Here is a 143,880-nt window from a genome sequence, read left to right as displayed (position 1 = left end):
CCCACTACTTAACACAACACTCAGTGATTTCAGCTCTTAGGTGAATTCAGCTTATAGTAGGGGAGCCCCAGTGCTGGTGCACTGTCAGCCCAAAGTGAGCTCAGCAGCCTATAACTAGACTTCTAACGAAATCAAAATTAGCTCTGATATTCCACAGTGGAGAGAGGAGGAAGTGCAATCAGCATGTAAGGCCCTCACCAAGGGGCCCATGCCACCAAGTACTACTACTTGTCCCCAGCCTCTCTCCATTCACACAGTTTTGGAACCCATGACCCTTGCCTAGCGAGTGCTACTTAGTTGATGGTGAATCCCTCCATCATAACAAAAGGCCACGTACAGTTCCAAGCACAGTTCCCATAATCAGGGTAATAACAATTTATTCTTCCTGCCCCAATAACAGAGACACTGGGGATCCCACAGCAGCCAAAGTGACCATTTGGGCAGCTATGGTCTCATTCTAGGCGTGGTGGGTGTGCCTATGCAAATGAGATCGGCCCCTGAAGTTCTTTTCCACAACTTGCCACACCTCACCACCAGATGTCAGGGTGGAGCTCATCCTGACACTGCTTACACTTACAGTCTTTGGGGGTTTTGTCTACATGTTGCCCAAGTCTGAAAAGGATGAAATTTGCAAAATGACTGGTGTTTTCCTCAACCTTTGGAACCTGCCTGTTTCCCTCCAAGGGAGTATTCCAGAGGCATCTGTGGCCAATTAGCCAACTTATTGTTACATGCCAAAAGTGTAATTACAAACCCTGGACACGTTAGGACCCTGGAGAGTGAAAATAAATGGCTCAATACAGATCTCTCTGACAATAGACAAAGTCATTGCCACCAGAACAGGAATGAGGCATTAACCATTTGTTGATGGTTAGATGCCAGTCGGTAGCAGTATAGACATGAAGAGCCAAAGGTTTAAAGAATATTTTGGCTCTATCATACCTCGATAGGTGTTGGTCCTGCTTTAAGCAGCGGGGTGGACTAGATGACCTCCTGAGGTCTCTTCCAACCCTAATCTTCTATGATTCTATGATTCTTCTATGATTCTCTCTGCTTGGCTTGCTCTCCCGTGCACTGTGCCATGTTGAAAGTGAACTGTTGCTCTGGGTTCTAATGATGACTCCATCTCTGTGCATGAAAAAGAGCAACAGATTCACATACTTTTAACTGAATCTGTCCTGGGTCTCACCCCCATGGGGCAGAGCTTCTGCTCTTATACAGTGTCAGAGCACCAGTGGATTCAGGGAGGAAGGATCGTTAGTGGTTAGGGTGTCTTTGTGTTAATATAGATGGAAGATATGGCCCAAAGGTGTTAACATAACCCAGTTACTTTCTGACATTAAACAGCGTTAAACAAGGTCTGGGGTTTGGTATACAGAGACTCAGCCTGCCTAGCTCCATGGCAAACACTATTAAAAATCCTTTTAACCTTTGCTGTATCTTTTTAATAAAAAAAGGGAACACAGTTAAAGCGTTTGAAATGTAAAGTATCAAGTCACGCTTTCATTTTAGCAACGTCCCTTGTTCCCTTTCCCTTTAGCTGGAGAGAGTTTTCAAAAGAGACATCCCTTTATCTGGCTGTCTTTGAGGTGGTCCCAAAGATGGTAACTGTTCTTTTGGGGAGAAGAGAAGAAGTGAGTTGAGGTAAGATGGAGCTGCTGTTGTTCAGTTCCAATCCTGCTTCATCTTATGTGGTGGCTGGGATCCAGGTGGACCTGCTAGGGAGGGTGATGTTATCTGGGTCCCTCTTTCTGGTCTGGCCTGGTCAGACATCTCTTAGGATCAGGTTGATGAAGTCCCTGGGTCCCAGGAAATGGGGTGGGTTTGGCAGTCATGATGGTGAAGCTCACTCCGTTAGCCTCCGAGGCTAACGGAGTGAGCTTCACCATCATGACTGCCAAAATCTCCCCCCAAAATCTCTTTCTTTAAGGACCCCCAAAGGGAATGGTGGGCAGAAGAGCCCATCCCCTCATTAATCAGTCCACCAATTAGGCACAATATCCAGCATGCCAATTTTGGTTCATTAATTTCCAAGCAAGATTTCAGCATATGGAATCATATCAACTCGGGCTTTTTGTTTGGACTAATTTAGTCTGTCTGGCTTTCTTGCACCTGTAGAACGTTCATTATTGAGAACAGATGGACCTATTTTCCATAACAAAATTGTTATTCTAGGTTACTGTCTCATCTTGTAAACTTTTACGTGCTTTTTTACAACTGAGCTCTCAATTACGGTAAATTTGTCAGTCGAATTATCACAACAGTGCTAGCCTAAGAATGAGAAACCTGGGTTCAACATCCTGCTGAGCTACAGACTTCCTGTGTGATCTTGAGCAAATCCCTTAGCCTCTGTGTGCCTCTGTTTCCCCATCTGTTCGCTGAGGATAATAGCACTTCCCTACCTCACAGGGGTGTGGTGAGGATAAATACACTAAGCTGTGAGATGCTCAGATACTATAGTAATGAGGGCCATATTAATACCTCCTCTAAAAGACAGGCAGCTGAGTCTGCCACTAGATCCTAACACTCCAGATGGGGCTTTGAAATTTGGACCGGATTTTGCAAGTGTCCCCTTATCATAATAACGGCTTGAACCGAAACCCTGACTCTTAATAACCTCAAACAGTGTAGCTTTCCAAATAGCTATTTTATTCATGTCACACTTGTTATTAATTAGGTCTTCCTTTTCCTTTCCTTGCCCTTCACTGTTTCCAAAGATTTCAACAAGACTGTTGCTGAAGTATTTCCAAATTGGCCACTGTGTTACTTAAATTAGTAAAAATACTCAGAATAAAAATGAGGGTAAGAAAAAGAGCATGCCTTGCATTCATACATCAATGTTTATCTTAAATGAACCAGGGATTGTGTCATCTACCACTAGAATGCAGCCAGCTCTGGGGTGGATCACAGCACACAGCAACACTACAAAGCACTTTTAGGACATGAAGTGAAGTTATTAAAGGGTCTAAGCAAACTGTCCTTGGCCTCATGAAAGCAATGGGGACACACAGGACTGCAAAACATTGTAGTGGACAGCACTGTATTTCTAATAAGCTTGATGCTCTGGTGTGGGATGATATGTCATATTACCTGTTAATCTTCCACCCACTTCCAATAGCTTCTTCATTATTTTCTCTGTCTGTAACCACTTTAGTTATTAGACTTATTATTAATAGTCTTTCTGCCTAGATAGCTGCTCCTCGCTCTCTGGTTTCATAGAGAGAATTTCTCCTCCAACATGGTTTCCAGACACTTTGCACTGATATTCTATAATGATTTTGGCAGGAGGAAGAGAGGCTCTTTAATGACAACGCGCATGAATGACATTTCAAAGTTACTTCCTTTTATTAATAAGCAGAGATTTTTCAAATCCTAGTCAGGAGCCAGAAGGAGAATCAATCCCAGTCCTGATGAGTCTTTTTAATGGCTTGTCCTCTGCTATTTCATCCTGCACCACTGTACAGTACTAGGCCCTCTGGATGCCCCTATATGTGGGTTAGGGTCTCATTCTATATGAGCTCGTACGAATAGCTCTCAGATCGATGAGTTTCTTCAGGGCCGTTACAAGATGTGGAGGAAACATCTGTTAAGAACTGGTATAATGAGCTGCACAAAGAAAGCCATTCAGACTGTACACACACGTATCATTAGTTTACACACTCCAGGAGCTATGCCATGCATTCTTGAGCATCATCGACTGGCACCCGACTTTGTTGCTATCTATTTACATATAGACAGACATGCAGCAGTCTCCTAGCCTGGTTTCACAGCTGGAACACGGGACTGCAAATCAGGAATCCTTGGCCCTCAGAACTTTGCCACTGGCTTGCTGAACGCCCAGTGTGTTGCTATGGCTAAAAAGAGCTAACATGCTCCGTGGGTGTAAAAACGGGTGACTATCGAGCAAAAGAAGATAGGTGGTAATATCTCTGTATGCAGCACTGGTGAGACCTCTGGGGGACTAGCTGTGGCCCATTCTGATAACCACACTTCAAAAAGGATAAAGATGAGCAGGGGTTCAAAGAAGAGCTACAAGAAAAGTTTAGGTTGGGGAAATATACCTTCCAATGAGAGACGCAGGGAGTTCAGTCTGTTGAGTTTAATCAAAGAGAAGGTTAAGGGGTGATCTGATCACAGGCTGCAAGTCCCTACCCGGGGAAAAGATCTCGGATAGGAGGGGGCCCTTTCATCTAGCAGACAAAGGCATAGCAAAATCCGAGAACTGGAAGTTGAAACCAGACAAATTCAGGCACCCCACTTAGGAAAGCATTGATGCACTGGCTTAATTAAAGTCCCATGGACTTCAGCAATAGAGGAGTCAGGGAAAGTCTTGCAGCCAGTTTTCAGAGCCCTTGCAGTAAGGGCAATAGTGTTAGCCACTCTCTATGTGGCTGGTTCACTTCTAGATCAGGTTGGAACTCTTCTGCTGAAATATTTTTTTCATTGGAACATACCAATTTGTCGGAACTGAAATGGTTCACTGAAAAGGGTCAATCCTGATGAATTTTTCAACTCCTAAAAGTTTTGAAATTGTCAACATGTTTTGTTTCGACAGTGTCTAAAGAAAAACTTGTTTATTCCAGTTCAAAATGACTTTTAATTTGGAAATTTAAGCTCACAATACTTTTTTACAAAATGGAAATGGTCAAAATCAATAATTTTGCAATGTTTGGTTTCAATTGACCTGACCCAATCTGCAAAAGTGTTTGAAATTTTGACTTTTCATCCCAATTCAGGACAGGAATTCTTTTCCAATATCTCAAAAATTTTCATGAGAAAGTTTTACGGACTCATTTCTATTTATTTCCCTTGTTCCTGATAACAATGAGAGTCTCTAATGCTCAGATTAAACTGTGTGTAGCTTACTGTCCCCCTGTGAGCAGTATGCAGCTGTCTCTCTGTGTCATCCGCAGAACATTACAACTGGCAACTTCTCACCTGGTGTCTCTTTAAAGGGCCAGTGTGACTCAGCAGTTCCGGTGATGGCAATTTGTTACAGGAGTCCAGGCACCTCGGGAAGAGCTATGTCCTCTCACTGACAGATTTATTTCCCAGCCTCGCTGCTACTCTGCTGATTCATAGTCTGAACCAGCATGTGAGGCTAGAGCTCCATGCCAGGTGCTAAAATGGCAGCCACTGTGTGGGGCATGATATAGGCCTTTGCAGACAAGGGCCCCCACCTTCCCTACTGAGGGGCAGCTCAGCACGGTGTGAAGAGAGCTGGCAAGTTCCCACGGTAATGGTGTGGGAAACATGTCAAACACAGAGACGTGATTGTCATCAGCATCAGCTCAGACCAGGTTTCGGTCCCATGCAGTTTATCACAGTTTATTTCGGAAGCCACCAGCTTGACAGCAATGTTTGACTGAACTCATTTCAGGGACGAAACACATGGGCAGCCGAGGAAATAATGTATCATTGTCAAGCTGTCTCGCTGCTCCATTCAGGGAAGCCAGGAGGTGGAAATTTTAGCCAGACATACCCCTGCACTCATTCTGGCAGAGATTTCATTTTTCTCTTCTTACTAGATTGTATCAGAAATGAGCCGAAGACACAAAGTTGGAAGCAGGGTAGGATCCGAGCTTCTCCAAAGCGGAGAACATTCAGCATGGGGAGTGTGGTTTGGTCCATTGTAGAGACCCAGGTCTGAACTTGGTCAAAAGGCATATGTGCCTCTCTGGAAGGTATGCTTTACCCAAACACAAGTCACTGGACTCAGTGCAGGGGCAACAGGGTGAAATTCCACAGCCTGTAATATACAGGAGGTCAGACTAGAGGTTCCCTTTGAAGAACCAGATGAAAGATGGCAGATGACAGAACAAGGAGCAATGGTCTCAAGTTGCAGTGGGGGAGGTCTAGATTGGATATTAGGAAACACTATTTCACTAGGAGGGTGGTGAAGCACTGGAATGGGTTAGCTAGGGAGGTGGTGGAATCTCCATCCTTAGAGGTTTTTAAGGCCAGGCTTGACAAAGCCCGAGCTGGGATGATTTAGTTGGTGTCAGTCCTGCTTTGAGCAGGGGATTGGACTAGATGACTGCCTGGGGTCTCTCCCAAGCCTAATCTTCTATGATTCTATGATTCTATGGTAAGGCCTTGTTCCTTATCATCAAAGTGCTCTATTGCCTATGCCCAGGATATCGAGGAAGACATCTAAAGCATTGGGACAAAGACCATGATCGGCAGCTACGCTCCTCCAGTCCGATGGAACTCTCAGCAATTGGAGCAAAGCTTGTCTCTGCGGGAGTCAGAACTTTCTCCGGGGGGCGGTCCAAGGTTGTGGAATGAACTCGCCAAGGTGCTAAGGACCATCACAAACCTCCCTACTTTCCACTCCAAGTGCAAGGCACTTTTTTGGACCCAGCCTTCTCTAAAACATAACAAGAGGTATATTTATTAAAAACCACCAAAAAACGCACACCTACCAAAACAAGACACTCCGCTGCGCACATTTCTCCCTCTGGTGAGAGCACACACAATATGTGACAGATATGTGGAGTCATGTTGCTTTCGGCACTGCTGGAAGGCGCTCAGTTACCAAGGTGATGAGCATGGTCTGAGAACCTCCACAGCCTAGAATTCTGGCCTTAGATTCTATGAATCTCTGATTTCTACAATTTCATGTCCTTACCATTGGGTTCAGGACCAAACACTTGCAGTCTCCTCAGGAGGATCAGTTAGGGATAATCAAAAATTTTCTGTCAGAAAATTGGGATTTGGCTTCAGTGGTTTTTGTGTGTGTGGAAAGAGTTTGCTTTCCATGGAAAAATCTGTCCAAAAACAACACAAAAAAACCTCCTGAAAATCAGAAAGTTTTTGGGTTGTTGGGTTTTTTTTTGTCCAAAACCCTCACAACGTTCAGTTTTCATCTAACTTTTTTTTGTTTCATTTTGTTAATCAACAGCTGAAATTTCCCATGGGGGAAAAAATTCCAACAAGCTTTGAGCTTAGTTTGAACCTTTCTGCTGGCTCCGCTGTCACAAGGTTGGCAGTTAGTATCCATGCTAATACTGCAGAAGGTTTGCTTATGAGGATACCCACCAGCCCCAACTCTCCACTTTCACTATATTTAACCCAGTGCAACTTTTATCCACTCTTCTACATGGCTCAGAAACATGGATGACTTATGCCAAACATACCAAAAGACTAAAAAGTTTTCATATCTGATGCTTGCGTAAAATTCTTTAAGACGGCAAGACCGGGTGACAAATGTGGAAGTGTTAAATCATGCTAGTATGTCATTCATGGGAATGTTGATTAGTAAGAAAAGACTCAGGTGGCTTGGATGTGTCACGCGAATGCCGGATTACAGGATCTCATAGAGTGTGCTGTACTTTGAAGGCTGCGAAGGGTCCAGAAAGAGAGGCAGACCACTGCGCAGACATCAGGATGCTTGCAAAGATGATTTAGTATCCTTTGGACTCTCTGTGGATGATTGGGAAAGTAGTACAGAATGCCACTCCGGTTGGCGGAGTCAGCTTCTAGATGGAGTGAGGCGTTGCGAGGTGGACTGGATCAAGCTTTGTGATGACCAGTCTCAGATGAGGAAAGAATCTGCTACAAAGAATCTGTCAGATTCAGAGCATGGCTACTGCATGAGTGTGCCCTACCTGTGAACAGGCCTGTCACTCGTGCATCAGACTCAATAGCCAACAAAGAACACGTTGGCACATACACCATGCTCTGTAAAGAGTGACGATGCCATTGTATTAACGTCACCCCCTTCTGTGGTGTTGCTCTCGGGGATGCAAATCCAGAGAAGAATCAGGCCCCAGATGGTTGTGTGTGAATGTGTGTTGTTTGTCTGTGTGTGAATGTGTAGGTCAATTTGTATGACTGTCAGCGCACAGGCACATCTGCGTGCACCGGTGCACGTATGAGTGTACACGTCTGTGTTTGGGTGCACAGGTGGGACTGTGTCTCTACATGCAGGCTATGCGGAAGAGTGGCATTGGTGTGCGTGAGTTGACGGGGAATTGATGGGCCTGGGTCTCTGCCATTGTGTGCACCTGTCTATGAGTGTGTGTCCCTGTAGTAGAAAGTGTGTGCAAAAGTCTCAAATTCCTGCAGGTGGACAGGATTGTATTTTTGGTAGGTTTTCTCCCTGTAGTTTCTTGTGTTCTAGAAGACTTTTTTAAAAATTGTGGGGGGACCTCTGCATTTGACTTTCATTCATAAATTCAGTGGAATTAGCAACCAGCTCACAGGGGAAATACAGAGCAGCAAAGTGATTTGGGCTTGACAGATTAGCTCTCAAGTCTTTATAAGAGCATTATTCAATGGTGCTCAAGAGAATCTCTTCTCGTTACACATTTAATTAATTAATTTGCTCAGAAAAGAGGAGTTTAAAAAAATCTGAAGTCACCCTGATGCAGTATGTCTCTCGGCAGCATTTCTGCTCGTTTCTCGTTCACAGCATTTGTATGTATATTGGGGCATCATTGCAGGTATGTTAGGTTATACCTGAGGCTGCCTTTGTATATTGCAAATGGCTTTATTTTGAGAGTTGTCATTAGGTTTATGGTGGGTATATTTCAGTTTTCCTTTATGTATGTTGTCCTGTCCTTATGTTTACAGTGACATATCTTAGGATCCCTTTTTACATAAGAACGGCCACACTGGGTCAGACCAAAGGTCCATCTAGCCCAGTATCCCGTCTTCCCACAGTGGCCAATGCCAGGTGCCCCAGAGGGAATGAACAGAACATGTAATCATTGAGTGATCATAGAATCACAGAATCATAGAATATCAGGGTTGGAAGGGACCTCAGGAGGTCATCTAGTCCAACCCCCTGCTCAAAAGCAGGACCAATCCCCAATTAAATCATCCCAGCCAGGGCTTTGTCAAGCCTGACCTTAAAAACTTCTAAGGAAGGAGATTCCACCACCTCCCTAGGCAACACATTCCAGTGTTTCACCACCCTCCTAGTGAAAAAGTTTTTCCTAATATCCAACCTAAACCTCCCCCACTGCAACTTGAGACCATTACTCCTTGTCCTGTCATCTTCTACCACTGAGAATAGTCTAGGAACATCCTCTCTGGAACCACCTCTCAGGTAGTTGAAAGCAGCTATCAAATCCCCCCTCATTCTTCTCTTCTGCAGACTAAACAATCCCAGTTCCCTCAGCCTCTCCTCATAAGTCATGTGTTCCAGATCCCTAATCATTTTTGTTGCCCTTCGCTGGACTCTTTCCAATTTATCCACATCCTTCTTGTAGTGTGGGGCCCAAAACTGGACACAGTACTCCAGATGAGGCCTCACCAATGTCTAATAGAGAGAGACGATCACGTCCCTCGATCTGCTCGCTATGCCCCTACTTATACATCCCAAAATGCCATTGGCCTTCTTGGCAACAAGGGCACACTGCTGACTCATATCCAGCTTCTCGTCCACTGTCACCCCAGGTCCTTTTCCGCAGAACTGCTGCCTAGCCATTCGGTCCCTAGTCTGTAGCTGTGCATTGGGTTCTTCCGTCCTAAGTGCAGGACTCTGCACTTATCCTTCTTGAACCTCATCAGATTTCTTTTGGCCCAATCCTCCAATTTGTCTAGGTTCCTCTGTATCCTATCCCTGCCCTCCAGCGTATCTAGCATTCCTCCCAGTTTAGTATCATCTGCAAATTTGCTGAGAGTGCAATCCACACCATCCTCCAGATCATTTATGAAGATATTGAACAAAACCGGCCCCAGGACCGACCCCTGGGGCACTCCACTTGACACCGGCTGCCAACTAGACATGGAGCCATTGATCACTACCCATTGAGCCCGACAATCTAGCCAACTTTCTACCCACCTTATAGTGCATTGATCCATCCCCAGTCTCCCATTCCCAGCTTCTGGCAAACAAAGGCTAGGGACACCATCCCTGCCCATCCTGGCTAATAGCCATTGGTGGACCTATCCTCCATGAACTTACCTAGTTTTTTTTTGAACCCTGTTATAGTCTTGGCCTTCACAACATCCTCTGACAATTAGTTCCACAGGTTGACTGTGCGTTGTGTGAAGAAATACTTCCTTTTGTTTGTTTTAAACCTGCTGTCTGTGAATTTTATTTGGTGACCCCTAGTTCTTGTGTTATGAGAAGGAGTAAATAACACTTCCTTATTTATTTTCTCCACACCACTCATGATTTTCATAGAATCATAGAACTGGAAAGGAACTTGAGAGGTCATATAGTCTACTCCCTTGCACTCAAGGCAGGACTAAGTATTATCTAGACCATCCCTGACAGGTGTTTGTCCAACCTACTCTTAAAAATCCCCAATGATGGAGATTCCACAACCTCCCTAGGTAATTTGCTTAACCATATAAATTTTATAGACTTCTATCATATCCCCCCTTAGTCATCTCTTTTCCATGTTGAAAAGTCCCAGTCTTATTCATCTCTCCTCATACGGAAGCTATTCCATACCCCTAATCATTTTTGTTGCCCTTTTCTGAACCTTTTCCAATTCCAATATATCTTTTTTGAATGCTGGGGGATCTTTATGTTCAAAGTACTGATGGGTGCAAACAGGCCTGGGTTTGGATGTGTAAATACTTGTCCTGGTGGCTTTTGTTTTGCAAAAGCTCAGACAGAGTCGTTCCAATGAAGCACGCATTTCAGCAGACTCCTCAATATGAAAGGGGTTCAGACAAAAGGTGCAGGTTTTGAACTGCCAGTAACTTAAAGATTTCTTTCCATTGATGCTGAGTAATTCTTACAGGGGAATGAGCAGAGTTGGTCAGGAAGTGTATATTACTTTGAAGGAAGTGAAAACTTTTCATAAGCATTTTTTACGGAATTCTTTGGTTTGCATCAAAACGCAAAAAATCTCCAAACCATTTTTAAATAAGTTTTCAGAAACCCAAACATTTTCTGGTTTTGGTTGTCAAAACCCAAGAAGGTCCTCAGTTGATGAACCAAAAATTGTCCATTTTCATTTTCAAATTTGGGGTTTTTTCCAGCAAAAACTCATTTTTGGATGAAAATGGACACTTTTGCAATAAAATACTGGTTTGTCAAAACCACATTTTTCACCCTCCTCCCTCCAAAAAAGTAACTGAATTTTTTTAACCAGTTTCAGTGTGGAAATTGCACTAATTATGACGCAGTGTTCTTTTTAAAATACCTTTGCCCTTTGAGGTTATAGTTACTATGTCTCCTTATTTGTCTTATGGATGTGACTAGGTACCTGAACTAAGATGAGAACCCCATTCGGTAGGCATGGTACAAACACAAGATCTCTCTATGTTAGAGGATTTGGTTGTGTTTTAAACTCCAATTAATGGGGTTAACTAGCCCAAGTTTAAATACTACTCTAGACACTAATTGTTTGTATCAGGACAACAAATGCTGTTTCTGGTCCTGCTTCAGGCTAGGTGCTGACTGACATGGGAACCCCAACGTGTCAGGCGCTGTACACCACAGACAGTGGCAGCTATTGCCTCAAAGATTTTACAAACTAACAGGAAAAACAGACAAATGGTGTGTAATACCAACAGACTCCAGTCATCACCAGCTAGGATCAAACATGGGAACCTCTGGAGCTGAAGGCATGAGCTGCTACTGCATGAGTTAAAAGATGCATCTTTTTTAGCCAAGTCTGGAGCAGGCTCATCAATCTCTCCCTGGTCTCACTGCCACTCGAGGGGGACAGAGTGCCACACCAAGCAGGCATGGGTTACAGGTGGAAAGAAAAAGTTTCGTTGTCTCCCTTTAGAGATGGGGAAGGGGTCACTTCTGGCAGGCAAGTTCCAGGGGCTCAGCCCAGCAACTTCCAGGGGCTTCCCATTATGGAGCCTGCGCCTCTGAGGGTTCTTCTCCCTGGGAGCAGGGTTGAACACAGCTCTCCTTCCTGGGGCGGTGTTTTGCTTCTGACAGGCTCCCCCAGGCCCAGCAGGGTTCTGTCCTACCAACCACTTTCCCTGCCCATCACCCCTGGCTGAGGCTTTCTCATGCTCCGCAGGGTAGTCGCCCGACTTCAGCCTGGTTCTACTGATGCTTTCTGGACACCTGTCCTTAAAAGGGCCCTCGCCTTGGAACAGGGCTGGCTGGTCCGAGGCCCCCACTGTCCTTAGAGGGGACAGGCCACCTTTCCCCTCCTCCTGGGCTGGGTCCTCTGTGCCGGACCTACACAGTACACATTCTAATGCGGTATATTTGTGGGCCGGTATCATCATCCTGAGATCTGCTTTATAAAAGAGGGGGAGAAGCAATCAGCAGCATCTGCCCCCATTCCCCATCCCTAGGCCTCACAGAGGATGGGGGAGAGGCGGGGCATGGACCAGAGAGGGAGGGGTCAAGGGAAGATGCACATAGACACAACCCCACCCCAGATGCAAACCCCTCAGACACTTATGCAGCACAAGGATGTGTTGTGTCCTTCAGAGTGGAGATTCCCCAGGTTGCAGAACCTCATTTCACTGGGTGGGGGGCTCTCTTTGCAGGGGCTTTACCATAGCAATGCTGAAAGGGATCCAGATGAGATCAGGAGCCAGCATTGGGGCAGTGGGGAACATGGCCCCTTTGTGCCACCAGCAGATCAGAGGTCTGGATCACTAGAATCCTGGCGGAGATGCATATCTGGACAGAGGGTAGGTGATAAGAGATCTGGTGCTGGTGAGACCCTCAAGGGTGAGTGACACTACTTATTTCACATATATAACATCAAGCCATGGCAGCTGACAATGATTACGGCGTGTTATACGTCTGCTATGGCTAGGGAGAGCATAGATGATGGTGCAATGTGATCTAAAGCTTGCATTATGCACGAGTGGCCTATCCCATCCATGATATGTGTTCATAAACCTGGTCGTTACTGAAGGACATCAGGCACATTCCTCTAGGGAAGATTACTGCATAATCCTCTTCTCACTGTCTCACTCCTGTGGCCTTGGGCAAGTCACTTAAATGATCTGTGCCTCAGTTTCCCCATCAGTAAAATGGGGATAATAAAGCCAACATCTCTTGAAGGGCAGGTAGGGAAGATGACTTCTTTAATCTTTGTAAAGTACTTTGAGATCCTCAGGAGGAAAGGGCTATAATAGTGAAAATTATTTTACCCAACACATGTTCTGAAGGTTCTAACCTGCTCAATGCTGTCCCATTCTCAGGTCTCCAGGCTGCCCCATGTGCTAGAAGCACTGGGTAAATCATTTGCTGTCAGGTTACAGCTGGAGACCCTCTTTCAGTGCTGCCGTCTCTGCATTCCATGCACAACCAGGCCCAACCTAAAGCTCAAACCTTTCTCAAGCCAGACGAGGGAGAGGCAGAGGAGGGAAATAGCTGTGGAGAAGGGGAATATATTTCCTGCCCTAACCATTAGAACTCAGCCCATTAAGCCCGGCTCCATGTACTAAAACTGTGGGAATGCGGAGCGGCCACAAACCCATCCCCCATACAGAAGCAAACAAATTGGCACCAGGACCCCCCTTCCTGTCTCTAGTCCACCCCATTGAAGAGGTGCGACGGGGGAGGGGTGGGATCTGAATGTGGTCCCCAGGAAGGAAAGGCCTGCAGGAGTAATCAGTCTGAGTTCAGTGTCACGTTAGCACTGTAGCGTTTACACTGGGGGTCTGGGCTCTGAGAGTTACTCAGAGAAAATTAGTCAGAGTGGCAATTTCAATGCAGCTTCTGCAAAGCCTCCAGTTTCAAAAGACAGCCACGGCCGCTAGCAATAGGCACAGTCGGAGGCCCTCCTACGCAAGAGCGATGCAAACAGGTAACTGGGAAAGGCCTAGACAGCTAGATCCTGGACTGAGCAGCGGTGCGATGCGGTCTGTATAAGCATAAGAGAAACGGTCATAAGCAAGGAAAAGAGCATGGGAAGGTTCCAAGCTGGATGAGGTATTCACAACCCAGCCGAGGCTGGCAATGGGATACAGACATCCAATGTATCACTTGGAGGATGCCGGCCTCAGAGACAGTGCAGGTTTCTACTGCAGCGTTTGTTTTCTCTTGTGACAAATCTGCGGCCATCTGGGTACTTTGTGGTTGCCGCCAAGTCCCACGGAGCAGGGCCCTGGCTTTTCACTGTGTTTTACACGGAGCTACTCCCTGTATCAGGGCTCAATACATGATATTTATGATGATTAATAAATACAACAGCAGCAATAAAATTAATAGGCAAGTATTCTTATTATTGTTCCTGGCTATAATCGGAATTGCCAGACTGGATCTGACCTGAGGTCCATTTAAGTTCAGTACATTGTTTCCAGCAGCAGTCACCACCACATGCATCAGAGGAAGGTACCCTGCAGTGGGCAGTTATGGGATAACGTGCCTCCAGGGAAAGTTTCCTTCTGACCCTCAGTATTTACGGGGTGGGGGGTTAAGTTGTGAAGCAAGGAGAGTTTCTAGCCCTTCCAAAGGTCTTCTAGAAATCTACTGGCTATTCTCATTATCCGGATGGGCTAGCCAGAAAACAAAAGTGCCATTTCCCAAACAATTGCAAGGTTTTGTTCCACAGCAGGATGAAACCACGACCTTGAAGACATTTTTCATGAAAAACCAGAGAAAGAGAGAGACCAGAATAGCAAGTAGCCGCGTGGTTGGGCATTCAGCAAGGATGTGAGAGATCAACTGTCATGTCCCTGCACCAAATCAGGTGGCACAGCAGGGCTTGAAGCTGGGTCTCCCATGTCCCAGGTGAGTGCATCTCTCTGAACAGAAATTCCATCCTGGACCTGAGAACCCTTCCTGTAGAAGAGTGGACTCATGGCTGGTGCCCCGCCTTGTGGTGGTGGGCATGGCATAGAAAGCTCTCCTCCTCCTCTTCTGGGCAGCTGCTATGGCCCTGCAGTGGTCTGCAACCAGGTCACTTATAATCCCCCCTTTTTGGGGTAACAGAGTCCTCACCATATGGTCCTTACCCCCTTTGGCCTCAGGGCTTCATGACCTCTCCATCTTCCCCGGCTCCACAGCCGCTCCAGATTCACCCTTCTTTCAGAGCACAGGCTCCCCCTGGAGTCCGCCAGCAAATCCCACATGGAAACACAAACTTCAACCACTTCTGCCCTCCTCAGGCTTGAATTTTCATCACCCTTAAGCTTCCCCTTTACTCAGTTCCTGAGGCTGCTGCATCAGAGGCACAGATCCTTCCCCTCATCGCTGGAGCTTGCTCTACCCTGGTGGATGTAAATATGTTATTCAAGCTAATGTTAAAAAAATTATATAATACATAGGCTGGGAAAAAAGTGTCTCTACATCTGGGTATAGTGTGTCTCCTGTCCTCTTGCCAGACTGCTCCACTCGGGAGAGTGTCCCATGGCCAACTCTTCCCCAAGGTTCCTCCTTGACCCTCTCAATTTCTCCACTCTCTGCTGCCAGGCCAGGGACTGCAAAGTTCATCCCTCTCTCCCTGCAGCCCTCTCTTGTTCTGGGCTTCCTCTCTTTACAATAAGCACCCAACTCCTCCTCCAGCTGGCATCCCCTTTAACTGGGCCTGGCCTACCTTCCAGGTGCAGCCAGGTGGCCTAATTGAGCGCTCCAGCTCAAGTTAACTCTGTCAGAGTCAGTATGGGGTATACACCTCATCACATTGCCCAAGAAAAGTTTTGTGGAAATGTCAGTTTCGATAAACAGTTTCATTTTTGATGAATCAGCATTTTCCAAAGCGGGGTGTGTGTGTGTGCAGGGGGGGAACTCACTGAAAAATTCCTGACTGGCTCTATTACCCATAAAACTGTCTAATCCCTTTGCTAAGCTCTTGGCTTTGATACTGTCTTGTGGCAATGAGTTCCATTGAATAAGCACACATTATGTGAAAAGTTCTATTACAGAAATATCCTCTCACTGTATTTTGGCACTTCCATTCCCAGACACGACTGGGAACAGCCTCCCCTTCCCTTAGGGTGGCATCAGGAACATGTGTTGTTTTTTTTTAATGTTTTTCACATTTTTAAAAATAACCTTTGGTTTAAAGTTTAAGCAAGTTCTTCTTTCATCCAAACCAGTCTGCTCATCCTTAACCTGGATGCCTACACTGGATACCACCCCACCATAAGACATTTCCAGTGTTCCAGAAAGAGAAGGCCCATGGCCCATCAAGACCACTCACGAGATGAAGCAAATCACCAAGGAGATATGGTGTTACTCCGAATGCTTTGCTAGAGAAACAGCCTGGAACTGGCTTGCTACAGGAAACTCACAAGATGTTTTGAGAACAGGGACATACCATTAAGCTTCCCCAATGTAACAGTGGCTCCCTGACCTAGCAAAGGTCAAGGACTACACCTGGAGGATGTAAAAGATTCCTTTATTAAGGATATATCCAAGAAACATGCCAGATGAAAGCCACTTGCATATTCCATGTATGAACCTGGCATTATGCATGCCAGCTGATGTGGGTTCATAACAAGGGAAATAGGGAAGACCTGAGCCCTCCAATCCAATTAGCTTTCTGTCAGTGCTTTTCTAAGAGGTTTGCAAACAACAAATAGTAAGGGTTAATGGACTGCAGGAAAGTGTGGGCTTTGATGCACCATAGGATAGTAAGGTTCAAAAAGCCATTTCTCATCGCCTGTATCAGCAAAGCCATTGTGCTGTGGCTTCTGATAGATGGTTTACAGAAATGCTCCAGGCTTAGTGGGTATAGAGGCAATATTTAATGGACCAAATGAGAAAGACCTGCAGTAAAAGAGCCCTATTCCCAAATGGTGTACTACTTGACTAACCCTGCCATACTGAAGCGAGACAAGGAAAATGAAAGTTGCAAGCTGAGTTAGGTGAGGAATGGAAACACTGTGCCCCTGCAGAGCTCTTCTTTCCCAATGCCGGGGGAAGAGCCTGATTCACTGGAGCAAAAAAACAGGAGGGGTATTAGCAATAGTGAGCTCAATCTGCAGGTTGCCATATTACCTTCGCTGAAATCACTGGAGCAACACGTATGAGGCAAAACATAAAATGTCCAGTTAGTCCTCGGAATGTATTGGGGGCAACTTTTTGTTTCGGAAAGTGAAGGAAGTCACTCGGGGAACAGGTATTTTAGATTTGATTCTGACCAAAAGTGAGGTATTGTCTGTGAATCTGAAGGTGGAAGGCAATTTGGGTGACAGTGATCATGAAATGAGAGCTTTCATGAGTCGAAGGAAAGGAAGGCGTGAGAGCAGCCGAATAAGGACAACAGACTTCTAAAAAGAAGCCTTTAGCAAACTCAGGGAACTAGTAGGCAAAGTTACATGGGAAGAAAATCTAAGGCAATGATACTCAGACTGAGGGTCATGAGCTGCAAGGGTCTCTCTAATGTGTCTTCATTTATTATAAAATGGAAAATGAAACAATGAATTCATACGAATGTGGCTCTTTTGGGTAATGTTGATCACTAATTTGGTTCCTGCACCACTGAGATCTGAGTATCACTGCTCTGAGGGATAAAGGAGTTCAGAAGAGCTTGCAATTTCTCAAGGGGACCATCAATATTAAAGGCAGGACTTTAATATTTAAGGTCAGGCTTGACAAAGCCCTAGCTAGGATGATTTAGTTGGTGTTGGTCCTGCTTTGAGCAGGGGGTTGGACTAGATGACCTCCTGAGGCCTCTTCCAGCCCTGATATTCTATGATTCTATGATTCTATGAAACTATCTGATGTGAAGGAAAGATAGGCAGAATAGTGAGAGGCCCATATGGCTCCACTAGGAGCTCTTTAATGACCTGAAAATCAAAAAGGAATCCTAGAAAAACTGAAAACAGACTAATTGCTAAACAGGAGAACAAAAGAATAGCACAAGCATGTAGTGACAAAATCAGAAAGGTTAAGCCATAAACTGAGTTACACCTAGCAAGGGGCATAACAGACAACAAGAAGATGTTCTTTTAATACATAAGGAGCACGGGAAAGACAAAGGAAAGTGTAGGTTTTCTGCTTAGTGGGAAAGGAGAGCAAATAACTGATGATATCAAAAAAGCTGAGGTGTTTAATACCCATTTTGCTTCAGTTGTCACTGAAAAGGTTAATGGTGCCCTCAGCACAATGAATATTAACAACAAGGGGGAGGGAACGCAAGCCAGAATAGGGAAAGAACAGGTTAAAGATTATTTAAATCAGTTAGATATGTTTGTTACCCTGGGTTCTTTCAACCCAAAGCTCTTGGTAACGTTTAGTCTGTGTGAGGTGGTGTCAGGGAATAAATCAGGGGAGACACGTCTGTCCGACCGATCGATGGCTGGCACAAACAGGACAACACACGAGTGCTTTCACTTAGAGCTAAACTTTACTTAGTGTCATTCACTTACACACACGTCCACAATGGGTTAGTAACAGACCCCCAACCCTCGATAATTACTGAAGCTGAGTGTGGCTCTCTAGTGGCACAGTGGCAGCCTGTCTGCTAGTGGGAAACACAAGATGCATCCAGAGGGAGAGTTCAGTCCCGAAGAGTCCTCCTACCTCAAACTTTTTCCCCTTATTTATACATTAGTAATAGAATGACATGTCCCTTAAAGAAAACTTGTTAAGCAAGCTGTTCCAATGGGCAAGCAAGAGGCTCCTTCTGATTATTGATTAATCAGGGCTGGGTTTTTCCAGAGTTTGCAGCCTTGAGGCCCCAGTAGACATTCCTGGAGCACATCCTGCTCTTCTAAAATGCATGTATCAGCAACTTCAACACAATTCTTATCAGGAAGGACGTGGTGTCAAGCTGCCCTTTCCGTGGCATTCAAAACCCCCACCCCTCCTGCCTTGGTCAAGCTGAGTTTGCTACATGGCCACTTTACGGCCTGTGGTCTTGGCTGCTTTTAGCAATAAGTCATAGTTGTTTCAGGCACTTTACTGGTTTGCTGACATCTCCCCATACATATTCAAGTTGGCAGGGCCTGAAGAAATTCACCCTAGCGGATTTAAGGAACTAGCTGAAATAATCTTGGGACCGTTAGCAATTATCTTGAAGAACTCTCGGAGGATGAGTGAATTCCCAGAAGACTGGACAAGGGCAACATAGTACCTATCTTTAAAAGGGGGAACAAAGAATACCCAGGGAATTATAGGCCAATCAGCCGAATTTCGATACCTGGTCAGATACTGGAACAAAAACAATTAATTTGTAAACATCCAGAGGATAATAGGGGTATAAGGAATAACCAGCATGGATTTGTCAAGAACAAATCATGTCAAACCAACCTAATTTCCTTTCTTGACAGAGTTACTGGCCTAGTGGATAGGAGGAAGCAGTAGACGTGATAGATCTTAATTTTAGTAAGGCTTTTCACACAGTCCACAGGACATTCTCAGAAGCAAACTAGTGACATTTGGTCTAGATGACATTACTGTAAGGGTGGGTGCATAACAGGTTGGAAGAATGTACTCAAATATTTCACTATCAACATGGATCCCACAGGCATAAGTCCTAGGTCTGGATCTATTCAATGTTTTCATTCATGTTGTGGATAATGGAGTGAAGAGCATGCTTATGAAATTTGTGGATGACATCAAGCTGGGCGGGGTTGCAAGCATTTTGGAGGATTAGAATTCAAAATGACCTTGACAAATCAGACAGTAGGTCTGAAATCAACAAGGTGAAATTCAATAAAGACAAGTGCAAAGTACTACACTTAGGAAGGAAAAATCAAATGCACAGCTACAAAATGGGGAATAATGGGTTGGGTGGTAGCACTACTGAAATGGATCTAGGGGTTATCTGGAGCACAAATTGAATATAAGAAAACAATGTCATGCATCTGCAAAAAAGGCTGGTATCACTTTGGGCTGTATTAACAGGAGGATTGTATGTAAGACAAGGAAGGTAATTGTCCCCCTCTACTTGGCACTGGTGAAGCCTCAGCTGGAGTTCTGTGTGCAAATCTGGACACCACACTTTAGGAAAGATGTGGACGAATTGGAGACAGTCCAGAGGAGAGCAACAGAAATGAGAAAAGGTTTAAAACACCTGAACTGTGAGTGAAGGTTAAAACCCTGGGCATGTTTAGTCTTGAGAAAAGAAGAGTGAGATGGGACCTGTTAACAGTCTTTGCATACATTAAGGGCTGTTATCAAGGGGATGGTGATCAATTGTTCTGTTCTCACTTTCTGGTGACATTGTAAATAGGAAACAAAGGCATTTATCTGAGTGACTGGCTGATCGAGAAGTAGGACTGAGTGAACTTGTAGACTCTGAAGTTTTGCATTTTACATTCTACATTTGTAAGTTCAACTTTCATGATAAAGAGATTGCTCTACAGTACTTGTATGAGGTGAATTGAAAAATACGATTTCTTTTGTTTTTTACAGTGCAAATATTTGTAATCAAAAATAAATATAAAGTGACCACTGTACACTTTGTGTTCTGTGTTATAATTGAAATCAGTATATTGGAAAATATAGATAACATCCAAAATATTTAAATAAATGGTATTCTAATATTAACAGTGCAATTAATTGTGATTAAATGTTTTGATCATGTGATTAATCGTGATTACTTTTTTTAATCACTTGACAGCCCTAGTCAAAACAAAATATTATGACTTTAAAAAAAACAAACTAACTGTCAAATTCCTCCTGATTTTGTGAAAAGTTTCAGAGAGCCCAAACATGCATTTTTTTTGTGAAAAAAATTATTTGCCAATTTTTTTTTGCCCAGCTCTAATCCAGCACTGGCTACTGTCCCAGAAAGAATACAGAGCTAGATGAACCATTCCTTCATTGCCAGAGAGTGACCCTGACTCAGATGAGTCACCAGTGGCTGTTCAGCTTGTGATTCAGAGTCCTCATACCTAGATTTGTGCAAAACATGGAGGCTGAGCTTATAGAGGGATATGTGAACATTTTCTCTGAGTTTCCAGTTTGAAAGAAACTCTCAGACCAGGAAGGTTGTGTGTGGCTCCACCATAATTGAAACCTCAGACCATGGCTAATTTTTATAAACCCCTTTGTCTCTTTCTGTGCCGATGGTGGATTTTTCAGTTCAAAATAAAATTAGCCCATAAGAGTTGAATCACGGAACGGCAAAGGCACCCTGGTTTAGGGGGCAGGCACACAAGAAGTGACTGAGGGAGGCATTATGTCTTCATAAAGCATGCTTCCAGATGTTTTTCACTTGTATGAAAGGCATAATATTGAAATATGGAAAGGGTAAAATTGTCAATAATATTGCAAAACAAGAAGAGGTGTTCAATAAATGTTTCTGTTCTGTATCTGGGGGGGAAACAGATAATGTAGTTTCATCATATAATGGTGATAACACTTTCATTCTCACTAGAATCTCAGGAAATGATAAACAGCAGCTACTAAAGACAAACATTTTTCAGTGAGCAGGTCCAAATAACTTACATCCAAGAGTTTCAAAAGAGCTGGCTAAGGAGCATGCTGGATCATTAATGTTACTATTCAATGAGTCTTGGAACCCAGGGGAAGTTCTGTAACACGGGAAGAAAGCTAATATCATGCCAATAGTTAAAAGTGGTAAACGGGATGATCCGGGTAATTATAAGTCTGTCAGTCTGACATCAATCCCAGGCAAGATAATGGAGCGTCTGATACAGAACTCAAGTAATAAAGAATTAAAGGAGGGTAATATAATTAATGTCAATCAACATGGGTTTATGGAAAATAGATCCTGTCAAATTAATTTATCTTTTTTGATGAGATTACATGTCTGGTTGATACGGGTAATAGTGTTGGTGTACTATACTTAGACTTCTGTAAGGTGTTTGATTTGGTATTGCATAACACTTTGATAAAAAAATAGAACAACATAAATTTAACATGACACACATTAAATGGATTAAAAGCTGCCTAACTCATAGGTCTCAAAATGTAATTGAAAACTGAATGATTATTGATCGTGTGTATTTCTAGTGGGGGCCCCTCAAGGATCAGTTCTTGGCCTTACACTATTTAACATTTTTATCAGTGACTTGGAAGATAACATAAAATCACCACTGATAATTGGGGCACAAAATTGGGGGAGTGTTAAATAATGAAGAGAACAGGTCACTGATTCAGAGTGATCTGGACCACTTGATAAACTGGGCGTAAGCAGACAGTATGTGTTTTAATATGGCTAGATGTAAATGTATACATCTGTGAACAAAGAACTTAGGCCATACTTGCTGGATGGGGACTGTATCCTGGAATGGAGAAAAAGATTTGCGGGTCATGGTGGATAATCAGCTGAACGAGCTCCCAGTGCGAAATTTTGGACAAAAAGGTTAACACAATCCTTGGATGCATAAACAGGGAAATCGCGAATAGGAGGAATGAGGTTATTTTACCTTTGTATTTGGCACTGGTGAAACTGCTGCTGGAATACTGTGTCCAGTTCTGGTGTCCACAACTGCAGGAGGCTGATACATTGCAGAGGGTTCAGAGAAGAGCCACAAGAATGATTAAAGGATTAGAAAGCCTGTCTTATCGTGATAGACCAAGAAGCTCAATTTATTTTACTTAACAAAGAGAAGGTTAAGGGGTGACTTGATCACAGTCTATAAACACCTACACGGGGAACAAAAATTTGATAGTGGGCTCTTCCATTTAGCAGCAAAAGGTCTAACATGAAGCTGAAGACTGACAAATTCAGACTCGAAATCAGGTGTACAGTTTTAACAGTGAGGGTAACTACCATTGGAACAGCTTATCAAAGTTTGTGGTGGATTCTCCATCGCTGACAATTTTTAAATCCAGATTGGCTGTTTCTCTAAAAGACCTGCTCTAGGAATTGTTCTGGGGCAGCTCTCTGGCCTGTGTTACACAGGGGGTCAGACCAGGTGATCACAAGGTTCCCTTCTGGCCTTGGAATCTATGAATATCTTCCTCTCAAGACTAGCTGATGCACAGAGATAGGTTAGACCTTGGCAACTCTGCCAACCCCGCAGTCGCCTCTCCTGTGGGCTAGGCAGCACTGTCAGCCCTAGCCCAGCAATAATCTCCCAGTCTGGTGCCCCAGGATTGCTCTACATCCGTCTAAAAATAGCAGTACGGACATGGCAACTCGGGCTGGAGCTTGGGCTCTGGAGCCTTAGTGGGTGGGGTGGATGGACACTCCAAGCTCCAGCCCAGGATGCAATGTCAAAGTGCTGTCTAGAAGCTATTTTTGGAGGGCTAGCCCAAGTCAGTGGAGCGGGACTGGGAGCCTCGCTCCCAGGTGCAGAGTAGACATGTCCTAAAGCACCCATAGCTGCAGTCTCAGTGCTTAGCAGTGGTGTAGCTCTCTCCTTCATGGGCATATTGGGAGTGGAAGAGCATCCCTGCCTCCTCCCATTCCACCACTCCCAGCACAGAAATCCCCCGTAGTGCAGCATGTCCAGCTGTTGTATTTGGAGACAGGCCAGCTGGGCCTGTGCTCCTATGACCTGTCACACACTCGGCATGGTTGGACCTGGTCGGTCGTTGCACAGGAGAACCTCCTTGGAAGTCTCAGATGCTCCTGATTAGGATTCAGTGGGTTCTAGCCAACCGCCAGCCCACCCTGCATAGTATTAAAGGGGTGTCCTATTGTGAAGCTTGCTGGGCGCGGGAAGGGATCCCAACACACCACCCCAGAGACTCTAAGCCTGACTCTTAGCACTTCATGTAACTGCAGACACTGGCCACGGCCCTGGCTGCGATTGTTAAGTCTCTATGTTTGCCATCAGGGCGATGAAAATAATGCAACAGGCCCCTTTGGCTCACGTCCCTTTCTTATGGGATGTAAAATTAAGCCTGAAATATTATAGCAGGCAACAATAAACAAAATCTGGCTTTATGGCTGAAAAAATCAGAAATGGCCTCATTTGTGAGTGAGGAGTGTCCTAGCATAACCTATATCCCAGGCTAATTGCAGGCGTGAGATTGTGTCGGACTCAGGAACAGCTGCTCACCGGCACTGTAGCCCTGCTTTATTGTTTATGAGCAATCACTGAGCACATGCATACTCCAAAGCTGTAACAGGTTCAGAGATATTGATAAAAAACACCCCAGCGGAAGTACTTGGGGCTGATCGGCAGTGAAATAACCCTGGGGGGGAAGCAGCTGAAGGGTAATCACCATTGAATAAAATACAGCTTGATTGTGAGCAGCATCATTCCTACAAACCGCATCCCAAAATGCTTTGGAGGGGTACGTAACCTTGCTGCGGAGTCAAACAAAACAGGTATAAATGAAAAACTATCAGCGAGAGAAAGTCACTCCAAGGCACAGGCCAGCGCAAGGTGCTGGCCACTCAGTTTTGAAAATCCATGGTGAGCTGGGAAAGGGGGAGGGGACGCACACGTGGTTCCAGGTGGCAACAGCTACCCAGAAGGGTCTTGCGCCAGCAGCGGGGAGGTGGCATCGAGGGACAGAGCGAAGCAAGGGGATGGAGGTGCGACGGGGAACCGGCTGAGCCTTGGGTCTCTCCTCCCACGACTCATGGGCTGACACAGCTGCGCTTGCCCAGGGTTGTGGTCATCGGACGCTGGTCTAGACCAGCAGCAAATCACTTCCTCCCTACCCCGGCAGGGGAGACCTTGTGACTCTGCACCACAGTGCCTCTTTGGGGAGGCTGATCATCCTTCCTTGCTCAGGGGTGTGCCTAACCTCACAATTTAGCCCATGCTGTGTGATTTTGCCCCCCACACCCACATGGGCAGGTTAAATTCCACCCCTTGGCACCATGAGTTCTGCTCCTCAGTACCAATGAATGGGACATTTTGTTTGGCTTGGTGCTATCCGCAGCCAGGATCTCTGTTTACAGGAACACTGTCTGCTGCTCTCCCATTACAATGGCTGTCAGGCTGGCTGTATGAACCATCAGAGACAGCAGGCCTGGCCCCAAGCACAAAAGACAGTCAAGGTGTAATGGACTTGTTAAAGGCAGGCTTTAAAACATTTACACATGTTGTATGAACTGGAGGGCAGGCTGTTCCTGCCTCCTCCTTCAAGGCCTCTGCTGTGGTGACCCAGAGGGCGGCAGGAACAGATGTGTCGTTGAAATACTGGGAGGCCAAATACACAGCTTGCTACCAGCACCAGCTACTCTTCATTATTCTATGTATTGCAGATGCACTTAGACACTTCGGCTGAGATCTGGGCCCTGCCAGGCTCAGTGATCTCCATGTCCCCATGCTAAACAAACAAAGGAAACGCTATTCTCTTCATTTTACAGGTGGGGAACAGAAGCAGAGAAATTTGTCTGAGCCTATATAGGAAGTCATTGGCAAAGCCAGGAACTGAACCAAGCATCCCAGCCCAGTGCTATTGTAACCCACACACCTTCTGGGTGCGGGGTTCTGTCCCATCTCGTGGCACCAAGACCACTTAGAGAGAGAGATAAAATGAGTCTGCTCTACAGTCTTACCTAACAGCCAGTTGGCTTTTAGCTCATGCTGGAGAGGCTCATACACTAAGCTTCATTGGCCCCAGGTTCAATCCCGCCCGCCGACGACCGGGGTCTGTCGGTGTTACACTATCACCATGAAACCATTCTTCTCCTAAGTCGAACCTCTTCCACCCAAGGATCTCAAAGTGCTTCACAAGCATGGCATAATTAAGCCCCACAATACCCCCAGAAAGTGGGGACTAGATCCACGTCGTAGGTGAGATACAGAGAGGTTCTGACTTGCCCCAGTCAGTGGCAGAGGCAGGAATGGGTCGGTCTGGCGGTTAGAGCTTAGGAATGGAATCCAGGAACGCCTGACTTGTAATGCTGGCAATCATGTAATCCTGGCCAAATTGATGCTGCCTCTTGATAGCTCATGCTGCAAAATGGGGATGACAGTGGGTAGGTAACCTCTCACACATGAGTGCCACACGAGGGATAACTGGGTGATTCTTGTACAGCTCTCTGAGCATAGAGAGGCCTGTATACACGCTAAGTATCACTAGCGACTAGACTATACCATCTCCCCTGGGAGTGCCCTGCTGCACCACTGCATTTGGGACTCCCATTCTACTGGCAAAGGTTAGAAACAGAATGAAATTTAGTAATGACAAGTGCAAAGTAGTACACTTAAGAGGGGAAAATCAAATGAACAACTACTCAATGGGCAATAACCGGCAAGATCAGAATGCTGCTGAATAAGATCTGGGGGTTTATAGTGGAACACAAATTGAATAGGCATCAACAGTGTGATGCAGTTGGGGAAAAGGACTAATATCATGCTGGGGTACATTAAGAGGAGGGTTGTATGTAAGACACGGGAGGTTATTGTCCTATTCTCCTCAGCACAGGTGAGGCCTTAGCTGGAGTACTGCATCAGATTCCGGGTGCTATACTCTAGGAAAGATCTGGATAAATTGAAGAGAGAGTCCAGAGGAGAGCAACAAAATTGATAAAAGGTTTAGAAAACCTGAACTATGAGGAAATAGGTTAAAAAACCTGGACATATTTAGTCTTGAAAAGAAGACTGAGAGGGGAACTGATAACAAGTCTCCAAATATATTAAGAGCTCTTATTAAGAGGACGGTGATCAATTGTACTCCATGTCCACTTAAGGTAGGACAAGAAATAATGGGCTTAATCTGCAGCAAGGGAGATTTAGTTTAGATAGTAGGAAAACCTTTCTAACTTGAAGGGTAGTTACATTCTGGACTAGGCTTCCAAGGGAGATTGGGGAATCCTGTCACTGGAAGTTTTGAAGAGCAGGTTGGACAAACACCTGTTGGGATGGTCTAGGTTTCCTTGGTACTGCCTGAGCAATGGAGGATGGATCAGATGACCTCTCGAGGTCCCTTTCAGCCCTGCATTTCTGTGATTCTATGAAAGAGAACTATCTATGCAAGAATATGAATCCTATGCAGTTTCCATGGAGCCCCCAATGGGTCTAATCTCTGTTTCTCAGCTGACAGATCCATTTCAGATCTGTTGGCCATTGAATCCATCTAAAGGATGCATGGCCAAGTTTGCCAAGGATGCATGGCCAAGTTTTTCTCCAGTTGCCTGTCTGTTGGCAAGGAAAGAACCCACCTTCTCCATGGGATACTGGAGAAACGTTGAACATTCTAAGTGCCTTTCTGACATCATCATTACCCAGGGGCCAGTTATGACCTTTGACAATCCCCAAAACAGTACAAAGCAGCTGGGACATACCCGTGAATTTAGCCCATATAAAATGTCCAGTGACCAGATGACTTGATTTGAGCTGGTTAATTTTAGAGACCATAAATTCTTGTTGGTATTTTGCATGAGTTAGTCCAGCTACCACCTCTGCCATGACCTCACTCACGGCCTTGATTCAATTAATTGACTCACAGCCTCCTATCTTGACCTGGATGGTGTGCAGGAGAGAGCCATCACCGTTCCCTGAGATTGTCCCATCTGTAACATGGATGTTTCAAGAACAAAGAAAGAACTTTTGCATGGTGCCTCCTTAAAGGAAACATGCACAGGGTTTGCATTTTGCCCAGAAAATCCTAGACCCATCATGATTCAGCCTCTGTGGCTGAGGCTTAAGTACAACTGGAAGGAGAAGTGATTCTTCCCTAAGTGGCTTCCTAATGCCCTCCTGTGCCCTCTGTCATTTCTTTTCTCCTCCTCTCCTTACTCTTTTCCTTTTCTTCTGTGTGTCTTTACAAGATACTAGTTAACTCTATGAAGCCCACATCAGCGGCTGAACTGAAGAGAACATGGGGAAGTCTCTGACCCTGAGCTGTCAGGCTCTATCTGTTGCATATTGGCCGCTGAGTTATAATCCAATAATCACAATATCTCATTCTACTAGAACGTTAGAGGGTCTGCTAGATGGTCAAAGAGCTAGACATTTCCAATTGATACCAGGTATTCAGCATGGAAATTGTGGATGATATCTCTCAAGACCAGCTGATGCAAGGGAACATAGAGGCATATGGGATACCCTGTGGATGGCAGCTTGGCCCAATCTGTAAAGAAAATCAAGCTTCTCCACAAAGAGCTCTCCCACCATTCAATGAAGACAGATGATCCTTGTTGGGGATTCAATGCTCAGAAGAATTGGAAGAACATTCTGCAAGCGACAGGCAGATAGGACGCTGTGCTGCCTTCCCAGAACCGAGAGATGAGATGTCATTCTGAGATTGAATAGGCTTTTGAAGTCGGTGGGAAAGGATCCGTTGGCGATGTCTCATATAGGCACTGATGACACTGCATTGCAGGATCTCTCACAGAGAGCAGATGACTTCTGGGAACTCAGAAGCATGCTGAAGAAGGAGAAAGTCCATGTGATCTTTCCTGAGATTCTTCCTGGTCCATGAGCAAAGGAAGACAAAAGATTCTGGAAGTGAACCACTGTGCAAGTCAGTGAGATAGGTTGTAGGGGTTTGGTTTTGTGGAACACTGGTCCATCTTCTATGGTGCAAGGGGGCTGTAAAGTGTGGATGGCCTCCACCTCAGTAGAATGGGGACCTATCTTCTCAGGGGCAAGCTGGCTAAAATAGACAGGAGGACATTAAACTAACCAGGGAGGAGTAAGAAGAGGGAAGACCTAAGGACACAGCACAAAATTGAGTGCAGAATTAATCAAATAATCAGAGGACATAATGAGCAGACATTCTTTAATTGTCAGTGCTAGGAGCCTCAGTAACAAAAAAGATCAATTGGAATTGTTCATTTATGAGCATGAATTTGATCCAGTGAGTGTTAGTGAAATCTGATAGTATTGATTGCATACCTGGGATGTTAAAATCAACGGTTATAACCTATTTAGAAACAGAGGTTACATTGGACAAGAAGCTGGATATGAGACAACAGTGTGCCCTTGTTGCCAAGAAGGCTAACAGCATTTTGGGCTGTATAAGTAGGGGCATTGCCAGCAGATCGAGGGACATGATCATTCCCCTCTATTCGACATTGGTGAGGCCTCATCTGGAGTACTGTGTCCAGTTTTGGGCTCCATACTACAAGAAGGATGTGGAAAAATTGGAAAGAGTCCAGCAGAGGACAACAAAAATGATTAGGGGGGCTGGAGCACATGACTTATGAGAAGAGGCTGAGGGAACTGGGATTGTTTAGTCTGCGGAAGAGAAGAATGAGGGGGGATTTGATAGCTGCTTTCAACTACCTGAAGGGGGGTTCCAAAGAGGATGCAGCTCGGCTGTTCTCAGTGGTAGCAGATGACAGAACAAGGAGCAATGGTCTCAAGTTGCAGTGGGAGAGGTTTAGGTTGGATGTTAGAAAAAACTTTTTCACTAGAAGGATGGTGAAGCAGTGGAATGTGTTACCTAGGGAGGTAACGGAATCTCCTTCCTTAGAGGTTTTTAAGGCCTGTCTCGACAAAGCCCTGGCTGGGATGATTTAGTTGGGGTTGGTCCTGCTTTGAGCAGGGGGTTGGACTAGATGACCTCCTGAGGTCCCTTCCAACCCTGATATTCTATGATTCTATGACCCTAACACTTTGCAGGGCTACTTTGGAATTGTGGTGTACCCTGGGGTCAGCACAGAATTCTTGCAGGGGAAAAGATGAAAGTATGCACAGATTGGTGACTTTCCAATGCAGAGATGATAGAAACTCACTTTGAACTGGGGCGGAGACGGGTTAAAGAGAGAGCGGGGTGGGTGCTCTCTGCATGGGGAGGGACGGGAGCTATTGAGACTCAGCGGGGGGGAGTGGGTGAGCCCCGAAATGACTGGGGCTCAGGAGAGAGAACATCTCCCAGGGGCCCAGGCCAGAGAGTGGAAGGACCTTGCCCTGGGCTGTGGGGGGCGAGTGAGATGGATCTAAAGCCAAGCCAAACTGTGGAGCGACATGGATCATTCACTGGAGACCAATCCAAAGGAGAGGGGACAGACCCCACAGCCTGATGCCTACTGGCTGCTACTTACAATCTTGGAGACTCTGCTTTCTCCCCTGCTGCCCTTGCTCTTGGGAGGAGCTCCACGTGAACGCCTGCACATCTAATTCACTGGCTTCCTTCAAAATCCTCCTTAAAGTTTCCCTCTGCCATGATGTCCACCATAAACTTAACAGCCAGGCTGCTGATTTTCTGAGACCACAGCCTAGCGTGCTAACTGCTTTTGTCGCACTGTTTCCTTGTCCTCCCCGGTCTGTCTGCATCCTTCCGTTGTCTCATCTTATATGTCGACTGGAAGCTCTGTGGGGCAGGGACTGTCTTTTTGTTCTGTGTTTGTACAGCACCTAGCGCTGTGGGGTCCTGGGCTGTGATTGGGTCTCCTATGCACTGTATACAAACAATAAATAATCGCAACTAGTGTTAGTTCTCAGAGGATTGGAACAGAATAGTTTTAAGTGAAGGAAAATGTAAGGTTCAAGGCGGGGGAAAATAACCCTGAGAATTGTTACTCATTTTTCATCGGAAATGTGACGGAGTTAGGAAGGCTACAATAATAATTCAGCGCTCCCACAATCAAACCCCAGCCAGCCAATTTCCCGTGCTCCGCATGCACAAGCTGCCAGCTGGGAGAATGTTCTGGGAACTGCTAGGCAGATTATTAGCCCACCAAGCATCTACTTCAAAACTTCTCGATCCAGAATGGAACAGAATGTACCATGGCTGTTGGCATTGATCTCATTAGCACATTTACATAGTGACTCTGTCTCTGCTTGAAAAACACCTCATCCTGGAGACTTCTGGGTCCTGATTCTGATCTCCCTCACGTTAGCTTTATGCTGGTGTAACCCCACTGAAGTCAATGTAGTTACTCCTGATTTACACCATTCTAAATGAGATCAGAACTGGCTTCCAAATGTGCATGAATTTCAGGGCTTCTTGGTAAGGGGAGTAAAGCCTTTTGGTTCGAGGTGAACTGCCCTTCTGCTGTGTGCTTGGGCAAGGTAGTTAACTCAACCACTCAGCCATGGGTAGTTTCTCTGCCGGAACTGGGTTTATGAAAGGAAGTATCCAAGCACGTAATCAGCTCCTCAAGAGATCACCGGTGTGTGGCAAGATGGCCTGACCATGGTGGAACTGGGTATATATAACCTCACCCAAAATCATAAGGGTCTGGAGGTTAAAGGAGAGGAAAACTAGACCCAGTTCTGACTTAGTGCGGGGATTCACTGACTCCTTTCCATCTCCATAGTATCTGGGCTCCAATTACTCTGTGATGCTCTCAAAGTTCAGGCTACAGCAACTGAAAGCTGGAAGCAATGATCTGTTTTGGGAAGGAACAGCTCAGTGCAAAGAGTCTACTCCTAGGACCGCAGGCTGGGAACTTGCTGCTTTATTCATCTGCACCACACAGACGGGGGATGGGGGTGGGTAGGGGGAAATAATCTCCCATTAACTAAAAGAGGTTGGAAGGAAGGAGGTGGAGCATGGCTCCATCTCATAACACCCTGGGTAGCCTCATTAACCTTATCATGACCACTTTGCTATAATATACAAATAAGCATTCTGCTTGGTTCCAAATCCCTGTATCCCATACTGAAAATTGTTCCTACAAAATCAGAGGTGCTGGTAGAAAAGCTGAACCAACACCAAGAAAATGACCTATGGCAGATGTCATGTTAAATGACCCTGATGCATGCTAATGACCTAGAAACCCCCTCGCCTCTTGATTGTTTTCTAAACCCAGCTGGTGACCAAAAGTATTACCATCTGATGAGCCATTTATGGCTTATGTTCAAAAGAGTTTGGCGGGGCTGAGTCCAGTGAAAAGGCATCACAAAAACTCACCTGAACTGCCAGCCTCAGCAGAGATACCACAGAGCGGTGATGCCCAAACTTTTCCTGTTGTGACCTCCTTACCCATAATGGAACTTGTCTGCATGTCCCCCACCCCCGAACTGCTGTCGGGATCTGCAGCTGGGAGCAGGGCCAGGAGCCGGGGCCCGCGGTTGGGGGCTGGGGCCTGCAGGCAGGGACTAGGGGCCGGGGCCAGGAACTGAGGCCAGGAGCCAAGGCCAGGGCTAGGAGCTGAGGCCAGGAATAGAGGCCAGGAATGGGGCTGGAAGCTGAGGCTGGGCCTGGGGCCACAGCTGGGAGCTGCGCTGCGGGTGGGGCCAGAGCAGAGCTGGAGGCAGGGCCAGAGCGAAGATGGAGGCAAATCAGGACTCCACTTCCCCCACCCCCTCGGAGGCCATGCCCCACAGTTTGTGGACCACTGCCATAGACCGAATGGGCCTTGGAGACTCAACTGTCCTCTATCCTTTAGGTTGGTCCAGCCAATTAAGGACTGGCATGGTACTGTTGTTATTAGCGGTAGCACCCAGTGGCCCCAAGCAAGATAAGGATCCCATTCTGCTAGGTGTTGTGGAAACACATAGTTAGTCCCTGCCCTGAAAATCAGTCACAATAGACAAGACAGAAAAGGGAAATGGAGGCAGAGGGCGGTTAAGTGATTTGCCCAATGCCACACCATCAGTCAGTGGCAGAGCTGGGAATAAAGGTGCCCAATTCCTCACCTAGTACCCTTGATCGCACTCAATGCTAGGGAGAGATACATGCTGTTGTCTGTGCCGTGGATAAGTGCTGGAGCTTAGAGCCCAGAGATGCCTATCCAGCACCTTCCCCCATCACTACAATTTTACAGTGTGTTTTAAAGCTGAGGCAAACTCAGTAGATACGCCCTAGTCCTATTGTCCACCAATGTCCACAGCCATTGGATGAAGTCACCTGCGGCTCTTGGTGCTGCTCTGGAGCCCCTTACTGCAATATGCCCTGTCTAGACAGACCCTGCAGGGCTCCTTCCTCTGAGACAGCTGTTCTGTTCTGTTCTGTTCAGCTGCGAGGGGAAATTCATTCAGCTGATTTTAAGTTCTTGTGTGTTTCCCAAGTGGGGCAATACCCCTCGGGAAGGGCTGCCTGCAGCCTGCCCTCTTCCCTTCACCCTCTGCCCAGGGTGCCCAGGGACACACTCAGCTCTTCCCAGAGATGCTTTTCATTAGCTGCATGGAAGCGGTGCAGTTTGTTCTTCCTTTGTAGCTTGAGCAAGCTCTGTCTGCCCCGGGGAGCGGGGAAGGGAACCAGAAACCTGTCACTGTTTAACAATGGACCGCTGGGTCTGTCAAAAAAAAGGGGGAGAGGGCCGGGGGTGCCACAGACAAGCTGGGTAATAGAATATTGACTGATACCCCGACACAGCTGCACAAGGCCATTAATCACTCCCATTGTCCGCTTTGATTTATTCTTAAAGAGCGCAGCGAGGAGAGACTATCTGGAGAGGGAATACATTCAGTTCCACACGTGTCCGGCTGAGTGAGCCGTGTGGGACGGGAACGGGCAGCGGACCAGCTTGGAAAGAACTATACAAATCAAAGCCCCCCTACAACAAGGAACACCTCTGAGGCGAAACAGGGGAGAGGCCCCGAGCCTCCGATGCTGCGGAGCAAGATTTTACCAGCTTGCTGCAAAACGCTATCTAGGAGATCGGGGTGGGGGCGGTTTTCAACGGACAGAGACACAATTTTTCAACTGCCCTGCTCTGCTGTAACACTGGGGGTTTGCCCTGATTTCAGCCGGGAGGAGAGTGGCCTAGTCCCTAGAGGACAAAGGCAAAGTTCCTCTCTGCACCCGTGTCGCTTGTTACAGGGGGGGCTGTATAAAAGGAAGCGATTACTTCACGTACTGCAGTAGCATGCAGACACCCCAACAGAGATCGGGGCCCCAGGCTGGTTGCACACAGAGATAAATGAGTAAGGAGGGTGGTAAAGGAGAGCCACAGAGTGGGCGGTGACTTGCTCCAGGGCAGGAAGCAACTGAGCTCGGAAGAGATCCCAGGTCTGCAGAGCCCCAGGCTAGTGCCCTATCCACTGAATCAGAGGTTTTCAAAATGTGGGGGCTCCAGGAGGTCGCTGGGGGTGCAAGGACCTGCCGTTCTGTATGTCTCGAGAGAGCCATCTCCAGAGCTCACCACTGCATGAGGCCAGGCCACCGTGCACTGACACAAGCTGCTATTCAGGGTTGACCCCAGCAGTGCGGGAGATTCACACGGGAGGGTGTCCCTTCGTGGCTGTGGCTGGGGCAAATCCCCAGTGCAGAGGAAGCCTTCGCCAAACGACAGGACGCCAGCGCTGACCGAACTGGAAAGGCCCCACTCAGCTTGCGCTGTGTGGTCACTGTCTGCGATTCACATTCCTCCGAGCTGGTGTGAGAGAGCTGACAGCTCAGTTTTGCTTTCCCAGCCTGCTCAGCACGGGGGGGGGGGGGGGGGGGGGGCAAAGACCATCTCCCTGTGCTGGGACCAGCCAGCTTCCTCGTGGTTACGCTTCTCTGCACCCAGCAGCCCACAAAGGGAATAGCCAGAGCTCCAGCCATGCTCCCTTTCCCCAGCAGCCTCAGCTTCATGCCCCAGGTGCCAGGGTCAGGGAACGCCATGGCAGCCAGAAATTCTACATCGTGGCACACAAGAGCTTTAGGGCCTGTGATGGCATCACTTCAGGGGGTGTGGCAGCTTGTTCTGTGGGCTCGCGTAGGGTCACATCACCCAGGTTTGTTGCAGGCAGCCACTGGCTACCATGCTCGTACTCCACCCTCAATCAGGGCCCAGACCGGGCACAAACTCACTCTGCCGGGTTCAGAAGGAAAACACATTAGCCACAGGAAACAAAGCAAATATCAAAGTCCCATGCCAGGGCTGCCTGTTCCAGGGACTCTGGAGTCTAGCAGGCATTGGATAGATCCAAACACTAGATTCTGACACTAAACTGGGAGGAGTGGTAGATACGCTGGAGAGTAGGGATACGATACAGAGGGACCTAGACAAATTGGAGGATTGGGCCAAAAGAAATCTGATGAGGTTCAACAAGGACAAGTGCAGAGTCCTGCACTTAGGACGGAAGAATCCAATGCACCGCTACAGACTAGGGATCGAATGGCTAGGCAGCAGTTCTGTGGAAAAGGACCTAGGGGTGACAGTGGACGAGAAGCTGGATATGAGTCAACAGTGTGCCCTTGTTGAGAAGGCCAATGGCATTTTTGGATGTATAAGTAGGGGCATTGCCAGCAGATCGAGGGACGTGATCGTTCCCCTCTATTCGACATTGGTGAGGCCTCATCTGGAGTACTGTGTCCAGTTTTAGGCCCCACACTACAAGAAGGATGTGGAGAAATTGGAAAGAGTCCAGCGAAGGGCAACAAAAATGATTAGGGGGCTGGAACACATGAGTTATGAGGAGAGGCTGAGGGAACTGGGATTGTTTAGTCTACAGAAGAGAAGAATGACGGGGATTTGATAGCTGCTTTTAACTACCTGAAAGGTGGATCCAAAGAGGATGGATCTAGACTATTCTCAGTGAAAGCAGATGACAGGACAAGGAGTAATGGTCTCAAGTTGCAGTGGGGGAGGTTTAGGTTGGATATTAGGAAAAACTTTTTTCACTAGGAGGGTGGTGAAACACTGGAATGCGTTACCTAGGGAGGTGGTGGAATCCCCTTCCTTAGAAGTTTTTAAGGTCAGGCTTGACAAAGCCCTGGCTGGGATGATTTAGTTGGGATTGGTCCTGCTCTGGGCAGGGGGTTGGACTAGATGGCCTCCAGAGGTCCCTTCCAACTCTGTTATTCTATGATTCTATGATCCTATCCCCAGCCAGGCCTTCTTTCAGTCAGTCTCTGGGTATGTCTACACTGCGATTCAAATTCCATGGCTGGCCTGAGCTAGTTGACGTGGGCTTGGGTGGAGGGGCTGTTTAATTGCAATGTAGACTTCCAGAATCGGGCTGGGGTCCAGGCTCCAGTACCCTGTGAGTTGGGAGGGTCCCAGAGCTCAGGCTGCAGCCCAAGCCAGAATGGCTACATTGAAATCAAACAGCCCCCCCGGCTGGAGCCCCACGGGCGGAGTCAGCTGGCCCGGGCCAGCCGTGGGTTTCTAATTGCAGCTTAGAGACATGGCCTGAATATCCCCTGGCCTCATCCAGGCTTTTCTTCAGGCAGTCCTTGGATCTGTGCTCCAGCGCTAAAAAAGAGCTGTGGGGCTGTGCTCCCAGGACTTGCAGTGAGCAGTAGCAGTGGAAGCCCCGGAAGTACAGTAACATCATTTCAGCCCCTAAAGAGCGCCAGCCAGAATGGCCGTTCTGGAGCACTCTGGCCTGTCGTGAGCCCTGCGCTGGACAGGCCCTGAGCCTGGCCAGGCCTTTGTTCAAGGAGCTAGCCCAAGAGGTCCAGGCCTCTTCCCAGTCAGTCCCTGCTGAACTGGGCTTTCCCCTTTGTAACTGCTCTCACAGGCACCGACTTTGTGGGTGCGCCAAGGCGGGAGCACCCATGGGAAAAAAAGAATGGGTGCCCAGCACCCACTGGTGGGCCCCACCGATCAGCTCCTCCCCTTCCCTTCCAGTTCCTCCCACCCGCCGCTGATCAGCTGTTCCACAGCGGGCAGGAGGCACTGGTGGGGAGGTGGAGGGCTGGGGGCAGGAAGAGACGGACCAAGGGTAGGGCATTTGGGGGTGGGGGCAGAACAGGGCGGGAAGAGGCAGGGCCGGGGAAGAGCGGGGGCAGAAAGAGGTGGGGTAGGGCCTTGGGAGAAGGGGTGGAGTGGAGGCGGGATCTGGGGTACAGCGGGGGTGAAGCACCCCCAGGGAAATCAGAAATTTGGCACCTGTGACTGCTCCCTCCAGGCGTGACAACTTTCCCAGGTGTAGCCGTTTGAGTCCCCAGGCTCTCATTCACCCCTTCTTTGTCAGTGTGGGGGTCTAGCTATCCCATCCTAGGGCCTGAGCCAAAGCCTTGAGAGACTCCCCTTGCCTTTGATGGGCTTTGGGTCTGGCTTGTTGTGTGGGCCATGATCTGCGAGCCAGTGTCACCTCCAGGTCCTCTCAAGCTGTTGCTTGTTTTTAGAGAGGCTGTGGTTGGCTTTCCATCATTGCAGGGAAATGTTTAAATCACCCGCCATCCCCCTGTCCACAATGGCAGCCCCAAACAACGCCAACCTGTTTTCACTGGCATTCTTAGGAAAAAATCATGAAAGAGTTTGTGTCAATATCTGGTTCTCTAAAGTTGGTTGTTGAAGAGAAGCTACATTTGGGGTCCAAATGACCAGCCATCATCCCTGCAAAATGCTGTCCTGCCTCTTCCAAGCTGTTGGCATAAGAAACATCCAACATCTATGGCAGGGACCAAGTGGAGGCCTATGTGAATGGGCTGGCTTGGCCCCAGTCCTCTTAGACACAGGTGTGCACATCACAAAGCTACCGACAGTCAGAGCTGCCAACTCTGCAGGCAGCCTCAGCAGAAAAGCCAAGGATGAGAGGCCTGACCCAGAGCCTGCTGAACTCAATGGGAGTCTTTCCAATGACGTCAGTGGGCTTCGGATCGGAAGGTCAGCGTGCATGGAACCTGTTTCCCTTTTCAACCCTGGAGCGTGTCCCTGGAGATCAGGGTTGAGGTCCATTGGCACATCAGTAGACAGAGGACTCTAATCCCATGCCATACAGTAGGACCTCAGAGTTACAAACACCAGAGTTAGGAACTGACTGGTCAACCACACACTCATCTGGAACTGGAAGCATGCAATCAGGGTACAGCAGAGACAAAAGCAAAAACAAAAAAAAAGCGCAAATACAGTACAGTGTTGTGTGAAATGTAAACTATTAAATAAAAAAGTTTTAAAAAAAGATTTGACAAGGGAAGGAAAATGTTTCTGTGCTTGTTTCATTTAAATTAAGAGGGTTAAAAGCATCATTTTTCTTCTGCAGGGTAAAGTTCCAAAGCCGTACTAAGTCAATGCTGAGTTGTAAACTTTTGAAAGAACAACCAAACAACCCTAACGTTTTGTTCAGAGTTACGAACAACCTCCATTCCCAAGTTGGTTGTAACTCTGCGGTTCTACCCTGGATCGGTGATACTCAGACTGAGGCACGAGCCACCAGTGGCTCGTTAGTGTGTCACCTGGAGCTCTTTGCAGCATGTGATATTCAAACACGGTGCGATTTCATTATTAACCGATCTAAGTTATTAACCAGTCAGGATGCTTTTACTAGGTTATTAACCAATTGTAGCTGATAAAATATTCCTACTTGGCTGTGAGAATAATATATATCTATAGAGAGACTAAATATTTCCCCTGTTGTACTGTTTAAATATGAATCTATAGTGCTATATTAAATGGAACAATGAATTCACACGACTGTGGCTCTTTTGGGTAATGCTGATCTCTACTTTGGCTCCTGCATCACTGAGGTCTGAGTATCACTGCAAGAGCTGTATCACATGTTGGTATTAGACCAGTGCTAATAGGACATTGGGAAGCAATCATTTTCTGGCTCCCCATGTCTCCATCAGCAGGGAAATTGGCTTTTTAGTGGTTAAAGATTCAGCATTCTGACCTTAAAAATAAACTTGGGCCTGTTTTTGTTGGTTATGGGAAAGATTTTTTTAAAAAAAATCTTAGATCTCGGGTTTATTTTCTCTCTCTTTTTCTTTCTCATGTGGCCTGAGAACCTAATTCCTGAGAAGTCAAAGGCATAGCCATTCTCATCTTGGGATGCCAAGGAAGCAGTCTCCCTAGCAACAGAAACTGTGGAGGCATTTGGATCTGATTAACTCCCCATCCCATTCAGGTGCCTTTCACTCCCTGTGGTGGCCTGATTGAGGAATTAGCTGCCTTTCATTTTGCTGTAAGTGCCCTGGGGGTCAGGGTTGCTTTTCAGTGTTAATCCTCAAGCTGACCTCTACTAGAAACCATCCAGCTGGCATGCAATTTCCTCATTCAAACTCCAGCTAATGAGAAATCTGCTGTGGGGCTGGAGTAAGGGCTCCAGTTGACAGCCCTGGAGATCAACGTCCTTGGCTTATGCACAGAACATAACAGAACAGGTGCAGCGTGGGCTGTAGCAATGCAAGCTTTCCATAGGCTGCCCCACCGATGGGCCTCCACCCTGACCTTCATTCTAGTAAGACCAGCTCTAGCCAGTGAGCAGTTCAGTCTCTGGGCTTGACACTGCCCAGAAGGATGCTGATTAGCGTGGCAAAGGGGTTTGCATGGACAGAACTCAGACCTCCGTGTTCTAACAGCACAGGCTACTAAGCTGAGCTCCAGGAAAATCTCCTCTAGCTGGTGACAGCTTTGGCCATATGACACACAGTGCACCAACGGTGATTCCAGATCCAGCAGAATCTAGCAGAAACCAGCACTGCTGCCAGCTCATTACAGTACAGTAGTGGGGTGAGGTAGTTAGTGGGTAGCTTGGTGTCTCAGGACTTTAGTGATCAACCTTTGATAGTGAGAGAAGCTTTGAGACGGGGAGAAAACATCAGGCATCTTCGTAAAACAAAATACAGAGCCTTCAGAAATACATACCACCCCTCAACCCTACTCAGTACAGACGCGTTTGTTTCAATCTGCCCTCCATGTCTGGCAAACCCTCCATGCACTTGTCTTTCCTACCACTTAGGCTTCGTCTATGTCCCCTTTCTCTCTCCAAACTCCTGTCGCTCACCTGGGACCGTCCTCCTCTTTCCCCGCTTCCCACGCACTCCTCAGTGCCGGAGTGAGAGAGCCTTCTCCTCTGCACCTGCAACAACCTCTTGGTATCTTTCAAGCCCATAGACTCCCCAGCTCCACTTCAAATGCCAGCTGAAAAAGTCTCTTTTCTTCCTCACAAAGACGGTGAGTTTGAATTTCTCCCTCCCTCTGCTTGTTATTTGGCTATATGCTATCTAGCGTCCATGAGCCAGTCGCTATGAAGGGTGGTGCCCAGAGATGGGTGACTTCTGGCTCACTCAGATGGGTGACTTCTGGCACCGAGCCACAGAAGGAAAGGGGACACAACCTGCCCACAGAATAACTTTGCCTCCTCGTCAGACCCCACTGACAAATTCAAAGTTGTAGGGCAAGATTTTCAAAAGCCTCTAGTCATATGGGGTGCCTCCATTTCTGGGGGCTCCAACCTGAGAGGCCTTTAAAGGGAATTCACCCTTTTCAAGCTGAACACCCCAGAAATGGATGTGCTCTAAACCACTAGTCCTGTTGCATAGCAGTTGCAAATCCCTTTCATTCCTATAATGTCTGTATCACGGGACTGCCATTAGCTGCATTTCCATCTTGCATCAATCATTAAATCATGTTTAATAAGTACGAAAAGGAGGTGAATACGTGAAACTCAGGCTCAGAGCATCGTTTCTTCATTGAGATGTGAGAGGAGGAGACAGTGTTGCCCAGATCCAGGGAGAATCTAATGCCCTTTTTTTAGCAAAGGCAATATTAATATCGTATACGAATGTGAATATTCAGGATGGGAATCTCTGCAGACAGCAGCCCAACTGGCGCCGTAATAACCTACGTCTCGTTTCCATAGAGACTTGGGCCGTTTTTGCCAGCAGCGAAATCCTGATTGACACCTAACACCTTCTGAGAGGTAGAACCCTGGTGTCATAGAAACGGGCTCTGGATGTGCATTAAAGCCTCTCACCGCAGGGCGTTGTTTTTGTTTCCCTAAGTCAATTGTGTGCCAGCAAAAGACGGACTGGATCGACAGCTCTGGAGACAGAGGGCCCATCTTTATTCCACCAAAAAGGTACAGCGCAGGAAAGGGGCCAGTGCTCGCTGGGATGATGGGAGGGGGGCGAGTGGGTGGGGAAACAGAGACGCCTGGTTGCTTTCGCTGAACAGAATTGCGTGGGGGAATCCAGACTATGTGCTGACTTCACAACGCGTGGATGGTTCTGGAGGGCTCTTCCCCATAAACAGGCAAAGATGGTCTCCTCATACCACACTGCAGTGGCTGGTCTGCTTTCATTTCCAGTGTGAACTGGATGGCGCGGCAGGGTGATTGGGAAGGGGGCCTGGGATTGTTCCATCTCTAGGTTGACAGTTCACACAGCAAATGAGTCAGACCTGAGAATCCAAACTCCCCCATGAGAGGGGCTGTGTGGGAGTGGGAGCTGCTGCCCACTCGAGATTTAGATCCAAAGTCCTGAGGGAGCCATTTCCGGATCCAGATCAGGGTAAGGGGAGGAAGGATGGGGGGAAAGAATCCATAAGGCGCCTCTTCCTGGTGGTTCTCTCTCCTGGCCCCCACATCAAACCAGCTCTCCCTCCCTCTGCCCACGTCAGTGCCCCTCGCCCACCAGCCCTCCTGCCCCAGCGGTCACCCCTGACTTCCTGCAGGGGCCTTCATTCTCTTCCCTCTGATGGGGGCAGGAAGGGAAATTGGGGGGGACGCCACATAGTCTCACTGGGCCTTTCAGAGGGTTGATAGGTAAAGGCCACCCCTTCCCCAAGCCCAGAACATTCATGAACGCCTCCTCTGCTCCCCACAGCAAAGCCTGCTCCAGCCATCGCACTGAGCTACAGGCCTCAGAGGCCCTACTCTGTGTTCTCATGGGGGGCACCACCCCCCAAGGGCTGGTGAAGGAAGGACCCCTCTGATCCCCCCCCACCCCCAACAGGCCGGGAGATGGAGAGGAGCAAGAGTCACTGCCCCACCCCAGAAGACAGGGATGGTGAGGGGAGCAGAGAGGCTTGGCGGTGAAGGAGTTTAAATGTGGGGCTGGGTAAGAAGGAAGGTACCTGGGAAAGGTGGGGCTGGGTGGGACAGAGGGAGGAGAGGCAGTTGGCTGGGGTGACATGGATCTGGGCTGGGGTGGCGGGGGGTGCTGGGAGGGGCGGGATGAGAAGGTGCTAGGAGGACGCACGTCTGGTCCCGCAGGACAACAGGAAAGATGCCGGGAAGAGCCCAGGCTGGGGGCCAGGCCTAGCATCCAGTCCCAAAGGGAGTGGGAGACTGCAGGCACCCCGACAGAAAACACCCCTGGCTAACGGGGTGCTGCTCTTGAGGGGCAGAGTCTGTGCTGGAGCCTGTAAAGCACCAAGCTTCTAGCTGCCCCTCCCCACCAGCACTGCTCTGGTTTCCTTTGGCTCCGCTGGGGCTAGAACATGCCACGGCGGCACCTCATCCCCCCGGGACCCTTTTCCTTCCCTGCCCAGCCAGCTCCACTGGCCAGTGCAGAACGGGGGCAGGGGCACAGCTAACCACGCCCCATCCCATGCACAGAGACGCACTAGCAGGAAGCTGCATCCACACTTAGGCGATTGCAATTGTAATTGGACCCCCATTGCCCCCTTTGTTCCCCGGCGCAAGGCAGAGTTATTACCTGGCTTTTAGACAACACTCTCCAGCTCTGCCCTGGCACAAATTCCCTCCTGCTTCCCCTACAGCTCCGTAAATCTACCTAAGCCCTTGGCTCTTATTGGGTACATCCACACTGCATTGTAAACCTGGTCTCACTGCCAGGCTGACACGTCCATACTACACTACGCAGCCCTTCTAACTTGCGTCTGTGGCTTGAGCTGCATCCACAAATGACGGGGTTTGGACCCGAGTTTCAGTGATACTTGGGCTCTGATCCACCCTGCTAGCAGGGTCATAGTATGCGAGTCCGGAGTGCTTGCTGCCCTGAGTCAGACTGATTTGTGTGTGGATGGAAGGAGGGCCGTGGGCTCAAACCTGAGTCACAGCCTGGACTTAGTCTGCAGTATAGACATGCCCATTGTCTCCAGCACCCTCTTGTGGCTTCCTGATCTTCCCCCTACCAAGTATCTTCCTTTGCCCCCAGCAGCCTCTGGCTTACGTTCAACGAGGGGCTGCCCCATTAAGTCATTGGGCTTTGGATCAGGCCCCAAACTTTCTTTCCTTCCTCCTTCTAAAATGTCCGACAGTGACCCGGTAATGAACTGAACTCAACACCACGCGAGTTCAAAACCCCACCCGGGTGACTCATCCTGCCAAGGCAGACTTAGTGCATTAACTCTTAGGCATGGATATCCTTATGACCAAGCCCTTTAAACTGCGCCTTGTGTCTAACTTGCAGCTGCCTGGATGCAAAAGATCCATTTTTCACATTTCAAAAGAGCATCATTAAGCCCCTTCCAACCTTTCCCATTCATTGCCATGTACTAGTTGGTTGTGACCCTCCACTCCAGAGGTGGCTGCATTTCAGTGGGGCTCTGTGCATATCGTTTGTGTAGGATATAATGATCCTGTGTTACTGGTGGCCTGGGAATTGATAGAGCTGTAGCTCACGAAAGCTTATGCTCAAATAAATTGGTTAGTCTCTAAGGTGCCACAAGTACTCCTTTTCTTTTTGTTTATAAGTGTGAATATGATGTAACTAGAATATGCTTCATGCAAAAGGTCTCTTGTAAGGTATCATTACAAAGCTTATAACCTACTGAATATATTCATTCTATTTGTATGAATGTCTCATTCTTGTATCTGAAACTAGGAATATGAAGTATAACTCTGAGGTCCTATTGTAATTATGCAAAGTGTGAGCCATTAATGGTGATTTAGAATCTTGATGGCTCCCATTGACTAGGACAATTGGTTGTAAATGGCTCTGTTTACTTGTAAGACTTCCTGTATACCTGTGTGCCAGCCAGTGGGTAACAAAGTCTTAGTGACATGTGACTATATCACCTGATACTGGAATCCATCTTAAACCTGGTGCTTTCCATTTAGAAGGAGGGGTGGAGACCCAGAGAGACAAAAGATTCCCGCCTTGTGCCAAATATATAAAAGGGGGTGAAACAGAACAAAGGAGCTTCCAGTCATGAGAAAACCCCTAGTTTCCATCTAAGATGTCTGCTGGAACTAACAAGGACTGTACCAGGGGAAAAGATTGGGCCCAGACTAGGAAGGAGTCCAGTCTGTGAAAGAAGCTGTCATAAATATAAAGGGAAGGGTAAACCCCTTTAAAATCCCTCCTGGCCAGAGGAAAAATCCTCTCACCTGTAAAGGGTTAAGAAACTAAAGGTAACCTCGCCGGCACCTGACCAAAATGACCAATGAGGAGACAAGATACTTTCAAAAGCTGGGAGGAGGGAGAGAAACAAAGGGTCTGTATCTGTCTGTATGCTGTTTTTGCTGGGGACAGAACAGGAATGGAGTCTTAGAACTTTTAGTAAGTAATCTAGCTAGGTATGTGTTAGATTATGATTTCTTTAAATGGCTGAGAAAATAGCTGTGCTGAATAGAATGACTATTCCTGTCTGTGTGTCTTTTTTGTAACTTAAGGTTTTGCCTAGAGGGATTCTCTATGTTTTGAATCTAATTACCCTGTAAGGTATCTACCATCCTGATTTTACAGAGGTGATTCCTTTACTTCTATTAAAAGTCTTCTTGTAAGAAAACTGAATGCTTTTTCATTGTTCTAAGATCCAAGGGTTTGGGTCTGTGGTCACCTATGCAAATTGGTGAGGATTTTTACCAAACCTTCCCCAGGAAGTGGGGTGCAAGGGTTGGGAGGATTTTGGGGGGAAAGACGTGCACAAACTACGTTTCCCAGTAAACCCAGTTAAAGTTTGGTGGTGGCAGTGGAAATTCCAAGGGCAAAGGGTAAAATTAATTTGTACCTTGGGGAAGTTTTAACCTAAGCTGGTAAAAGTAAGCTTAGGAGGTTTTTATGCAGGTCCCCACATCTGTACCCTAGAGTTCAGAGTGGGGGAGGAACCTTGACAGAAGCTTATTAGAACATCTCTGAGGGTGAGATTTTATCTGTAATCTGTTTCTTAATGTATTGGGCTTAGACTTGCATGTTTTGTTTTATTTTGCTTGGTGACTTATTTTGTTCTGTCTGTTATTACTTGGAACCACTTAAATCCTACTTTTTATACTTAATAAAATCACGTTTGTTTATTGATAAACCCAGAGTAAGTGATTAATACCTGGGGGAGCAAACAGCTCTCTATCAGTGTTATAGAGGGCAGACAATTTATGAGTTTACCCTGTATAAACTTTATACATAGTAAAACAGATTCTTTTAGGGTTTGGATACCATTGGAAAGTGGGTGTCTGGGTGCTGGAGATAGGTAGCCTGCAGCTTTGGGGGCGTTGGCCCAGACCTGGGTGTGTATTGCAGCAGGTTAGCATGTCTGGCTCAACAAGGCAGGGTTCTGGAGTCCCAAGCTGGCAGGGAAAACGGGCTCAGAGGTAAATTCAGCACATCAGGTGACAGTCCCAAGGGGATCTCTGTGACCTAACCCATCACACTCATCATAACCATCCCATTATCTGAGTGGCTCACAAACATGAGTAGTCCTTATCTTCACAACACCCCTGGGACTGGGAAGTAGAGAAGTATTAGCCCCCTCATACTAATGAGGAACAGAGACACAAGGTAGATTAAGTGACTTGCACAAGATCATAAGGGAAATGGGTGGCAGAACACAGCAAGGGAGCAGACCTGGTGCTTGGGAGACAAAAGTTATGTTCCCTACTCTGCCCCACAATTTCCCACTGACAACGTGACCTTGGGGAAATCATCCAGTTGCTCTATGCCTCAGTTTCCCATCTGGGACATGTGGGGAATTTCCCATTTGTAACATGAGGCTAATGCACGTTGTGAGGCTCAAAGCTGTAAAGGTTTGAGGTGTTCAGATACGATGGGCTGACATCAGCACCCTAGATAACTATGAATTGAACCCAACTCTCCTGGGTTCCAGCCCAGTGCCCCATCCCTTCTTACCTTCAATTCTTACATACAACACAGCACCCTACAATATTACACCTCTTCCTCCCAAGAGACACCAACAAGGGGTGTCCCATTCCAGGCAATATACCTAGTTCCTCCGACATGTGTTGTACAGAGCACCTCCCAAAAGCCAAGGCACTCTCTCCCAAGCAATGACTGGTTGTGTGTCAGAAACAGTTGGGTTTTTATGGCTTGGATTATTTGCTATTTCTCAGCAAGCTCACACAAGGTCTCCCTGCATCTTACGAGAGGGCGGCTGTTTGGTGGGTGCAGGCTGTGCTCGGTGCCGGAAGCCAGAATGCAGCTCTCGGGTGGAGGCAAGGGAATAGTTATTTTCAGTTCAGAGTTTGCCAAGGTTAATTAGAGGCTTGTTCGAATTCCCCAGACCCTAGATGTGATCCATTGAAATAGAGTCCGGTAATGGATGAATACGAGGAAATGCTAACGAAAGACACCAAGGCACTGGCCTAATAAATGTTGGGTTCACCTGCCTGTTTACTAATGAACGGGGAGAAAATGATTCCCTGTTCATATTTCTTAGCACATGTCGGAGTGTGGCCCAGTGTGGCTTAAGGATCAAGGGGGACAGAATTAAATGCCTTTCCTTGGGGCAGGCCACTCCACCTGTGCAGCAGGGACAGAGGGGTAGGGGTATAGCACCATTCAGGGAGCCAGGCTTCAGGAGTAACTTACAGTGTCCTGTGCTGGGTGGGTAATCAGTGACTAAACACACATCCTCACCTCTAGGGCACCCCCTTCTGCCCAGACTTGGCATTGCAGGGGACTTTGTCCCTCTCACCCTCTCTGGCAGGCACTTTCTCAGTCGCAGGGACCGCTTCCAGACAGCCTCTTCCCTGAATTCTCTCACTGGGTCTTTTGTGGCTCAGCCTTCTGGCCGAATCATGCAACAGTTCAGCTCCCGTCTGGGGTTCAGCTCCAAACCAAAGGTCCTTTACCCACTCCAGGGGATCAGCTCCAGTCCGAAGTCATATATTCATAGATATTAAGGTCAGAAGGGACCATTATGATCATCTAGTCTGACCTACTGCACAATGCAGGCTACAGAATCTCACCCACCCACTCCTGCAAAAAACCTCTCACCTTCTCATTCTTCCCCCTGGCCAGAGAACTGACATCTCCCTCCCCCTGGCTTCTCCCTGCTGGGCGTCTAAGTAGCACATAAACTGACCTTACACCCTACTGGGCTTCTGCCTCATTCCCTGGTCCTCAGGGCGCTGCTCCAGGCTAGGGCCCCACCACAGGAGCTAACCCTGCTCCTGCAGCTCTGCTTCTTGGCCACAGCCCATCCCAATGACTGGACCTGACTTGCCTTACAAGTCATGGGGACTAAGCCCCATCACAATGATCTTACAGCAGCTGTTAGAGATGGAAATGTCCTAATGGGTCATCTAGATGGAGGGAGGGCCTCAATCTTCATCCCCACACAAACCGGCTCGCAGTGATTTGTGACCCTCCAAGCCCATCATCCTTTGCAGCTTCAATTTTTTTAATTTGAATAATTTATCCATCGAGCATAAAGTCATTTCAAATGATACTGTTGGGGCAGTGCTTTGTAGATGGTGTGCAGCCGTGAGGGGCGACAGGTGGTGGTGGGATGCTCGGTGTTGGGAGGAAGCTGCCAAGTGGATGGGGAGCAAGGATGGAGGCGCTTGGTGCTGCTGGGAAGGGGGTGTGGGAATTGAGAGCGCTGGATCATGTGGGGTGGAGGTGCGGCTGGTGGCTGCTGGGTGCTACCAGGTGGACGGGGGAGCTGGCTGGGATTGTGGTGGGCAGTGGATAACGGGGCTGCCGTCATGCAGGGTGCGGGTTCCAGATAGGAGGGTGTCACTGGTGGGGGCTGCCGCCGCCCTGGGGAAGGTGCAGCTCCAGGGTGGCATGGAGCTGACAGAGTGCTGAAAACAGCAGGTGCTGCGGGAACCAGGAAGCTGAGTGGAGAGGGATGAAATCACCCACCCCTCTCCCTGTTGTTATTTTGTATTGTGCCTCTCGCCTTACCCCTCTCCTCTCACCCCTCTCCTCTCTAAACTAACCATTAATAGAAAGCCAACACAAAACCAGCCACCTGAGCATTCAAGCTTTACTACAAAAATAGAGAGTTTGTTGCATGTTTCAACTGAAGGCCCAGTCATGTTGTGAGGCCCTGTCCAAGGACTGGGTGTTCTGGGTTAGCACCTGAGAACTCCTCTCCTGCCCTAGTGTCACCCAGCACTCTCCCTATGGAGGGGCAGGTGAGGCCTCTTATCTCATCTGGTGGACCCTGATTGGCTACTGCTTCCTGCCAGCCCTTCTAGTCACTGGAGGACCAAGCCTTGTTGGTTCTGACAGTACCTGAGTGACTTCTCTAGGCCGTGCTCAGTGGTCTAAACTCACTGCCCCTCTTTTCCAGGTGACACTCTCCCTTCAGGGTGGGATGTCGGGGGGCAGAAAAAGGCTGGTATACCCTGTCACAGTGACTAACAGGTTGAAGAGGATAGAAGTCACACCAACATAGACTGCCTCTAGATTCCCTGCTGAATTTGGGCTGGTATCACAATGCAGGGCAGGGTCAGAGTTAAGGCCATGATTTTAACATTGGCATGGTGTTTAAACTGGTAGCCTCACTCCACCGCTGTCTGCTGAGTGGAATTAGAACTGTTCAACTACATGTCAGCAGCCCTCTACTGCTAAGCCCTGAAGGAGATTCTCTTTTAGCTCAGATGGTAGGAAGCCTGTTTTCAACAAAGGAGAATCTGAGTTCTACCCCTACCGGGGCCACGAAATTTTGCTTTGTCAGAGTATGCAGCGTACACACGGGATGCCTGCCTGTGGCATCCCCTGGAATGGACGTGGAACAATATCATCTCCAGTGACCAGAGCAGCGAGCAGGCTAGTACGGCAGTAGTTATTGCAGCATCATAGTGGCATGATGAGTGGAGCTGTTGTAGCCTGTTGTGTCAGTAATGTAGGGTTTGGTGCCTTCCTAGTTACCCCTTGCCATACCGCAGCATAATGGCTCCGGGGAGCAGTCCCCTTCTACGCGCACCAATGCCTGATTTTGACAACAGCCAGTCAATATGATTGACAAGATTGACCATTCCAATTTCTTCATTTAAAAAACAAACAAAACAAACTAACAACAACAAAAAAACCCAACAACCCAGAGATTTTAAAAAATGCCATCCAAAAATATTCGAATAGGAAGGCCCAGATTGGAAAGGTCCCACCCACTGCGTTCTTTATGGTGTCTTGGCCAGTCAAAACCAGGGGATGAAAAGCAGGCTTGAAACAAACAGGAAACAATGGTTGTTTTCCGCTCCCTACAGGCCTGATCCAAAGCACCATTGCAGTCAGCTGAAAGACTCCCATTGACTCCAATCCAAAGCAGATCAGGCCCCAAGAAACTTCAGGAAGGGTCCTGTCCTAGTTTGGTCAAGGGTTTCAGGTTGGTTCCATGTCGATTGGACTCAATCCAGTCGCAGCTTGTGAACATCCCTGGGGACTCCCTAATGACTGAGCTTGGAGCTGTAATAAGGCATTTCTTTGTTAATTGGAGGTTTAAGCCCCGTGGCTCCCCAGGGACCTGTGGGCTGCCCCAGCAGAAAATAGGTAAACAACAATGATTTGGCTGTGGTTGGATTAAAATTCAGATGGGACTGACACAAAATTGAAAACCTTGCTAATCTATAAAGCCCTCCGTGCTCCCGGCTATTGTTTATTGTTGAACTTTACGGGGAATAGATTTTTAAAAAATATTTTATTTTAACCTCTGCTAGTGTAGCTTTGTCCCCCTTTACTGGATGAGATGGTTACTGAGTAGGTGTAAGACCGACAGACAGACCCTGGTCGTTGGTAGGTAGAATTGAACCGGGGACCTCGGGAGCTTAGTGCATGGGCCTCTCTGGCATGAGCGAAAAGCCAGCTGCCTGTTAGTTAAAGCTGTACCGCAGACTCATTTTCTCTCTCTCTCTTGGTGCCACTAGGTGGGACACAGAGCCACACCCAGGAGGGCTTGTCTACAATGGCACTTTACAGCGCTGCAGCTTTCTTGCGGAGGGGTGTGAAAAAACTCCTCCCTGAGCTCAGCAAGTTTCAGCGCTGTCAAGCGCCGGTGTAGACAGCGTGGGTCCCGGCGGTGGGAGCTACGCCCCTCGTGGAGGTGGTTTTTTAGGGCGCCGGGAGAGCTCTCCCAGCACTCCGCCGTGACTACACAAGCCTCATTAAAGCACTGCTGCAGCAGCCAGTGTAGACTGGCCCATAGGCATGGAGGCTGAACTAACCCTCACCCTGAAAAGAGGTCCCTCCAGGTCAGGTTTGAAGTGCAAGAGCAGTGCAGAATCTTGTGCCGTGCTATGGAGAAAGAGCGATCTCCAGCTCGGTCAGTCCAGCACATTTCAACAGCCCTAAGTTCACTTCACCTACTGGGCTAGATTCTCTTCCATGGTATGGTCCCTTTACACTGCCCTGGACCCAGTCAATGGAAAATATCCGTGTTGTAGAGAGATTTCCCAGCTGGAAAGGGCCACCATAATGGCTCTCCCCTTCTCCTCCTCGCTGCTCCCGACATAGGGCACTTGGGAAAGATGGGCATGGCTTGCGTGCTACTGGGCTCTGGCTATTCTGAGCTGCTGATCCCCTTTGGGCAGTTGCGTGTAGTTAGAGCAGCTTGGAGGCAGCCATAACTTGCCTCTGATTGGACCCAGAATTGGGAGAGGACAAAGGTGACTGTAACCAGACAAATGCCTCCCCACCCTAGATGGCTCTGCAGCATTCTGCCTCAGTTTCCCTTTCTCCCAGCACCCCTTCAATTAACTCCACCAATCCAGAGTCCTTAAAAACATCCCTCTTTGGGATCTAATTTAGTTGTATAAAATTCACAATACTCAGTCCTGGGGCTTCTCCCCAGAGAGGATCCAAGACCACTTTTCCCCGGAGCCAATCCAGACCTTCCCACTGAGACTTCCCGTGCTTTTGGCAGGCCCTGCCTGGCTGGAGTCATTTGGCCCCTGAAGTCCAAGACTCTTCTGCCACCTTCTTCTCCCTGCAGCCTGCCAGAGCTTTCAACTCTCTGCACCTTCACACTCCTGCACCCCTCTTCCTCCAGCTCTTTATAGAGAGGCTGTTAATGAGGCCCAGATGGACTGGAGCTGTTGCCTCTTAAAGGGCCAGGCCACCCTCTAATAGTGACTTAAAGCCATCTTTGTCCTGCACCTCATATCCATGCAGAGCACAAAACAAAGATCTGGGACCCCCCTTTTGATAATTAGATTGCCTGCTGCATCCAGGATGGATGCAGGATCCGCAGGGTTAAGGGGAAATATGTACTTTAAAATAGCATTTTGTTCCTGCAGACACGACAGTAGGATTGTAGGGGGTTAAATAATTTCTTCTGGGTGGGAAAATTCAGCTTTTCTCAGGCTAGCGTGTACCTCACTCTGCAGGGAACGAGGTAGGTAAAGAACGGAGAGCAAGAAGCGGAATAGTGTAAGCAGATGTTTCAGCGTTTTATTAAATAAATCTACAAAAGGCTCTTTTCTAAGAACAGACTCTGCTACAATGGCAAACAGAAGGTGGTGGTGTTCTTTTGACAGATTCCAGCGACTGACACCCTTTGGGGGAGTCAGTAACGCCAGGGTGACACATGAGGAATAAACAAGCAGATAGTCAGAATTAGGTCAAGTTATTTCACCGTGCAAAGACCTTTGGCTTCTAACCCAATGTAGTGAATACAGTGACCTGTAATGACACCAAACAGTCACCTTTTATACAATACCGTATGAATTAATAAGATCTATAGTAAAAATAAACCTATGTAGCAGCTTTGTCAGAGTTAAATGTAAAATTGCCTGACAAAATGATACAGTAGTTGAATTCTGTTTCGGTTCAACAGACACAACACACACCAACTCACGCATGTCAGTCTGCCCTGGGACAGAAATACTATCAGTCCTTTCAAGAAGAGCTGGTTATATAAACCAGGGTGCTACAAGTAAAGCTCCAATCTGCTAGGAGCAACCAGTGAAATAAAACCAGTACCAGAGATCCAGTTCTGCATACGCCAAAAGGTCAGGTGAAAAAACTCCCAGGGCCAAAAGGTGCCATGGCTTGGTTAGCTTCATTTATTTAACAAAGTGAGAATAAATGTTCAGGAAAAGAAAATGCCCAAAGGCAATGGCAGTGGATATTGAGGGTCCCTGAAAAAGCCTTCGCACTGAACACTGCAAAACAGAAAGGATTTTTACCCTTGTGGTCTACCTAGCTGCCAGCTTCCTGTGGCATCCACATAATCTGGTCCCCGGGCATTTTTGCTGACTGATCATTGGAGTATGCATCAGATATCATCAGTTCGGTCAAATGTAACAAAATGCTGCAGAATTTGGTTATTGGGATTGATTTGGTTGCTCAGCGCACATATACACACACACACGCACACACACACGGAACGGGTGGATTTGGAAGAAATAAGAACCGACCCGACCCTTCACCCGACACATGAACCAAAACTTTCTTGATGTTCAAAAAAGTTGGGTCAATTTCACTAGCATGATTGTTTTTCACACCCCATTACACTTCCTGGTTCTGGCCGGAAAGAAAAGCACCAAAGTAGCACAAGAAACCCACTTCTTGGGGTAATTCTGGCCCATCCAGAAGCAGGAAGTGTCTATTATCTCACAAGAGGGTCTGTTCTTGTGAGTTGGCCGGCCCAGCTGTGCAGACTCACATTGTTCAGACAAGCATCTGGCTTCCAGGATGCTTTTCTGAACCTCCAAAGCTACTGAGGTTTGACCATGGCTACCTGCGTGAAACTAAACTACCCACACTTAGGTCAAATGAGTTAAAACATTAACAGCCAGGAGGGTTCGCGGCCCGCTTGGATCTGTCGCTTTCGGCAAATTGAATCAGAGCAGGATTTCAGTTCACAACCAAGAATCGATTCTTTCCTCCAGGCCCCATCAGCCTCCAATTCCCTGGGTTCAGTTACGCCTAAATCAGCAGCGAGTATTGTGCAGTTATAGCGCAACTCCAGCATTCCTGCTGTCCCCAAAGTCCAAGGACCAGCTTGTTTCTTCATGCCTACTTTTGCCTTTCCGTCTATACAGAGCTTGGTCTACTGAGCGTGGCCCAGCTTTGACCAGCGCCATCCCTGTCGTTTTTTCTGCTCAGCGGCTGTAGCTCCCTCTTTGACGCTTCATCGCCGTGTCTTTCAAGCCACTCTTTCATCCCATCACCTCTTTCTCTGGCAGAAGGCTCTTCTGGGAGTGCTGAGGTCTCCCGTTCTTCCCAATGGAAACAGCGGCTCTCGGCCGTACAGAAAGAAGCTCAGCAACAGTAGCAGCAATCCCTAAAAGCAACACCAAGCAGGATTAAGTGGAGGGTGCAGGATGGAGCAGGGGCTGGAGGGAGGGAATACTTTCAGGGCTAGGACACCAGGGTGGAGCCTGGGCTCTGGGACCCTGCGGGCTGGGAGGGTCCCAGAACTCGGGCTCCAACCCCAGCCTGGACGTCTACGCAGCCCCGCAGCTCCAGTAGACTAGCCCGGGCCAGCCGTGGGGTTTTCTTTGCTGTGTAAACATACCCCAGGTGGCCTGGGTCAGACCCTGATGGCTGCTTGGTGGCCTGAATGTCATAAGCAGAAGACAAGGCTGTGATGCCCACTCCCCCTCTCAGGAATAAACTCCTCTGGGTGGTGCATGCAATGGCATCGAGCACCCTTCAGTACTTGGCATCAGACCCTTTAGGAGGTTCGGAAAGGTCTGGCCGAGCACTAATTACCTGGTCTGGGTGTTTCCCTCAGGACTGCAGATGAGGCACACGGTGGCTTTGACTTCGGACATCCGCTCCCCCTTGCTGAACCCTTGGAATTTAAGCCTCTTTTCTTCTGTGCTAGGAGCAGTGTGAAATGAATTCTTCAGAGGAGGGTCCAAGTGAGTCACTGTAACAGAGTAGATAATACACGTGAGCCACAGTGACAGATACTACTTTGCATTGACACTCTGTCATCCATTCCCACAGATCTCAGCTTGCTAGTGTAAAGATCCCCCTTCTGCACTGACATTCAGTCACAGCCAAGCAAAGATGTCTCAGCAGCAAGGAAAGAACGCTTGCTCTCTGACCCAGACATGGGCAAAGTCCCTGGTCCTGAGACTCAACTCATGCTGTGTAGGTTACTATCCCCAGGACTTGAACTTGGAACCTCTTAGTCTAGAGGCAGTCGCTTATTCAGCTGTGCTAAAGAGGGAGCTGGTAGGTTGCTTAGCTAGCAGGAGGAGTCATCATCCCTGTTTTAAATGTCCCACCCCTCCCCTCGGGACATTATCCCACAGTTCAATGCATTTCATTTCCCTTTGCTCGATCCGCTCCCATTACTCTGAGTTATTGTACCTGCTTGGGCCATGCTATGCGATCGCCATCCCTCTCTCTGGCGTTACACGCTTCAGCGGCGCACCTAAGTTTAGGGGCCGAGGTCAGTCTTGGCGCAACACCCCTGGCTTCATTGCTGTGGGACCCACACACCCCTGGGCTGAGTTAGCTCCTATGACACCTGCCTTAACACTTGCTAATTGCAGAGTGGGGAAGTTGTCTTACCTTCAGCCTCTGGGAAGGAGTCGCACCCAAAGGCTTTCAGAGCCACCGGGGCAGCTGCGGAGTCCCAGGGAAATTCCAGCTACTACTTGTAGTTTCTCTCTTCCTCTCACGTGCTGATGCTGCCTGTTAGGTGATGGATGCTATGCAGTTGCTGAAGTGCAACCGTCAGTGGTGTGGGGCACTGTTGTTAGCACACCCCCAGTAAAGCCTTCCTCAGTACGTTAGACAGGCCTGAAGATCAAGAAGGTCCAAACGTCCTGTCTCAAAGGTCTCAAACGTCCCATCTTCATGCTTTAGTCAAAGTGCAGTCAGTTCTGGTCTTTGATATTTAACGTGGAAAAGTAGCACAGAGCCCAATTTCAGCTCCATCTAGTACCAGCTTGCAGAACGAAGGGGCTGGTTTAGAAAGTTCATCAGTTTTAGACAAAGTTCATCCATCAGACTCCTCACACCTAGGACATCAGACCTTCCAAAAGCAATGTGTCTGTAGATCTGCCATCAAGGAGTCTTCTTTGCAAGCAGGGTCTGGGACCCAACACGTGTAGCACCTCTTAACTTTGTTTCTGATTTCCTGTGGCAAAGTTCCACAGAAATGGACTTCTGATGTCCTATTGTACTGGCATCTCCAATGGAGGGGCCTTGCTTTGCTGCTTGGGGGATATTTGCTCTGAGTTCAGGGTGTGTTTGTTTGATTTAAAAAAAAGAATAGGAATTTACCCCTGTACAACGTTGGTGCCTTGTCTGATTGCCCCATCTCACAACCCCAAAGTAGAAAGATCTCTGGCTTATCCCCATTCATCTGCCTGGTCCTGAATCTTAGCTAGAGAAGACTAATGCAGCAAGGAACAAAGGTTTAGTTGTGCCCAGTTTAGTGGTGAAACAGCACGTGCTGAATTGCCACCAGGAGGGATGGTGGGAAGCAAGTTTGGGCTTCCCTCTCCATGGTAGCAGCGGACATGGGATGAAATTTCCCTTGTTGCTGCAACGGCCTGTTGGCATGGGTCACCCACGGGGAGAGAAGGAGCTGAGAAAGGGAGAGAACCCCTGGGAGGAAAAATGAGAGCAGGTGCCGGGTGAGATACAATGTCAGGTGGTAAAATTAATCAAACCCCTTAAAGTTGCCATTTGCAAGTTCTAGGCTCACTTCGAAACCATTATGAACTTTAAAAAAGTTTCTGCCCTGAAGCTTTGGTGGGAGGTTGCGAAGGAAGCAGAAGCCAGTGGCTTCTTCTTGGGGTGGACAAAGTCCCGTCAGTATGACAGAGACAGGCAAGTGTCAAAACAAGGATGTTCCACTGAGGAAGGGGGCCCCTCTCCAGAGGATACGAGACTGGTGGGTAGGTGGGAACTCTTGGTCAATAGCTGCACCTGTTTGAAGTCCTTGAAAGGCGCCAGCATAGGGTGGCTGCCTCTGCAGAGGGGAACAGTCTAGCTACTCCAGGAGTATCATAAAACTGTCCACCCCACAGTGGTTAAAATAGTATCCTCAGACTCGCACCATCCCTGTCACATGACTCGGGTGAGGCGGGCAGCTACGTTCTCACGTGGCCCATCCGTAAACAAAGTTCATTCCTCTGCCGAGGGCCACTGGACTGAGTCCAGCCATGACTGGTCACAGCCAGAACCTCTCGCTAAGGAGAAGCTTCCTAAATCAGCCCCCTCCACACCTTTGTATAATACAGGCCAATCCCATAGTTATACTAGCTCATATCACCGTAGTTGGTGGGCTAGGGGGCTCGGGTTGCGTCTCATCGCTGGCAATGGGACTAGCTGTGGTTGAAGGTGTCAAGCTATCAGCTGAGTCCCCTGGCTGATGCTCTGGGGTTCTCTGGGGGGTCGGCTCTTCTGACTGGTCGAAGTCACTTAGGACTTCCTTCCCCCTCTGGATCAACTGCTCCAAGGTCTTGGGCAAGGGGTGACTCAGGAAGTGCTTGAATTTGGGCCGGAGGGTGCCTACCACATACTGGATAATCTCCTCCTCCTCTGCATCAGTGTAGAGTGTCTGATACAGGTCTCTCTTACGCCAGAGGAACTCATCCAGGGGTTCCCCCTGCTTCTGGGGTAGATCCAGCTCCCGTTTGATGGCGTCCCTAGTCAAAGTGCCCTCGCTGTACTGCAGGAACTCCTTCTTGAACTCCACCCAGTTCTTGACCGAGTCCTGCTTATACTCCCACCACTTTTTAGCTGGGCCGTTCATGTGGTTTTGGATCTGAGAAAGCCAGTACTCCTCAGTCCCTCCCACCTGCTTCAGATATTCCTCCAAGTGGCTCAAGAACTCCCGGGGGTCCTCGAAGATCTGGGTCTCCACCGGGGAGGCCGGAGCGTCCTCCGGGGCGGTGATCCACTGGTAGGAGTCATGGGGCTGGGGCATGCTAGTTATCTCCCCGGGAGAGGGAGTCAGTGCGTACATCTGGCTCATGTCAAGGGCGTAATCATAAATCTCCCCGTCATTGCTCCTGCCCTCCGGGCCTCCCACCCCGACAGAGACAGTCTGCCTGGCATGGTCCGCGGGGCCATATTTACCCCCCATAGACTCCAACCGGTCTGCCCATTTCTCCAGGCGGAAGAACACCTCCCTCCAGACATTCATCTCCCTTTTAACCCACCTCTCCAGGTGGGCAATGGTCTCCTGGCATCTGGCCAGGCAGGCCTTGATGGACTTTTTCCACCTCTGGTTGTCCGTGGATGGAACATGGTCCTCCAGGTTATTCTCTAGCTTCCCCACTGATTTCTGCAAGCCTTTCAGCTCCCTCTCCACCTGCTTGGACACCTCCGTGAGGAGGTGCCGGTGGGTCCTCCTGACGTGCTCCAGCATCTCAGTCCTGCACTTCCCTATCTGCAGGATCACGTTGGGCTTATTGGCTACTCCGCGATGCCCCTGGAAGGTGTGGACGCTCCCATTGGTGATGCTATCCAGCTGCATGGTTCCTGTGGCGTGAGCAGGCTAAACCAAGCAGCAATGCAACAGACCTAGAGGTAAAACCCTAGTGGTTACCCCGGGCTTTTAATTTAGTGACACTCCCGCCCTGCTTTTAAATCCTCTCCCGAAAGGCACACACCACCCCCTCTTGCCTCCCCAAGTACGTCTCACACAAACACAACCGAGTCAGATATCACCCCAAGGAGAGCTGTCCAGTCCCCTTTGCAGCCAGACGGAGTCGGTGGCAAATCCGTTCAGGCCGTTCCCAGCGTGCTGGTCCCACGTGCCTAGGGCGATGTTGTCAGGCAGCGAGTGCCTGGGAAAGAGAGGGCGTCCCGGCCTGGGATCTCCCACCGTGCGCCGTGTCTGCTGTCCTCTTCCGGAGTGCGGGATCTTGATCAGCCGAGAGTTCCCTCTGCCGAAACACACACACAGCTAGAAGCTGCTGGCTAATATCCTAGCGATTTCTCCTTTGCCTTCCAAACTGCTGCTAACTTCGAGCGCCGGGCGAAAGCGACACAGAGCTCTATTGCTTCCCGGTCGGAATTGCTCCTGTCTCAGGCATTCCCTTGTACTTATACCTCGCACAGCTCCCCATGTGGGTGGCTCCCTGCCTCTTCCTCCACTCGCAGCTCCGCGCTCATTGGAGGAGAGCGGGCCCGGTGGCTGTGGCAACCCAAATCTTGGCAGCACTCCCTTTGCTTCCCGCCCCCTCGCGCACACCCCCAGCCTCAGCGCTGAGAAGCACTTGAAAGGTTCTGGAGACAGTTGGATGGATGGATGAGTAATCCCACCTTCTGCCTTTCAACTCCCAGAAAGCACTTATTCATCGCTCAACTATTTACTCAGCCAGGTCATCATTAGCATGCTTCCCCCAGCGGCGCTCACAGAGGGGGGGAAACGCATATGAATTCAGTGTGTCACACCAAGCCAGCCGCCCACAGTCCCCCGCACACCCCCTGCATACACACAGGCAATTGTTGGAAATTGTGATAATTCAGCAGAAAGGAGAAAGGGGAAGGAGCGGAGTGGACAGAGTCACTCGGATTCAAATGAAAACACTCCAGAATTTCTAAAGCTCTGGGAGGTGGAAGTTGTACCAGTCATTTAATGACACCAGGCCAACTGCTATCTTAGGGATGGTTGTGATGGAGGGAGGGAGGGAGGGAAAGAGGGAGAGGAGGGGGGAAATCTCATCTGGGTTTTCCACCAAATTAAATCCGCCCATCCAAAGTGCGTTCCTTACTAAGCTTGAATCAGATGCTTTAATTGCTCTGCCAGCCCACAGACATAGCTGAAGCTGCATTTGTTCTTGGCAAGGCAGGAAAGACAACCATAAAAGGAGATCAGGGCCTTATATAACCAATGGATAAAGGATTCCCTTCCAGAGAGAGTTCCCTTCCGGAAAGCCGTCATACGGATAGAGGAGTGGTGGGGTGGGTGCGTGTGTCTTCTCGTCCCAAGGAGGAAGGAGCTGTCCTCAGTCGCTTACTCAGAGGGTTCTCAGTGTTATGTAATAAGGTGGCTCATACTGGTCCCCAGTGGATGTCTCCCCCTTACACTCTGGGCAGCATGCCAGCCATGCCAAGGCAGTGTCCGCACCAGGCTATTTGCCAAGCGTCTCCTACCGTCAATAGTGCTGGTTCAGCTCTGATTCTGGCAGGGAGTGCGGGAGCCTGAGCGTGGACAGGATGTCAGCAGTTGCCAGCGTTTTAACGACCCCCTGCTCAGAGGAGAGCCAGCTGATACAGTGGTTCAAAGGCTGGTGGCCTCTGGTGCTCTCACAGGAGCTGTGGTGGCAATGTGTAGACAAAGCCATAGTGGCCGAGGTCAAGCCACACAACTCTCAGCGGGTGTCTGGTGCACCCTCCTCTCCTGGCATGTTATGATGTAACATGCCATGGACCTAGGGTGCTTCTCCTCCTCCCTTGGTCCCATAGTAGCAGGTATCCCACTGCTAGACTCACCAGCTGCCTTCTAGGCCCCTCTGGCCATGGGACCGATATCCCAGGGATCCTGCCTTAAACCTCCCTGGCTGATAAGCGGCTAGTCTCAGGGATTTCATGGAAATTAGAGAAGAAAAAGAACAATCCCGCATGGGCAGCACTGGGTCATTCCCTAGAGGACAGTCTTAGGTGTTTTATCCAGCCCACATCCAATGTAGTGAGTTAAGTGAGTGAATCGGATTATGAACCCAGTTTTCAGGTGTCTTGCTTTGCATGCCCAGTCACCACAGTTGTGCACGTGAATTGGGGAACTGCTTGCACAACTGCAGCAACAGAGGACACACTTTGCACACCTAACTGGACACCTGCCACTGTGCAACATTTCTCCCCCATCTTCCACCGCGCACGCGTGCTCACACACACACACAGAGCTAGCTCCATCCCGACTGTATCCCACCGAACACTGGAGTGACACCAGCAATGAATTCAGCCCACAATGTAAATAACAACTTGTGTCTCACTCCACACACAAACCCCGCGCCCAAAGTCCAAGTAGCCGGGAGATTAGGCTGGGTCTGCATGGCACCGTTTGGTGCTTTGGATCCAGTTTGGCTGATTCCAGCTCTGCTTTCTGCAATGCACTGGTTCCCTCCCATTTCTGGGGGTTGTGTGGGGTTCCTTCTGGGCTTCCTGGGGAATGTCTGGCTGGTGGAAAATACCATGACAACTGTTTTCCTTGTATTGCTAATTAAAGGAAGGTGAGTTGGCAGCAAGGAAGGAAGGAGGGGAGCCAGAAGCAAAGAGAGAGAGAAAGAGAACTGGCACTGAGAGACACAGCGGAATGGGGACAGTGGGAGAGACAGATCCAGACAGAGGGTCGCTGGAACCATGGAGAGGGACAAACAGAAGAGCGGGGCCAGGAGGGTCACAGGAAAAGGAGACTCTGATGCCTAATTATTATGATTGCCACTGTTTATCGTTTGCCATCATGGTGCAGAGCACTGAGCTAGACACACGGTGCCCTCGTGCCCAGACTGATCGGATGGGTGGCACGAGCGGGGGAGAGGATGACAAGCTGGAGAGCAGAACAGGAGGGGAGGTGAGAGGCTCTCAATCTCCCTGCCATCTGTGGAGCTGAGCCAGTGCTGGCAAGCAGAGGAGACACTGGGCAAAGGGAGAAAAGAAAACCAGGGCGGGAAGTGAGCGGCCAGCTCCCATACTGCTGAGAGAGGGGAGGGGAGCAGAAATAGAAAGAAAGAAAGAAAGAAAGAAAGAAAGAAAGAAAGAAAGAAAGAAAGAAAGAAAGAAAGAAAGAAAGAAAGAAAGAAAAGGAGGGAGTGAGAGAGGTAGGGAAAGAAAGCTAAATAGAAAGAACATGATTCATATCTCACTGACACTGGGGTAAAATGGGGTTTATTCCCCTGAGATCCCTGGAGCTAACCCTGTGTGAGATCAGAATCAGGCACAAAACATCAGAAGAGGGGAAAAGGGCTAACTAGACCGACACCAGAATGAGTGCAATGGGAGAAAGAGCGCCTAAAACCCAGACAGACCATCAAAAGAACAATGGGCTGGACTGATCCCTGGTGCAGCTCATCATTCTCTAGTGGAGTCCCGTCAGGGCTGAGTTTGAGCCTGAACCTTTAAGAGTGTGGGCTCCCCCCAGAACCCTGGGGTCCCCAGAGCACAGCAACCCCCCTGTGCACCGGCCTCTACAGGAGGGGCAAGAGGCAAGCTGTGGGGAAGAGCTCCCCTGGCCACCTGCAGTGGGGTGAGACAGCTCCCTGCACGTGCTAGGGATGTGCAGAGATGCTGCCTGCAGCCCCCTGTGCTTTCATGTCACACGCTGGCCCTAGAGAGATATTTCCCCTGGGGTATCAGTGGCAGTTGTCAACCAAAAGGACGAACGCCTACCCCAACGAGTTTGTGTGGGTCCTGTATTTGCCATAAGGGGAGGCTGCATGGCCAATGGAAATAACATGGGCTTGGCCCTCCTGGTTTGAATCCCGGCTGCACTCCTAACTCTACGTGACCCTGGGGAGAAATGTCCTCCCTGCCTCAGTTTACCCATCTACAAGACAGATGCAGGAGGGCAGCTCAAATCAAGGTGCTAAAGGAAAGCATGTCGGCTGCATAGTGAGGTGCACAGCTGAGAACAGGCAGAAGGTGCTGCATTTGCAGTATCTGCCCTGCCTAGAGCCTTACTGTGAAGACTCGCAACGTGAACTAGTCTGGAGCAGAACTGGCCCCCACCACAGCAGCTTCTGGTCAACTCCACTGCAATCACATGGTGGGATTACAGCTTGAGCTGACACCCGGAGCTAGCTCTAATCTGGCTAGCTCAGGTTCCAGAGCCGCAAAGGCGTGACAGCGTGAACTTCTGCATGGGCTGTGCAAACCAGCCCACAACCCTGGGGAATTATTCATGATGCTAGCCTGTGATTCATAGATTTCAAGGCCAGCGGGACCTTTCTGATCATCTAGTCTGACCTCCTGTATAACACACTGCAGAGAACTGCCCCAAATCAATTCCTAGTGCATACTGCTTAGAAAAACAGCCAGGCTTGATTTAAAAATTGTCAGTAATGGAGAATCCACCACGACCTTTGGTAAATTGTTCCAGTGGTTAATTACACATGCTGCTAAAAGTTTCTGCCTTATCTCCAGTCTGAATTTGGCCTGCTTCAACTTCCAGCCATTGGATAGTGTTAGACCTTCCTCTGATAGACTGAACAGCCCATTATCAAATATTTGTTCCCCGTGGAGGCGTATAGACTGTGATCAAGTCACCCCTTAACCTTTTGAGTCTATCACAATAAGGCAGGTTTTCTAATCCTTTAGTCATTCTTGTGGCTCTTCTCTGAACCTCTCCAATTTATCAACATCCTTTTTCAATTGCAGCTACCCAAACTGGGCACAGGATTCCAGAAGCAGTTGCACCAGTGGCAAATTCAGAGGTAAAATAACTTCTCTGCTCCTACTCGAGATTCCCCTTTTTATGCAGCCCAGGATGGCATTAGCCCTTTTGGCCACAGCATCACACTGGGCACGCATGTTCAGCTAATTATCTACCCAAACCCCGAAAGCTTTTTCCGAGTCGCTGCTTCCCCCGTCCCCCATCCTGTAAGCATGGCCTACATTCTTTGTTCTCAGATGTATACATTAGCCATATTATAATACATATTATTTGCTTGTACCCTGCTTAACAAGTGATTCAGATTGCTCAGTGACCTGTCCTCTTCATTATTTACCACTTGGCCACACCCCAAGACTCCAGTAAAGTCACAAGGCAGTTGTTTTCTTCTAATACTGAACAAGGAACTTTACTGTAATAAAGAAAACAATGGGCTTGTCTTCACTGCAACAGCCATCTTGAGCAACTCCTCTCCGCTTAGCCTTGCAAAACACTGAAGGTGCCCAGCGGGACTAGATTAGTAGTTGGTGACTTATGCTAACTCCAGCTGTAGCTGCATCTGTGATGTTGCACTCTATATGATTTTATGAAAATATGCTAATGAGTGTGAATATAATGTAACTGGAATATGCTTCATGCAAAAGGTCTCTTGTAAGGTATAATTACAAAGTTTATAATCTACTGAGTGTGGTCATCCATTTTGTATAAATGTATCATTCTTGTATCTGAAAATAGAAAGATGGAATATAACTCTGAGGTCCTATTGTAATTATGCAAAGTGTGGGCCATTAATGGTGGTTTGTAACCTTGATGGCTCCCATCAACTAGAACAATTGGTTGCAAATGGCTCTGTTTACTTGCAAGCCTTCCTGTGAGTCAGACCAGGAAGAATGAAGGTTTTGGATCTCCCCGGACATGTGACCATGTCTCCTGGTACTGGAATCCATCTTAAACCCGGTGCTTTTCCATTTAGAAGGAGGGGTGGGAACCCAGAGAGACAAAAGATTCCTGCCTTGTGCCAAAGGGGGTGGAACAGAACAAAGGAGGTGCCAGTCATGAGAAATTCCCTAGTTACCATCTGAGCTGGAGATGACAAGAACTGTACCAGGGGAAAGGATTGGGCCCAGACTAGGAAGGAGTCCCGTCTGTGAAAGAAGCTTATTGGAACATCTCTGAGGGTGAGATTTTATTTGTACTCTGTTTCCTAATGTATTGGGCTTAGACTTGCGTGTTTTGTATTATTTTGCTTGGTAACTTACTTTGTTCTGTCTGTTATTACTTGGAACCACTTAAATCCTATTTTTTATACTTAATAAAATCACTTTTGCTTATTAATTAACCCAGAGTAGGTAATTAATACCTACAGGAGCAAACAGCTGTGCATATCTCTCTATCAGTGTTATAGAGGGCAGACAATTCATGAGCTGACCCTGTATAAGCTGTATACAGAGTAAAATGGATTCATTTGGTGTTTGGACCCCATTGGGAATTGGGTGTCTGGGTGCTGGAGACAGGAGCACTTGAGCTGTTTTCAGTTAATTCTGCAGCTTTGGCGCGCATGGTTCAGACCCCGGGTCTGTGTTGGAGCAGACTGGCATTCTGGAGGCCCAACAAGGCAGGGTACTGGAGGCCCAAAGTGGCAGAGAAAATGGGCCCAGAGGTAGTCTCAGCACATCAGGTGACAATCCCAAGGGGGTTTCTGTGATTGAACCTGTCACAGCATCCCCACTGCATTACTGGCTGAGTGTCAGCCACACCCAATCTTCCCCCTTCCCACTGCCTGGATGGGCCAGAGAGCTGGAATTTAAAGCACCACTTTACTCAAGCGAGAGATTTTTGTGCATGAACGGGTGCTGTTTTAGGGGCAACACTGGGTTATAGCTTGAGCTGACAAACCCACAGCGTTATCCATAAGCTGCCCAGCCTTTCTCCCTCCTTCACTGAAAAGGGCAGCCTAGATTAGAGGCTTCTCCAGCCTCAACCCCCCAGCCTTCCTGCTATAGATTTAAGGAAACAGTGCACAAACCCTCTCAGCTCTGCCTGCGGCCAGTTGGTTGTTGGCCAGTTGGTTGTTTTTCTGGAAGCAACGTCTGCGGGAAGGGCGGTCGGAAGGAGAGCTAGAGATGTGTAAAAAAAAATAATGACAATAATAATACATTCGGAGTACTCTAGTCATCCGTCTCCAGACTGGGAACATTGCATTCCATTCAAACCGCCACTCAGAACGCACAACATACCAATCACAACACAATTCACATCAGCGCCTGCACTGTTCTTGCCTCCTCAAAGCGTGGGTGCCCACTGTACTTCTTTGTTGAAACCCCCTCATTCTGTGGCAGTGGGGGGCTCGCAAGTGGGGGACATCAGAGGGTGAGTGCTTTATTGGTATTAATTATAATTATTATTGCTAATAGTTGGGAGCAGGGAAGCCTGCGAGTTCTTCCCACTTTTTTTCCCCAACAAGCACTTCTTTTTGGAGACAGATAAACCTTTTCCGGCATTAAAAAAAAGAAAAAAAAAATCAGAGCGGCCTTCATTTTCTAATGCAATGCCTTTTGGTTTTGTTTCCTTGGTGGGCGGGGAAAATATTAACAAGCAATTGTCTCCCTGCAGCATCAAACCAGCGGAGGCTTAATCAAGTAAACAAACTCATTCTCTTTATTATTACTGCTGTGCTTTTTGCCTTTCCAATCTGAACGGTGTACTTGGCTGTTCTGACACTGATGGGATTAATGCAATAATAGGGACGTAGCTAAATTGGCCTGGTATACTTGTCATGTATGGAACTGATTAGCTGAGAGGGTACGTCTGTTGCTAGAAAAATAACCAAGCCACATTTGGATCTTGTTTACATTGGTGAAAATCTGGACTACTGCTGGTCAAGTCAATCGAGTGACTTTAGATTGGCATGGATGTAGCGGGGCGTGGAATCCGGCCCCCATTGATTAGCTTGATTATTTTTTAAGTGTGTGCTCCTCTTCCTTTTAGCATTGAATTCTCTATCCAATGTTTCTGAATTATGTATGTTTTAATGCCTCTTCAGCAGTAAATTTTAAAATGATGGGGAGGAGGCATTCTGGTTTGATCTCCAGCCACCCCAGGGCCTGGTTTCCATCAATGGGTGAGATTACACTGACTGTGTCTGCAGAGTTCTCATCGGTTGCTACTGCGCAGTGTTGCTAACCTGAGCCTGAACCAGCTTTGCATCAAAGTCATCCAGGGACACGATAATCAGCCAGGTTCTTGAGGGCTAATGGAAAGTGGCACTTTCATGTTAGAACAGAGAAATAAACAGCCCACGCTGTGTCCCTGATGCCTGTACTGGGATCACGGCATTCCTATGTGGAAGGGGTGGTGTTGGCACCATTCCCACTGTCCCAGCACCTGTAGGAGACCCTAGTGGGTCTGGGGGTCTCTTGTGGGGCTGGAGTGGGCTGAGGCCTTGGTATTGTCACCCCTGACTTGTTGATACATCAGCTGAATCCCCCGGTATTAGGGAATCCTCTTTACAGAAGGCAGGAGATGCCTCGGCAGCATGGGTAAGGAGTGGGCATCCTGGCAGGTGGGCCCAGAATCATGGAAGGGCACAGAGAGATATCATCCGAGAGCTGCAGGGTCTGAGGATCAACCCCTTGCTCGTTCCATGGTGGGGAGGATGGGACAATGCACGAAGCCTGGGAAACAAGCAGGGAGAACTGGAAGTCCTGGCACAGTCAAGGAATTATGATGTGATTGGAATAACAGAGACTTGGTGGGATAACTCACATGACTGGAGTATTGTCATGGATGGATATAAGCTGTTCAGGAAGGACAGGAAGGGCAGAAAAAGGTGGGGGAGTTCCACTGTATGTAAGGGAGCAGTATGACTGCTCAGAGCTCAAATATGAAACTGCAGAAAAACCTGAGTCTCTGGATTAAGTTTAGAAGTGTGAGCAACAAGGGTAATGTCGTGGTGGGAGTCTACTATAGACCACCAGATCAGGGGGATGAGGTGGACAAGGCTTTCTTCCGGCAACTAACCAAAGTTACTAGATCGCAGGCCCTGGTTCTCATGGGAGACTTCAATCACCCTGATATCTGCTGGGAGAGCAATACAGCAGTGCACAGGCAATCCAGGAAGTTTTTGGAAAATGTAGGGGACAATTTCCTGGTGCAAGTGCTGGAGGAACCAACTAGGGGCAGAGCTCTTCTTGACCTGCTGCTCACAAACTGGGAAGAATTAGTAGGGGAAGCAAAAGTGGATGGGAACCTGGGAGGCAGTGACCATGAGATGGTCGAGTTCAGGATCCTGACACAAGGAAGAAATACAGACCCTGGACTTCAGAAAAACAGACTTTGACTATCTCAGGAAACTGATGGGCAGGATGCCCTGGGAGAATAACATGACGGGGAAAGGAGTCCAGAAGAGCTGACTGTATTTTAAAGAATCCTTATTGAGGTTACAGGGACAAACCATCCCGTTGTGTAGAAAGAATAGTAAATATGGCAGGCGACCAGCTTGGCTTAACAGTGAAATCCTTGATGCTCTTAAATACAAAAAAGAAGCTTACAAGAAGTGGAAGATTGGACAAATGACCAGGGATGAGTATAAAAATATTGCTCAGGCTTGAGGAGTGAAATCAGGAAGGACAAATCACACCTGGAGTTGCAGCGAGCAAGAGATGTTAAGAGTAACAAGAAGGGTTTTTTAGGTATGTTAACAACAAGAAGAAAATCAAGGAAAGTGTGGGCCCCTTACTGAATGAGGGAGGCAACCTTGTGACAGAGGATGTGGAAAAAGCTAATGTACTCAATGCTTTTTTTGCCTCTGTCTTCACGAACAAGGTCAGCTCCCAGACTACTGCACTGGGCAGCACAGCATGGAGAGGAGGTGACCAGCCCTTGGTAGAGAAAGAAGTGGTTTGGGACTATTTAGAAAAGCTGGACGAGCACAAGTCCATGGGGCAGGATGCGCTGCATCTGAGAGTGCTAAACGAGTTGGCGGATGTGATTGCAGAGCCATTGGCCATTATCTTTGAAAACTCATGGCGATTGGGAGAGGTCCCAGATGACTGGAAAAAGGCTAATGTGCCCATCTTTAAAAAAGGGAAGAAGGAGGATCCTGGGAACTATAGGCCAGTCAGCCTCACCTCAGTCCCTGGAAAAATCATGGAGCAGGTCCTCAAGGAATCAATTCTGAAGCACTTAGAGGAGAGGAAAGTGAGCAAGAACAGTCAGCATGGATTCACCAAGGGCAAGTCATGCCTGACTAATCTAATTGCCTTCTATGACGAGATAACTGGCTCTGTGGATGAAGGGAAAGCAGTGGACGTGTTGTTCCTTGACTTTAGCAAAGCTTTTGACACGATCTCCCACAGTATTCTTGCCAGCAAGTTAAAGAAGTATGGGCTGGATGAATGGACTATAAGGTGGATAGAAAGCTGGCTAGATTGTCGGGCTCAACGGGTAGTGATCAATGGCTCCATATCTAGTTGGCAGCCAGTATCAAGTGGAGTACCCCAGGGGTCGGTCCTGGGGCTGGTTTTGTTCAATATCTTTATAAATGATCTGGAGGATGGTGTGGATTGCACCCTCAGCAAGTTTGCAGATGACACTAAACTGGGAGGAGAGGTAGATATGCTGGAGGGTAGGGATAGGATACAGAGGACCCTAGACAAATTGGAGGACTGGGCCAAAAGAAATCTGATGAGGTTCAACAAGGACAAGTGCGGAGTCCTGCACTTAGGACGGAAGAATTCCATGCACCGCTACAGATTAGGGACCGAATGGCTAGGCAGCAGTTCTGCAGAAAAGGACCGAGGGGTTACAGTGGACGAGAAGCTGGATATGAGTCAACAGTGTGCCCTTGTTGCCAAGAAGGCCAATGGCATTTTGGGATGGATAAAAAGGGGCATTGCCAGCAGATCGAGGGACTTGATCGTTCCCCTCTATTCGACATTGGTGAGGCCTCATCTGGAGTATTATGTCCAGTTTTGGGCCCCACACTACAAGAAAGATGTGGAAAAATTGGAAAGAGTCCAGTGGAGGGCAACAAAAATGATTAGGGGACTGGAACACATGAGTTATGAGGAGAGGCTGAGGGAACTGAGGATGTTTAGTCTTCAGAAGAGAAGAATGAGGGGGATTTGATAGCTGCTTTCAACTACCTGAAAGGGGGTTCCAAAGAGGATGGATCTAGACAGTTCTCAGTGGTAGAAGAGGACAGAACAAGGAATAATGGTCTCAAGTTGCAGTGGGGGAGATTTAGGTTGGATATTAGGAAAAACTTTTTCATGACGAGGGTGGTGAAACACTGGAATGCGTTACCTAGGGAGGTGGTGGAATCTCCTTCCCTGGAAGTTTTTAAGGGCAGGCTTGACAAAGCCCTGGCTGGGATGATTTAGTCGGGGATCGGTCCTGCTTTGAGCAGGGGGTTGGACTAGATGACCTCCTGAGGTCCCTTCCAACCCTGATATTCTATGATTCTATGATTCTATGCTGGGGCAGGGGTTTAACCGCCACCAGCACCTGTCTCCGTGGAAAAAGTCTGGGAGAACCCCATGAGAGGAGCTCCGTCCACATCGCCAGCATGACCTGGCCCTGGAGCTGGCTTAACCACCGCACTAGCTAGCCCGGGGAAGGCTGCTCCCGGGTATGAGATCCTCTGGTGACACAGGGGATCTCCTGCCATGCATCACCCCTGCTGCCTGCAGGGTCCAGGGGAGAGGACTTGGCTGGGACACTACGCTATCCTGATCCTTGATAGTCTTTTAAAGCCCCGTGTGGCTGCTGCAACCTGGCATGGCTACTTAGGGGCACTGGCCTGCAGAGAGCTACAGCAGGATCAGGGTCATGCACAGGCAAACTTTAAAGCCACCTGCAATGTGCACAGTGCACAGCTGCAGTCCATAAGTGGTCTGGATAATATCCGAATCCTATTAATCCAGCAGTGTGGGGTTGCTTGACTTTGGCTTTGGAAGCTCCTTGGTTACTAGAAAAGATTTCCTGAACATTGTTGGAAATCTCAGTGTTGCCAGACTTCACCAGTCTTGTGATAGTCAATGTTTTTTCTAAAAGCACCAGCACCTGGAGTCATATTATTACATGAGAATCTCAGTTTATGTTAAAAAAAAAAAGTAAGACTCTGGCCCTTCGTGTCTGGGGAGAAAAGCTGGAAAGGGGAAACGCTAAAGGTTAAAAAAGAACAGACGGCAAATAAAAATAGCCCAACCTTTCTGATTTTTAAGGTACTCTCATGAATTTGGGGGTCTGACTTTTGAACACTTGGGGTTGACAGGACTGAAATCCCAGTAACTGAAATCACCAAAACACACCTACCAATAGAGCTTGCCTTTGAACTGTGAGAGACGGGGGTCAATTTGCTCTTTCACATACATTCTCTCAAGTCAGGCTTAAATGTGAAGCCTCAGTCAGTGTCCTGTAGCATATTAGAAAACTCATGGTCTGACCCTCAGCCCTATGCCGGCTGACAATCTAGCCACTGGTTCTTGTCTCTGATTTACACCTGTGGCCTTTTCATTTTGCTGTGCACCCCTCTTTGCCAGGAGGGCCAGGTTCAGTGAAAAGGTGGACAAGGGGAAATAGGAGCTTCCCAGGGTAATAATAATAACAACACCCAGCTCTTGCTCAGCTGATCTCAAAACACTTCACCAGGAGGTCAGTATTATTACTGGCCCCATTTTACAGAAGGAGAAATGGAGGCACTGGCCCAAGAGCTAAGACTAGAAGCAGCCCTAAGGCCCAGGGTAGGGAGCTACCCACTCCACTAATTAAGTGGGCTGCATTAATTTACCAAGCTTCTTGTGTTGGCTAAACACTCATTCCACCCCACCAGGATTCATTCCAACCGGTGTCAAGACCCAGCCAGCTGCCCTCTCAGCAATAGCCACTGAAACACAGGCTAGCCCACGGCATGAGCTGAGGTTTGTTTATTTTCCCTGTTTTGCTTTCTGCTGCCTCTCACTGCTTTTTAGTTCTTGTTTAACCACAGCGTGATTGCTTACTTCTGTGATCAGTGCTTTCATCCACTAAACTGTTCTAGCCAGTGGGAGTCTCAGCTTGATTAAATGCATGCAGCCACCTTCTGTTTGCCGAGGCTAGCAGGTGAGTAGCTGGTTCACGGTGCTCTGGAGAACCCGTGCCATGGCTGATGGAGAGGAAGGGGAAGGTTACTTCCTGTGGTCAGGGGGCCTGATTCTGAGCTTTCTTAGCCTGGTTTTACACCAGTGTAATTCCATTGACTTCCTTGAAGTTACTCTTGGCCTTATAGCGGTGTAAATGAGAGATGAATCTGGCCTCATAGAATCATAGAATATCAGGGTTGGAAGGGACCTCAGGGGGTCATCTAGTCCAACCCCCTGCTCAAAGCAGGACCAACACCAACTAAATCATCCCAGCCAGGGCTTTGTCAAGCCTGACCTCAAAAACCTCTAAGGAAGGAGATTCCACCACCTCCCTAGGTAACGCATTCCAGTGTTTCACCACCCTCCTAGTGAAAAAGTTTTTCTTAATATCCAACCTAAACCTCCCCCACCGCAACTTGTGACCATTACTCCTTATTTTGTCATCTGCTACCACTGAGAACAGTCTAGAGCCATCCTCTTTGGAACCCCCTTTCAGGTAGTTGAAAGCAGCTATCAAATCCCCCCTCATTCTTCTCTTCCGCAGACTAAACAATCCCAGTTCCCTCAGCCTCTCCTCATAAGTCATGTGTTCCAGTCCCCTAATCATTTTTGTTGCCCTCTGCTGGACACTTTCCAATTTTTCCACATCCTTCTTGTAGAGTGGGGCCCAAAACTGGACACAGTACTCCAGATGAGGCCTCACCAATGTCGAATAGAGCGGAACGATCACGTCCCTTGATCTGCTGGCAATGCCCCTACTTATACATCCCAAAATGCCATTGGCCTTTTTGGCAACAAGGGCACACTGCTGACTCATATCCAGCTTCTCATCCACTGTAACCCCTCGGTCCTTTTCTGCAGAACTGCTGCCTATCCATTCTGTCTCTAGTCTGTAGCGGTGCATGGGATTCTTCCGTCCTAAGTGCAGGACTCTGCACTTATCCTTATTGAATCTCATCAAATTTCTTTTGGCCCAATCCTCTAATTTGTCTAGGTCACTCTGTATCCTATCCCTACCCTCCAGTGTATCTACCTCTCCTCCCAGTTTAGTGTCATCTGCAAACTTGCTGAGGGTGCAGTCCAAGCCATCCTCCAGATCATTAATGAAGATATTGAACAAAACCAGCCCCAGGACCGACCCTTGGGGCACTCCACTTGATACCGGCTGCCAACTAGATATGGAGCCATTGATCACTACCCGTTGAGCCCAACGACCTAGCCAGCTTTCTATCCACCTTATAGTCCATTCATCCAGCTCATATTTCTTTAACTTGCTGGCAAGAATACTGTGGGAGATCGTGTCAAAAGCTTTGCTAAAGTCAAGGAACAACACATCCACTGGTTTCCCCTCATCCACAGAGCCAGTTATCTCGTCATAGAAAGCAATTAGATTAGTCAGGCATGACTTGCCCTTGGTGAATCCATGCTGACTGTTCCTGATCACTTTCTTCTCCTCTAAGTGCTTCAGAATTGATTCCTTGAGGACCTGATCCACGATTTTTCCAGGGACTGAGGTGAGGCTGAATGGCCTGTAGTTCCCAGGATCCTCCTTCTTCCCTTTTTTAAAGATGGGCACTACATTAACCTTTTTCCAGTCGTCCGGGACCTACCCCGCTCGCCATGAGTTTTCAAAGATAATGGCCAATGGTTCTGCAATCACAGCCGCCAACTCCTTTAGCACTCTCGGATGCAACGCATCCGGCCCCATGGACTTGTGCATGTCCAGCTTTTCTAAATAGTCCCAAACCACTTCTTTCTCCACAGAGCGCTGGTCACCTCCTCCCCATGCTGTGCTGCCCAGTGCACAAGCCTGGGAGCTGACCTAGTTCATGAAGAGGCAAAAAAAAAAGCATTGAGTACACTAGCTCTTTCCACATCCTCTGTCACTAGGTTGCCTCCTTTATTCAGTAAGGGACCCACGCTTTCCTTGACTTTCTTCTTGTTGCTAACAAACCTGAAGAAACCCTTCTTGTTACTCTTAACATCTCTTGCTCGCTGCAACTCCAGGTGTGATTTGGCCGTCCTGATTTCACTCCTGCATCCCCGAGCAATATTTTTATACTCTTCCCTGATCATTTGTCCAATTTTCTACTTCTTGTAAGCTTCTTTTTTGTGTTCAAGATCAGCAAGGATTTCACTGTTAAGCCAAGCTGGTCGCCTGCCATATTTACTATTCTTTCTACACAACAGGATGGTTTGTCCCTGTAACCTCAGTAAGGATTCTTTAAAATACAGCCAGCTCTCCTGGACTCCTTTCCCCGTCATGTTATTCTCCCAGGGCATCCTGCCCATCAGTTCCCTGAGGGAGTCAAAGTCTGCTTTTCTGAAGTCCAGGGTCTGTATTCTGCTGCTCTCCTTTCTTCCCTGTGTCAGGATCCTGAACTCGACCATCTCATGGTCACTGCCTCCCAGGTTCCCATCCACTTTTGCTTCCCCTACTAATTCTTCCCAGTTTGTGAGCAGCAGGTCAAGAAGAGCTCTGCCCCTAGTTGGTTCCTCCAGCACTTGCACCAGGAAATTGTCCCCTACATTTTCCAAAAACTTCCTGCCTGTGCACTGCTGTATTGCTCTCCCAGCAGATATCAGGGTGATTGAAGTCTCCCATGAGAACCAGGGCCTGCAATCTAGTAACTTCGGTTAGTTGCCAGAAGAAAGCCTTGTCCACCTCATCCCCCTGATCTGGTGGTCTATAGTAGACTCCCACCATGACATCACCCTTGTTGCTCACGCTTCTAAACTCAATCCAGAGACTCTCAGGTTTTTCTGCAATTTCATACCGGAGCTCTGGGCCATCATACTGCTCCCTTACATACAGTGGAACTCCCTCACCTTTTCTGCCCTTTCTGTCCTTCCTGAACAGCTTATATCCATCCATGATAGTACTCCAGTCATGTGAGTTATCCCACCAAGACTCTGTTATTCTAATCACATCGTAATTCCTTGACTGTGCCAGGACTTCCAGTTCTCCCTGCTTTTTTCCCAGGCTTCTTGCATTTGTGTGTAGGCGCTTGAGATCACTCGCTGTTTGTCCTGCTTTCTTAGTATGAGGCAGGAGCCCTCCCCTCTCGCGTTCTCCTGCTCATGCTTCCTCCCGGTATCCCTCGTCCCCACTTACCTCAGGGCTTTGGGTCTCCTTCCCCGGTGAAGCTAGTTTAAAGCCCTCCTCACTAGGTTAGCCAGCCTGTTCGCCTCTTTAGGAGGAGGAAGGAGCCAAGAGAATGAAGAAGGCAGTGACAGCTGTGGGTAAGGAGACTGATAGGTGAGGTTGAGTTCTAATGTGGGCAGGAGCTTCTCCCACATCTGCCTACTGTGGGGTTCTGGCACCATCTCCTGAAGCATCTGGCGCGGGCCTCTATTGGAGACAGGGTACAAAGTGGATGGACTATGGTCTGATCTAGTCTGGCAATTCTGGAAGGCAGAAAAAAATGCAATTAAAAACCCTCTTGACTTGTAATTACCTGATTTTGCAGATCTGTCTTATAATTTTGCAAGACTGGAGATGGCCATAACTGGACCTCTTGGTTGGTGTACTGTTGTGACACCCTGTGATGTTTCTCTTGTGTGTGTATACCATACAGGCAGCAGCTCTGTGCCTCATAATTGAATCAGTCAGAGAGACTCACAGGCAGGGAGAACAAACTTCCGGTGGTATGGTCAGTTTTTAAAAAAAACTGCATCTCAACTAACAGCAAAGCATGTCTCCAAGATCTAACAGCCTACACGTTCAGTTAAACTTGTAAAACCACCGGTAACTCTTTTCAGCTTGGAAAAGAGACAGCTAAGGGGGGATATGATAGAGGTCTATAAAATCATGACTGGTGTGGCGAAAGTAAAAAAGGAAGTGTTATTTGCTTTTTCTCATAACACACGAACTAGGGGTCACCAAATGAAATTAATAGACAGCAGGTTTAAAACAAGCAAAAGGAATTATTTTTTCACACAATGCACAGTCAACCTGTGGAACTCCTTGCCAGAGGATGTTGTGAAGGCCAAGACTATAACAGGATTCAAAAAAAGAACTAACTAAATTCATGGAGGATAGGTCCATCTATGGCTATTAGCCAGGATGGGCAGGGATGGTGTCCCTAGCCTCTGTTTGCCAGAAGTTGGGAATGGGCGACAAGGAATGGATCACTTGATGATTACCTGTTCTGTTCATTCCCTCTGGGGCACTTGGCACTGGCCACTGTCGGCAGACAGGATACTGGGCTGCATGGACCTTTGGTCTGACCCAGTATGGCTGTTCTTATGTTCTTAACAGAGCCATGTGGTAGCTTTTAATAATATTACAGCTGGCAGTCTCAGCAGAGACCAGAGACTGTATGGGTCCTGATTCCCCACTCACCCGTAGGGGTGGGAACATCTCAGGTAATGGCTGATACACATTTAATAATGACAAATAATTACTAAAGACCGTTTATATTTGGCAGGGGTTATGTGTGTGGGAAATTCACCCTGCCCCTGCTACAAAGTCCTTTAGTCTTCAGTGTGTCAGGACTGGGGTGTGGGTGGTCAGACTTACTGGTTGGAGCCACAGCAGTCAGGAACCAGAAGTCAGAGCCAAGAGTCAGGAACCGAGGAAGGGAACAGGCAGGAACGGACTAGAGCAGGGGAACAGCAAGGCTAGGAAAAAGGCAGGCATAGGATCCTCACTTCAGCCAAGCAGGGGGTCCTACTGCAAGCCAGCTGAGCTCATTAATCTGCCTGGCGGCTAGTCCTTAGGCGTGGCTGACAGGGCTCGATCCTGACCCAAAGCTGCAAAACTCCTTTCACCAGCACTAAATTCACCAAGGGCCAGATTGTGAATATGAGTGTGCAAGGGGAGGAGGGGAAGCAAGCTTCCCCCACCTCCTCCTCCATTGCCTGCTACAACACTTTCAAAGGGGGTTATGCCTCCCTGAAGCACAGCACCTCCTGCTGGTCCCACTGGGGTAGTGGAGCGCTGCACCATGGCCAGTGAGGGCCAGCCTTCACAATCCAGCTCCCAAAGTTGAAACAATGCCAGTCAATTCAACAGCTCGCTCCTGAACCCTGCCAGGGGCTGAGGGAGAGCCCTGCTCTGAGGAAATGCCCGCGTCAGGGGCTGCGCATGTGGGGGGGTGGGGGGGTGAGCCGCTCTCTTCCACACAATAGACTTGTAGGTAAGAGAGAATGATTCAGCCCGGGGGCAGGTCCCCGCTGCACCCCAACTTCCCTGGGTGACCCCGAGCAGATCATTGGCTCTCTCTGGGCTTCATCTGGGAAGTGGGGATAACCAGACTTCCCTTTGCCTGTTGGCTGCTTGGGGCAGGTGTGGACAGCTATGGGTCCGTACGGCACCTGCGGGGCCCTGATCTCAGCGCTACCGGGCCCCAGATAAGTCCAGAGGCATCAGGTCTTCGGCAAAGCTCTTTCGCTCATCACGGGTGTCTTCCTCCATGTCACCCAGAATAGCCTGTGTCGCCACTGACCTTACGAAGCAAAGGCGCCTCGGGGGGAGGATATCTGGATTTCCCGCCCCACCTCCCTTTTTTCTGTCAAGTTTTCCCCAGCACCTGTGTGGAACACCCTGGAGAACAAAGCTGGTCTGGTCTGCTCCTGCTTCCTGCTTTAGCGAGGCTCAAAGCCGGGGTGGGGAGAGATTCAGAGGCAGGAGGGGGAGTGAGAGGATGACAGGGAAAGTGTGGCGGGGGGTGAGGCGTGGGAGGGATAGACGTGTGGGCTGAGCATGTGTGACAGGTGGAGAGAGAGCAATCTCCTTGACTCCCAGATTCCTGAACATGGTGCTGTCGTTCCGTGCAACCCCCCCCCCCACACACACACACTTCCCCTGCTCTGGAAAGCAGTGAGACACCCTGAGACAGTCATAGGGGAGAGGAGGAATGCCTCAGAGCGATGGGGAGAGGGGGCTGAGATGCTGCGTAGCCACCTCCCGCTGGACACTGCTGAGAAACAGACCTGGGGACCAGAGCCCCTAGCCTGGGAGGGCCATGCCCCCCCTGCCCCGACAGACAGCTGGCCGGTCTCTGTCAGGCTTGGCAACAGCCGGCATGCCCAGAAAGTCTCCTCGAATTGAACGGAGAGTGATAGGGCAACCGCACGAGAGGGGGAGATTCTGAGCCCCCTTCCCCCCCCGGCTCTGCTCTCCGGCTGGCATCCTAACAGCAAGCCACGGTCGTTACGTACCCCGAGGGGAAAACATACCAGCCCCATGCCCAGCCTGAACCCACTGCTGTCTGGGCCGCGTCGCTTCCCCACGCTCTGCCTCTTGTTCTGCAGCTCAGAGCCCCAGCCAGCCAGGGGCTGAGCATCCCCCTCCCCTAGCAAATCACCAGGGGCAGAAGACACCGAGCGCCCTGCCGGCGCCTGCCAGGATCAGGGCTGTAAATTCGTCAGCTCTTGAGGGTGGGAATCTTGGCACTGTGGGCAGCCCTTCCTTAGAGAATAGAGCAGCCCCACTGACATCAGGAATAACTCACGTGAGGAAGGGTTTGCGGGATCATGTCTACACAGCATCTTAAGACGATAACAGGGTTAAAAAAAGAACTAGCTAAATGCATGGAGGATAGGTCCATCAATGGCTATTAGCCAGGATGGACAGGGATGATGTCCCTAGCCTCTGTTTGCCAGAGGCTGGGAATGGGCGGATGGGTCAGAGCCCAAGTCCTGCTGCGACTCAGGTCCAGGCCCTGTCATTTTGCAGTGTGGACGCAGCTCAAGCCACAGCCCCAAGGCAGAAGGGCTGCATTGCACAGCATGGCCGTGTTAGCATGGCCGTGAGAGCTGGGTCCATCAATTGCAATGCAGTGTGGACGCTGAAGTGCTGGCTTGGAAACACCAAGTCAGCAAGTCCGGGTGCCACAGACCCAGGTTTACGCTGCAGTGTAGACACACCCATAAAGTGCCTTGCCCAGGTGGGGCACTGCCGTGCTAATACTGTCAGCGTATAGCACAGAGATGACCAAGGCCCTGTGTGCCCAGGGTTAACAGGTATGGCATTCTGGTCGTTTCGCCTCCCTTCCCCCGCACACTGTACGTCTCCAGTGAACCACTTTGAGAATTCAGCCACATCCTGCCCCAGCCTGCCTGGGGACACTGGGTCTGATCCAAATCCCACTGGAGTCTATAGAACGATTCCCATGGACGCCAGCGGACTCTGGATCAGGCTCATTGTCTTTGCTGGAGTGTGGCACTCACTGGGGCTAAGGGCAGTTCATGCAGCGCTGCGAGACCTGCTGGTGCCGGGTGCCCTGTGGCGTGGGAGGAGGGCTAACCCAACCAGGGACTGACAGAGACTCTGGTGCGACATTCATTGTCCAGATGCCAGTGTTGCGTGCGGCACCAGATTGCGAGCTCTGGAGAGACGGACTGGAGCTCCCCTGGAGATCAGGCCGTCTCTCCCTTTCTTGCAACCTCTATTTATCAGGAAACCACCATCCACTGCCCCCTCTCTGAACAAACACACACACACCAGCTCTGGATTTGTTTCCCTTCCCCCAGTGGCACCAAAGCCTCCTCCCCAAAGCTGCCTAGGCAGGGTGGCAGGGGGGCCGAGTGCTGGGGCATGGCCCAGAGCTGGGGCATGCTACGATGCAGGATGCTGCAGCGTGCCGTGATTCAGGGTACCGGCTTGTGCCAAGGTGCAGGAGGCAAGGACATGCCGAGGTGCAGAATGTTGCCGCACACCATGGCTTTGGCTGCTGGGGCATCCCAAGGTGCAGAACGCTGGGGCATGCCACGGCTCAGGGTGCCAGGGCGTGCCATGGTACCAGATGTTGGACTGAGCTACAGCGCAGTGAGCTGGAGCCTGTCACAGAGCAGGATTCTGAACAGGATGTGGCCAGGGGTCACATTCAGACTTGATTCAAGAGGGTGAAACTCCCTCGACAGTCAGCAGAGCTACCCCTGCCCACACCAGCTCTCAATCTGCTTCAAACCTTGACGAAATGCCTCTTTTTCTCCATATTTGGGGCATTAGGTGCGCAGCGCAGACTTTGTTCCCTTTTTCTTCCCTCTCCCCTTTTCTCTCCAATATGCTTGCACATTACCTGTGCCGTTTAGAGCAGCTAAAATTATCTCACTGAAACATCTTCACTGTCTTCCTTTGTTGTTCTTTTCTTTCTGGCTCTTTCCTGCTGGGCAGCTGGAGCCTGTCCCGGTACTTGAAAGAAAAACAATCATGCAGCTCAGTTAGGTTTTCTTTAGGAACATAGAAGTAGAGGATGGTGTGATGAAACCAAAACCACCCAAAGTGTTTTGCGCAACCTTCAATCACACGACCCGTCCTGCCCACTTGAGCCTAGTGGACAACCTTTACTAAGTGCTTCAGAAGAAGGTCTCCTTGCTACCCCAGCAGCCCCCCAAAAATCCCTGCCAATCTGCAGTGGACGGAAAATTTCTTCCCTGCATCAAATCTGACAGCTGGTGTATCCCTGTGCATGACAGCATGAATCACCATTGTAAAGCAACAGAATCCATTTATACATCGAGCTACTGTTAGTGTCCAAGCAATTATCCTCGTTATTCTTTAATCCTGAACCCTACTGTGATGCTGCCAGACCAGGTGGCAGTTCATGCTAAGGCCCTTAGGCCTCATGGAACAGTGACAAATGCACAGCTGGAAACCATCCTGGTTCCCCTGTGTGTTAGCATTGTTCAAATAGGTGTTAAGTTGATCAGAATATGTTCAGTGTTTAGATCTGATGAAATGCTTGGAGGATCTTGCCTGCATTGATCTCACTTCCAACTTCTGTAGCTCATGGTATAAGTTATGCGGAGCATTTGCATTTTAAAGCTCTTTTGTAACTGTGTAATGTGCCAAACAGGAAAGACACATTAATTAACGTAAGTGCTGGTCTTGAAGGACCATTGAAACCAAATGAGTCATTGTGAAAGATCAAAGGACAAAGATTTCACTGATTTCCTCCCCCGCCCCACCACACCCATGAAGAGGAGACAGGTGCAAACACTTGTCTCATCAGTTTGATCTCTGGGGGAAGGGAATGAAAATCCCTGACCAGAAGGAGCTGTATCACTACGCTGCTTGAAATTTGGGGAGGGCAACGTTTCTAAGCATAAAAGCAAGGGATCCCCAAGTTGCTTAGCTTGAGTTAGCACTAAAGGACTTATTGGGTAGGTCTACGCTGCAATTAATAACCCGTGGCTGTCCCATGCCAGCTGACTCAAGCATGCGGGGCTCCGGCTGTGGGGCTCTTTCATTGCAGTGTGGACTTCCGAGCCTGGGTTTAGGACCCCGAGAGGTGGAAGGGTCCCAGAGCTCGGGTCGCAGGCTGAACCCAGAGGTCTACCCAGCAATGAAACAGCCCCGCGAGCCCAAGTCAGCTGGCACGGGCCAACCGTGGGTGTCTAATTGCAGTGCAGACACTTGCATATTACAGCAGCTTCTACCAGCTTTTGGAACCTAAGACTCATTCACACGGCACAGGAGAGCCATGCTGACCACTTGATTCTAGTGGACAAAGCTGTGTGTGTGTTTACCTGCTTTAAATTCGAAAATAACTCTCGTTCCTTTTTCTTAGTTAATAAGTCTTCAGTTAGTTTATTATAAGATTGGCTACAGGCGTTGTCCTTGGTGAGAGATCCGAGATACAACTGACCTGGGGTAAGCGACTGGTCCTTTGGGACAGGGCATAACCTGAATATTGTTGTGAATTGTGGTGTAAGGGACCATCTATCACAAAGGCAGGCTAGCCTGGGTGGCAAGGTAGATCGGAGTATCCACGGGGACTGTCTGTGACTCCATATTAAGGCTGATATAGCGCCTGAGGAGTTCACACTTGGTGCTTGGTTGGTGAAATCTAAGTGCAGAACTCACAACCCATTTGGGATTTGTGCCCTGGGTTATAAGAGTCTGTCCTGAGGTCGGGACACACATTCATGATCCACTCCAGACAGCTTGACACCTATCCCTGTGGATTCTGTCAGTACTATTGTATTCCTCTTCTTTAGTTCATCATTTTCCACTGGTTGACTTTTTGGCATCTCCTTGAATGTCTGCAGCTTTGTACAGACCTGGCATTTGGGGGGGATTGCAGCACGAGGCAGAGTTTGGGAATGTTTTACCCATAGACGCTGGGTATAATAGGCCAGGGGAGGCTTAGCCTCCCCTGGCCCAGACGCCGCCACCCCAGACACCTGGGCCGTGGTGGCCCGGCCTGCGCTCTGCCCCTTCCCGTCCCTGCTCTGCCTCTTCCGTGAGTCCCTCCTCTCCTCCACTACACACCCCCCTTCCCAGAGGTCCCCACGGCTCGCCATGTCCCTGCGGGGGGGTTTGGGGAGGAGGAGGGGGTTGGAAGAGGAGGGTCACGATGGGCGGGGGAGCCTCGTGGGGGCAGGGGGTGGAGGAGAGGAGGCACATGGTGGGTGGGGGGGCCTCGTGGGAGTTGGAGGAGGGGAGGGACACAGCCGGTGGTGGGGGCCTCGCAGGGCTGAGGGGTGGAGGAGAGGAGGGACGTGGGGAGTGGCGGCGAGGGGGCTGAGCGGGGACGGGACCGAGCCGGGGCGGAGCCTGGGGCAGAGCAGCTGTGGACGGTTGGCGGGGCCGCGAGTGGAAAAGGCAGGATGGGGAGCTAGCCTCCCCCAGGGGAAGCTTCACCCGCCGCCCATGGTTTTACCCTTCCAACCTAACTCCATTTCTCCACCCAAAGATGGTTTGTTTAGGAAAAATATTTTAGCACCTCCGGGCCTACCTCTCTGAGAAGCTCACTCAAGCCAGTCTGGCAAGGGACATGTGCGTTGCTTATACCAAATGACAGGCTGCCGGGGTTTTTCTTCCATTAGATTGTTTTTCTTTCACACAAATACTCACCCCTCTGCAGCTTTTATTCATGCTCTCTCCGCAGACATTTTGTTCTCTTCCTACCCTTTGTACGGTTGTTTGCCCTCATTCTTCAGAAATGCGTGCTTAAGGGAAAGCTCCTAAATCCATATTTAGGAATTTTGGTGGGACCCACTCTTTTGAAAATGAGGCCATGCATAGGCTTCGAAGACTAAAGCTGAATCCTATTTTTGACCATCTGGAGCTGGGTAAAGAGACAAAATACCAATATTATACTTACCATGGGAACGTATGGGGCATTGTGGGTTTAGCAAGGCAGCAAGATATTCTGGGATGTTCTGGATTTGGGAAAGGACTGTTAGACTACTCTATTAAGTTTCATTAGAGGATCGTAGAATACAGTACCTTTATTAAAGAAACTGCATCTGGAGCTGTTCATAAATATATTCTTTCTTTAACATTTTTAATTGCTGTGAAAGATCTGGTCTGCCAACGTAATTCCCTATCTACCAGAACCTAAGATTTTCACTATGCATCTGTTGCATGTTTTGGAGGCAAATCATAGCTTGTATAGTTTCTTGAGCAGTCCACTGTTGATAATCCGTTCACATCGGTGTCTGAAGGATGGGGCGACAAGCAACTCTTCTGCTGGGCAACCTTTATAAAAGCTTGAGTAGCTTTCCTGAAGCAAGAGTTCAGTGTTCTTAAGGAGATCAACTTGAGAAAAGAAAAGAAAAGAAAAGAAAAGAAAAGAAAAGAAAAGAAAAGAAAAGAAAAGAAAAGAAAAGAGCCGCAGCACAATGGAGAGAATCACTAAAACAGTTTCCCAAGTAAACGAGAGGCCCACTCAGTATAATGAGACAGAAAAATTCAAGAGACCTAGAAAAAGAGCTTGTGTATCTGTTTTCTTTGACATTTTGGAACAAAGTTGGTGCGTAGGAAAGGTGTCAGAACTATACTGATGTCCTGTGTTTCTTTACAGTACCGTCATGAGGGGGAGTTTGGTCTCCATGGCCTATGTAGTCCCCAGCCTCTCTGCTCAGGTTGTCAGCAATCGCACCAAGTGTTAAGAGCTGGATTCAGGCCGCCACGAGCAGCACATAACAGCAATAACTTTATCGAAGCTACTAGGGCAGTGGTCTCCAACCTTTTTAAGCACACGATCAGTTTTTGAATTTAAGTGCAACCCATAATCTACCTCTTCCCTTCCCCGAGGCCCTGGTCCTTCCCTGAGACCCCGACAAACTCACTCCATCAGCCCTCCCTCCGTCACTTGCTCTCCTCCACCCTCACTCACTTTCACCGGGCTGGGGCAGGGGGTTGGGGTGCTGGAGGAACTGTGGACTATGGGCTGGGGCCGAGGGGTTTGGACTGTGGGAATGGGCTCCAGGCTGAGCCTGGGGCAGGGGGTTGGGATGCAGGAGGTGGTGAGGGGTTCATGCTGAGAGGGAGTTTGAGTGCATAAGGGGGCTCCGGGCTGGGGCAAGGAGGTGGGGTGCAGGAGGGTTGGGGTGCGGGCTCTGGGAGGGGGCCCAGGGCCGGGGCAAGGGGTTGCGGCGCAGGAGGTGGCTTGGGGTGGAGGCTCTGGGAGGGGGCTCAGGCATGGGGCAAGGGGTTGAAGTGCAGGAGCTCTGGGAGGGGACAAGGGGTTGGGGTGCAAGAGGGTGTTCAGGGTGCTGGCTCCAGGAGGAGGCTCAGGGCTGGGGCAGGGGGTTGGGGTGTGGGAAGAGGTGAAGGGTGCAGGCTCCCGCCAGGTGGTGCTTACCTTGGTCGGCAGTGCAGTGGTGCTAAGGCAGGCTCCCTGCCTGCCCCAGTCCCGCACCACTCCCAGAAGTGGCCAGCATGCCCCTGTGGCCCTTAGAGTGCGGCACGTGGCTCAGCACCCTTTCCCTCCCTGCAGGCACCACCCCCGCAGCTCCCATTGGCCACAGTTCCCTGTTCCCAGGCAAAGGGTTGCACCTGCAGGCAGGAGAAGGGCACAGAGACCCCCCCGCCCCCTCCCACCAGTGGCCGCAGAGACGTGCTGCTGGCCACTTACTGGAGCGGCGCAGGGCCAAGGCAGGCAGGGAGCCTGCCTTAGCCCCCCTGCGCCACCAGGATTTTTAGCTGCCGGAGACTGAGATTGGACCAGCAGAGGCTCCACAATTTACCAGTCGATTGCGATCTACTGGTTGGTGACCACTGTACTAGGGTGACCCGATTTTATAGGGACAGTCCTAATATTTGAGGCTTGTCTTATATAGGCACCTATTCCCCCCCACCCCATCCCGATTTTTCACACTTGCTGTCTGGTCACCCTAAAAGCTACTAACTTCTGAACAATGCTGCTATTGCTAAAGGTAGATGGCACTCTTTATATTAACTGTCTGCACACGTACAGTTCTAACAGCTCTCCCGGAACACCAAGCTGTGCCGTGTGCCGTGGGAAGGACAAGACACACACCAGATGGCAATGACCTACTACAGCCACGATGAGGCCGGATTGGAGCCAATGATTAGAGCTCGGGAAATGTTTTCAGCTGAAGCTTCCCCCCCCGGTGAGAAACACAGATTTGGCAACACCAACATGTTGATATTGTCCCTTTGTTCGGTTGGGGGAAGAAAAATCCAAAAGAACACCTCCATGTTTTCATCTCAAACAACTTTTAGTTTCAGAAATGTCCTTGGGTTTTCAGAGTAGCAGCCATGTTAGTCTGTATCCGCAAAAAGAACAGGAGGACTTGTGGCACCTTAGAGACTAACAAATGTATCTGAGCATAAGTTTTTGTGAGCTACATCAGATGCATTCCTTGAAGTGAGCTGTAGCTCATGAAAGCTGATGCTCAAATAAATTTGTTAGTCTCTAAGGTGCCACAAGTCCTCCTTTTCTTCTTGGGTTTTTAAACATTCAAAAATGGAAGCACATTTTGATATTGTTAAAACAAAATATTTCATTCCAGCCAAATATGACTCTCCCCCCTGCAAACTTTTCAATTGGCCAAAATATTTTTTTTTAAAAAATCACATTTGGTCTCACCTGAAATGATTTTTTGCTTTGACTTTTCAAAATTGCCAATGAACAGAAAACTCCGTTACCCACTGGGCTCTCCCAATGATCTAGTAAAAGACAACATAACCCTTTGCCAAAACCTGAGCTATCCGCCACCTCTTTTTATGAGGAATGAAAGAGCTGTGCTTTGTCTGATTGTCAGTTTGGAATAAAATATTTCAAGAGCCCTCAAAGACTAAGAACTTAAATCAGCCTGGGGATAATTCATCTGTCGACATAGGCTGGGTTTCTCTGTCTTCTCTTTGATGGGATAAAGTCCAGGTTCCACGTTCACTAGGAAGGAACCTGGTTTAGGCCATTTAATTGGCATTGATGTTGCATTCCCATCTTCTTCATAATCTCATTACAAAGCCCTTTCAGCTGGCAGCTGGCGTGTTTTAGTATTTTAAAGATCAAACTGCAGAGGGATCCAGCCTTTGAAATCTCTCATTTAGCTACAGCATGTCATTTCTCCTTGCGTATGTTTCTCTGCCAACTGGCTTAATGTTTCCTTTCTCAACCACTCACAGCGTCTGATACCATTTATGGAGGGTAGCACGCCATCCCTTTAAGCGGGAGACTTGTACCCAATTCATCCACATCCTTGTGCAGGCATTTGCACCAAGGCAACATGGGTGCAAAATGGCATAACTGTTCCCATCTGGTCGTGTTTTAGCCCTACCTCGGACCGGTATAAATAGGACCCTACGAAATTCACAGCCATGAAAAACACGTCACAAACCATGGAATCTGGTCTCCCCCCCCCCCCTAAAATCTGGTCTTTTGTGTACTTTTATCCTATAACAGCATTTCTCAAACTGGGGGTCCTGACCCAAAAGGGGGTCACAGTATTGCCACCCTTACTTCTTCACTGCCTTCAGAGCTGGGCAACCGGGGAGCGGTGGCTGCTGGCTGAGCACCCAGCTCTGAAGGCAGCGATGCGACCAGCAGCAGCGCAGAAGTGAGGGGGCACGGCATTGGGGGGGGGTTGTCACTTTTGGGGGAGGGTCATCATGGGCTTTACATGTTTATATTTTGCCATTTTTAAATCCATATTCACGCTTTGCTACAACACAGTGAAATTTAAGATTTAAATATCGGAAACTGTGAAATACAACATTTTAAAAATGCTATGACCATGAAATTTATGAAAATGGGCCATGAATTTGGTAGGGCCATGGGTATAAATGATGGCACAAGTTGCAGGGCAATGCTGAGCCTCCTACAACTGTGATCGGAGCCCGTTACCCTGTGCTACCCCCAGCAGAGGGTCAGGAGCTATGCCCAAAGATGCCCAGTATGGTGCTGCCCAGGGGTGCCTTTGCCAGCCAGCGCCCTCTCATGGCTGTGCATGGTGTTGTGGCAACTCTGTCCTTTCCTGCACCCCTCCAAGAGTCATAGAATCATAGAATCATAGAATATCAGGGTTGGAAGGGACCCCAGAAGGTCATCTAGTCCAACCCCCTGCTCGAAGCAGGACCAATTCCCAGTTAAATCATCATTTGGCCCTGCGCTGGCTGGCATCTTCTTATGACTCCTGCTCTCTGCCCAAGCTGTTCATAATCTCTCCTCTTCTGGGGCAATGCAGTCTGATAGCCCTGCAGTCTAAGTGACCCTAGTGAAAGGTCAGTAACCCCAGGCCCCATAGAATCTGACTCCTTTGCTCCAATGGGTTTACTAGTCTTTGCTGGGGATAGTAGGAGAACCCACCCACTCTGCCTTCCAGTCACTCAGTCTCTCTGGCAGCAGCCCTCTTATCCCCAGATGTTAACGTCCCAGGGTTAGCCACAGATGAGGAAACAGGTAGCCTCCTGTTAACACCTTAATAGCCTACCTGTTAACCCCTTAGGGTACATCTACACTGCGGCTAGGAGCATGCCTCCCAGCCCAGGAAGACAGGCACATGCTAACTCCACTGGAGCTAGCATGCTGAAAATAACGGCATGGGTGTTGCAGCACGGGCAGCTCAGGCTAGCCACACAAGCTTGGACCCAGGGATCAGGGGGGCTTGATCTCAGGCAGCTAGCCAGCACCCCTGCCCATGCTATAATGTTCACACCGCTATTTTTAGCTTGTTAGCTCAAGCCTTGCCAGTGCGTCTCTGTCTACCTGTGCTGGGAGGCTTGCTCCCAGCTGCTGTGTAGACGTGTCCTTAGTGGCCAGGGTAGGATGGGGTGGACACCCCATCACAGGTGCATTTACAGAAGAACATCCCCTGACTTTTATCTTTCTCTCATTTGGAGCCAACCCATTTGTACGTACAGCTGGGTGACATTGTACAACCAAAATATTTTTTGGCAAAAAAGGCAGATTCTATGACACCGACACGTTTCACAAATTCGTGTTGATTTCACCAAATAGTTTCAGATGGGAAAAAAAAATTAAGAAAAATTCTGTACAATTGAAATGTTTTGTTTTCACATTTCAAAAACAAAATGGTTCCACTGTCAATTCTAAATAACTTTTCATTTTGAAATTTTCTTTCGTTTTATTTTTTTTAATGTAAAACATCAACAAAGCGCAAAGTCAAAATAAAGTGCCTTGTTTTGGGTCAAATAACATTTAATTTGACCTGAAATTATTTTCTTACTTGGCAATCAGCTGAAAATTACAAATAAATTCATTTTTGGTTTGACTCAAAACATTTTATTTTATTTTACGGCATTGCAAGTAAACTGTAAAAAGATACTTGCACAGCTCTATCGGTATGTCACTCAGTACGCTTGTCTTTTCAAATTTACTTTGTGAGAGGATTTAAAAAGCTATATCCTTCATCATCTTCTCTATGAAATTAAATGCCAAACAGAAGAGGACCACACTTGGCATTTTCCTACAGTTCATTTAATAGTCATTCATTCATTTAACCTAGAGGCTTGTCCATCCCTTATTTCATACCCACTTGTTTTGAGTTGACAGTGGCATGCACTGTCTCTAGATCTCTTCTCCAGATTCGAAAGAAAGAAAGAAAGAAAGAAAGAAAGAAAGAAAGAAAGAAAGAAAGAAAGAAAGAAAGAAAGAAAGAAAGAAAGAAAGAAAGGAAAAGCAATGGGCAGGGCTGGTTGAAATGGTACATACTCCCTACCTCATCTGGCACAGAATTCCTGTTCTTGCACATCACACAGACGAATATAGCAGACTTACAACTGGGGAGTCCTAGGAATTAATACTATCATAAAACACACAACAAGGGAGGATGGGAGGGGAGGGCAGGGGGCTGCTTAGGGAGATCCAGAGAGTGATGGGGTAACATTAATCAAGGAAAACTGTAAGAGGATCTCAGGGCAACTCTTCTAGCAGGCAGGCTGTGGAATATTCTCCCAAGGGAAGGATGTATCCTGTCACTTTAAGAGCCTGATAAAAAGCCCACAGGGGTTTGTGTAAAGACTCCTATTGAGTTCAACGGCCTTCGGGTCAGGCTGTAAGTCGTGTACAGCTGAATCTGGGGAAAGCTGTAGAGATTGTAGCATGGGGGCAGCCCGCCCTGCCAAGAAGGGTGGACAAGATGGGCTCTAACAGGTCTTGTTGCCTCTCTAATTTGCATGTTCCCTGTTGCCGGAGCGCGACTGAAATCAGCACCGAGTTCTCCGGCTTGTTCTCTGTCTCAAACCGATCTGCCAGGGAATCTAGTGCTCGTGGATGTGTGAGATTAATAACGCAGGCATGAGCCAGGCACAGTGTGGGCGGCCTCTCCCCCACACAGCTCTTGTCAGAGCACTTCAGTCTTCAGCGGCAACTCTGCCCTGGTATTCCACGGCCAAGCTCCCCTGCGGCTGTGCCCATGCTCTCCAGCCCTGGCTGGGCACTCACTGCTGTTCTGCTCCTGGGGCCCCACACAGCTCTGCCAGCCCACCTCCGTCCTGGCCTGCAGCCCCCCTGCTATCCAGGCCCTGGGCTCATCCCCACCCCAGCCAGCTCTGCCAGCCCAGCTCAATCCTGGCCTGCAGCCCCACTCCTGCCCCAGCCCTAAGTTCCCTCCCCCAGCCCTGCCAGCCCACCTCAATCCTGATCTGCAACCCCCTGCAATCCCAGCCCTGAGCTGCACATCTCCCCAATCCCAGCTCTGCCAGCCCACCTGCTGTCCCAGCCTCCCCACCACCCCCAGCCCTCAGGTCTGCCAATGCGTCTCAGTCCTGACCTGCATCCCTGGACTCCCCCCCCAACACACACACACTATTCCAGCCCTGGGCTTCCCTTCCTCCAGCTCTGCCAATCCCCCTTAGTCCTGAGGAAACCTGTCTGCTACTCCAGCCCAGGGGTCCCCCCACAGCTCTGCCAATCCCCCTCAATCCTGATCTGCAGCCCCCCTGCTATTCCACCAGGCTTTGAGGTTTACTAATGGAAAGGGCCTTATAAGAGCTAGATATTCGATAACAAGAGATAGTTCTCCCACCCACACACACCCTTTGCTCTTCTCCGAACCCTCTCCAATTTATCAACATCCTTCCTGAATTGTGGGCACCAGAACTGGACAGAGGATTCCAGCAGCGCTTGCACCAGTGCCAAATACAGAAGTAAAATAACTTCTCTGCTCCTACTGGAGATTTCCCTATTTATGCATCCCATGATCACATTAGCACACACTGGGAGCTCCTGTTCAGCTGATTATCCATCACAACCCCCAAATCTTTCTCAGAGTCACTGCTTCCCATGGCAGAGTCCCCTCTCCTGTACGTACCGCCGACATTCTTTGTCCCCAGATGTATTTTACGTTTAGCTGTATTAAAACCCATATTGCTCGCTTGCACCCATTGTACCAAGTGATCCAGATTGCTCTGAATCACAGACTTTAAGGCCAGAAGGGCCTAGCGTGATCATCTAGTCTGACTCCTGTGTGACACAGGCCACAGAACCTCACCCACCCACTCCTGCAACAGGATCTTAACGTCTGACTGAGTTACCGGCAGCTCTGGGACCTCTGGCTGCTACTGGAATAATAATAATTAACAACAATTGGCCTCGTTCATTACCAATGGAGTTTAAGCTATACAAATAGGCAAACTATATTTAGAAATGCACTGGGCACTTGTTGTATTGCTAATGAGGTTTGGTGCCTTTCATCTAGATCGCAAGGGTAAATTCAGCCCAGGACTATAGTTGCTGACCACGGTCTCTCTATTACAGCTGTCATAAATATAAAGGGAAGGGTAACAACCTTCCTGTATACAGTCCTATAAAATCCCTCCTGGCCAGAGGCACAACATCCTTTTACCTGTAAAGGGTTAAGAAGCTCAGGTAACTTGGCTGGCACCTGACCAAAAGGACCAATAAGGGGACAAGATACTTTCAAATCTTGGGCCGGGGGGGAAGATTTTGGTCTGTCTGTTCTGTGTGCTTGCCGGACACAGATCAAGGAAGCAAGCAATCCAACTCCATGAGAATTAGTAAGTACTAGCAAGGGAATGAGTTAGCTTATTTTTGTTTTGGCTTGTGATTTTCTCTGTGCTGAGAGGAAGGTGTATTCCTGGTTTTCTTTTTGTAACTTTAACGTTTGGCCCGGAGGGAAATCCTCTGTGTTTTTGAATCTGATTGCCCTGTAAGATTATCTTCCATTCTAATTTTACAGAGGTGCTTCTTTTACCTTTTTTCTTTCTAATAAAGTTCTGTTTCTTTTAGAATCTGATTGGGGTTTTTTTTGTGTGTCCTAAAAAAACCAAGGTTGCTCTGTGCTCATCTCATTCTCAAGCCACCCCAGGAAAAGGGGAATAGGGGCTCGGGGGGATATTAGGGGGAAGTAGGAACTCCAAGTGGTCCTTTCCCTGAGTTTGTCTAAATCAGTTGGTGTTGGCAGAGTTACCTAATCCAAGGTACAAGGGAGAATTTGCGCCTTGGGGAGTTTTTAACCTAAGCTGGTAGAAATAAGCTTAGGGGGTCTTTCATGCAGGTCCCCACATCTGTACCCTAGAGTTCAGAATGGGGCGGGAACCCTGACAACAGCTGTGCAAATATCTGATTTTTTGGTTCAGTGGCTGACCCGAAAAAGTTTAAAAAAAATCATTTGGGGGTGAATGAAACATTTCTTGAGTTGTTTTACCTTTTTAAAAAATAAAATGGAATGAAAATTTAAAATGACAAGTCATTTGGAATAAAACAATTTAGACATTTCCCTTTTCCCAGAATTTATTTTGTTTGCTTATTTTCCACCAAAATGATACGGCGATTTTGACACAAATTTGCAAAGTGTTTCGGTCACATGAGGCAGGGCCCCCCCAAACTCATGAGACTGGGTTAAAAATGATGAGATATTAAAATGATAAATATAGGGCTCTTTTTATTTGCTTTTGGTTTCTGAATGTTTGGGTTGCATTTAGATCCCATTTTCAAGCTTTCCTCTGCACGTACAATGGTAAGAAACGTACTTTCTTCCACACACACACCCATTATGCGTGGGGGCTGTAGCTCAATGGTAGAGCACATGCTTTGCATGTCTGAGGCCCTGGGTTCGATCCCGGCATCTCCAGGGGTTTTGCTTGGGTGGGGGGAGAGACAGCTCAGTGGTTTGAGCATTGGCCTGCTAAACCCAGGGTTGTGAGTTCAATCCTTGAGGGGGCCATTTAGGGATCTGAGGTAAAAATTGGGGATTGGTCCTGCTTTGCGCAAGGGGTTGGACTAGATGACCTCCTGAGGTCCCTTCCAACTCTGGTATTCTGTGATTCTATTCTATGAAAGAGGAGATTCATGTGAAATCTCTCGATTCCAGCAGCTGGGACTTCAAGAGAAACACCAGCTATTGTGAGAGTCCCAGTAAAATCTTAAGAGATGCAATGGAGGGCCCGGGGGGGGGGATTTTTAAAAAAAACCATCAGGCGATATGAATGGAATAAATTCTCCACAATTAATATTTTGACCAGCTCTGAGCATTAGTAAATGACAGCCAGGCTGTATATAATATTGGAGTTCCAGAGAACTTTCCAATGCCTGGCCCCAAAAAATCACGGGATGGGTTTAAAAATTATCCGTTTTTTAAAAGCTAGTAATTGTGGGGCTCTTTTCATTTCACCCTGACACAGGGAACTCCTTGAGTCATTTTTATGCAGTGCGTCTGCCTCTGATATTTTCACACCAGCCTTCTTATGTGGGTGATTCTCTGCTCTCGTTTCCAAGCCGAAGAAGTTCGTACAAATTGGCAGAGGAGGGCTCGGCATCTCAGCAGGAGGGGAGAGAGTGAAATGAGGAGGAGGAGGAGGCATGGAACGGGCTTTTGAAAGTTATAAAATTAGCATCGAAAACGGCAGCAGCGTTTCTTAACTCACAGCGAACGAAAGACACTGCCGTTGCCTGGAGATTCGGGAGCTTCCCCATTAATGATCTTGACGGGTGGCCAGAGACATATTCAATTCTTTCCAGCATGAGGCTGGGTGGCTATGCAGTTAAGGCAGAGGATCCGGGGGGGGGGGGCGGGGGTTCAGAGAGAGAAGGGCTCAATTTGCAGCTCTGCTAGTGTCACCTTGTGTGACCTTGGCCATGTCACTTAAGCCCAGGTTTTTAAAGGTATTAAGGCGTTGCTGAGCTCAGGTTGTGGTGCCGAAATACCTTTAAAAATCTGGGTCTTCGTGCCCGATCTGAAGTCAGGTAGCGTCTAGCCATTAACTTCCAGGGATCATGCCTCATGGTGGTAATGTCTCTGGGCATCAGTGCCCTCTCTGCAAACTGGTGGTGACAAAGACACTTCCTTCAACCCAGACTCACGCCATCTAACTATGACCCTCGTGCAGTGGGGCCCTGATCCTGGCAGCCAGGGAGCAATGTAATACAAATGCTAATATTAAAATCAACACTGTAGGATGGGTCGCCCACCTCGCACGGCTCCATGCAGGGGGAACTCTGCCGGCTGCATTAACTCCACAGGGATTTTCAATGGAGCATTTCAATGGAGGACGAGTTGCATCTGAGAGATCTAAAGGAATTGGCGGCTGTGATTGCAGAGCCATTGGCCATTATCTTTGAAAACACGTGGCGAACGGGGGAAGTCCCGGATGACTGGAAAAAGGCTAATGTAGTGCCAATCTTTAAAAAAGGGAAGAAGGAGGATCCGGGGAACTACAGGCCAGTCAGCCTCACCTCAGTCCCTGGAAAAATCATGGAGCAGGTCCTCAAAGAATCAATCCTGAAGCACTTACATGAGAGGAAAGTGATCAGGAACAGTCAGCATGGATTCACCAAGGGAAGGTCATGCCTGACTAATCTAATCGCCTTCTATGATGAGATTACTGGTTCTGTGGATGAAGGAAAAGCAGTGGATGTATTGTTTCTTGACTTTAGCAAAGCTTTTGACACGGTCTCTTGCCACAGTATTCTTGCCAGCAAGTTAAAGAAGTATGGGCTGGATGAATGGACTATAAGGTGGGTAGAAAGTTGGCTAGATTGTCGGGCTCAACGGGTAGTGATCAATGGCTCCATGTCTAGTTGGCAGCCAGTGTCAAGTGGAGTGCCCCAGTGGTCAGTCCTTGGGCCGGTTTTGTTCAATATCTTCATAAATGATCTGGAGGATGGTGTGGATTGCACTCTCAGCAAATTTGCGGATGATACTAAACTGGGAGGAGTGGTAGATACGTTGGAGGGCAGGGATAGGATACAGAGGGACCTAGATAAATTGGAGGATTGGGCCAAAGAAATCTGATGAGGTTCAACAAGGACAAGTGCAGAGTCCTGCACTTAGGACGGAAGAATCCAATGCACAGCTACAGACTAGGGACCGAATGGCTAGGCAGCAGTTCTGCGGAAAAGGACCTAGGGGTGACAGTGGACGAGAAGCTGGATATGAGTCAGCGGTGTGCCCTTGTTGCCAAGAAGGCCAATGGCATTTTGGGATGTAAAAGTAGGGGCATAGCGAGCAGATTGAGGGACGTGATCGTCCCCCTCTATTCGACATTGGTGAGGCCTCATCTGGAGTACTGTGTCCAGTTTTGGGCCCCACACTACAAGAAGGATGTGGATAAATTAGAGAGAGTCCAGCGAAGGGCAACAAAAATGATTAGGGGTCTGGAACACATGACTTATGAGGAGAGGCTGAGGGAACTGGGATTGTTTAGTCTGCAGAAGAGAAGAATGAGGGGGATTTGATAGCTGCTTTCAACTACCTGAGAGGTGGTTCCAGGGAGGATGGTTTAGACTATTCTCAGTGGTAGAAGAGGACAGGACAAGGAGTAATGGTCTCAAGTTGCAGTGGGGGAGGTTTAGGTTGGATATTAAGAAAAACTTTTCACTAGGAGGATGGTGAAACACTGGAATGCGTTACCTAGGGAGGTGGTGGAATCTCCTTCCTGAGAAGTTTTTAAGGTCAGGCTTGACAAAGCCCTGGCTGGGATGATTTAGTTGGGGATTGGTCCTGCTTCGAGCAGGGGGTTGGACTAGATGACCTCCTGAGGTCCCTTCCAACCCTGATATTCTATGATTCTATGATTCTATGATCTCTTGCCCCACGTTGGCACTTCCTGGAGCAATCGGCAGGCTGCGCCTTCGGAAGGAGGCCCTGCTGAGGATCTAATATTCGGTCTCGGTCCTCACCATCAAATAACCTGGCTGAGGATGAGTGAATCAGACCCCGTTTGTTCAATGTGTGGCAGCTTCTTCACCCCACTCCCTGGGGCCTTTGGAGATGTGGCTGGCTGAGGAATGAAATCCAGGAAAGCTTCTTGCCAAGCCTGTAAATAGTCTTGTCTATGTGGGTAACAGAGGGAGACAGAGACACACACGGAGCAGGAGGCCTGGGGGAGTTCAGAGGAGACCTCCCAATGGGTTGGCTTACAGGGGGACAGGATCTGAAACTCTGTGAGGCTGATTCACCAATCTGCATCCTCCAGGGACATCGAACCGGAGTGACCTAACGGGGAATCCGGCTGGAGGAATTCCTGGCTTGCCATGCAGGCTGCGAGCCAATGAGTTGCCGAGATCTCTCAGCTCTAGTTGATTTCAGAGGGAGCTGAGTGTGGTCGGCACCTGGCGGGAGCCACGCAGCTGCTGGCAGGATTGGGGCTGCAGTTAGGCGGGTGAGGGGCTCCCTTCCCCATCCTGCTCTTCTTGCCACACATAGTTCCTCACGGGGGCGGGGAGGGGCAGGGAGCAGTGGGGGGCTCAGGAGGGGGGAGAGAGGCTGGTGGTGGTCTTGGCCTCCAGTCAAGACACAGGTTGAGGAGGCTGGAACATGAGACAGTCATCCCGCCACATAAACCTCCCGATGCCCCACTTCTTCCATCCCTGGCTGAGAACTACAGCAAATAGCAGAGCAGCGCCGAGGGGCACCAGCAAAGCTTGGGGGTCTGACAGCGGCAGGTGCTGCTCGTGTAACCCACACACCTCCTGGGTTTGGTGCTCTGTCCACTTAGAGAGGGAGAGAATAATGAGTCTGCTCTACAGCCTTAGCTAAGGGCCATGTGGCTTTTAGCTCATGCAGTAGAGGCCTATGCATTTAGCTCTAGAGGTCCCAGGTTCGATCCTGCCCAACGATGGGGGTCTGTCGGTGTTACACTTGTACATACAGTAAATGATTCTCTGCCCTGAGACTCTTACAGGCAAAACAGACAAAGGACAAGTTATTACCTGCACTTAACGGGCAGGGAAGAGGGAGAACATGACTGGCCCAGGGTCACACAAGAGGTTGGTAGCAGACCTGGGTATTGAACCCAGCTCACCTGTAATCTAGTGCCTTGTAAGATACGTCTGCAGCCTCTGTGCACCTCACAGCATGTCCCCGTGCCACCCTGTGATGCAGGATGCTCGCCTCAATTTCACACAGGAACTCAGGCACAAAGAGCTAAGTGATTTGCCCAAGACCCAAAAGGGCACCTGTGGCAGAGCAGGGAATTGAACCCAGCATTCCCAAGTCCTAGGCTCAGGCTCTAACCACTGGACCATCCTCCCAGAGAACTGGTGCCTCCCCTCCTTGGAGGTACTTTAACCCCAGATGCAGGCTGACTCCAGAAACTCCCTCAGGCCCTGCACGCTCGCAGGATCCCCCGCCTCCACTCGCCTTCCCTGGCTCTCTCAGGCTGGCTTCTCCTGGCAGGTGGGCGTTGTCAGGCTGCTGCTGGCGGGCAAGCCAAGGTGAGTGGGCGGGCGGCACAGAGAGCTCAGGAAATGTGTTACTAGTTATTTCTGTTCCCTGCCGGGGGAAGGGGATTGCACGGCTCCTCGGGGGGAGCACGACTCACCAGCCGTGTCCACCCACTGCCAGCAGCCACCTTCGCTGGCAGAGATGGGCAGGAGAGGGGCACTTTAAGGTAAAACTAGTGAGAGGTCACAGACTCAGCTAGCTGCTCCTATGCATCTCTCGCTGCCCCCCATAACTCCTATCGGCAGTCCTTTGCACGCCGAGCCGAGCCAGACCCCCAGGAGTCACTCCCATCCCCCCCAGTTGTGCTCCTGCCTCACGGGCCCTAGCAGGAAAGGACTTGAGGGAGGCAAAAGGCAAACTGACTCCTATGCCCTCGCCGTCCCATGAGCATGTGGGAACCGGTTCCCACCCCCTTGCAGCACAGGGGTGAGTCTTACTGATTTCAAGAGGAGGCGTCCCTGGTGTCCTGCAGGGGGTGAGGCAGACTCCGTCGAATGAGCCATCTGACTGGTTGGGATCCAGGACCTTGGCCCACTCTGCACCCTGCTGCCAGTGGCCGTGTGGAAGGGCCAAACATAGTGGCCTCCAGTTCCCTTGGAAGGGTGAGATCTTTGAAAGAATAGGGCCACGGCCTTGCACACCCTCCCGCCCCCCAGCCTCCCTTCCCAGTAGGCCTGTCCTTGCACATGGTCTGTTAAAGAGGGCGGAGTTATGCAAATTGCCTCTTGCCTAGCAGCTGTGCTCCTGGCTCCACCCCCTCCCCAAGTCTGGATGGCCACACCTCCGTGGCCACATGCTGCTCACCTCTGCAGAGGAGATGACGCAGCGAGGGGATGCTGCCACACCACTGACTTTCCCCTCGACACATCTCATTCCCTGCCCCTTGAACCTCTATAGCGTCTCTTGAATTTTGCTCATCTCTGAATCAATCTAAGAGGTTAAGAAAAACACTTCTTCACAAGATATTTAATTAACTTGTGGAACTCACCGCTTCAGGGTTTCATAAAAGAAAATAATAGGCAGGACTACACTTAAAACACTGCATTGGCAGAGCTGCACGGATGCAGCTGCACCTCTGTAGCACTTTAATGAAACCACTCTACACTGATGGACAAGAGCTTTCCCATCGGTGTAGTTAATCCACCTCTGTGACAGGCAGCAACTATGATGATGGGAGAAAATCTCCCGCCAACATAGCACTGTCTACTCTGGTGTTTAGGTCAGTATAACTATGTTGCTCAGGGGTGCGGATTTTGCACACCTCTGAGTGATGTAATTATACCAGAGTAATTCTGTAGTGTAGACATAAGTCATCTATCTGCCGCCCCGACTGGGAAAACCGAGAAGTCTGCTGCTTGCCAGGAGCTAGGATTCATGATGTGACAGAGAGACTGCCGAGACTCATCAAGCCCTCGGATCGCTACCCCTTCCTGCTTCTCCACGTGGGCACCAATGATACTGCCAAGAATGACCTTGAGCGGATCACTGCGGACTATGTGGCTCTGGGAAGAAGGATAAAGGAGTTTGAGGTGCAAGTGGTCTTCTCGTCCATCCTCCCCGTAGAAGGAAAAGGCCTGGGTAGAGACCGTCGAATTGTGGAAGTCAACGAATGGCTATGCAGGTGGTGTCGGAGAGCAGGCTTTGGATTCTTTGACCATGGGATGGTGTTCCAAGAAGGAGGAGTGCTAGGCAGAGACAGGCTCCAGCTAACGAAGAGAGGGAAGAGCATCTTCGCAAGCAGGCTGGCTAACTTAGTGAGGAGAGCTTTAAACTAGGTTCACCGGGGGAAGGAGACCAAAGCCCTGAGGTAAGTGGGGAAGTGGGATACCGGGAGGAAGCACAAACAGGAGAGTGTAAGAGGGGAGGGCTCCTGTCTCATATTAAGGAAACAGGACAAACAGCGAGTTATCTCAAGTGCTTATACACAAATGCAAGAAGCCTGGGAAACAAGCAGGGAGAATGGAAGTCCTGGCACAGACAAGGAATTATGATGTGATTAGAATAACAGAGACTTGATGGGATAACTCACATGACTGGAGTACTGTCATGGATGGATATAAACTGTTCAGGAAGGACAGGAAGGGCAGAAAAGGTGGGGGAGTTGCACTGTATGTAAGGGAGCAATATGACTGCTCAGAGGTCAAGTATGAAACTGCAGAAAAACCTGAGAGTCTCTGGATTAAGTTTAGAAGTGTGAGCAAAAAGGGTGATGTTATGGTGGGAGTCTGTTATAGATCACCAGAGCAGGGGGATGAGGTGGACGAGGCTTTCTTCCGGCAACTAATGGAAGTTACTAGACCGCAGGCCCTAGTTCTCATGGGAGACTTCAATCACCCTGATATCTGCTGGGAGAGCAATACAGCGGTGCACAGACAATCCAGGAAGCTTTTAGAAAGTGTAGGGGACAATTTCCTGGTGCAAGTGCTGGAGGAACCAACTAGGGGCAGAGCTCTTCTTGACCTGCTGCTCACAAACCGGGAAGAATTAGTAGGGGAAACAAAAGTGGATGGGAACCTGGGAGGCAGTGACCATGAGATGGTCGAGTTCAGGATCCTGACACAGGGAAGAAAGGAGAGCAGCAGAATACAGACCCTGGACTTCAGAAAAACAGACTTTGACTCCCTCAGGAAACTGATGGGCAGGATGCCCTGGGAGAATAATATGACGGAGAAAGGAGTCCAGGAGAGCTGGCTGTATTATAAAGAATCCTTACTGAGGTTACAGGGACAAACCATCCCGTTGTGTAGAAAGAATAGTAAATATGGCAGGTGACCAGCTTGGCTTAACAGTGAAATCCTTGATGCTCTTAAATACAAAAAAGAAGCTTACAAGAAGTGGAAGATTGGACAAATGACCAGGGAAGAGTATAAAAATATTGCTTGGGCATGCAGGAGTGAAATGAGGAAAGCCAAATCACACTTGGAGTTGCAGCGAGCAAGAGATGTTAAGAGTAACAAGAAGGGTTTCTTCAGGTATGTTAGCAACAAGAAGAAAGTCAAGGAAAGTGTGGGCCCCTTACTGAATGAGGGAGGCAACCTCGTGACAGATGATGAGGAAAGAGCTAATGTACTCAATGCTTTTTTTGCCTCTGTCTTCACGAACAAGGTCAGCTCCCAGACTACTGCACTGGGCAGCACAGCATGGAGAGGAGGTGACCAGCCCTCCGTGGAGAAAGAAGTGGTTTGGGACTATTTAGAAAAGCTGGACTAGCACAAGTCCATGGGGCAGGATGCGCTGCATCCGAGAGTGCTAAAGGAGTTGGCGGATGTGATTGCAGAGCCATTGGCCATTATCTTTGAAAACGCATAGCAATTGGGGGAGGTCCCAGACGACTGGAAAAAGGCTAATGTAGTGCCCATCTTTAAAAAAGGGAAGAAGGAGGATCCGGGGAACTACAGGCCAGTCAGCCTCACCTCAGTCCCTGGATAAATCATGGAGCAGGTCCTCTAGGAATCAATTCTGAAGCACTTAGAGGAGAGGAAAGTGATCAGGAACAGTCAGCATGGATTCACCAAGGGCAAGTGATGCCTGACTAATCTAATTGCCTTCTATGACGAGATAACTGGTTCTGTGGTTGAGGGGAAAGCAGTGGACGTGTTGTTCCTTGACTTTAGCAAAGCTTTTGACAGGATCTCCCACAGTATTCTTGCCAGCAAGTTAAAGAAGTATGGGCTGGATGAATGCACTATAAGGTGGGTAGAAAGCTGGCTAGGTCGTTGGGTTCAACAGGTAGTGATCAATGGCTCCACATCTAGTTGGCAGCCGGTATCAAGTGGAGTGCCCCAAGGGTCGGTCCTGGGGCTGGTTTTGTTCAATATCTTCATAAATGATCTGGAGGATGGTGTGGATTGCACCCTCAGAATGTTTGCAGATGACACTAAACTGGGAGGAGTGGTAGACATGCTGGAGGGAAGGGATAGGATACAGAGGACCCTAGACAAATTAGAGGATTGGGCCAAAAGAAATCTGATGAGGTTCAACAAGGACAAGTGCAGAGTCCTGTACTTAGGACGGAAGAATCCAATGCACAGCTACAGACTAGGGACCGAATGGCTAGGCAGCAGTTCTGCAGAGAAGGACCTAGGGGTGACAGTGGACGAGAAGCTGGATATGAGTCAACAGTGTGCCCTTGTTGCCAAGAAGGCCAATAGCATTTTGGGCTGTATAGGTAGGGGCATTGCTAGCAGATTGAAGGACGTGATCGTTCCCTTCTATTCGACATTGGTGAAGGCTCATCTGGAGTACTGTGTCAAGTTTTGGGCCCCACTGTACAAGAAGGATGTGGAAAAATTGGAAAGAGTCCAGTGGAGGATAACAAAAATGATTAAGTTTCAAAGTAACAGCCGTGTTAGTCTGTATTCGCAAAAAGAAAAGGAGTACTTGTGGCACCTTAGAGACTAACCAATTTATTTGCGCATAAGCTTTCGTGAGCTACAGCTCACTTCATCGGATGCATACTGTGGAAAGTATAGAAGATCTTATTATATACACACAAAAAGCATGAAAAAATACCTGCTCCCACTCCACTCTCCTGCTGGTAATAGCTTATCTAAAGTGACCACTCTCCTTACAATGTGTATGATAATCAAGGTGGGCCATTTCCAGCACAAATCCAGGGTTTAACAAGAATGTCTGAGGGGGTGGGTAGGAAAAAACAAGGGGAAATAGGCTACCTTGCATAATGACTAAGCCACTCCCAGTCTCTATTCAAGCCTAAGTTAATTGTATCCAATTTGCAAATAAATTCCAATTCAGCAGTCTCTCGTTGGAGTCTGTTTTCGAAGTTTTTTTGTTGAAGGATAGTCACTTTGAGATCAGAAATCGAGTGACCAGAGAGATTGAAGTGTTCTCCGACTGGTTTATGAATGTTATAATTCTTGACATCTGATTTGTGTCCATTTACTCTTTTACGTAGAGACTGTCCAGTTTGACCAATGTACATGGCAGAGGGGCATTGCTGGCACGTGATGGCATATATCACATTGGGAGATGTGCAGGTGAACGAGCCTCTGATAGTGTGGCTGACGTTATTAGGCCCTGTGATGGTGTCTCCTGAATAGATATGTGGGCACAGTTGGCAATGGGCTTTGTTGCAAGGATAGGTTCCTGGGTTAGTGGTTCTGTTGTGTGGTATGTGGTTGTTGGTGAGTATTTGCTTCAGGTTGCGGGGCTGTCTGTAGGCAAGGACTGGCCTGTCTCCCAAGATTTGTGAGAGTGTTGGGTCATCCTCCAGGATAGGTTGTAGATCCTTAATAATGCATTGGAGGGGTTTTAGTTGGGGGCTGAAGGTGACGGCTAGTGGCGTTCTGTTATTTTCTTTGTGAGGCCTGTCCTGTAGTAGGTGACTTCTGGGAACTCTTCTGGCTCTATCAATCTGTTTCTTCACTTCCGCAGGTGGGTATTGTAGTTGTAAGAATGCTTGATAGAGATCTTGTAGGTGTTTGTCTCTGTCTGAGGGGTTGGAGCAAATGCGGTTGTATCGCAGAGCTTGGCTGTAGACGATGGATCGTGTGGTGTGGTCAGGGTGAAAGCTGGAGGCATGTAGGTAGGAATAGTGGTCAGTAGGTTTCCGGTGGTGGTGTTTATGTGACCATCGTTTATTAGCACTGTAGTGTCCAGGAAGTGGATCTCTTGTGTGGACTGGACCAGGCTGAGGTTGATGGTGGGATGGAAATTGTTGAAATCATGGTGGAATTCCTCAAGGGCTTCTTTTCCATGGGTCCAGATGATGAAGATGTCATCAATATAGCGCAAGTAGAGTAGGGGTGTTAGGGGACGAGAGCTGAGGAAGCATTGTTCTAAGTCAGCCATAAAAATGTTGGCATACTGTGGGGCCATGCGGGTACCCATAGCAGTGCCGCTGATCTGAAGGTATACATTGTCCCCAAATGTAAAATAGTTATGGGTAAGGACAAAGTCACAAAGTTCAGCCACCAGGTTAGCCGTGACATTATTGGGGATAGTGTTCTTGACAGCTTGTAGTCCATCTTTGTGTGGAATGTTGGTGTAGAGGGCTTCTACATCCATAGTGGCCAGGATGGTGTTATCAGGATGATCACCGATGGATTGTAGTTTCCTCAGGAAGTCAGTGGTGTCTCGAAGGTAGCTGGGAGTGCTGGTAGCGTAGGGCCTGAGGAGGGAGTCTACATAGCCAGACAATCCTGCTGTCAGGGTGCCAACGCCTGAGATGATGGGGCGCCCAGGATTTCCAGGTTTATGGATCTTGGGTAGTAGATAGAATATCCCAGGTCGGGGTTCCAGGGGTGTGTCTGTGCGGATTTGATCTTGTGCTTTTTCAGGGAGTTTCTTGAGCAAATGCTGTAGTTGCTTTTGGTAACTCTCAGTGGGATCAGAGGGTAATGGCTTGTAGAAAGTGTTGTTGGAGAGCTGCCGAGCAGCCTCTTGTTCATATTCTGACCTATTCATGATGACAACAGCACCTCCTTTGTCAGCCTTTTTGATTATGATGTCAGAGTTGTTTCTGAGGCTGTGGATGGCATTGTGTTCTGCATGGCTGAGGTTATGGGGCAAGTGATGCTGCTTTTCCACAATTTCAGCCCATGCACGTCGGCGGAAGCACTCTATGTAGAAGTCCAGTCTGCTGTTTCAACCTTCAGGAGGAGTCCACCTAGAATCCTTTTTTTTTGTAGTGTTGGTAGGGAGGTCTCTGTGGATTAGTATGTTGTTCAGAGGTATGTTGGAAATATTCCTTGAGTCGGAGACGTCGAAAATAGGATTCCAGGTCACCACAGAACTGTATCATGTTCGTGGGGATGGAGGGGCAGAAGGAGAGGCCCCGAGATAGGACAGCTGCTTCTGCTGGGCTGAGAGTATAGTTGGATAGGTTAACAATATTGCTGGGTGGGTTGAGGGAACCATTGCTGTAGCCCCTTGTGGCATGTAGTAGTTTAGAAAGTTTAGTGTCCTTTTTCTTTTGTAGAGAAGCAAAGTGTGTGTTGTAAATGGCTTGTCTAGTTTTAGGAAAAGTCCAGCCATGAGGAAGTTTGTGTGGAAGGTTGTTTTTTTATGAGAGTATCCATTTTTGAGAGCTCATTCTTAATCTTTCCCTGTTTGCTGTAGAGGATGTTGATCAGGTGATTCCGCAGTTTCTGTGAGAGCGTGTGGCACAAGCTGTCAGCATAGTCTGTGTGGTATGTAGATTGTAATGGATTTTTTACCTTCAGTCCTTTTGGCACGATGTCCATCTGTTTGCATTTGAAAAGGAAGATGATGTCTGTCTGCATCTGTGCGAGTTTTTTCATGAAGTTGATTTCCACTCCATACGGCTAAATGCAGTGCCTTGCATAATGACAGGTTTCACACATGAGTTATGAGGAGAGGCTGAGGGAACTGGGATTGTTTAGTCTGCAGAAGAGAAGAATGAGGGGGGATTTGATAGCTGCTTTCAAGTACCTGAAAGGGGGTTCCAAAGAGGATGGATCTAGACTTCTCTCAGTGGTAGCAGATGACAGAACAAGGAGTAATGGTCTCAAGGTGCAGTGGGGGAGGTTTAGGTTGGATATTAGGAAAAACTTTTTCACTAGGAGGGTGGTGAAGCACTGGAATGGGTTACCTAGGGAGGTGGTAGAATCTCCTTCCTTAGAGGTTTTTAAGGTCAGGCTTGACAAAGCCCTGGCTGGGATGATTTAGTTGGGGTTGGTCCTGCTTTGAGCAGGGGGTTGGACTAGATGACCTCCTGAGGTCCCTTCCAACCCTGATATTCTATGATTCTTTGATTCAAGGGCAGCATATTTTCACACTGACTCTGACAATAAGGGCCTGGACAAATAGTGATAACTAAAATCTTCTGGGCTAGATCCATCAAAGAACTTAGGCTCCTAAGTGCCACTTTAGGCAGCTAAGTCCAACATTTAGGCATCACTGACATCCTCAAAACCCAGCCACTGGCTAGCTCTGGAGGCATCTGAAATCCCTCGGTGACTAAGTTTCCACTGTTACAGTCCCTACGGCACCTACATATCTCCCGGTGAGCATACCTGCCCCCATCTATCTCACCTGATCCAGTAGCCATTCTTAGAGCACACACAAAAGGGCTAGTACCCTCCCTGATAGTCTGTAGCCCAGTGGCTAGCACACTCCCCTGGGATGTAGGAGATCCAGGTTCAAGTACCGCTCTGCCTTATGCGGGGGATTTGAACCTGGATTCCCCACCTCTCAGGTGAGTGCTGGACCCACTGCACCATACAGCCCTTCTCGCTCATGCTCTGGTCCAGTGCATATTTAATTAGTTATACCCAGTGGAACAGCTTCACCAGGAGAGACTGAGCAAGAGCCATGCCAGACTAGCCCAGTGGTTAGGGCACTCACCTAAGAGACTGGAGTCCAAAGTTCAAGATGCCTAAAAGTCCCTTTGTGGATCTAGCCCTTTGTTATGCCATAAAATCTGTAACACCCTCCCCCGACCTTTGTGCAAACCTTCCACTGTGGTGGGACAGGAAGGATGGCTTGGTGGCCAGGATGCTGGTTTGGGAACCAAGAAACCTAGCTCTAATTTCCACCTCACTCAGGCTTTTCTCTGTGACCTTGGGCAAGTGACTTAGCCAAGTTGCTGTTTCTGGTCCCAGTCTGCAGAAAGGGCAGGTTGCTTGCTTACCGCGCAGAGGTGTTATGATGATAAAATCCATGAATGATTGCAAGGTGCTATGGTAAAGAGGGTGCCAGGCAAATACATCGTCCTAAATGTTTCCCCCAGCCCACAATGAAACATGGAATTTGACCCTCTCCACGGGACAGGTTTGGCAGCCTTCTTAAAATGATGCTTGTTGCTGCTAAAATTGCACAGAGTCATAGAAATGTCAGGCTGGAAGGGACCTTGAGAGGCCATCAAGTCCAGCCCCCTGCACTGAGGCAGGACCAAGGAAACCTACATAAGCCCCAACAGGTATTGTCCAACCTGTCCTAAAAAAAACCCCAGCAATGGGGATTCCACAACCTCCTTTGGAAGCCTGTTCCAGAGCGTAACTACCCTGAGAGTTAGAAAGGTTTTCCTAATATCTAACCCCAATCTCCCTTGCTGCAGATTAAGCCCATCACTTCTTGTCCTACCTTCAGTGGCCATGGAGCACAATTGATCAGCATCCTCTTTATTACAGCCCTTAACATATTTGAAGATTGTTATTGGGCTCCCCCCAAGGCTTCTTTTCTCGAGACTAAACATGCCCAGTTTGTGTAAATGTTCCTCACAGGTCAGGTTTCTAAACCGTTGATCATTTTTTGTTGCTCTCCTCTGGACTCTCTCCAAGTTGTTCACATCTTTCATAAAGTGTGGGGCCCAAAACCACGCTCCATCTGAGGCCTCACCAGTGCCAAATGGAGTGGGACACTGACCTCCCGTGTCTTACATACGGCACTCCGGTTAATACAACTCAGTATATTAGCTGTTTTCGCAACTGCACCACACCGTTGACTCATATTTAATTTGGGATCCACTATAACCCCCGGCTCCTTTTCAGCAGTACTCTTACATAGTCCATCATTCCCCATTTTGTAGTTGTGCGTTTGATTTTTCCTTCCTAAGTGAAGTAATTTGCACTTGTCTCCGTTGAATTCCATCCTGTTGACTTCACATCGAGATGTATGTTGCGATGTCGGCAGACTGGAGGTCCTTCCAGGAATAGACATACAGTGTGTTCAAATTTGAAGTGGTTCCCAGCTCTAGAGTCATTGAATCCAGCAAGGGATTGACTCATGTACACATTAGTCTTTGAATCACAGATGGGGGATAGAGAGATTGTAATTATGCCTGCTGGCGGCATACAACAGGTATCCTGGGGACTTAAGGAGAGAAGAATTTATTTGCATAATTCCCTCCAGCTATTTTCTTCAGATGCTGTCCCCCTTAAATGACCACCCACGGGACTAGCCAAAACCAGTCTCCTACGGCAGCAAAGAATGTTCTTTAAGCAAAGGTTAGACAAGATTCATCCAGCTGTGCCTTGGAGACGTTAGGCAGTGTGGCATGAGAGGAGGGATTGCCTGGAGAATGTGGTCTTCTGTTCCTGATTCACAGCTAGGCTGGTGCCAGCCTTGTGCTTCTGTGTTTTCTTGGGCAATGCGGCTGTTCCCCATGGTTGCAGAAGTTTTAGAAAAACAAATGAAAAGGGACTTGAGAGGTACATGAGTAATAGGAACGGCATCTGCCGAGACACGTGCCAGGAGAACACAAACAACCAGCCTGAGCACTCATAACATGCTTTTCATCTCCCCAGGTAACACTCACAATGCCCCATGAGGCAGACGATCTCAGCCTCGCTGTTACAGATGGGGAAACTGAGGCACATACCCTTGCCCAAGGTCACACAGTTGGCCTAATGCACAGGAGACTCTCAATGATGTAATTTATACTTTCTTCCAGCTCCTAGATGTGTGAGTTACACCAGCTGAGACTCCCTTACACTCAGAGGGCCAAATTCAGAGGTGATCCTAACGGAGTCTCCATGTGTGTAATTTACATGCTGATGGGGCTGGGAGAATTCTACCATTTGAGGCTCCCTAATTAATTTAACCCAAGTGGCTCAATAGCAGAGCCAGGAAGAGAAGCCGAGTGTTCGTGATCCCCACAGTTCCATGCTTGGTCCACCAGATCCCTACCAGTCTTCAGCCTCTCCTGCCTTAATCAACCCCCAGCCTCCCACTGATACCAGGCAACCAGTAGTGACTGGATAATTAGATGGGGCACCTCTTTAGCTGCTTTATAACCGGTTTGAAAGTGCTCCTCAGCCCCATGCTGTGGCTTCCAGGGGTCAAGAGCCACTCTAGCGAAGTCAAGGTGGCCGGAGTACCGGAACATGCTGTTTCCTAGGAAGTGGGGCAGATGAAAGACCCAGTTGCACAGAGCTGACTTTGGGCTCCATCCACCCAGCTTCCTCCACCTCCAAGGGAAGCTGCACGTCCTCCAGAAAGGAACAAACACACCACAGAAGGGCAGCAATCTGTGCCAAGCACTGCGGAGCAGGGACTCACAGATGGCGTCTGTGGTAGCAGCGGAAGATTAGCCGGGGCTCGGCGCATGACGTATTCTTGCAGATCAAGTGACAGACGACAAATGCTGAGGCCTCAGAGCTGGCAGCGAAATGATGGTGAGCCGGCCTCCCTTGACACCGATAACTATTAGCTTGTCAGAAACGCCCTGACTGCTCCAAAGGTCCAGGCCTCCAAGAGCAGGGCCGTTTCCTTGGGCACATCGTTGGTGTGTGAGTGTGACCTGCGATGCACGAATGATGCAGGAACAACTCCTGACAACAGCTGAATGGCAAGGAAGTGTGGACGACAAATCGCTGTTCCCGAGGGCTGGAGGAAGGAGACAAGCAATTACAATCTATTGGAGAGTATTTTGGTGGCAAAACCTTGCAGCAACACACAAAGAACATATGACAGCTCCAAGGTGATAGATAGCGTGAGGTGGATTTTCTGCGGCTGTGAGGTTCCTTGGAGGGTCTTACATTTCCCTGCTACATACAGGATTTCCCTGCTACATACCAGATTCCAGTTACCCTAATGTAAAACAGGAGTATCTCTATTCACTTCAGTATAGTTACTCCAAACTTAGCAGCACTGCTGTGATCTCAGATTTTGGTGCTGTTCAGCAGGGTGGTAGCGAGCAAGACTGGTTGTCTCTAGGGATCTCCTCCTTGTCAGCCATACAAACACTGCATTGGAAAGTAGCTATCGATCCGTCTGCCTGGGCTGTTACCCAGTAATCATCACCATGGTACTCTAGCACCTTCTGAAATTATGAATGTAACCAAGATCCCCTCGGTCCTCCTCTAGTGGTGGCTGGTCTTGAGGCAGTGACTGAAAATCAGAACTGTCTGGTGGCCCCTGTGTGCAATGAGCTGCTCAGGCTCAGACAAGTTCCTGCTGGGCAGATGTCCGTATCACAAAAAAATCAGCCTCACATTTCGCACAAGGCCCAGACACTCAAAGGAATTTAGGTGCCTAACTCTCATTGAAATCAATGGGAGTTAGACACCTAACTAGCTTTGCGGAGCTGGGGCTAATTGACAGCCCTGGTAGGAATCGCATCAGACAGCTTAAGTACTGAATGGGCACATACTATTCTGGTTCTTATACTGCACCCATCACTGTGGTATTTGGGCTCCCTGGATTCATTTGGACAGCCTTTTCACAGCAATTGGTGCCCCCTGCAGGCCAGCGGGGGAGGCGCATTCATGGGGTAGTGTGGAAGAGACTTGTGCTCAGGGGTGCTGGAACAATTTGTATAGTGGGGGGACTGAGAGCCATTGAACCAGACTGTAAACCGCGTATGCGATGGAAACCATTTCAAGCCAGGGGGTGCAGCAGCACCCCTTGTTTCAGCACCTATGCTTGTGCTGCCCATCGACCTATTCTGTGGATAGAGGACTTCACTTGTCAGGATTGACAAGCTGACATCTTTCACCAGCACTAAATTCACTTACCCCCCCAAAAATATATGTAAACGCACAGTAAATTTTCTTTGTCCTCCAAAAGCCTGTGGTGGAAGATGTAGAAAATACACTTAATCTAGGGCTAGATGTCCAGCCGGACAGAAGCTGATATTACCCGAGGAGATTTAGTAGATAACAGTCCCTGATACCCAGGACTTTACAAATTATCTGGCTAGTCCTGTCCTGGGGAACTTTTTAAGGAGTGACTTTCACACTGGGGAAAACTTTCCGCCATTCCAGCTGTAAGCTGGGCCAGGTAGATCTTCAGCAGTGGATCTTCAGTGAATCAGTGTCATTCCATGGAGCAGCCGTTGTACACCAGCCGAGGGTCTGGCCCGAACCCCTTTGCATCATGCATCTTTTTAAAAAAAAAAATTAGCGAGCAAGGTAAGAAACAGAATCAAGGGTCAAAGCTGAAGTCAGGGGTAGCTTTGGCTGAGTACAGATGTCAGGATTTAGACCCAAATGCACAGCGCCTTTTCTGCTAACGTATATGCCTAGATCCCTACATCATGGATCATTAGTGGAGATTCCATCCTGGACTGTCAGTGCTAAAAGCCTGAGATAAAATAGCTCCTTTACTGCTGGCTGTAGTAGACTTAGCTTACATGCATCAGCCACTGGATGGGGACAAAGATCCCATGTTCCCAGTGTGGATTTTGTAGAAAGGAAGTACTCCATATACTCAATACCATACAAACGTCAAAGATTTTTTTTCCTATGGAGGGGGTCAGGAAGCCATGCTCTTTGATCCAGTGAGTTATCCCAACAAAGTTGGGCAGATGCCAGGTTCTAATGTAACTGCAGTTCTCCATTTAATGGGTGATCTTAGACAAATTACTTGATCTCCTCTGGAAGGTTGTGCTAGAAAGCAGGGACCTCACGCCTACCTGAGATCTGCATCTGAACTGAGTTTTCTATCAGAGAAAGGGTCCCAGAAAATTGGGAGCAGACCACATCCACCCTGACTGAATTGGCCTTGTCAGCGATGGTTCTCCACTTGTAAAATAAATCCCTTCCCTTCATGTACCAGTATATTTATGCCTGAATGTGTAATTTTCACTCCATGCATCTGAAGAAGTGGGTCTTTTACCCACGATAGCTTATGCCCAAATGAATCTGTTAGTCTTTAAGGTGCCACCGGATTCCTCGTTGTTTTTGTGGATACAGACTAACACGTCCAACCCTCTGATACTTGATGGTTTGCTTATAACTTCTGGGTAAAGCTGCTGTCCATCTGGAAACACCTTGATTAAGGTGTCTTAGTGTTGCTGTGAAATATAATTTTCAAGACTGGCTATAACCAGGCTCTCTTCTGATTTCCTAGAAAGATCTTTCGCCACCGAACGGTAATGAAGCTAACAGCCCCACCTGTCTTGAGGCTGTTGGATCACTGCTTGATTTTCAACGGCGCTTGCCCAGTGCACAGAGGGGAATAGGTGACCGATGATACCGTACAACCAACACAAAGAAGAGGAGCTAGATGAAGGGTGGAAATTCCGTTTCATGAAGGGTTTTGAGATTTTGAAATTTGGTTTCATTGCAGTTCCGAGTGAAAACTGAAAATTTCAAAATTCTCTGTAAAGAGAAATTTAAGCTCCTCTCCAGCACCAGCCATTCTTTTCAGGTTGATCAAATGTTTCATTTCAGTTTTGACTGAACTGTACGGTACAGACGTGGGGACCTGCATGAAAAACACCCTAAGCTTATTTTTACCAGCTTAGGTTAAAACTTTCCCAAGGTACAAACTATTTTACCTTTTTCCCTTGGACTTTATTGCTGCCACCACCAAGCGTCTAACAAATATATAACAGGGAAAGAGCCCGCTTGGAAACGTTTTTCCCCGCAAAATCCTCCCAAACCGTACACCCCCCTTTCCTGGGGAAGGCTTGATAAAAATCCTCACCAATTTGCATAGGTGAACACAGACCCAAACCCTTGGATCTTAAGAACAATGAAAAAGCAATCAGGTGATTACAAGAAGAATTTTAATTGAAGAAAAAGTAAAAGAATCACCTCTGTAAAATCAGGATGGTAAATACCTTACAGGGTAATCAGATTCAAAGCATAGAGAATCCCTCTAGGCAAAACCTTAAGTTACAAAAAGACACAAAAACAGGAATATCCATTCCATTCAGCACAACTTATTTTATCATCCATTTAAACAAAACAAAATCTAATGCATATCTCACTAGACTGCTTATTAGCCCTTTACACGAGTTCTGACCTGCATTCCTGCTCTGGTCCGGGCAAAGGAAACACACAGACCGAGAGAGACTTTGTTTCTCCCCCCGCTCCAGCTTTGAAAGTATCTTTCTCCTCATTGGTTATTTTGGTCAGGTGCCAGCGAGGTTATCCTAGCTTCTTAACCCTTTACAGGTGAAAGGGTTTTTCCTCTGGCCAGGAGGGATTTAAAGGTGTTTACCCTTCCCTTTATATTTATGACAAGAGTGAAAACTGAAAATTTCAATATTCTCTGTAAAGAGAAATTTAACCCCCTCTCCAGCACCATCCATTCTTTTCAGGTCGATCAAATGTTTCATTTCAGTTTCGACTTCTTAAAAATCTGGCAAGACACAGTAGAATACAATTTTTTTAAAAAAGAAACAAAAGTAGTTTCTAAGTGAAAAATCAAACCGAGACAGCTCAGCATTGTCAGAACTTTTGTCTCGCCCTCCTCCTCCCCTGCCAGTGCTGACTAGGCACCTGCCTTAGACCTTCCAGAGCTAGGGTCAACACAGTGTCTACGTTCAGCTGATGGCCCTTGTGGTAGGCAGGGGAGGCGCTACCTAGCTCCTTCGGAGTCTAATCTCTCAGTTTCCCCATCACAGGCCAGTGCTGCCAAGCCATCAGCCTCCCCCAACTATTGCACCAGGCGCCACTGTTTAAAGTGATTTGAGGATCGGGGCTTCCCTGGGGCTCTTGAGAATTATTAGGAACCAAAGACTGATCCAGACTTCCCCAAGGGTGGGGCTGTTCGGATCCTGGGTTCCAGTCAGGGCTACATCTGTTTGGAAGTCCTTCCTCGTATTCCTCCTAAATGTTCCTGTGTTAAATTTCCACCCTGTAGCTCAAGTTCCACCCAATAGCCCCCCAGGAGGACCCAAAACTAGAGCAGAGAGGTGGACGGTTCAATCCTGAGACCCACTCTGGTCTCCCTGTGCCTGTGGGTGCAGCAGGAAGGAATCGGGAAGCAGCTGCATTCTCCCAGCTCTGAGTTCCCACAGACAGATGGAATCCCCAATGGCACACAGCCAGCACAGCTGACTGCTACCAGCCACCCCCAAGCATGGGGGGCATTGTGAAGGGGGAATGGGCATGGCTGGAGGGCTCCTAAACTCTGGCAATCGCTTGCGGGCAAACGGCCCCTTGAGAACAGGTGTAGTTTAGAAAGAACTCCTCTGTGGCTTCAGGATTAGGGAGCTGTAAATGACTCCTGGCTTTAGTGGCATGCAGCACCTGCAGGACAGGGCTAAGGAATAAGGCCAGAGGCTTTCAGGGAGACCAGACGTCAAACTCCCAAACTTTTTCCCAGCGGTGTTTTCCCTACGTTACCAACGTTAATGGGGGAAGAGCTTGGAATACTGCAGCAGGTGTGAAGCCACAGAACAATGATTAGAGACCAACCCTGAAGTCTAAATGAACGCTCCTTTATTATTTATTCTCTTAGCTTTCCAGCTGGTGTCCTATAGTACCTTGGGATCAATGAGACAGAGATATTATCAAGGAAGCCAGGGGAACCCGAACCATATAAGTCTCTCTAATTGTTCAGCAGGGACTTTTTACCTGAAAGCTGAAAGGAGACCAAGGGAGAAATCTGTTAGCTAATGGGAAACCTCGGCATCGGCGGCCGAGCCAGGGCTATGCATTTATATGTAAACGGGAGGTATTTATTGTACCAGCCCTCAGCCTCCTGCCTTGATGAAGGATTATATGTACTTTACCGCAAAACAGCCACATGTGGCAGAAGTCTGTTTCCAGAATGAATTTTTCCCCTTCTGTGGCCTCGTTTGTTTTGTTTTTTTGGTTAAATAAGACAGGTGAGGAGTGCTGTGCTGTGCATACTGGTTAATTATTGTAGGGTCTCTCAGAGGGGAGCGCTGCTGGGACCTACTTTTTTGGCCTGACCTGAACTGGACCCAAGCCCACCTGTTGCAGAGGTGATTTAAAAGGTTACATGAATTTTAACAGGGAAAATCTTTTTGTACTCATTCTCAAAAAGCCCGAGAAAGTCCAGTTGTTTTCCCAGCTGACCCAACCTAGACCCTATCGTTGGGTCTGGGTTGGGTTGCAGTATGTCAGGGTGTGTCGACCCAGGGCCTGGGAGCAAGCCATTCAGCCTGGCTAGACAGGCTCATGCTAGGACACTAAACTAGCAGGTGAACATTGGCACACAGGTAGAGCGCGGGTAAGCCACCTGAGTGCAAGCCCGCCCTACCCTGCGTCCGAGCTTGGGTGTCTAGCCTGAGCCTCCGTCGGTGGTGCAATGTTCACGCAGCTGTTTTCAGTGTGTTAGGGGGTCATGAGCTAGTGCACATCTGTCTACTCTGGCTGGCAGCCTCGTTCCCAGCTGCCCTCGCAAACACTGAGCTGCTGCTGCTGGGTTGTTATTGTAGGGTTGCTTGTGAGTGTTGCACTGCTGGAATTGAGCTTCATTGGTGTTTCAAATGTAATTTTTTTCTTTAAAAAAAAATATCACTCCAGGTATCTCTTTGGAAGCAAACAGAAGGAAGGCACTTTGCAAACAGCTAGTTTTATTTTGGTGTCGTCCCCCCACCCACCCCGATAGCGTTTCTTAAATACCGTAAATAGCCACATAAGAAAATGCCAAGAGAGACAACACCCATAGCGGAGAGATGGGGCATGTTTTTCAGGTTCCCTAGTGCTGTGCACCATAAAACATGTGATTTGGTGTCAATGCTAGTGCACACAAGTCACCTTGGGGAGGTCACGTCCCCTTCCTGTGACTCAGTCTCCCCGTCTATAAAATGGGGATAACGATATCTACCGGCCTCCCAAGGGTGCTGTAAATGGATTCAGACTCATTCTCTATAGAGCAGAGGAGCCCGTGAAGTGGAAGGTACTAACTATTATTCTTGTTACAGCTGGTCAGTCATGGAACGTTTTTACATTGGGAAAACACCCTTTCGTGGGATTTCAAAGCAATTTCATTGAGCAGCTCCTCACACGCAAAGCATGTGGACACCCGCTGAACAGAATGTTTCCACTTTTCATTTCAAAGGGACCTTTAATTTTGAAATTTGAAAATAAAAACCTTATTTTTTTTAAAAAGTCAAAATCAGAAAAAAAGTTTGTGTTATCAGAATGAAGCATCCAATTGACCCAAAGAGAAGTTTTTGAAAAAAATTGGCCCCAAATGAAATCTCTGAAAATGTCTTAATTTTGCTGCAAATTGTGCAATGTTTTGTTTTCATTCCAATTCAAAAGAAAAACAAATTTAAAAATGTCAGAATTTCTGAGGGAATGGAAATGTTGACGTTTGAACAGCTCTGATTACTGTTAATGATGAATACTACTTCTTATTCATCTGTCTTGTCACTTTCCGCTTCTGCAGTCAATAACAGAAGTTCCAGGAGAGGACTTTTCTGATGGTGATATCAATCCGACTGGGAAATAGACTAGACCAGAAATCTCATGAGAAGGCCTATTCTCTTAAGATTAACTGCCTGGTTTTACAGGTCCAGGAAGAAAAGTAAGCCTCTGATTTTGCATCCCTTAATGTTTGGTTACCCAGCCAGAGACCCCAAGATCATAGAATCATAGAATCATAGAATATCAGGGTTGGAAGGGACCCCAGAAGGTCATCTAGTCCAACCCCCTGCTCGAAGCAGGACCAATTCCCAGTTAAATCATCCCAGCCAGGGCTTTGTCAAGCCTGACCTTAAAAACCTCTAAGGAAGGAGATTCTACCACCTCCCTAGGTAACGCATTCCAGTGTTTCACCACCCTCTTAGTGAAAAAGTTTTTCCTAATATCCAATCTAAACCTCCCCCACTGTCTAAACCTCCAGATGTCTGAAGTTGGCCCAAAACCATTAGGGCCCATCTCCACTACAGTTCAAACTGTGTCAGCAACACACCTGCTTGTCTGGTGAATTTGGGGCAACCTCATTCTAACATGGTTTCATGTTTGTAGTGTGGCCAAGGAAAACATTGTCCTGAGCTGTAACCACATTCCTTAACATGGCTCTCCAACTGCGTTGCCCTCGGCACACTACAAGCAAACAAAAAGGGAATGTCTCCATTGCAGAGTTAACTCAAGTGACTGGCACCTGGGTTTGAGCACTTGTGTTAGCCTAGCCCAGTTCAGAGCAGCCACACTGTGAAGCCCTGCTTGAGTTACTTGGTCCTCATTGGTCCTGCAATTCTTTGTGTGTATGGCTAGGGCTTCTGGGGGCATAGTCCACAGTTCTTCATGCTGCTGGAAGCTGAGATGCTCTATCATTCTTTCCTGGTAAATTGTGGAAGGACTTGTCTGTCCTTCTGGGCACTCAGTGGGGAATTGTGGGAAGGCACTGGAGGAGTGTCAGTACTTCAGTAGTTTAGCCTGTGTCCTTAGTGCAAAGTGGACAGGCTCCAGCCTGGGTGAAAGAGGAAACCGTGCTGTAGCCCACACCCCGGGGGGCCAGCTACCCTGTGATGAAAGCACTACTTGAGTTGGCTGAAAGGGTTGCGCGTGTGGACGGAGGTTAGGGTAAGAGCCCAGGCTAACTCCGGAATGAAGACATGCCCAAATGTGAGAATACAAACTCTCCAAATTGTGCCAGATAGTCACACACTATAGGGCCAGATCCTCAGCTGGTGTGAGTTGCTGTAGTCCCCTGGAAGTCAAAGGAGCTATGTTGAAGCTATGTTACAGTGGCTGAGGACCTGAAGGGGCGGCAGGTTTGTATAATTTTGGGTGGTGCCCAGAACGTATCCAAGTTACACACACACACACACACACCCCTGGGCGGGAGTTTGGTGTGGGAGTGGGTTTGGGGTGCAGGCTCTGGGAAGGAGTTCGGGTGCTTGGTGTGGGTTCTGGACTGGGGCAGGGGGTTGGGGTGCAGGAGGGAGTGAGGGGTACAGGCTCTGGGAGGAAGTTTGGGTGTGGGAGGGGGTTTGGGCTCTGGGAGGGAGTTTGGATGCGGGCTCTGGGCTGGTGCTGGGGGTTGGGGTGCAGGTGTGGGTGCGCGGGCAGGCTCTGGGAGGGAGTTTGGGTGCAGCGTGTGGGCTCTGGGATGGGAAAGGGGGTTGGAGTGCGGGAGGGGGTAAAGGGTGCGGCACTTACCTTGGGCAGCTCCCGAAAGCAACTCGCACCCCACTCTGGCAGTGGCTCCTGCAGGCACCACCCCCGAGGCTCCCATTGTGCACAGTTCCCGGCCAATGGGATCTGCGGAGTTGGCGCTCGGGGCGGGGGCAGCACGTGGAGACACGCCCTCCCCCGGGGCCATAGGGCTGTTCCAGCCACTTCCGGGAGTGGCGCGGGGCAAGGCCGGGCAGGAAGCCGCCTTAGCCCCCTGTACTGCCGGTGGTGGCAGAGGCAGCTGGGCCTCCCAGGCCCTTTTAAATTGCCCAGGGGTGGCAGGTGGGGCCAGGAGATGCTCTGGGGGAGGTGCATGGGGCGGCAGGCGGGGCCTGGGGAGAGACCCGGCCCCAAACATTGGTGGAGCTGGGCCTCCAGGCCCCTAATGCTCCTGGAGCCTGGGCACCACGGGCCCATATATATAACTTGCTGCCCCTGAGCACCTGGGCTACAGCATCCTGGTCCCTTAGGGTATGGCTATATTGCGGTTAAATACCTGTGGCTGGCCTGTGCCAGCTGACTCGGGCTCTCGGGCAAGAAGGGCTGTTTAATTGTGTAGACGCGGAACTGCAGCCAGAGCTCCCACCTCACAGGGTTCCAGAGCCCGGGCTCCGGCCTGAGCGTCTACACGGCCATTAAATAGCCCCTTAGCCCGAGCCCTGTGACCCCAGTCAGCTGGTACAGGCCAGCCCCAGGGGTCTAACTGCAATGTTGATGTACCCTCAGTTTTACTCGGCGCTGGTAACTGTTTGTATGCAGCATTGGAGAAGAGAACAAAGAGCCTGCCAGGACCAGACAGGACAAGTCACTAGGGTTCAGTTGTCCGGAGCTCTGCCGTTGGTCAGTTAAGTTGTGACAACTTTTAGCCAAAGCGGATGGCCTGTGGGATTGTTCCCCGCCACCCCAACACAGTTTGTGCCGCTTGTTTTAAAGAGAGATGCGCTAGATCCAGACCCAATCGGGAGTTCAAGGGAGCTCAGAGACAAAGCTTAAGTTGGGGGTCACTACAGTGACCGGGGGCCAGCCACGGGGAATAGGTCCAGATCGAAGGTGTCCCCAGGGTTCGGGGTGGGCTCGTTCCATTCCACCTGAAAGAACAGAACATGAAGCTCTTCTCAAATCCGATGGTGACACCTAATGGGGAAACGTCAAGGGACCCAGTTTCTCTGAAGCAAAATCCTCCCCTGTCTTCCCAACCCATTGCTCAGTGACACGGGGATGTAAATAAGAGAGCCCTGATCTAATCCTCTCCTTCCCTTTGTGACTGTCCCCTCGTCAACCCTGCCGCTTTTCCCCAGCACTGAAGCCACATGCAGAAATGCAAACCACATCACTCTAATAATGGGACTAATCAACCGAACAGCAAATTCCTCTCATTCCTGTTCAGATCCTCTCTTTACAAGCACTGGCAAGCCAAACCGTTTCTGTGGCATCTCTGCTGCTTGCAGTTGGTCTGGACTGAAAAAATAATAAATGCATGACAGCTGCTGATTCGGGGAACTCTGTGCAGGTCAGACTAGCTGGAGCCTCCAGCTGCTAAGTGGAGATCTGTATTTAAACTCCCAACGACTCCTCCCCCATCAGAAAGAACAGAGCACTGTGGGGCTGATTCTCCTCTCACACATTTGGCACGAGGGTCACCCCACTGATCTCAATGTGCATGTCCACTCACTCATTGGCACCAGCGAGAGTGAAACCGGATCCTGTGACTCCCAGGGAAAAGCAGTGTGATTTGTGAAATCACAGACTACCCAGCTGCACAGTGACTTGCCAGGTTTTCAGCCTTACACAGGTCCCAGCTACCATCTCCTATAACTGTTCATAATACTAAACAACAACAGTAGGCAGAAGTGAATTTCAAACCCTCTCCTGGGCCCAGGGGGTTATTTCATCATCTGACTGTAAAGATTTCCCATCGCCTACTGCTGTTTCTTTATGACAGTCTAACTCACAAGAGGCTCAGGCGTGTGATCAGGTTGGAGGAGTAGTATCTAGTGGTTGGAACAAAGGACTCGGCAGCTGGAGTCCTTGCTTGGAGTCCGGGCTTGGACACTGATCCCTGTATGTTTTTGACCATGCCACTTAGGGTATGTCTGCACTATAATTGGAGATTTGACTGCAGCTCGGCTAGGAAGACCTGAGCTAAATTTAAGCTAGCTAGCATGGCTACAGATGGCAGTGAAGACACGGCAATGTAGACCCTGGCATGGGCTAGGAACTGGAATACATACCCCAGGCTCCTGGCGGGTGTGTACAGCCCTTACTGCCAGGGCTTCCCAGTGAGATTAAAGCTGGAATGGGTATGCCTATCCAAGCTCCAATCACAGTGTTGACAGCCCCTTAGCTGCTCTGTGCCTCGGTTTCCCTCCCTGGGAAATAATACTTCTCAGCCTCCCGGGGATGTTCATTCACTAATGTTGGCAGAGTGCTTTCAGATCCTCCAGTGGAAAGGGAAATATGTGGGAGTCTTAGCAAGAAACCGTGCATGAGGCCAAAGTGCTGAGACTATTGCTTTCAGGGACAGCAGCTTCTGCTTTATCTCAGCACTTCCCTCGTTTGCATGCACAAGATGGCAGCCTGTGCAGTTCCATGCCTCGAGAAGTGATTACCGTAAGGGCAAAGGGGGGAAACCTGCTATAAAGCAGGCCCAGTCCATTAATTCCCAGTGAGGTGTTCAGCTCCGCTGGCAATGCCTAGTGTTCCACTCACCCCCCAGCACCGACTGCTGACTATCACAGCCAGCTCTGCCCCTACACTCCTGTGCAGAGCTCAGGATATGGCCTCCTTGAGTGGGTTTCTTTTTCATGAGTCTAGCGCCATACTGAAGACGTCCTCTCTGGAAGGGGATCACGGTTGTAATAGACACGAGTCCAGGGTGCAGAGTTTGGAGCCGAAGCCAAACTTCCCCAGTGTGGAGGGGGTGTTCGAGATGGGGGTGGGAGAGAGGCTTGGTTTGGTTCTTTCTAGAGAGAAGGGGCAGGAACAAAGCGTGGACCTCGTACCCTTTTCAGGGTATGAGTGTTTCCCAAAGACTCAGGGCAGGTGTTCACATCCAGCTGTTACTTTTGGGCCCCTTTCTCACCATGTGCTGAGCGCCAGTGGTTCAATCAGTGATATATAGACTGACAAGAAAGCTACCTCTGTAACATATGGACTTGGCATCTTGATCAGCGATGATGCCCCCTAGTGGCTGGGCGGGAGGGCATGGGACCAACTAACACAAGCTGGGTGTGGCTACACTGTGCACTAAGCCCAGGTCTGTGGGAGCTGGGCTGGTGTATCTGGTGTTCCTCAGTCTGTGCTCGAGCATCCCCCCTGCATTATAAGTCTGGGTTTATCATTGCTGGGCTGGGTCTCACAGCTGTGCTAATGTAACGCCAACAGACCACAGTCGTCAGCAGGATTGAACTTGGGACCTGTGAAGCTCAGTGTATGAGCTAAAAGCCACGTGGCTGTTAGCTAATGCTGTAGCAGACTCATCAATCTCTAACTAGGCTGGGCACCACTAGTGGGGGACAGAGCACCCCACCAAGCAGGTGTAGGTTACATACTTCCCCTAGCTGAGGAAGGGCATCCCGAGCTTCGGAGACTTCCCAACTGATATCCTAGATAAGCCCCCACTTCTAAGGCCAATAGACCCCAGTCGTTGGCAAGGTGGAATCAAACCTGGGACCTCTGAAGCTGAGTGTATGAGCCTCTACTGCATGAGCTAAAACCCAGCCTCCTAGGCTAAGCTTCAGCGGTCCCCGGTTCAATTCTGCCCGCTGACAACTGGGGTCTGTCAGTGTCAACATTCAAAAACCAGTCGGAGAACACTTCAATCTCTCTGGTCACTCGATTACAGACCTAAAAGTTGCAATTCTTCAACAAAAAAACTTCAAAAACAGACTCCAACGAGAGACTGCTGAATTGGAATTAATTTGCAAACTGGATGCAATTAACTTAGGCTTGAATAGAGACTGGGAGTGGATGGGTCATTACACAAAGTAAAACTATTTCCCCATGTTTATTTCCCCCCCTCTACCCCCCAACTGTTCCTCAGACATTCTTGTCAACTGCTGGAAATGGCCAACCTTGATTATCACTACAAAAGGTTCCCCCGCACCCCCGCTCTCCTGCTGGTAATAGCTCATCTCCTTACTGTGTGTATGGTAACACCCATTGTTTCATGTTCTTTATGTATATAAATCTCCCCACTGTATTTTCCACTGCATGCATCTGATGAATTGAGCTGTAGCTCACGAAAGCTTATGCTCAAATAAATTTGTTAGTCTCTAAGGTGCCACAAGTCCTCCTTTTCTTAACACGTCCATGTTACACTACACAGACCTTCTGACTCAGGTCTGTGGCTTGAGCTGCATCCACACTGCAAAATGACAGGGCTTGGACCCGAGTCCCAGCAGGACTCAGGATCTGACCCCCTCCCATTTGTAGGGTTCTAGGACCCAGACCCTGAGTGTTTGCTGACCCGAGTCAGACTCATTTATGCGTGGACAGAAGTGGGGCTTGAGCTCAAACCTGAGTCAGAGCCTGGGCTTAGTGTGCAGTGTAGACATACCTGCAGTTAGCTTGGCAGGGTCCTCCTTTAGCTCAAGTGACACAGGCCCATGGCTTCAGAGCAGAAGCACCAGACTTCAAGTCCCTGCCACCATAGTGGCAGAGGGTGTTTGATTCACGTAGTAAGCATGCCCTGTGGCACATGGATTCGTCACATGGGATTACATTGCAAGGCCACCCAAAAACTAAATCCCTGGGGAATGTAACGCTTTCCTTACTGCATGGAGCTCCAAGCAGGAGCACATCACACCAGGGCTGCAGCAGCTGCCTGTCGGTTTCCAGGTGGCACTGACGACCGCATTGCACGGTCCCTCCACTTGAACGTCTCCTCCCCCATAATCTCCCACCACGGGGCTGGTGCTGCTATGGAGACCTTGGACAGGCCATCCACACGAGGGTGAATGTCACCCGTCCCTCATGTCAGTGCTTGAAAGCCATTTCCCCTGGTGGTTTCACACAGAATAACATTCGGGCAGGTGTCTCTCCGGCTGTAATTACTGGCATTAGTCACCGGAGTGGGGGGATTATTGGGGTGACTTGTCCCCCCACCCCTTCCTGGGTAACAGGCTCCCACAAAGCAGTATTCCAATGGCCTTATGCCAGGGCTTTGGCCTGACGCCGGCCTCAGGAGTCCTTCCAACCCTTATATCAGGAGGCTTTCCCGCCGTGGTGGCTGGTAGGGGAAACCAGGCTGCCCCTCTATTCTGGGTCCCAATCTGTGGACACTGAAGGAAGCAGCTAAGGTCTGCTCCCTCCTTAGGCCAATTCCTCCCTCAGCCTTTCTCAGTCTAGGCCCTTTTCCCCAGGCTATTCCCGGGCTCACCCCTCCACAGACTCTTCCCCCATCCTCCTCCCTAGCTGGATCTCATCCTAAATTGGGCCTTTGCCCTGCCCTGTAGATATGGGCAGGTGCCCTCATTGAGCTCTCCACCTCCCCTTAATCCTTTCCGTACCAGTGTGGGGCAGTGGAGCTGGAATACTTTTAATAGTGGGGGTACCGACAGCCAGCCCCCTTACCCCTGTCCGCCCCTCCCCCTGCCCACAGAGCTGGGGCTGGGAGCAGGGCCGTGTCTCCGGGAGGGGGGAACCCAGACAGGGGTAAAGGGGCCGAGGCTGGGGCCACAGCTGGGGTGGCGGGGGGGCCAGCAGCAGAGCCCCAGGCATAGGACTGGCAGCCAGGACCCCAGGCTTGCAGCAGAGTGGCAGCTGGGACCTCGGGCGCAGGACTGGCAGGGGACCCCCATGTAAAACCTAGGGGTCCTGCAGCACCCCCTCACCACTAGATCCCGCACCTATGGTGTGGGGCTTATGTCCCCTCTCACAACATGGCTCTAGGCTTTCCTTCCCTTCCTAACCTGATTCTTCAAGAAGTGGGGAAACCTTCCAGCTACATCAGATTAAAAGTGATTGGCACTTGCATAGTGACTTAAATCCAAGGCTCTCAAAGTATGTCACAGACACTGAGTTGAGTCTCCTGTTAGCCAGGGAAATGTTGTCTCAAAGTTGCAGATGGGGAAACTGAGGCAGGGAGTGATATAAAAGCCTTATGTTCAGAGGTATTGAGGACCCCTGGCTCACGCTGATGTCACTCTTAATCACTCTATGGCTCAGTTTCCCCTTCTGCAACGTGGGGATGCTACTTCTCTACCTCATAGGGTTATTGAGTGATACAAGTGTGACCTTGGGCAAGTCACTTGGTCTGTGCTCCAGTTCCCCATCCATACAATGGGGCTGAAAGCTTTTCTCCACCTCCCAGGTCTGTTGTTGGGATAAAAACAGTAAAGATTGTGAGGAACTCAACTACTGCAGAGAGCATATAGGTACCCAGGGCACATAACTTCACAGTTCTCTTGTCACCACAGGAGTAGCACAAAAGTCAACTTCCCAGCCTCAGACCTGTAGATAGATTTTAAATTTCTGGATACTCTGATCTTAGCAAATGCAAGTTGTTGGAAATGACTAACACAGGGGAAAACCTAGATAGTTCAAGCAGTAATTGCTGCTTCAAGGCGAGAAGTTTGCCTGACGGTTGTGTGTCATCCACTTTGCCACCTGTGGAATGACCTGCCTGAGGGTCGACGACAGGTTCACCTGCAAGAGCCAGACCAGTGGTGCCAGAGAAAAAGAAACGTGCCAGAGAACTCAGTGTGGAGTTTATATAACCATTAACTCCCCAAAGTTCGAAACCACACGAGCCGACCTTGCACATTTGAATCTGTTACATAAAACGGAGAGGAAAATTTTACATTTCCTTTGCTGAATACTCCAGATACTGTGCCACATAGTACAATTGCAAAACAATTTTAAAATCGCCTTAAAATACATAAATCACCTGCAGGCATTGCATTCCCTCCCCTCGCCCGCCCCTCCCCGGAGCCAACATTTTCCCTTTCCAAAACACAGCAATCTTGTTGTTTTCGGTGTAATTATCTAACACACACAGCTCATTGCCACCTCTTAAATACACAAAATAGTGTGCATTGCACAGTACCAAATAAAATGCATATCATTTTCCTCTTCTATAATTGCTTTAAGTACCGAGGAAGTTGTCATGGTTATGGGGCTTATGTTACATTACTCTTTAGCTTAAAGGTTTTAATGGAGAGAGTTGGAAAAAATGACTCCAGCCTGTAAATGCAAATGTTTAACAACTTAATTTTGAACTACGTACTGAAAGATTGGAGCGAAACACTGGGTCTGTGTCTCAGTTACACTGAAGTGGCTTCACGCAGCCAGGGCCTCTTCAGCTGGCATGGAGCTGGCCTGAGGACCCTCTTCCCAGCAGGGGAGATATTAGAGGTGCAGAAGGGAGGGCCCGGCCTCACTGAGAGCACAAGGGAGACTGAAAAGCCACTTTAACAACACTGCCGGCCTGAAGCACAGGAGCAGAGTCTGTGTGTGTGTATGTGTGAGAACGGGGCCATTGGCCTTTATTTCTCCCTCCCAATACCATCCTCTCTGTGTCACAGGGCCTGATCTAGGCATTGCACTGAGTACTCAGTGCTAGCAAGAGCCCACAGCCCTCTACTTTCCCTCCTTTTCTCAGCCTTCATTGCCCCGTAGCTAGGCCTCACACAGGACAAGATCCAACAACCCTTGCTGGTGGTGGTGAGCACTCGGTGGGTGTGCTTGGATGGATATATGCTGCTCCCCAGTGCGAGCCATGGGTGCACAATCTAGCCCTTAGCTTTCAACCTCCATGGGGCAGTAACCTGTCTGTCACTTGTCTGGAAAGCACCATGCGCCCCTATAGAAGGATGGCCCGTGGTAAGGACACTAGTCTTGGCCTTGGGACATCCAGGGTCACTTTCCTGTTCTGCTACAGCCTTCCTGAGTGACCTTGAGCAAGTCACTTACCCTCTATGGGCCTGGATCGCACTGCCCTCCCTGCAGGAGCCCTCTGAGGATAAACACATTATAAACTGGGACATGCGCCAATGAGATGGGAGCCACACGTACCTTAGCTAGACAAATAAACCCAGCACATACAATAACAATGCTAATACCCCAGCCTCCCAGCATGCAACCGATTTGACAGGGCTCACACAGAGGCATAAAACAGTTTTCAGATGTCCTGGCTGTTAATTGGAGTTGATTTGCAGCTGAGTTTGGCAGGAATCTTGAGGGGTTTGCTCTACCTGAAAGGAAAGAGAGAGAGAGAGAGAGAGAACAACTTGAAATCCGGCCACGAGGGTGTCAGAGGACAGGTCTCCTCTCTTTTACATAGTGATCCAAGGTTCAGCTGGGCCCTGCTGTGGAAGCGAAGGGAGGTAACAGTGTCTGATCTATTGAATTCATCCCTGCTTTCAGCTGGGTGACTCTAACACGTTGGCAGGAGAGCAACTAACAAAGAATGTTTCTTGTCATAGGTCCTCTGTCACTGCCAGCTGCCATTTTCAAGGAGAACAGTCTGGGCAACCCCACATATTAAATATTAGTTACCCCACCCCCCGTGACAGGTTCGGTCACAGAGACCCCCTTGGGACTAAAAGAAAAGGAGTACTTGTGGCACCTTAGAGACTAACAAATTTATTTGAGCATAAACTTTTGTGAGCAGTGAGCTGTAGCTCATGAAAGCTTATGCTCAAATAAATTTGTTAGTCTCTAAGGTGCCACAAGTACTCCTTTTCTTTTTGCGTATACAAACTAACACAGCTGCTACTCTGAACCCCTTGGGACTGTCACCTGATGTGCTGAGATTACCTCTGAGCCCGTTTTCCCTACCAGCTTGGGACTCCAGAACCCTGCCTTGTTGAGCCAGACAAGCTAGCCTGCTGCAATACACACCCAGGTCTGGGCCACGCCCCCAAAGCTGCAGACTTTAACCAAAACCTGCTCAGCAGGTCACCTATCTCCAGCACCCAGACACCCAGTTCCCAATGGGATCCAAACCCCAAATGAATCCGTTTTACTCTGTATAAAGCTTATACTGGGTAAACTCATAAATTTGTCTGCCCTCCATAACATTGATAGAGAGATAGGCACAGCTGTTTGCTCCCCCAGGTATTAATCACTTACTCTGGGTTTATCAATAAACAAAAGTGATTTTATTAAGTATAAAAAGTAGGATTTAAGTGGTTTCAAGTAATAACAGGCAGAACACCTGTAAAGTAAATCAGCAAGCAAAATAAAACAAAACGTGCAAGTCTAAGCCTAACACATTAAGAAACTGATTACAAGTAAATCTCACCCTCAGAGATGTTCCAATAAGCTTCTTTCACAGACCAGACTCCTTTCTAGTCTGGGTCCAATTCTTTCCCCTGGTCCAGTCCTTGTTAGGTCCAGCAGGCATCTTAGGTGAAAAGCAGGGGATTTCTCATGACTGGGACCCCCCCTTGTCCTGCTCTCCCCCCCCTTTTACAGCTTTGGCACAAGGAAGGAATCTTTTGTCTCTCTGGGTCCCCACCCATCCTTCTAAGTGGAAAAGCACCAAGTTTAAGATGGATTCCAGTATCAGGTGACGTGGACACATGTCACTGTAAGACCTCATTTTACATTACCCAGGGGGTGGCCTACATATACACAGGCAGGCTGGCAAGTAAACAAAGCCATTTAAAGTCAATTGTCCTAGTCAATGGGAGCCATCAAGATTCTACACCACCATTAATGGCCCGCACTTTGCATAATTACAATAGGACCTCAGAGTTCATATTTCTAGTTTCAGATACAAGAATGATACATTCATACAAATAGCAAAAATGTATTCAGTAGATTATAAGCTTTGTAATGATACCTTACAAGAGACCTTTTGCATAAAGATGACTGGAAAAAGGCTAATGTAGTGCCAATCTTTAAAAAAGGGAAGAAGAAAGATCCTGGGAACTACAGGCCAGTCAGCCTCACTTCAGTCCCCGGAAAAATCATGGAGCAGGTCCTCAAAGAATCAATCCTGAAGCACTTACATGAGAGGAAAGTGATCAGGAACAGTCAGCATGGATTCACCAAGGGAAGGTCATGCCTGACTAATCTAATCACCTTCTATGATGAGATTACTGGTTCTGTGGATGAAGGGAAAGCAGTGGATGTATTGTTTCTTGACTTTAGCAAAGCTTTTGACACGGTCTCCCACAGTATTCTTGTCAGCAAGTTAAAGAAGTACAGGCTGGATGAATGCACTATAAGGTGGGTAGAAAGTTGGCTAGATTGTCGGGCTCAACGGGTAGTGACCAATGGCTCCATGTCTAGTTGGCAGCCAGTGTCAAGTGGAGTGCCCCAGGAGTCGGTCCTGGGGCCGGTTTTGTTCAATATCTTCATAAATGATCTGGAGGATGGTGTGGATTGCACTCTCAGCAAATTTGCGGATGATACTAAACTGGGAGGAGTGGTAGATATTCTGGAGGGCAGGGATAGGATACAGAGGGACCTGGACAAATTGGAGGATTGGGCCAAAAGAAATCTGATGAGGTTCAGTAAGGATAAGTGCAGGGTCCTGCACTTAGGACAGAAGAACCCAATGCACAGCTACAGACTAGGGACCGAATGGCTAGGCAGCAGTTCTGCGGAAAAGGACCTAGGGGTGACAGTGGACGAGAAGCTGGATATGAGTCAGCAGTGTGCCCTTGTTGCCAAGAAGGCCAATGGCATTTTGGGATGTATAAGTAGGGGCATAGCGAGCAGATGGAGGGACGTGATCGTCCCCCTCTATTCGGCATTGGTGGGGCCTCATCTGGAGTACTGTGTCCAGTTTTGGGCCCCACACTACAAGAAGGATGTGGATAAATTGGAGAGAGTCCAGCGAAGGGCAACAAAAATGATTAGGGGTCTGGAACACACGACTTATGAGGAGAGGCTGAGGGAACTGGGATTGTTTAGTCTGCAGAAGAGAAGAATGAGGGGGGATTTGATAGCTGCTTTCAACTACCTGAGAGGTGGTTCCAGAGAGGATGGTTCTAGACTATTCTCAGTGGTAGAAGAGGACAGGACAAGGAGTAATGGTCTCAAGTTGCAGTGGGGGAGGTTTAGGTTGGATATTAGGAAAAACTTTTTCACTAGGAGGGTGGTGAAACACTGGAATGCGTTGCCTAGGGAGGTGGTGGAATCTCCTTCCTTAGAAGTTTTTAAGGTCAGGCTTGACAAAGCCCTGGCTGGGATGATTTAATTGGGGATTGGTCCTGCTTTTGAGCAGGGGGTTGGACTAGATGACCTCCTGAGGTCCCTTCCAACCCTGATATTCTATGATTCTGTGATTCTAAAGCATATTCCAGTTACATCATATTTACACTTATAAACATATTTCCATAAAACCTGGAGTGCGACATCACCTCCTCCTCCAAAACATCATGAGTTTGACTTAAAGATCACAGCATTTAAAAACAAGCAGATTATGGGTTCCTTTCCTTTGCCTTCTGGTTTCTGGTGTCTTTAGGCTACAATCAGGGCACATTTTCAAGCAACGGTGAGGGCTAGAAACTTGCTTATTTAAAAAGAAGGGGGGAAAAAGAAATCCGAGAGTCTTATGCTCAAATAAATTTGTTAGTCTCTAAATTGCCACAAGTACTCCTCATTCTTTTTGCTGATACAGACTAACATGGCTACCACTCTGAAACCTGTCACCTAACCACATGACTCCAGGAGCTGGGACTTTAAGTAAAACAAATATCATGAGAGTTGGCAATGCTGGAACCCAGGCAGAGGCAGCACTAGAAGGAGCCGGCTTCATCAGTGGTTGGAAGGAGGGGGACCAAGACCATGAATCCTGGCAGTGGAGGGGCTTACGCCAGGCAAGGCAGAAGATGTGACAATGAATTCTGGCAGGGGGCTGCTGGGCTGGGAGGTCTACACAGTGCGTGGGGAGCTGTGTGAAGCTAACTAGAGAGAATTTGCCAGCAAAGAGCTTGCAGGGGCGGGGGGGTGAGGAATACCACACACTCAAAGCCAAGACATTCAGGTTTATTAATTCATACCTTTATGAAGCATGGCCTTGTGTTTCACAGTAACTATAAAAGCAATGAATAACAGATGTGTCAAAAAATATATTGATCAATTGCTTCTCCTGGGGCATAGTCAGCGCACAATGGATTTCTCTTACGAGTCCCCAGCTATGCCCTTCTACTCTAGCATAGATACCTTTCTACATTATCTGACCATTGTAACCGGTACCAACCGCATGCATAGGCATGCTCTCTGTGCTATTTTCACGTCATCATATCACCTTACTCCATATCGGAACATTCCTGTTTTTCCCAATACAGGGACTTTTTCACATTACACTGTGTGTATTAAGAGGGTCCTGATTAACTTCCTCTTATCTACGTCCTTCAGCACAGTACAAAACACCTTTATCCTACATCGCTATAAGCATCATTTAAGCATTTAAGCATTTAAGTTTTTCTCTGTCCTAGGGGTTGGAGCAAATGTCCACTTCCTGGACACTACAGTGCTAATAAATGATGGTCACATAAACACCACCCTATACCGGAAACCTACTGACCTCTATTCCTACCTACATGCCTCCAGCTTTCACCCTGACCACACCACACGATCCATCGTCTACAGTCAAGCTCTGCAATACAACCGCATTTGCTCCAACCCCTCAGACAGAGACAAACACCTACAAGATCTCTATCAAGCATTCTTACAACTACAATACCCACCTGCGGAAGTGAAGAAACAGATTGATAGAGCCAGAAGAGTTCCCAGAAGTCACCTACTACAGGACAGGCCCAACAAAGAAAATAACAGAACGCCACTAGCTGTCACCTTCAGCCCCCAACTAAAACCCCTCCAACGCATTATTAAGGATCTACAACCTATCCTGAAGGATGACCCAACACTCTCACAAATCTTGGGAGACAGGCCAGTCCTTGCCTACAGACAGCCCCCCAACCTGAAGCAAATACTCACCAACAACCACATACCACACAACAGAACCACTAACCCAGGAACCTATCCCTGCAACAAAGCCCGTTGCCAACTGTGCCCACATATCTATTCAGGGGACACCATCACAGGGCCTAATAACATTAGCCACACTATGAGAGGCTCGTTCACCTGCACATCCACCAATGTGATATATGCCATCATGTGCCAGCAATGCCCCTCTGCCATGTACATTGGGCAAACTGGACAGTCTCTACATAAAAGAATAAATGGACACAAATCAGATGTCAAGAATTATAACATTCATAAACCAGTCGGAGAACACTTCAATCTCTCTGGTCACTCGATTTCTGATCTCAAAGTGACTATCCTTCAACAAAAAAACTTCGAAAACAGACTCCAACGAGAGACTGCTGAATTGGAATTTATTTGCAAATTGGATACAATTAACTTAGGCTTGAATAGAGACTGGGAATGGTTGATTCATTATAAAAAGTAACCTATTTCCCCTTGTTTATTCCTCCCCCCCACACACACACTGTTCCTCAGACGTTCTTGTTAAACCCTGGTTTTGTGCTGGAAATGGCCCACCTTGATTATCATACACATTGTAAGGAGAGTGATCACTTTAGATAAGCTATTACCAGCAGGAGACTGGGATGGGGGGAGAGAAAACCTTTTGTAGTGATAAACACCCATTTTTTTCATGGTCTGTGTGTATAAAAACATCTTCTGTATTTTCCACAATATGCATCCGATGAAGTGAGCTGTAGCTCACGAAAGCTTATGCTCAAATAAATTGGTTAGTCTCTAAGGTGCCACAAGTACTCCTTTTCTTTTTGCGAATACAGACTAACACGGCTGTTACTCTGAAACCTGTCATTGTAGCTGAGTGTGTCAGACTGAAAACCATATTTATGAGCTAGAGCCCACTTCCTTTTCTAGCCCTTGGCCCCAATCCCTCTTTGGGTCCAATCGCGAAGTGGAGGAGCCAATTCCAAATCCAGCCCCACTCTCCACAAGGGATTAAAGCCCCAGCTCTGCCATTGAGCCTGGGATCCAAACCTCCTGACACAAAGCCCTTCCTGATCGAAACCTTGGTCAGACAGCCCTACAGAGCCCCTGGGAAGGAAAGGAGCCATTTCCCCCATGTTCTGTTCTTAGTCCATCAGCCTAATACAGCATCGCTCCATTGCCCGCAGTCTCCTGCCAGCACTTCAGCTTCTTCTACCTCTGCTGAAAAATCCTCCAGCTCCAGAATGACTGGGGTCCAGCTTTCATGAGCATTATCTCCGGGGGAGGTGGAAAGGGAGAGAAAGGAACCTGTAAACAGACGGTGACAATGTTACTCCCCCTCTCTCTTCCAGCTGCATCCTCTCCTGAACCCTGCAAACAGATGAGTCACTGAGCCACTTGGCTTATGGATAATAAACCCTGGCTCTCTACCTGCAGAGCCAGCACTGAGCTCTGCCAACCTGCCATCCTTTGTCATGACCGTGGCTAGCGTCACCCCAGCAAGCTCACCCAGACAGCGAGCGGGCCTTGCAGACTCACAGCAGGGGCTGATCCTGGGGTTGGTGCCAAGCTCAGGACCCAAGGAGGGCAGGGAAGAAGGTGCTTTTACATCACCTTTGTGATTCCCCAATGCCAACCCGATTCAGGGCACGGGGAAGGTTGGCCAGTCTGCCCCCTTTGGGCATTGCAGCAACTGTCCCCACTCCCCAGTGGGAATGACTGGAAGGCACGAGAGGAAGATTGCTTGATTTTGCTCCTTACCCCTTGCATATTCATATGTAGGTAGGGAGATACACTCAGCCACCTCTGGGGTAGGATGTGGCTGGTGTTTAACAGCCCACAGGAACACTATGCAGCAGAGCCAGTTAAGAGATACCAACAAAACATTGTATCCGAGTGAAGCAACAAGAAGATTTTAGGAATTCCAAATCACAGCCAGAGCCTGATCCAGCAAGGTACCAAGCACCCTCTGCTTCCCCTGACATCCCTGGGGTTGGCAGGCATCACCCTGGCAGACGGCCCTGCAACGGATGATACGGAACGGTAGCAGAGAGCAGCATCCCCCTCCTTACAGCTGACCACACAAGAACTGTCATACTAGCCGCAGATTTCTCAGCGGTTAGCTGGGATTGAAGCTTGGCAATGGTCCAGACAAGCCGCACCCCACAAGACTCTCTTTCCCAGCTTCCCTTCTTTCTCCATCAGATCCATTTGCACCAAGGAACAAATCACAGAAATGTAGGGCTGCAAGAGCACTCCAGAGCACATGTAGTCCAGCCCCCTGGGCTAAGGTAGGACCAAGTAAACCTGGACCAGGTGTTAGTCCAAAATGGTCTTAAAAAACCTCCAGTGACAAGGATTCCACAACCTCCCTAAAGACCCTGTTGCAGCCAGCGCTTAACTATCCCCATCATTAGAAAGCTTTAACTTGTATCTAACCTAAATCTGCCAGGACCCTGAACACTGATGCAGAGCTCTTCTACTGACTCACCCTCCCGCCCACCCGGGTGGGTCCTATTATCTCCAAGCCAGCTTTATAGAACGATTTGAGCATCTTTCTCAGGCTGAGGGAATTAGAGGCAGGGAAAACCCTAAGAACAGCATCTCCAGTCTGGCCCTCACAATCCCCAACCACTTCTGAAAATCCTGGCCAAAACCTCCATCTACCAAACCCATGAATCCTGCAAGTCATTCTATTGCCAAGCCAGGTCAAGGGGATGGTACTGGCCTCTAGATGGAGATCCTGTCAAGTGTGACATTCTTCACCCTGCAGGTGAGCACCTCCCAGAAGGGTGTAAAATCCTTTCCTGCCTTAGGCCTGATCTACACTGAAAAGTTTAACTGACACAGCTATGTCAGTTGGGGAGTGCGGGGGGATTTTTTACTGATATGTCAGGGTTGGTCTACACTGGAAACTCACCCCGACACAGTGACCCGGCAAGGCCAGGCTATGCTAACTGTGAGGCGAGTCAGAGGCAAACCAAGACACAAGGGATCCCGTTAAAATTTTAGCAATTTATCATTGTACCAGGAGCTTGAATAAGATAGAACGTTCCCAAGTACTTATTCCTTGTCATACTAAACAATAGGTTAGCAACACATGACCCTTGGTAAGCCTGTACATGCTACTCTTCCTCACTCTGAGCAGTTAATACCAAAGGCATTGTTATTAACGAGAACAAAAGAGATGACTCAACAATACACTGTGTCACTTCAGGGAAGCATCGACTTTTCCTTTCCCCGGCTGTAAATCCAGCTCTGCTCTTGCTGTCCTCTTCTTTGATTTTCTCCAGCTTGAAGGTGCTGCTTAGATGAGCTGTTCCTGTGGTGACACCTCTTTTCACCCAGTTTATCCACGAGCGGGGTTCCTTCGTGGAGCGGGACCTTATTTGTCCATTAGGCACCTTTGAACGACGTTCCATCAAGAGCTGTTCAAACAGGCATTCTCTCTGTTCAGCTACTTTAGATTCTTTGTGGGTGAGCTTCTCATTTCCTGTTTTCAGGATCCGTTTTCATCGAATGCGGCTTTTTGATCAGTGCCCTTTTTCACCAATTATATTTCCTTGCAGTTTTTCCCCTGGATACTCTCTCTCCAGTTCATCAGTAGATTTTATTTCCCTCTCCTTCCTGTCTCTAATAGTGCCCGCTCACACACCCAGCGCTGTTTCTTCTGCTTCTCCGGCCTGACCTGAAACCCTTCCCCTTTTCCTTCTTTCCTCCTTCTTGTTTCCCCGTCCCCTACTTTTATTCTCTTGTTCTTTATTTCATCACCTCACCTCCTACCCAGCCTCCAGGTCTTCCACTAGCTCAGCGTCTAGCTTCTTCTCCTTCCCTTCTTCTTCTCTAGCAGCTTTCTCCAACTGTCCCCTTTGGGCGGATTCAGAGCCCCCTGCCCAGCACTGGCTGTTTCTCTCCCCAGGACTGAGCTCGGGGCTGCTGCCCCACACGCTAGTGCCAGGGTCAGGGTTACTCAGAGGTGCGAAAAATCCACATCCTTGAGAGCCGTAGCTATGCCGACCTAACCCCCCATCGGGGCAGTGGAGCCTTCCCCAAAATGGCCCCACCCCCGGCCCCACCTCTGCCCCGACCCTTCCATCTGAGCCCTGCCCCTGGCCAAGCCGGAAGCCAGAGCGGGCCAAAAGCCACAGACCCTCCACCTGCCCGGGGTGGGGGAGCCAAGAGCAGGCCCCGGCCCATGTCCCCGCCCCGCGGGAGCCCCGCCCAGGGCAGGAGCGTCCGCGGCTCCGCACAGTTGCCCACGCGGCTCTTACCCCAGCCCAGCTCCAGCTAGGGTGCCGCAGCCTAGTCATGGTGAGAGCCGTGCGGGCAGCTGGGGGGAGCCGTGGACCTGCCCTGGGTGGAGGGCCCATGGGGTGGGGACACGGGCTGGGGTTGCTCTCAGCACCCCCCCGGGAAGGGGAGGGCCTGTGGCGCTGCGCCCCATATCTGCCCAGGCTCCCTGGCCAGGATCCAGCTGCCGGCCTGGCCAGGGGTGTGGGGCCTCGGGGAGAGAGGAAAAGCGGGGCCCTGGTGAAAAATGGACAGGCCAGGCCCTCTGGCCTCCCCTATTCCGGCTCCCCTGCACCCCATGTAGACAGTGCTAGGAAACGGGAGAATTCCTCCCTTGACGTAGCTGCTGCCTCTCGGGGAGGTGGATTAACTACAGCAACGGGAGAACTCCTGCAGCGAGTGCTACACGTGGCTGTTCCGAGTGACGACGTGGCCTTAGCAAACAGCTACAAAATCACATCCACGCTAATCCTACCCCGCCCGATTACACACTCGCTGCAAATTACATCAGCCCCAGGAGCGAATTCTGTCCCTTAGAGCAATGCCTCTGAGGGCCTAGCAAAGGGAAGTTGCATGATGTCAAGGTGGGATTGCAACACGTGCTTTCCCGGGGAGGGGCGGGGGGCAGGGCGGGGGACAGCCATTTAGACCACTCAGTCCCCGTGGGCTACGTGTGACCATGCTGACCTTGACGTCTGGAAATGAATTTCTGACACCCCTTGTGACGTTATTGACATAATCTGGGACCGTACAGATAATTGTTGCAACCAAGGTCCTGTAGTGGCACCAAATCTTGTATAAAGGGGGTCAAATAAGGTGTCTCAGACAAGGTTATGGTTTGCTGGTTTTGATTATGCTGTCTGTATATGTGTGTCATTTTTGTAGTTGAAGTTATGAATATTGGCTCTAAACTTTCTGTATTTCAAACTTGTGCTATGCTTCTGGGTGACACCCCAGTCAAGTTGGTGTCAGCTCTGCCTAGCCTGCTGGATGGCCCATTAAGGACCATCAGCTACACAACTGACCCATTGAGAGAAGGCGGATACACCTTGGGACTCAGCAAGGCATGCAGGGACATGCCTATGGACAAAACTCTGAGGTTTTCCCATGCCACGTGCTGGATAGCGTGTCCTTGGGACAAAGAAAGAGAGGCCATATGACAAGAGACTATAAAAAGCTACTGCAGCTCCTCCATCTCGTCTTCAATCCTGCTTCTTACCTCTGGAGGGACTTTGTTACAAATGGAAGCTCCACACAAAGGACTGAATGACCCATCCCAGCTGGGGATGTTCTCCAGAGACTTGATTTGAACCTGCAGTTTATTCCATCACTGCTACAAGCCTGAACTAAGAACTTTGCCATCACCGTATGTAATTGAGTCCACTTAACCAATTCTAGCTCTCATCTCTATCTTTTCCCTTTTATGAATAAACCTTTAGATTTTAGATTCTAAAGGATTGGCAACAGCGTGATTTGTGGGTAAGATCTGATTTGTATATTGACCTGGGTCTGGGGCTTGGTCCTTTGGGATCAGGAGAACCTTTTTTCTTTTACGGGGTATTGGTTTTCATAACCATTCATCCCCATAACGAGTGGTACTGGTGGAGATACTGGGAAACTGGAGTGTCTGAGGGAATTGCTTGTGTGACTTGTGGTTAGCCAGTGGGGTAAAACCAAAGTCCTCTCTGTCTGGTTGGTTTGGTTTGCCTTAGAGGTGGAGAAACCCCAGCCTTGGGCTGTAACTGCCCTGCTTGTAGCAATTTGTCCTGAATTGGCAGTCTCTGTTGGGTCCCACCAGAACCAGCATCGTTACACCCCTAGACAAGGGATCAATATGAGCAGGGATGGCTGCAGCTGAAACCCTAACCCTAGCCTAGGTGCTCAGATACCACCATGATGAGTGCAGTATAAGAACCTATATAAAATAGAACAGCAATCCAGGCTCAGACTAGTTTCTTTTCATGATACCGGACAAATTCTCATAATGCCACACTGTGACATGAGCAAATTTGTTTAATGGGGGAAAAGCTGTCCAGAACTTAAAGGTGGATCTGTTCCTAGCTTATTCCACTTCAGGGCTGGGGGCAGAGTTCCAAGTTCCACTTGCCTGCCAACGTCACTAGAACAAAAAAATCTCACCTGAACCCAATATGACATAAAGAAGCTGGGGGTTCAGCTGGCATTTTTCTCCCTGTGATAGAATCTTAAAGGTTGCTTATCCAGTTAATGACACATCTGGGCAGAGATCCTTCAAAAAGGAACAACATAAATTCATGGAGGATAGGTCCATCAATGGCTATTAGCAGGATGGGCAGGGATGGTGTCCCTTACCCTCTGTTTGCCAGAAGCTGGGAATGGGTGACAGGGGATGGATCACTTGATGATTCCCTGTTCTGTTCATTCCCTCTGGGGCACCGGGCATTGGCCACTGTTGGAAGACAGGATACTGGGCTGGATGGACCTTTGGTCTGACCCAGTATGGCCGTTCTTATGTTCTTATCCTTCTGCAGCTTAAGTCATTGAATTGGAGAAATAGCAGGAGGGAAATTATATGGCAAAAGAAAAAGAGCTCCCTCCATGAAACAGTTCTGATAGCTACATTCATATCCATAAATCTGTGGACAAATTTGCATATGCAAGGCATTTTGTCCATAGCAGACAAGTTCCATTTCTTTGGCAGAATACTGTATAAAGAAACTGGCTGTGAGGGTTTGTATTGTTTTCCACGGTTAGCACGTAAACTAATTGGAACAATCTCTTGCTTCCCTGAAAGTAAATCACAGCCCACATTTGGTGTGGGGTTGCCAGATGAAATGTAGGCCATGGCATACAAGATTTTGGGAAGTGACTGACAGGTATTTCCCTCCCTTCTTTCATCAGGTCTGTTGCATGAGGTTAGAACTCTGACTGTCTAATTAAACCCCGTGAGTTAGGCTTGGTCTACGTTACAACGGTTGGTCGACCTAAGTCAGCTTGCGACAACCTAACTGTTGTGACAAAGGACCTTCCTCCTGGTGTCTGATGATGCTTGTACACCTCAGTCCTCCAACAGTCCGCGTTCTCACTCTCAGCTCCTAGTGCCTCTTGCTCCCAGCTCCTCACGCGCACACCACAAACTGAAGTGAGCTCCTTTTTAAAACCCAAGTGCCCTGATTAGCCTGCCTTAATTGATTCTAGCAGCTTCTTGATTGGCTGCAGGCGTTCTAATCAGCCTGTCTTAATTGTCTCCAGAAGGTTCCTGATTGTTCTGGAACGTTCCCTGTTACCTTACCCAGGGAAAAGGGACCTACTTAGCCTGCTTTCCTGCTGCTGCCCTCTGGCCTGGGCTTTCCTTGCTTTTTGCCCCTGCTTTCGGCTTCCCCCCCGACCGGGCCAGACGCTCCCCCCACCTTCTCCTCCCTTTCTTTTTTTTTTTTGTTTTTTTTTCTTTCCTGCTGTTGCTAGAGTGCTGGCTGGCTGTTAGTTAGCCTCCACCCCACCCCGCCCGCCCTCGGACGCTGTTGCCGCTTCAGCTGAAACCCCCTCCCCCGAGAGAGCGGGGGCCTGCCGGCCCGCTCCCCAGAAGAGGGGAGTGGAAGGACCCAGCCCCCAGACCCAGCCGCTTGCTGTTTGTCTGCTGACCCATTTTCAGTCGAGAGGATTCTTATAACTTACTCCGGCATTTCTGGAATGCTGTTGCTGAAAAAAAGAAAACCCGGAATAGAGGGAAAAAAAGCCGTCCACCAGAGGAACACCGCCCGGGGAATCCACAAATCGCTGTGGAGGGGGCCTAAGACTGAGTAACTTTCGAACTGTGCTCTCGTGTGGGGGGAGGCTTTGACTGTGTCTTAATTGTGTTTGCAGGGACCTGGGGGGACATCTGTGTCCTCCCAACCCCCACACTATGACCTTCCTCACTGCCCCCCCACCCGCCATCTTTGCTGGCTATCTAACATCTGCCTCTGGACTCAGCTGCTCACCCTGATTCCACCGCGTGGACCAGAAGCACCAGCCAACCAAACAGGACTCTCTGGACAAGTGTACCGTAGTTTATGTGCCCCCCCCCCACAAATTGTCCACCCCACAGCCTGTCCCTTTCTATCTGACCCCAACTTCTGTTAACCACCTGCCACCGCCCCCGCTGGGGCATCGGCAATGGAGGGCACCAGGGTGACCTCCACCACTGCCATGCCCATCGCCTCCTCAGACTCTAGGGAAGCCCCTCCAGCCAGCAGGAAAGGCCAGGGCAAGAAGAAGGGGAAGGGCCCCGCTAAAACCACCAGGCCCTCCATGGAAGGAGAAATGCGGCGATAGAGCAGTTGCAACGGGAGGTCTTACAGCTGGAGAGGCATCTGGCCACCAGCCCCGAAGACCCACTCCTCTGCGGAGCGTGCTGGGAGAAGCGGGAGTAGCTCTGGGCCCTCGAGGACCATCGGGCCCGGGGCGCCTTTGTTCAATCCCACATCCGCCTCCTTCAGGAGATGGATCGCGGTTCCTGCTTCTTCCATGCCCTGGAGAAAATGGGGGGAGCCAAGAAACACGTCACCTGCCTCCTGGCAGAAGACAGCACCCCCTTCACGGAACCGGAGGAGATGTGCGGGAGGGCCCAAGCCTTCTATACAAGTCTTTTCTCCCCGAATCTGACCAACCCTAACGCTTGCAGAGTGCTTTGGGAGGAGCTCCCTATGGTCAGCGCGAGCGACCGAGACTGGCTAGAGTTGCCTCTCACTCTGGCCGAGTTCTTGAAAGCCCTCCGTCGTATGCCCACTAATAAGTCTCCAGGCATTGACGGGCTGACTGTGGAGTTCTACCGCGTGTTTTGGGACGTCCTCGGCCCAGACCTAGTCACCGTCTGGGCCGAGTCTCTGCAGAGCAGGGTCCTCCCTCTTTCATGCAGGCGAGCTGTGCTCGCCTTATTGCTGAAGAAGGGGGACCTCCGCGATTTACGAAATTGGCGTCCCGTCTCACTCCCCAGCACGGACTACAAAATCGTAGCGAAAGCAATTTTGCTGCGGCTAGGGTCTGTGCTGGTGGACGTGATCCACCCAGACCAGACCTACACCGTCCCAGACCGCAGTATCTTTGATAACCTATTTCTGGTTCTGGACCTTTTGGAACTCAGGCGTAGAGACAGTCTGTCGTTCGCCCTCCTGTCCCTAGATCAGGAGAAGGCGTTCGATAGGGTGGACCACGGGTACCTCTTGAGAACTCTGTGGGCGTTTGGCTTTGGACCCCAGTTTGTGGGTTTTCTCCAGGTGCTATATGCTTCCGCAGAGTGTCTGGCTAAGCTCAACTGGACCCTGACCGAACTGGTCAGCTTCGGGCGAGGAGTATGGCAGGGGTGCCCCCTCTCGGACCAGCTGTACGCTCTGGCGATCGAGCCCTTCCTCTGCCTCCTCCGCAGGAGGTTGACAGGGTTGGTGCTGCGGGAGCCGGAGCTGCAGCTGGTCCTGTCGGCGTACGCTGATGACGTGCTCCTCGTGATCCAGACCCCAGTGACTTGGCACAGGTGGAGGCTTGCCAGGCCATCTATTCGGCAGCCTTCTCCGCCCAGGTCAACTGGGTCAAGATCTCTGGCTTGGCGGCAGGAGACTGGCGGCAGGCGAGCTCCCTCCCACCCGCTCTTCAGACCATCTGGTGGAGTGCGGGTCCGCTGCTCTACCTCGGCATTTACCTTTCTGCCACGCATCCCTCTCCGCCGGAAAACTGGGAAAATTTAGAGGGCAGGGTGATAGAGTGGCTCCGGAAATGGACGGGACTACTCAAATGTCTCTCCCTCCGAGGGAGAGCGCTGGTGCTTAACCAACTAGTCCTGTCCATGCTCTGGTACCGGTTCAACACCCTGGTCCCAGCCCCAGGTTTCCTGACCAACCTCCGAACATCGATTCTGGGGTTCTTTTGGTCAGGAATGCCCCTGTAGAGGTTCTTCATCTACCGCTGAAAGGAGGACAGGGCCTGAAGTGTCTACACACTCAGGTCCGTGTCTTCCGCCTCCAGGCCCTACAGAGGCTCCTCTATGGTGCAGGCAGTTCGGCGTGGAGCACACTGGTGTACACCATCCTGCGCCGTATCCAAGGGCTCTGGTTTGACCGGCAGCTCTTTTATCTCCATCCGGGAGGTCTTCCACAAGACCTCTCGGGGCTGCCGGTCTTCTACCAGGACCTCCTCCGGACTTGGAAACTGTTTTTAACGACCAGGTCCGTGGCGGCTACCGAGGGGGTAGATCTCCTCGCGGAGCCCCTGCTACACAAACCTCAGCTCCGTGTGCAGGTGGCGAAGTCCTGCTCGGTGCGCCAGAGCTTGATCCTGGCAGAAGTCACGAGAGTCGGAGACCTCCTGGACTACGACCGGGGAGACTGGCTGATCCCCTGACGCTCACCCGGCGCATGGGGCTCTCCAGACCTCGCACCCCGCGGTGCGTACTTCAGGAGGCGAAGGCCGCTTTGCCGCCCGCTGCTTGAGCTTACCTCAACTGGGTCCTGCTCTAGGGCACGCCCTGCCCACCCTGTACGCCAGGCCTGCTGGACCTTTTAATTGGACCCCCGCCCCGCAGACCCAATCGACCCCCTCACCCCTTCACTGCGAGCCAGCTGCATGAACTGCAGCTGGTACGCTTCCAAACCGCGCCAAGGAAACATCTATACATGCTTGTGCTTCACACCCTTCACGCCCTCATCCTATTGTTCCGCCCCGACACAAAGTGGCGAGACCTTCTGCCACCTTTGGAGGGTGAGCAGCCCCGGTGGGCCAGCCTATATTCCAGCTTGGTTCCAAGGCCCGTCAGGGACATCAGTTGGCAGCTCCTTCATGGAGCTGTGAGCATGGGCATGTACTTGGCGCGGTTCACCCCCGTCTAGATACTTGTCCGTTTTGTGGAGTGAGGGAAACCCTGGCGCATGTATATTTAGAGTGCGCCAGGCTGCAGCCCCTATTCCAGCTCCTCACAAATCTCCTATTACGTTTTTGGTTGCATTTTTCCCCTCACCTTTTTATTTATGCACTCCCCATCCATGGCCTCACAAAGTCGCTGGGTCTCCTAGTTAAACTCCTCCTGGCCCTGGCTAAAATGGCCATCTATAAAACCAGAGAGAGGAGGTTGGCCGATGGAGTTTCCTGTGACTGTGGGGCCGTTTTCCGATCCTTGGTCCATTCACGTATCTGGGCGGAGTTCCTCTGGGCGGCGTCCACCGACTCCCTTGATGCTTTTGAGGAGCGGTGGGCGCTGTCCGAGGTTCTCTGCTCGGTGTCCCCGTCCGGGTCCCTTTGTTTGACCCTTTGACTGGGGGGAGAGAGTAAGGGACCCCAGCCCCAGCCATTGCTGCTGCGGACACCACCACCTTAGAGGGGTCCTTTCACACGTGGGTGCACATGCCTCCCCACCCCCCGGATTGTCCACCACACAGCCTGCCCCTGTCTTTGGGTGTTTTCAGAGGAGGGAATTCTTGGTGACACTCGGGCGTGGTGTCAATTAACTCGAGGGGTTGGAAGACCACGAGAGTTGATGAAGCCCCCTCGCTCTGGGCCACCAGGTAACTCGGAAGGGTGGAAGACCACGAAAGTCGAGGAAGCCCCCCGCTCTGGGCCCAGGCAAGCTTGAACACTTCCCTCCCCTGAAGCTAACAAGAAAACAATTGTGATTGGTTGCTGTGTTACACATTTCATATGCCACTGTTTTTACTTTGTAAGTGTGTTATGCAAATAAAAAAACATGTTTTGCTTCAAAAAAAAAAATTACTCTCCTATAGCCATCTGGCCCGACCCTGTCCCACTGTGCATGTGTTTACACCAAAATTTGTCTCCTGGCAATGTAAGTGCCCCATTCCAGTGACCCAGTAACACCACCTCCCTGAGCAATATGGAGAGACCACTTAGGTCAATGCAGTGGAGGCATAAATACTGCATGACCTGTGTCAATCTTAACAGTCCTCCAGAAGCTGCCCCACAATTCCCCTGTCCCTGTGGCCTGGTTATAATGTGGGACTCAGAGACGCAGAGGTCACAGAAACTGGAACACTGCCCCCTCTCCCTATAGAGTTGCTACTTTTCTAATTGCCGGTAACTGGACGCCTGAGGCCCTGCCCCCTGGCCCACCTCTTCCCCCAAGGCTCTGTCCTGCTCCACCTCTTGCCCCGAGGTGCCACTCACTCACTTCTTCCCCAAGGCCACGCTCTTTCTCTGCTTCTTGCCCTTTGCACACTCCTCTTCCCTACCCCATCGCTCACTGGATCGTCTCAAGGAGCCTACCTGCAGGTAGCAGACAGCCCCAGCTGAGCAGGAGCTGTCATGGGTTAATGACCCAGTGCCTCCCTTTGCCCCACTGTAACTGGACTTTTGATTCAGGTGCCATTTAGGATTGTTGGGTCCCCTTTACAAATGGACTTTCTGGTCGACAACCAGGCACCTGTCAACCCTAAATGGCCCCCAGACACAGAAGCCAAAAAACAAACTGTCTGGAGGAAACCCAGTTGGGTGGCAACCCAACCTTCCCATTTAAAACCTCAACATGATTTGGAAATGCCTTTTCCTGATTGCCCACCTTGGTGAGCAAACCTAGCAGCTCACCTTTGCTGTATTCATCTGACCATGTGCACAGAGCGCTTCTAGATCCTTTCCTGCCTGGAGCAGGCAAGAAGCATGGGATCTTCTCAGCCTGTGGGGAGAAGATAGGGTGACCAGATGTCCCAATTTTATAGGGACAGTCCCAGTATTCAAGGCTTTGTCTTATATAGGCACCTATTACCCCTCAATTCCCTGTCCCGATTTTTCACACTTGCTATCTGGTCACCCTAGAAGAAGAGTCTGTGCAAGCCCAGTTATGTAACAGCTGTAGAAACATCAACATCTACCAGCAGAGTGCATGGGGGATGCTGGCAAAGGGGCATGACAGGGACCAGCAGCAGTGCCCCATGAAAGTGAAGGAGCTACACCAGGCATACCAGAAGGTGAGGGAAGACGACAAGATTTATGGTGCATGCCGAACTTGGCAGGGACCCCACAAGCAGCCCGCAGACCACTGTGGACACTTTGCGGGGAGTCCGAGCTCCCTGCTGTGAACAGCACTGGGGGGCGACGTGGCAGGGGACTCAACCCATGTCATGAGTGAGAAGCTGTTTGCAACTTCTTCGGAGACAAGCCAGTCCCACCAGGTGAGCACAGATGAGCCTGTTGATGAAGGGGAAGGGAGCTTGGGGAAAGGAGCTCGGGGAAGTTTGTTGAAGATTTATTCCTTACAGTGATTTTTCCCCTTTTTGTGCCCCCAGACTTCACCTCCCTCACTCTTCCCCCTCCATCCCATCTGCAGCTTTGGCGAACATTGGCTTTTGATTAATTACTCCGCTGTTATGTAATGTTAGAAAACACAGCCAGGCAACGAGAGTCATGTGGAGTATGACATGTAGCTGATCTGCAACTGCTAGCAGCAAATAGCTCCAATGGCCAGTGATGGGACACTAGACGGGGAGGGCTCTGAGTTACTACAGAGAATTCTTTCCCAAGTGTTTGGCGGATGGGTCTCTCCCACATGCTCAGGGTCTAAGTGGGAAGGAATTTCCCCCCAGGTTAGATTGGCAGAGACCGTGGGGGGTGGGGGGGGTGGGGAGGGTTGCCTTCTCTGCAGCATGGGGCATGGGTCACTTGCAGGTTTAAACTAGTATAAATGGTGGATTCTCTGTAACTTGAAGTCTATAAACCATGATTTGAGGATGTCAATAACTCAGCCAGAGGTTGGGGTCTATTACAGGAGTGGGTGGGTGAGGTTCTCTGGCCTGCAATGTGCAGGAGATCAGACTAGATGATCATGATGGTCTCTTCTGACCTGAAAGTCTATGAGTACTTTGTTTTCTCAATAGGGCGTCCCCTTTGTTCTCTTGAGAGATCTCAGTGACACTTCCAGAGAAATCCTCTGCAATCCTCTCCCAGACATGTCCAGGGATGGCAGCCTTGTGTCTCCCTCTGTGACGTAGCCTTGCCCATGCCACTCAGTATGACGAGTTCATCTGGGACCATTGCCATGAACAGGCTAGCAGCATGGGGGCAGCTTTTGGATGCTGCTAGCTGCAGCGTTCTCTGTGCCTCTGTCACCCTCAGGAGTGACATATCAGCCAAGATTGCCACTGCCTGGGGAAATATTGCCCACACTCACTGCAGTTTCCCTCTCTCCAAATACCCAGGGATCGGAATCCAGCTTTTAAAGCTTCCGTGCAACAGAACATGCCCTCTCCTCCCCGCCGGGCTGGGCTATGCTTGCCGTGGCTTCAGCTACAGAGCGGTGCTGTAACGAGGTACTTCAGTGACAATTATCATTTCTCATTACAGATATTTATGGGACTAATGCAAGGCAATTTTAGATGTATCTTTCCCTTTCCATTGTGACTGTAAATCTAATGGTGTATCTGGCTGTTTTAATCAGTAGTCTCTGGTGTACTGGCCTTGAGGGGTGCTGCCTCCCTGCCTGCTGCATGTCAGACCCTGATCGGGAAGAGAAAGAAGAGGACTAGGGAGGAGGTGTTTGGCAAGCTCCTCCAATCCTCTGTGGCCTTAGACTGTGAACACAGAGCTTGAAGGGGCCATGGAAACCATGGAGAAGGACTGAGAATGGGGTGATCAGCTTCTGCAGGAGTGGGAAAAGGACCGAGAGGCGCAGTGGGGAATGCCCCAGGACACCATGGGTCTGCTCAGGCAACAAATACAAATGTTGCAGTGCATTGTTGACCTATATGCCCAAAGACCATTGACTCTGCAGCCTTTTCCAATCCTTGGATTGCTCCATGGTCACTGGTGTCTACATCCCTCAACACAGCAGATGGGACCGTGGTGTGCACCCGGCCCCTAGCACACCACACTCGGAGAAAACAAGGGGAACCACAGCTACACGTACACGGACTGGTGAAAACAACAGGATCAGGCAATGCTGGTGTTTCATTCTGTTTTGGACCGGGGGCGTTTAAGGTATAGTTCAGCCTGTTACACTATTGACAGTTCTTAATGTTTCTTTGCACATAATCAAGTTCTATTTGTGGAAATTCTGAGTATCTTTATTACTGTACAGCAAACATTACAGAATTCATAGCGGGAGATCATTAACATCCCATATTCAAAATATTACACCATGCATTACAGAAATTAGATCAGGAGGCAATAACCTCCATATTAAATAGCGTGCATGAAGAATTACAGAATTAATAGCGGCAGACAGTAACTCCCCTATATTAAATAGCTTACACTGAGCATTACAGATTTCTAAGTGGGAGCCAACAGCACACCTATGAATACTGTTTCATAAGTGTTCATCAGACAAAGACTAATGTGCCTGAGTGTTAAAATAGTCTTTTAAAGCCTCCCTCAGCTGTACCGCTCCACGGAGAGTGCTTCTAATTCAGCAGACAGCTAGTCCACCTCGCTCCTCCACCATAGTGGTAGCTTTTCCCCCTTTGCCTCACAGATATTCTGCAATACCCAACATGCAGCAATAATGATGGGGATGCTCACCTCACTGAAATCCAATCTAGTGAGCAAACATTGCCAGTGCCCCTTCAATCTACCAAAAGTACATTCAACTGTCATTCTGCAGCTGCTAAGCTGGCCATTGAATCCCTCCTTGGTGCTGTCAGGGTGGCCACTGTACAGATTTATGAGAGGGGAAAAGGGGTAAGCTGCATCCTGCAGAATCACTATTGGCATTTCAATATCACCAGGGTTAATGTGCTGGTCGGGGAAGAATGCCCCTGGATGCAACTTTTTGAAAAGTCCTATGTTTTTAAAGATTCATGTGTCATGCACCTCCCCTGACTAGCCCCCACTGATGTCTGTGAAGCATTCCCAGTGGTGCACCAGGGCTTGCATAACCAAGAAAAAGTGTCCTTTTCTGTTGATGTACTCAGTGGTAAGGTGGGCTGGTGCCAAAATAGGGATATATGTGCCATCTATCACTCCACCGCCATTTGTGAACTTCATTATTACACATCCATCCACTATTTCCTACACATTACCAAGATTCCCAGACCTGTGCAGCCGGGGATGATTAATGGCCTTACACATGTTGATGACAAGAGCCTCCTCTGTGGATTTTGCACCTTCAAACTCATTACTCACTGCCTCATAGCAATCTGGCATTGCAGACTTCCAGAGCGTGACTGTCAATGGGGCTGTGATTTTGGTGTCCGTGTATCAGATGACTGGGGTGAGCTTGACGCACAAATCCAGGCATGGGGCCTTTCATATCCAAAGTTCTGCAGCTACTGTTCATCATCCCAAACCTGTCCTCCAATCAAGCAATGTTTGTTGCTCGGGCCCAGAAGTGGCAATCCATAGTGTGGAGCTTCTCCGTCAATACCAGCAGCAGCCAGACATTTTCGGTCACTGCGGCCACCAGCATGCAGTTATTGTGCTTGAATATCTCTTCATCTTCCTCCTCACACA

The 143,880-nt window shown here is 49.0% G+C and overlaps 1 protein-coding gene and 1 long non-coding RNA gene across 3 annotated transcripts; one reads left to right on the top strand and one right to left on the bottom strand.

Moving 5' to 3' along the window:
- The first annotated feature begins 39,887 nt into the window (after positions 1-39,887).
- Positions 39,888-142,453, top strand: LOC140906312 (uncharacterized). 2 transcript variants are annotated; one of them, XR_012157061.1, is made up of 3 exons: positions 39,888-40,248; positions 141,633-141,743; positions 141,872-142,453. It is a non-coding gene; the product is annotated as an uncharacterized lncRNA (long non-coding RNA). The 2 variants fall into 2 exon arrangements; XR_012157062.1 differs by lacking the exons at positions 141,633-141,743; positions 141,872-142,453 and adding exons at positions 56,631-56,764; positions 61,556-62,218.
- Positions 50,683-57,253, bottom strand: ARC (activity regulated cytoskeleton associated protein). Its single transcript, XM_073329979.1, has 3 exons — positions 53,789-57,253; positions 52,976-53,135; positions 50,683-52,544 (listed from the first exon to the last, which is right to left on the bottom strand). The coding sequence occupies exon 1, from the start codon at positions 56,709-56,711 to the stop codon at positions 55,494-55,496; it is 1,218 nt and encodes a 405-aa protein (XP_073186080.1). The 5' UTR covers positions 56,712-57,253; the 3' UTR covers positions 50,683-52,544; positions 52,976-53,135; positions 53,789-55,493.
- Positions 142,454-143,880: the final 1,427 nt, after the last annotated feature.

The sequence above is a fragment of the Lepidochelys kempii genome, chromosome 2, assembly GCF_965140265.1.
Source record: "Lepidochelys kempii isolate rLepKem1 chromosome 2, rLepKem1.hap2, whole genome shotgun sequence".
Lineage (NCBI taxonomy): Eukaryota > Metazoa > Chordata > Testudines > Cheloniidae > Lepidochelys > Lepidochelys kempii.
This window is presented reverse-complemented; position numbering and strand designations above follow the sequence as displayed.

Bases quoted from the DNA above. Each gene is read 5' to 3' on its own strand.
- ARC (XM_073329979.1), bottom strand. From the start codon at position 56,711: ATGCAGCTGGATAGCATCACCAATGGGAGCGTCCACACCTTCCAGGGG.